The sequence below is a fragment of the Nycticebus coucang genome, chromosome 12, assembly GCF_027406575.1.
Source record: "Nycticebus coucang isolate mNycCou1 chromosome 12, mNycCou1.pri, whole genome shotgun sequence".
Taxonomy (NCBI): Eukaryota; Metazoa; Chordata; class Mammalia; order Primates; family Lorisidae; genus Nycticebus; species Nycticebus coucang.
Genome location: NC_069791.1, coordinates 25,876,323 through 26,020,501, shown reverse-complemented (window position 1 = coordinate 26,020,501; position 144,179 = coordinate 25,876,323). Strand labels below are relative to the sequence as shown.

The window sequence follows — 144,179 nt, the reverse complement described above, 5'->3', positions numbered from 1 at the left end:
ACAAAGACTTCCCTTCAGTGCTTCGGACTTTTATGTAGTTTACAGCATATGTGTATTGCAGACAACTTGATTACCCCCAAAGTACTGGCCCAGTTAATTGCATTCAAATGCAAATTATAGCTATTAAGTCATGCTGGTCTTGAGCCAAAATCTTGAGCCAAGTTTCTTAGAGAAGTGTGTTTTTTTCTAACTGTGCAGGACTGAACTTGATAGGTGGTTTGGGATAGTCATTCATTAGAATTTTATCTTTTGTGTGTGTGTGTGTTTTGAGTATTATAGAACTGAATCACTGAAAGACAATTTTATTAGCCATTTTTAATAGAGAACATTTCACCATTTACTACCCCTCCTCTTTTATTGATTCATCATCAATACCACCATTCTTTTCCCCTATTTATTGACTGAAGTTCCTGCCTTCATTTTCTTTTTTGTAGTCATTTTCTTTTCTTGCTACTTCTATATAGATATTTTTCAAATTTCTATGGCTCTGGATACCCTGAAGCCGAGTGATTAATTTACGAAGTCTTGGATTTTTCATCTTTATTATATTTCAGAAAACCAACATCAATTAAAAATATGAAGTAGAGTTGTCTTTTAAAGTTTGGGGTAATATGATATATAGTTCACTAACTTCTTCAATGAACATGTGCTTAGATTTACTTCTCCTCAAAAAAAAAAAAAAAGAAACTGGCAGTAAAGAAGATACAAGAGGATGCAACACCCTAAAATCTACATCCCTTAATTTTCTTTATACAGATAGCTATTTGGAAGAATTGATCCTTTTTAAGTGAAAATACATGTTACCTTTGTAAAATGCTTTACCTAAATCAGTATAAAACTCTGCTTTCATCTCCTCACGCTGTTCTGAGACCAGTTATTTCATAGTAGATTCAACCAAAAGGCCTCCCAGACAGGAGAAATTGATGGCATTTGTATTGATTTTATAATGCTAAGCCACTCCTTCAATTTCTGCAGCAGAACAAAGGGAAAAACCATTTCTGTTCGAAAAAATTGACAAGACTTAACAATATGGGAGATTAATGATAGGAGATTAAGGTATTAAACATTCTGTCATTGAAAAATGTTCAGTTACTAGCTGGGTGCTGTGGTAGGCTCCTGTAGTCCCGGCTACTCAGGAAGCCGAGGCAAGAGAATCACTTAAGCCCAAGAGTTTGAGGTTCCTATGAACTGTGACACCAACACACTCCACTGAGGGTGACATAGTGATATTCTGTCTCAAAAAAAGAAAGAAAGAAAGAGGAAAGGAAAGGGAAAAGAAAAGAAAATGTTCAGTTATATGCTAGAAAAACACTCTGGTGAAGACACTTTCAAAAAGGTGAAAGCATCAACTGGAGAAAACTAGGAGGAAATGTGAACTAAACGGTCTCTGAGAGTCCTTCCAATCAGAGATTATGAATTTATGAAGTCTTTTTTTTTTTTAAATCCCTAAATTTAGGCAAATGAAAGAATTCTGATGTTATTAGCAGAAACAGGCAAGTTGGATGGGAGGAAAGGAGAACTCATCTGGTAAAAGACAGAGGAAAGAGTAAGTATACATTAGAGAGAACACCTGAGTTAAAGGAACATGGCAAAAATTCAGGCAGAACATGAGCATCGAGCCACCAGAGGAACCAAAGAAAATGAAGACAGAGAAACAGTCAGTGAACCTACAGGTCAACACTGCTAGTTGCAACCATGAAAAGAGGAGTTTGACTAGAATAGGGGAAAGAAAAGCCAGGTGTCCAAGGAACGAAGAAATGGTAGTAGGAAGAAAAAGGAATAGTTTACTCCTTTGAGAAGTTCAGTAATGAATCTGCTTAAGCATTCAATCTAAATTCCATTTCCACTTATAAATCAATACATCAGTTTAAGTGTGTTAGTGTCTAAATGATGCCTTATTTAAAACTACATAGAACCTCTGGAAGTTGACCATGCAAGAGACTGTAACAAGCTGGCCAATGTCCGCAGGTGGTCAATGTAAGGAGCTGAGTACACGAGGTGCATGTCTGATGTAGGATAATTCAGTCACCTTAAGAAGCTGGTTGGGCGGCGCCTGTGGCTCAAGGAGTAGGGCACCAGTCCCATATGCTAGAGGTGGCGGGTTCAAACCCAGCCCCAGCCAAAAGAAAAAAAAAAAAGAAGCTGGTTAAAGTAGGGAGGTGGTCAACTATGGAGGTTCTACTGTATTTTTATCACCTTATCTCCATTCCAGCCCATGCTTCTTTGGCCAAATTCTACCCAATCTGGTAGGTATTCTCAGACTTTTCTTTATATCCCCACATTTAGGTTAGACCAAGACCCCTTTCATACATGTGTCCTCATGGTGTACAGGGGCATACTTAAATTTATTAACTTATTTTAATTTATTTGTTTAAACATATCTTTCCCACTAGCTTATGCATTCTTTTAAAGTAGATACCATGCCTTATTCACTGTATTTACAACTCAAAATACAATGTATATCATTTGATACTCAGTATCAAATCTTCATGAATGACCTAAAATTCTCTCTTCTGGCCACATTGCTCTTAAATTCTGATAGCTATCAATAATTGACTATGGGCTCAGTGCCCGTAGCTCAGCGAGTAGGGTACCAGCCACATACATGGAGGCTGGCAGGTTCCAGCCCGGCCTGGGCCTGCTAAACAACAATGACAACTGCAACAATAAAACAGCTGGGCGATGTGGTGGGCACCTATAGTCCTAGCTACTTGGGAGGCTGAGGCAAGAGAACAGCTTAAGCCAAAAGAATTTGAGGTTTCTGTGAGCTGTGATGCCATGGCACTCTGCCGAGGGCAACATAGTGAGACTCTGTCTCAAAAAAAAAAAAAAGAATGTTCCTGCGATACTTCTACTTTTAGGCCACTAATTCATATCACTATATCCTGGATTTATCTGTAGCTCTTTCCTTCTAAATTGTGAAACCCGCAGATCTTGCTCCAGCATTCTCTTCGATTTCCTTTTTATACTTTCTCTCATGGTTTAAATTCAATCTGTATAAAGATTACCACTCACTAGTGCAACCATTTACTGGAAAATTGTGTTTTGAATGTCCACAATGTGCAAAACACTATTTTAGGCCCTGGAGATTTAGCAGAAAACCAAATACACAAAAATGTTTGCCCTCATGGAAACTGCATTTTTAGGACACATGCAATAAAAAGAAATAAGATGTCATATATGGTTAATGATGATTAAAGTCATGGGGAAAAAAGAGGGATCTATGGACTGTTTGGCTAATGGGAACAATCTGAATTTTCAAGAAAATAATTGGGAAGCTTCCAACTGCAACTATGACATTGAGCAAAAACCTAGAAGAGGCTAAGGAGTGAGCCGTGGAAGAAACCAGAGGAGGCACATCTCTGACAAAGGGAATAACGAATGCAAAGACCTTTGGATGAAAACATGCCTGACCCTGTTTCAGAAACACCAAAGAGGCCAGTATGGTTACAGCAAAGTGAGCCCTTATTAGGAGGAAAATAATGGGTGATAAGGTTAGAGAGGTGGAGGGTGGGAGTGATACCGGGGGGGGGGGGGGGGAAATGCCAGATGATCATCCTATTATCATACAAGGCAGTCTCTATATGTCACTGAAACTGACAAATGATATAGGATGCAAATGGGCCCACTGAGCGAAACAGTGGCATGGATGACTTTGTTTTAGTGGGATCATACTGAGAGAAAGAGCTGGAGCATGATGGCTAGAGAGAAACCTTCAGGGATCATCCCTCCACATGAACATCTAATTCAACAACTGTCCACCCAGCAAGCACCTCAGAAGAACCAAAATCATGTGAGCCATCTTCCTGCCTGGTTTTAACGTTGTATAAAGGACAGAGGCACTCAAGAGATCAGAAAAGACAGTCCTGCCTCACCTACACCACCATTCCCCCATTTCCTGGCAGTGCCTCACCAGCATCAATGGAGAGAGAATCCGTGTGCCTGGGGAGAAAGAGCATAAAGTGATTTGGGGGCTCTGAATTAAAACTCAGGATCCTCCTGGCACAGGAGAACACAGCACTGAGCAGAATTCTGCCATGCCCACAGAGGGAACATTTTGACCAGCTCAGCCAAAGGGGGAAATCTTCTACTTGGAAACCCAAGTTCCCCCTAGCCCCACCACTAGCAGACAAAGAGCAGCTTAAGGGTGAGAGTAAATTCCTAAAGCAATCAGGCCAGAAGGGCTGCAGTTCTTGGGCAATTCCTGTGGGCTAGACATGCTCAGAGCCAGTGAACTTGGGGTATACAGGACCCAGTGAGTTCCAGCACCTGCAGCAAAGGCAGTGCTCATGTCACCCATCCTCCAACTCCAGGCAGTATGGCTCAGGGAGAATCTTCTTCCACTTGAGGAAAGGAAAAGGAAGAGCTCAGAGGATATTGTTTTGCAACTTTGGTACCACCACGGTAAAATAAAGTACCCAGCAGACTCCTGAGGCTCCTAAGTCTAGGCCTTAGTTCCTGGACAGCGTTTCTGGACCAACACTTGGCCAGAAGGAAACATGCTGCTCTGAAGGGAAGATCCCAGTCCTGGCAGGACTCACCACCTACTGACTGAAGAGCCCTTGGGCTTTGAATAAATATCAGAAGTAGCCAGGCAACAAACCCCACTGGCTTTGAGTGAGACTGGGCTGGCTTTATGTGGGAGTGTCCACATCACTCCTCTCCCAACTCTAGCAGATTAGCAAAAAATGTGAGGGAAGAGAGTAAAAGACATTTCCTGGTAATCCAGGGAATACTCTTACATCTTACCCAAGCTCATCAAGGCGATACCATCAGAAGTCTCCAAGAGTCACAGCTTTACTGGGCTTGGGGCACTCTCAGTGCTGAAATGGCTGCAGTGATCAAAGACTTGAACCACAACACTCAATTCCCTTTGAGAATCTGGAAAGACTTCTCATGAAGGACAGGTTCAAATAAGCCCAGACTGTGAAGATTAAAATAAATACTCAACTCTTCAATGCCCAGACATCAGTGAACATCCACAAGCATCAAGAACATCCAAGAAGACACGACCTCACCAAACAAACTAAATAAGGTACCAGTGACCAATGCTGGAATGATGAAAATAAATGACCTTTCAAAGAATTCAAAGTAGCTGTCCTAAGGAAGCTCAGTGAACGCAACGGCAACACAGAGAAGGAACTAAAAAAACTATCAGAGAAGTTGAACAAAGAGATTGAAATAATAAGAAGCAGAAATCCAAGAGCTTAAGAATTCAATTAATAAACTGAGAAATGCGCTCGGCACCTGTAGCTAAGCAGCTAGGGTGCCGGCCACATCCACCAGGGCTGGTGGGTTCGAATCTGGCCTGGGCCTGCCAAACAATGACAACTACAACAAAAAAATAGCCAGGCATGTTGGCAGGTGCCTGTAGTGCCAGCTACTTGGGAGGCTGAGGCAAGAGAATCTCTTAAGCCCATGAGTTTGAGGTTGCTGTGAGCTGTGATGCCGCAGCACTCTATGGAGGGTGACATAGTGAGACTCTGTCTCAAAAAACAACAACAAAAAAAAAAAACTGAAAAATATATCAGAGTATCTCAATAGCATAATTGATGAAACAGAAGAAAAACTTAGTGAACTTGAAGGCAGGCTATTTTAAAATATATGCTCAGAAGAAAAAATAAATAACAGTAAAGCACACCTATGAGATCTAGAAAATAGCCTTAAAAGAGCAAATCTGAGAATTATTGGCCTTAAAGACAAGGAAGAGAAAGAAATCGGGGTAGAAAGTTTATTCAAAGAAAGAAACAGAGAACTTTCCAAACCTACAGAGAGATATTAATATTTAGGAACAAGATCACAGAACACTTAGCAGATATAACTCAAACAAGTTAAATATAACTCAAACAAGTTAAATGCCTTATTAAAGGATCACAGATAAAGAAAAGGTTCTAAGAGAAGCAAGAAAAAAGAAAAAAATAATAACATATAAAGCAGCTCTGTGCATTTGGCAATAGACTTCCCAGTGGAAACTGTACAGGTCAAAAGAGAGTAGAATGACGTATTCAAAATGCGAAATTCTGGACTAATACCTTCAAAGCACAGGCAATCGAAGCAAATTTAGATAAATGGGATCACACCAAACTAAAAAGCTTCTGCATAGCAAAGGAAACAATCAACAAAGTGAAGCAACAACCCACAGAACTAGAGAATATATTTGCAAACTACCTGTGTGGCAAGGATTAATAACTAGAATATGTAGGGAGCTCCAACAACTAGTTAGGAAAAAATAAAATAATCTTCATTAAAATACGGGCAAAGGATCTGAATATAAAGGCGATCACCTGTAATCCCAGCTACTTGGGAAGCTGAGAGAGAATTGCTTGAGCCCAAGAGTTTAAGGTTGCTGTGAGCTCTGATGCCACCGCACTCTACTGAGGGTGCCAAAGTAAGACTCTGTTTCAAAAAAAAGATACCTGCACTCCCATGTTTATTACAGCACTATTCACAATCACTAAGATATGGAATCAACCTAAATGTTCATTAATGGATTAATGGATAAAGAACTTGTGGTACATAGGCACAGTGGAATATTATATAGCCACAAAATGAATGAAATCCTGCCATTTGAACAGCATGGATGGACCAGGAGAAAGTTATGTTAGGCAAAATAAGTCAAGAACATAAAGACAAATGTTGGCACATTCTCACTGATATGTGGGAGTTTAAATATTAAAAATAATTGATCTGCCTCGGCACCTGTAGCTCAGTGAGGCGCTAGCCACATACACTGAAGCTGGTGGGTTCGAGTCGGGCCTGGGCCTGCTAAACAACAATGACGACTGCAATCAAAAAATAGCTGGGCATTGTGGTGGACACTGGTAGTCCCAGCTACTCAGGAGGCTGAGGCAAGAGAATCGCTTAAGCCCAAGAATTTGAGGTTGCTGTGAGCTGTGACGCCATGACACTCTACTAAGGGCAACATCTAAGACTGTGTCTCAAAATAATAATGATAATAAAAAAATAAATAAATAAAAATAATTGATCTTATAGAGACAGAGAGTAGAATGGTTACCAGAGACTGGCAAGGGTAGTGGGGAAAGGGACATAAGTTAGGATGGCTAATGGGTACAAAAATAGAGTTAGATAGTTAGAATGAACAGTATTTGTTAGCACAACAAAGTGACTATAGTCATCAATAAGTTAGAATATAAAATAAAACAGTGGAATTAGAATGCTCCTAACATAAATGATAAGTTCCTGAGGTGATGGATACTCTAATTACACTGACTGGATGAATTCACATTGTATGCCTGTATCAAAACATCATATGTACCCTATAAAGTCATACAACTATTATATACCCATAATTTCAGGGAGAATGGGGACCAAAGATCCCATTCTGGGCAAGGGAAAACACCCCCAGAAAAAGGAAGAACAGAGAAATAAGTTGAGCAAGGTGGAATAAAAACAGTTTAGCTAACTTACTTTTAAACTAGCAGTTAAATTACTTGTCTGGGCAGTTCCTGCCTTTATAGAAGCCTGGCCTATAAGGGATAGAGCTTGCAAAAACCCCTGCTGGGTCTGTAAACACTCTGAAGAATTATGGCCATAGACAAAGCTACCTGTAAGGCCTGGGTAGGAACACTAACCAGGCCCTCCCCTGCCCAGTCAACAGCCAAAGCAAATACCCATTGTGGGGATTTGTATTATGGCCAGGGCAGAGATCAAGGGAACAGCCTGAGCCCTGAGATACGGGCAGGAGGGTTTGTACCCTTATCATGGAGGTAAATGCCTTTGTGTGGAGATCAGAGGAAAATCCTTGTCTTCCACCGATTCTTCAAAGGAGCCTGACACCATCACATCTGCTCCACAGAGAACTAAAGGGAATTAACGTCCCTTAAGGAATCTGTGTGTGTGACCACAGACAGGAGGCTGCTCCCACACAAGGCTCATGTTTTGGATTTCTTAAGGCTGCTCAGACCCTTAAAGTTAATGATTCTATATAGAATAAGAACTAATATGCTTACTCAGAGAAACTGCTGATGTTTTTGTTCCCTTCCTCAGCTTAACCTCTCAGCTGAATGAGAAAATAGCCTTCAATAAAAGTTAAGTGGAACAAATACGCAGGGCCACTCACTGGAACCCCACAAGCCAGCAGTGGTTCTGTGTTCCCATCTCTGAAAATTCTATTCTGTGTGTCCCGTCTCTTCATCTCTTGCAGCTTTTAACTTTAATTTTTTTCAGTGACTCATGTGTTTGTGATGTCGGTGTAAACAAACCTTCTGTGCTGACAGTTGCGTAAAAGTAGAACATACACAATTATGCTCAATACGTAATAATTGATAGTGATAATAAATGTCTTTGTTACTGGTTTATGTATTTATTATAGTATACTTTTTATCATTATTTTAGAGTGCACTCCTCCCTGACTGTAAAGCAGCCTCAGGCAGGTCCTTCGGGAGGTATTCCAGAAGAAGGCATCATTATCATAGGAGATGACAGCTCCATGTGTGTTTACTGCCCCCTGAAGACCTTCCAGTCTGCCAAGATGTGGAGGTGGAAGACAATGACATTGCTGATCTTGACCCTGGGTAGGCTAGGCTATGTTTGTGTTTGTGTCTTAGTTCTTAATAAAAAACATTACAAGTAAAAGAATAAGCATGTACACACAAACAGGCATACAAGGCAAAGTTTTTATGAATTTAGTGTAGCCTAAGTGTACACAGTGTTTATAAAGTTGACGGTAGCGTACAGTAAGGTTCTGGGCCTTTACATTCACTCACCACTCACTCACTGACTTGCTCAGAGCAACTTCCAGTCCTGCAAGTACTATTCATGGTAAGTGCCCTATACATGTGTACCACTTTTTATCTCTTATAACATACTTTTATTGTACCTTTTCTATGTTTAGATACATGTGTTTTAATTGCTTACAGTCTGAACATATAGTATTTCAGTATAATAACATCCTATACAGGTTTGTATTAAATAGCCTAGGAACAATGGGCATACAACATAGCCTAGGAGCATAGCAGGATATACCATCTAGGTTTTATAAGATTCTCTATGATGTTTGCAAAATGACAAAATCAACTAATGATGCTTTTCTCTGAATGTATCCCCTTCTGTAAGTGACACATGAGTGTGTGTATACACACACACACTCATGTAATGTGTGTGTGGACATTTGTTTTTACCTTTAAAAAAAATTGGATTTACAAAAAGTAACAGAATAATACAAGGAGCTCACAGCTTCCTTAATATAACAATTTATACAAATATACTATTATTATCTAACCAGAATATTTGACTTACTTTAAAAAATATCTTGTTCTGTCCTAAGGACCCAACTGGGGACCTCTGCATTCAACTGTCTTGTCCTCTGGCTGTCTTTTTTTTTTTTTTTTTGGCCAGGGCTGGGTTTGAACCTGCCACCTCCGGCATATGGGACCGGCGCCCTACTCCTTGAGCCATAGGTGCCACCCCCTCTGGCTGTCTTTTAAGACCTTGATAACTTGAAGAGATACTGACTTTTTTTTTGTCACTTTGGGTTTTTCTGACATTTTCTGACTTTTCTGATTGAAGTTATGCTTTTTTGTCAAGTATACCAGAGAAGTGATATTGTACCCTTCAAAGTACATCATATCAGGAGGTACATTATATCCATATATATATACGTCTTACAGTGGTGTTAATTTTGATCAGATGATTGAGATGGTATCTACCAGGTTTGCTCACTAGAAAATTATTATTTTTTTCTTGCTATTGACATATTCCTTATAGGAAGATATGTTGAGGGTATGAAGATCTTTTTTCTTATATATTTTCATCCACTAATTTTAACATCTGTCAATTATTTCTTGCCTATAACAATTATTACTGGGATGTTCATCCAATAGCGGTTTTCTATTTCCATCATTCTTTCTACATTTATTTTTTCTTTTTCTTTTTTTCTTTTAAAATATTAATTAAGAGGGGTACAAGTGCTTTGTTACAAGGGTATCTTTTATAATGCCTAAGTTAGGGCTTTGGGTGTGTATTCTTTCTATATTTATTAAGGGGAATACTACTATTCAAACCAATAGCTACCTTTTGTCCCAATTTTTTATTTCTTCCATTATTTATATCAGTATGGAATCATGAATATTTATTTTCTTCTATTGGTTGTAGGCCATTAGAAAAGAAAAATAAGGAGGGAAGGGTGTGGGGCCTTGGTGTGTGCCACACCCTTTGGGGGCAAGACAAGATTGCAAGAGGGACTTTGCCTAACAAATGCAATCAGTGTAACCTGGTTTATTGTACCCTCAATGAATCCCCAACAATAAAAAAAAAGAAAAAGAAAAACAAAGAAAGATAGAAAGGGGAAGGAAAGAAGGACAATGCTGATCTTTCCCTGGAATATTATTGATAAGACTTGTAGGATACTGTTGCTAATAATGTAAACATAGAAAATTATGTATGAGAAGTATTCCATTGGAAAAAACTTAGAATTTTAGAAAGAACACAAACTATAGCAAATTTTTTACAGTGCCTACATATTTTAATTATTATTTTTTAATTATTCAAATTTTTATTCTAATGCATGGCATTAAAGAGAAATTAACTTTGTAATCAGCTGAATCATATGGAAAGTGACACAGCAAATAAATTAGACCCATGTTTAAAGAGAAGATCAGCTAAATGTCAAAACTTGAGGATATAATGGGCATATAGATAAACACAGATTCCACAGTTGTCTTTAAGGCTGAAGTCTTTCAAATACAATATTGCTATGAACTGGTCCAAAGATCAACACTATATAGGAAGGCTCAACAGGGGTGGTGATCAGGGACATATTTCCTTGGTGCTGCTTTGATGATATTGTCCACTCGGAGAATCAACTCTGCTGCTCCAGCTGCACTCAAAAGAACTTGTTGCTTCACTTGAAAACTTTCTGTTACACTAGGTACAGACATATCTCCAATGGTACCTTCTCTCATATCCAGCCCAGCAATTACATTGCCTTCACTGTGAGCAGCCCAGAGCTGGGCCACCAGATTGTACTGTCATAGCCTGCATTGTCAGCTATGATGATTGGCAACATTCTTAGTGATTTAGCAAAAGACTCCATTGCAACAGCTTCTTTGCCTGGCATTCTATTGGCAAGCATCGCGGCATGAGCCATCAACATCTCAGAACAGCCTCCTTCGTAAACTGTTCTAGAATCCTTCACAGTTTGGGCAAGAACACACAGCATATCATGCAAAGATCTTTCTGCTTCATCTAAAATCTGTTGAGTGGCACCACGCAGAACAATGGTGCAAGCCTCACCAAGGGCAACCCCAGAAAAGTGAATGAGTTTGTCTTCTCCAATCATGACTTCCTCAGTAAGTTTGCAACTTCCAAGCTTCACCAGTTCTGGGTGATCAAAGGTAGAGGCAATTTCACCACCTGTAACTAGAGCAAGGCATTCCACGGCTACAAAATCTTCATGCTCAATAGCAACACCAAAGAGCTGTTCAGGATAATTATAAATTAACTGCCTGTTAATAAAGCAATTTATTCCATGCTAAAGAATATGCTCCACTTTCTCCTTCATTTTTTTCCTTCTCTGCATGTTCTATTTCTACAACCTTTGCTGTAGAATCAACTCTTACCCAGGAACCAAATATCTTTATTTTGTCTGTATTCATTTCAGTAGTTGCAATAAGAATTTTAGCATTTTCAATTTGTTTTGGTTGATTTACTCCAACTTTTCCAATAGAAAGCCTTCATCTAAATAGGAATCTGCCAGACTTACTCCTAGCTTCTTGATGACATGAATTGCCTCTAGATTACCAGAGCCTTTTAGTCTGAGAACAGTTTCCACAGCTAACTTAGTAAAGTGGTCTTTGATATGAGTTAGAAGTTTTGAGGATAATGTTGTTCCTGCAATATTCATTAGGTCTTGATGGAATTTAACTTCATCAGAACCATGATCAACTGTGGAATGCAACAGAGCCTCTCTTGCAGCCTTTGTAGTGTCTCTCCAACCTGCAATGATGGTCTCTGGATGAATCCTTTTTGCAATTAAAGATTCTGCTTCCCTTAGTAATTCTGCTGCTAAAACAGGAACTGAGGTAGTGCCATCACCAGCCTCATCATCTTGAACTCTTGACGTATCAATTAAAACTTTAGCTGCTGGACTGTCAACACCAATGTTTTTGAGAATGGTGGCACCATCGTTGGTTACCATAAGAGAAACATCTCGTCCACTCCTTAAGAGAATTTTGTCCATGCCCTGGATCCCAACATGCTCTTTACCAAGTCTCCAATGGTAATGGCACCGATAAAAGATGACAGATGAGCTGTCTCTGCTCTCTCTTCATCAGCTCCAGCCTTGAAGATGTTTACAGGTGCAAGGGAGAGGGACGTCATGGTTCTGAGGAGCTCAGCACGGACACAACTCCCTCACAGCTCCTGCCACCGGGCCCACAGTGAACAGGAACCATATTTTAATTATTTAAATATAAAGGTAAAAAAATTCCATTTTAGTAAAACAAAAAAGAGAACTATTAACGTACACTTCAAGCAATTGTCAAAACGAATCACTATTTTCCCTGGTGGTGCCTGGCTCCAGCCTATCCTCTCTTCGGCTGAACCCACACTGAATACCAGATGTGAATACCGGAACAACTACCAAGTTGTCTGTGAATCTTTTTTATATCATTATGATTTTGGAAACATTTGGTGAAAAAAAAAAGAAATTTAGTGACTCTAAAATCAAAATACTAATAGTGTCATGGGCTATATACACGTATATTTTTCTAATAGGATTTTTCCCCCAAATCAGGTTTTTTTTTCTACTCCTGTTAACCTGAGAAGGGTTCCACAGTATCACGTAGCTTTGAAGTTAAAATGAAAGGACGGTTTGATACTTGCGTTTCTAAGATGTCCTGTTTGCCATCTCCATACCTGAAATTTCCATGTTCTTTTCAGAATTTCCTTATTCTTGTCACAGTTTAAGCCTCCTGTTCATACTTACTCCCACCTAGATCACTTTCATAATTCTATTTTTATTCTTTATCAAATCCATGTCTTCTCAACGTATCCTGCTTGGCAATAAACTCCACTCACTGGACAGTAAACTGTTCCCTACATTTTTGTCCAGTGCAATGGCTCAAAAAGACGCTTAATGAACAAAAGGAGGATGAATGTCACCTTCTTCAAGCCAAAACATTAACTAACCTGAACCTTAGTTAAGGAAACACTAGCTACTTTTCATGGAACACACCTCTGACAATTAAGTAGCAATACATTTTACAGTGCACATGCTGAATAAGTACACGTGCCCCAGAGTTTTATTTTGATCTTGCTTGTTTTCAATTTGTGAAACAGTTCAGGAGAACATATAAAAATTGGATGGAAAGTTTCACCATATATCATGTCTATCATCTTCCAGACTGAGACTTTAGACTAAGAACAAGTCGACATAAACAATTAAGAGTACACATTAAAATTCTACATTTAGATATAAATAAAATTCTGTGAATGTATAGAGAAAACCATGCTAACATGTGAACCATGATGCATTATTATTTTTTATTGCTTCTCCCAGCTCCTTTTACTCCTCATTATGCACATTTAATGTTTTATTTGGCAGCATCACACATCAATAATTTCTAATTATTATACACACAAAATTATGTTGTTTTATTTTTACTAATGGATAGGTGGAGTGATTTTTAAATGTCATGTCTTGAGAGGCTGAGGCCTCCCACCTCCCACTTGGGACTCTGAGCCTGAGGTAAAGGTCAAGGTCAGGATGGCAGTGGCCAGGCCTTGGGTATGAGCTCCCTGGGTGCCATCTCCAGAGTGTGGTACCCAGGGTGAAGCAGGTCCTGGAGGAGTTGGACTTGGAGACAGGGATTCACTTGGTAACCTTGCATAGTGGTAGCTATAGCAGCTTACTATCCCAGCACACAACTATGCTGCATTCTTGCTGGAAAATAGAGCCAAATGGTATTCCCAAATCCACAGAATGCTACCAACTACACCAGGTCACCTACTGGGGGCACACTGTAGTGGCTCAGCTTTTGCTTTCTCATGGGCTTAAATTCAAGATGGCAGATGATGACAACTTCTCCAGTCTGCACAAGGTTGCTTTGATGGGTCAAGAGGACCTTTGTTCCCTCCTTGGAAATTCAGCTTAGTGTTGAGGTTGTCTGGGATAAAACAGCATAAGCAACATGACCTGAACCTTCTAATAGTTATTGCTATGAATAGTTGTGCACCCTCCTCTGCAAATTCGTATGTTGAAACCAAATGTGATGGTATTCAGAGAAGGGGCCTTTGAGAGGTAATTAGGTTACGATGAGGTTGTGACAGTGGGTTCCTCATAAAGCATTGTGTGTTTGTGAAAGAGACACACAGAGCTTGCTCTCTCTCTCTCCCTTTCTCTCTCTCTGTCTCTGTCCTCTTACACATGCAGAAAGAAGAGATAATGTGAGGACACAGCTAGGTGATCATCTACCAGCCAGGAGCAGAGCCCTCACTGGTAACTGAATAGGCCAGCACTTTCACTTTGGACTTTCCAGCCTGCAGAACTATAAGAAATAAATTTCTGTTGTTTAAGCCACTCAGCCCAAGATATTTGTTATGGAAGGCTCAGCAAACTAAGACCAATTCTGGTACCAAAAAGTGGGAAGCTGCTGTAAACAAACATATAAGCCGGTGGAGGTGGTTTGGGAGCTGAATAACAGGTAGAGGCTGGAAGAGTTTTGAGATACATGATAGAAATATGAACCTTAAAGGTAATTCCAATGAGGTCTTAGATGGAATTGAGTAACATGCTTTTGGAACTGAAGGAAAGCCAATCCTTATTAGAAAGTAGCAAAGTACTTGACTGAACCGTGTTATAGTGTTTTGTGGAAGGTAGAATTTGCTAGCAATGAAACTGTATATGTAGCTGCGGAGATTTATAAATAAAGTGTTAAAGGAATGGCTTGGTTCTTCCTGACTCCTTATAGTAAAATGCAAAAGGAGAGAGATGAATGGAAGAATTAATTGTTAATCAAAAGGGAACCAGAACTTCAAGATTTAGAAAATTCTCAGCTGACCCATATTGTAAAAAGTTAGAATTTATTTTGAAAAGAATACCAGGGGTGTGGCTGGTATTCTTATCAATCAATAAAGAGTTTACAGGATTTTCTAAGAAACATTGCAAGTTTGAACTGAAGGGGATAGAAATAGGATGAAATGATGTAGGGCTTCATCAAGAAGAGGGAAATGATAGATGAGATTGTTAGCTCTTTTTTTGTTGATTAATTTGAGTTCTCTATTGATCCTAGTTATCAAGATTTTGTCAGATTCATAATATGTAATTATCTTTTCCCATTTTGAAGGTTGTCTATTTGTTTTCATTGTTGGCAAGAGACATGAACAGAACCTTCACAGAAAAATACAGATGAATGGCTAACAAACACATGAAAAAAATGCTCATCATCCCTCATCATCAGAGAAATGCAAATCAAAACCACCCTGAGATATCACCTAACCCCACTAAGATTAGCACACATCACAAAATCCCAAAATTACAGATGCTGGTGTAGATATGAAGAGAGGGGAACACTTTTACACTGCTGGCAGGACTGCAAACTAATACAACGTCTTTGGAAAGAAGTATGAAGAATCCTCAGAGAACTCAAATTGGATCTCCCATTTGATCCTGAAATCCCACTACTAGGCATCTACCCAGAAGAAAAAACATGATTTTATCATAAGAACATATGCACTAGATTGTTTATCGCAGCTCAATTGCCAAGATGTGGAAACAACCTAAATGCCCATCAACATAGGAATGGATTAACAAACTGTGGTATATGTATACTACAGAATACTATTCAGCCATTAAAAAAGATGGAGACTTCACATCTTTTGTATTAACCTAGATGGGGTGGAATTGAAACACAATCTTCTTAGTAAAGTATCACAAGAAAGGAAAAGCAGGGCAGTGCTCATAGCTCAGTGGGTACCAGCCACATACAATGAGCCTGGCCAGCTAAACAACAATGACAACTGCAACAAAAAAATAGCCGGGCACTGTGGAGAGCACCTGTAGTCCCAGCTACTTGGGAGGCTGAGGCAAGAGAATCACTTAAGCCCAAGAGTTTGAGGTTGCTGTGAGCTATGATGCTACTGCACTCTACAGAGGGTGACACAGTGATACTCTGTCTCAAAAAAAAAAAAATTGAAAAGCAAACGTCCAATGCACTCAATACTAATATGAAGCCTGTAGATGATCTAATTCATGCTCACATGGGAGAAAATCTGATTTTAATTCAAGTTGGAGGAAGGAGGAATGAGGGAGAGGTGAGGTTTGGGGTTGCTCTCACTAAATGGGCACAATGTAGGGGTACATGGCACACCTTTTGGGTGTAAGACACAACTACAAGAGGGACTCTACCTAACAAATTCAAATATTGTGACATGGTTGTTTGTACTCTCACATTGACCTGAAATTAAAAAAAAAAAAAACTAGAAGAGAGAAAATGACCCTGAAGGTGATTCAGAGCTCATCAGGGCCACTGCCTTGGTTTCAACAGGACAAAAGACCTATGCCTGATAGAGGTGTGGCACCCCTATCTAGAGCCACAGGGTGGTGGTGTCATCCCAGTAGGTCTAGAGAGCACAGTGCTAAGAAAAAAAGAATTATTCTCAGGCCTCCAAATGGAATTTGCCATATGAGGTCTTGGATTTGCTTGAGACCAGTCACCCCTTTGTTTTTTCTTATTTCTCCTTATTGGAATGGAAATGTCTGTTTTATGCTTGTTTCACCATGGTATTTTGGAAGCACATAACTTTTTCAGTTGTACAGTTCCACAGGTGGGTATGAATGTTGCCTCACTATGAATCATACCTTGAATCTCACCCATATATGTTTTCAATTATATTCAGATGAGACTTTGGACTTGAAACTTCAGAGTTGATGATAAAATGAGCCAAAAAAAATTAGGAGCTGTGAAGATGGAATGAATGTATTTTTCATGGGAGAAAGACATGGATTTTGGGAGACCAAAGGTGGAATGTTGTCAACTGAATGTGTCTTTCCCATAATTCTTACGTTGATGCCCTAACCCACAAAGTGATTGTATTTGAAGATGAAGCCTTTGGGAGGTAATTAGTGTTAGATGAAGTCATGAGGGTATGGCCCTCATGATGGCATTAGTGCCCTTATTAGAAAAGGAAAGGAGATTCATTCATTCTCTCTCTCTTTCTGTCTCTTTTTCTCTTTACCCCAGTACCCCATCCCTCATGTAAGAACACAAGGAGAAGGTGGCCATCCACAAGCCAATGAAAGAGCCCTCATCAGGAACCAAAGAGGCTGGCACCTTCATCTGAGACTTTCCTTCAAAAAGAAATAAAGTTCTGTTGTTTAAGCTACTCAGTCTATGGTTTTTGTTATGGCACCCAAGCAGGCTAAGACAATGATTTTCAGGATGTGTTTTCCAGACAAATTGCCACAATCCCATCTCCGACTGAATTTCACTCATACTTAGCTCATCACCCATGTCCCTCTCCTTGGGCAGTATCCATGCGGGAGACTAAGGCCAAAAAAGAGTTGATCAGATTATCTATTTCTAGTTTTTAAAAGAGATTAGAATGGAGACAAGAAAAACAGATTCAAAGGTGAGGAATGCAAGTCCTCAAGCCTAGACAGATGACCAGTTCCAAATTATTCATGTTATGATGCCTGCCCATTTGAGGGGCAGAGGCATGAGATTTCTCTCTCTCAGTCCATACACAAAAATAAATTCCTAGAATATTAAATACCTGCATATAAAACACCAAAGGTATATATGATAAATATTAGAAGTTAATAGAAGATATACGACACAAATCAAAAGCTATGCAGGAAAAGCTTGACAAATTCGAGGGTACAAAAATTTTAAACTGCAAAATAAGTGACTTTAAACAAAGTTAAAAGATAAGTAACAACAAATGAAAAAGATTTCTATAAATGTATTACAAAGGATTGATAGCCAGAAAACATAAATCTCCTGCAAATCAAAATGAAAAGACAAAAAAGAAGTTCACAAAATGAGCAAAGGAGATGGACTGACCATTCACAGAAGAGGTAATCAACAACAGATCAACCCTACTCGTGAGTAGGAAGATGCAAAATCAAGTAATAAGTCAATAGCATTTTTTACCCATCAGATTGTTAATAATAAAGACAGTCTCAGAGAATCACAAGTGTTGACAAGGGTTGGGTGCGCTTGCATGCTTCTTATAATGTGCCAAGCATGCCTCTCAGAATTTTACATATACTAACTCACTTAATTCTCACAATCACCCCATGGGTAGGGGCTAGATGGCCATCTACATTTTACAGTTGAACTGAGGGACATGTTTCAACGACTCCAGAGTCAGTACTTTTAACCCTTACATTACATTGCCTGTAAATTGGTAGCAACCTCCCTGTATGGCATTTGGCTGTAATGAAATGTTTAAATGAGCATCCACACAGAGACACAAAGTCTGGAATTAGAGGCCTTAGGTTGAGGTCTGAACCCCACTAATTACTATTGAGTGCAAACAAGCCACTTCACTGCTCTGAGTTCCAGAGTTTTCTTTTCTAAGATGGTTCTAAAATGTTCTAAAATGCTTTCTATATAGTTGTGTTGTGAGAATTAAAAGAGACAATTAAAAACCTTTTACCAAATGAAAAGGCTTTAATATATTCTTCTCATTTTACTGATTTTTTGTACCTTAAGGAAGCACCTCTTCTTGGTGCTTGAGTTTTGGCATTCACCAAATAAAAATATTTTAGTGGGAAGCCTCATTGAATTCGTGCTGCATTTTATGAGTCTTGTAGTTTGAAAAAAAAAAAAAAAAGTCAGTTTTAAAGTTGGTCATCAGCATTTTCAGGACCAAGTACCAGACTAAGAATTAATTAGGCAATGAAAGCGGCCGAAGGAAAAAGGACTCGTAGGGCTTCCCATTCACAGTTTACCTTTTCCTTGGGGTTACACAACATGTACACAGGCTAGAGGTTGACATTTACAAAATAGTACAACTTTTGTGTGTGTGTGGGGGGTGTTTTACTTTTAAAAAAGTGCAAACAAATCACAAAATTATAGTAAAGTCCTTGAAGACTTTTGGTGTCAGACAAGACCTGATTCACAATCCTGGCTTCTTCTATTTCATAAAATAGGAATCATACCACCTACCAGGAAGGATTATCTTAAAAATGAAATTAGTGTAAATAAAATGCTTCACATGCATAGCATCCAGCATAAAGTTATGTGTTTTCTGTTATTATTAGCTGCAAAAAGAAGTCACAAATAAGAGAGAACACGATTCAGAAAATCAGGCTGTGATTCAGTAAAGCATAGTGTCAGAAAAGATTTTCTGGAAGAAATGTTTTATAGAGACCTTAAATGAGGAAACAGTAGAAATGGCACTTCCAAAATACTTATTTTAAAATAGGAAGCTTTAGGTGCGAGAATAAATGAATCTGAGAGTGTGCTGACCACGCTAGCAGCCAAAATTTAAAAGTAAGAATAGAAAGTTTCATGACGAATATAGGAAAAATAAATCAGCTATCAATTTACATCCAGATACTGATACATAAACTGTTATAAAATTTGTCACACTTTGAAAAAAAGAATAGTAACCTCTTTGATTAAAAAAAAACAGATTTTCATAGAAAAAGGCAATGAGGATGTTTTCAACTATTAAATTGAAGTATTTTATATCTAGAGGTAAAGCAGCAAAAAAAAAAAAAAGTCAGAGGCAATTCACATTCAAATTAGCTGACTTTATTTTTTGAGCAGTTTCAAGTTTATAGATAAAATGAGCAGAAAGTATAGAGTCCCCATTTGCCCCTTCAACTTTCCCCAGTTTGCCCTAATATTAATATTTTCTGTTAGTGTGGCACATTTATTCCAATCAAAGAACAAATACTGACACATTACTATTAACTTTGGTCCATAGTTAATAACCCCTAGATAATGAACAAGGGGTTCATTTTTGCATTGTACAACCACACCTCAATTTACTGTGCTTCACTTTATCATGTTTTGGAAGCACTGTGTGTTTTTACAAATTGAAGGTTTGTGGCGACCCTGCATCCCACAAGTCTGTAGGTGCTATTTTTCCAACATGTGTTTATTTCATGTATCTGCCTCACATTTTGGCAGTTCTCATGATATTTTGAACTTTTTCTTATTATTATATCTGTTATGGTGATTATCTCAATTATTTTGAGATATCCCCTGGTGCCCATGGAAGATAAGCAAACTTAACTGATAAATGTTGTGCAGGTTCTGCTTGCTCCCCAGACTGGCTATCCCCCCATCCCTCTCCCTCTACTTGGGTGTCCCTATTTCCTGAGAGACAACAATACTGATATTAGGTCAATTAATTATCCTACAATGGCTTCTAAGTGTTCAAGTGAAAGAAAGAATCACACGTCTCTCACTTTAAACAGAAAGCTAGAAATGATGAAGCTTGGTGAGGACAGCATTTTGAAAGCTGAAACAGGCCAAAATCTAGGCCTCTTGCTCAAAACAGCCAAGTTGTGAATGCAAAGAAATAATTTTTTTTTTTTTTTTTTTTGGATACAGAGTCTCACTATGTCGCCTTTGGTAGAGTGCTGTGGAGTCACAGCTCACAGCAACCTCAAACTCTTGGGCTTAAGCGATTCTCTTGCCTCAGCCTCCCAAGTAGCTGGGACTATAGGCACCTGCCACAACACCCAGCTATTTTTTTTGTTGCAGTTGTCATAGCAGGCCCAGGTTCAAACCCGCCTGCCTTGGTGTATATGGCCAGTGCCCTTTCCACTGAGCTACGGGCACCGGGCCCAAAGAAAGAAATTCTTTTTTTATTTTTATTTTATTTTATTATTATTTTTTTATTTTTTAGAGACAGAGTCTCACTTTATCGTCCTCAGTAGAGTGCTGTGGCATCACAGCTCACAGCAACCTCCAACTCCTGGGCTTAGGCGATTCTCTTGCCTCAGCCTCCCGAGTAGCTGGGACTACAGGCTCCCACAAAAAATTTTTGAAGGAATTTAAAAGCACTACTCCAGTGAACACACAAATGATACAAAAACAAACCAGTCTGATTCTGATATGGAAAAAGTTTTAAGGGGCTGGATAGAAAATCAAACCAGCAACAGCATTCCCTTAAGTCACAGCCTAATCCAGAGCAAGGCCCAGTTTTCAAATCTGTGAAGCCTGGGAGAGGTGAGAGAGCTGAAGAAAAAAATGAAAGCTGGCAGAGGTTGTTTCATGATGTTTAAGGAAACTCTTCATAACCTAAAAGTGGAAGGTGAAGCAACAAGTCACCCAGAAGCTCTAGCTAACATAACTGATGAAGGCCACAACACTAAACAACAGATTTTCGATGTAGCCTTCTATTGGAAGACAATGTCATCTAGGGCTCCGATAGCTAGAAAGAAGCCAATGCCTGGCTTCAAAGCTTAAAAGGACAGGTTAGCTCTCATTAGAGGCTAAGGCAGTTGATGACTTTAAATTGAGGCTAATGCTTATTTACTATTCTGAAAATCCTAGGGCTCTTAAGAATTATGCTAAATCTACTTTGCCTGTGCTTTATAAATGGAAAAACAAAGCCTGGATGACAGACAGCACACCTGTTTACAGCATGGATTACTGAATGTTTTAAGCCCACTGCTGAGACCTACTGCTCAGAAAAGATTTGTTTCAAAATATTAATGCTTATTGACAGTACACCTGGTCACACCAGAGATCTATCTGATGGAGAAATATAAGGAGATGGATGTTGTTTTCATGCCCGCTAACACAACTTTCATTCTGCAGCCCAAGGTTAAGGAGTAATTTTAACTTTCAAGACCGTTATTTACAAAATAAATTTAATAAGTCTATAGTTGCCACACATGGCGATTCCTCTGAAGGATCTGGACAAAGTCAATTGAAAACCTTCTGGAAAGGATTCACTGTTCCCAGATGCCATTAAGAACATTCGTGATTCATGGGAGGGAGAATTTTAACATTCACAGGAGTTTGAAAGATATTGATTCCAACCATCATGGATGACTTTGAAGGTACAAGACTTTAGTGAAGGAAGTAATTGCAGATGTGGTAGAAATAGCAAGAGAACTAGAATTAGAAGTGGAGCCTGAAGACGTGATTGCATTTCTGCAAGCTCATGATAAAACTTGGAAGAATGAGAAGTCGCTCCTAAAAGATAAGCCAAAAAAGAGGTTTCTTGAGAAGGCATCTTCTCCTGGTAAAGATGCTGTGAACATTGTTGAGGAGATAACAAAAAGGATAGGCAGGGTGGCTCAGACCTGTAATCCTAGCACTCTCAGAGGCCCAGGAGGGAGGATTGCCTGAGCTCAAGAGTTTGAGACCAACCTGAGCAAGAGTGAGACTTTGTCTCTACTAAAAATAGAAAAACTAGCTGGGCATAGTGGAGGGCACCTTGAGTCTGAGAGTTTGAGGTTTCTGTGAGCTAGGATGCCACGGCATTCTACCCAGGGCACAGAGTGAGATTCTGTCCCAAAAAAAAGAAAGAAAGAAAGAAGAGAGGAGAGGAGAGGAGAGAAGAGAAGAATTTCATAAACTTAGTTGGTAAAGCAGCGGTAGGGTTCAACAGGATTAACTCCAATTTTGAAAGAAGCTTTACTGTGGGTAAAATGATATTAAACAGCATCCCATGCTATAGAGAAATCTTTAACCAAAGTGAGGACCAAACAATGGAGCAAACTTCACTGTTGGCTTATTTTAAGAAATTTCCATAGCCATCCACCCCAATCTTTAGCAACCACCAGCCTAATCAATTAGCAGCCCTCAACATCAACACAATAACCCTCCACACACACACACACACACACACACACACACACACACACGCCTACTGAAGGGCCAAAATATCACTAGCATTTTTCGATTTTTTTTTCAATTTTTAATTTTTTCTTTAGCCCCTGGGTCTTGCTACATTGCTCAGACTGGAGTAAAGTAGCTGTTCATAGGTGCAATCCCAGTATCAGACAGCCTCAAAGTCATGGCTCAATCAATCTTCCTCAATAGCTGGGACTCCAGGCATGTACCACTGTGCCTGCCAATAAAGTATTTTTTAATTAAGGTACATGTTTTAGATGCATAATGATATCGGACACCTAATGGACTATAGTATCATGTAAATATAATTTTTTTTAAGGACACTGTATATTGCTTTGTTGCCCAGGGTAACCCCTGAACTCCTAGGTTCAAGCAATCTTCCCACCTCAGCTTCCCAAGTAGCTGAGACTACAAGTGTGTGCACCACAGCTAAACCCAAGTTTTGTATGCACCAGAAAGCCAAAAAATATATGTGAGTTGCTATATTATGTTGGATACTTTATTACAGTGGCCTGGAAATGAACCTGTATTCTCCAGGGCATTCCTATATATTCTTGGGTTTTGGACACATTACTATATCATCCAGAATAGTTCTACTGCCCTAAAAAATTCCCTGTGCACATCCTGTTCATCCCTCTCTAATTTCATCTGAACACCTTGCAACCACTGATCTTTTTAAACTGTCTATAGTTTTGCCTTTTCCAAAATGTTGCCTTTTAGAAAGCAACCTACAGCACATCTTGGCTGAGAAACCTATAGAACTGGCTACAATGAAGCACTGGGAAAAGTTACTGTAAAGTTATTTTATAAATAACAAAAGTAGATGGCACTTAATATCAATATCAGGACAAAGACCAGTTGAATTAAACTACTGATATAGAGAGTGTTGAATGCCCAGAACACAAAACAAATATTGCCATCTGTGTGGCACATATATGAGGGAGAAGAACTTGACAATTTTATTTCTCTGTCATAGAAAATCCATGCCATTAGTGGAGAGATGTCTGCTAATGCTATGGAAAGGGCTCTTTATATATAAAGGGGCTCTTTATATCTTCCCCCATTTGCCCTAATGTTAATATTTTGTGTTTGTGTGGCTTGTTTATTACAATCGAAGAACAAAAACTGCTCATTGCTGTGGACGAAACGTGAGTTTTAATAAGCCACTCATACCAGGAACAAGAGGCAAAGTTTGGAATCTGAGTACAGGTAGACAACAGGTAGAAGCAACGTCTGCATAAAAACAAAATCTGCAGAGAGTGACACCCTCCTTGAAGGAATAAGGGAAAATCCTATGACACAAAATCACATCATGGCCTTATGTTGTGTTTGCCTTTGGATCAGGATAGAGTGTAAAAAAATATTTTTTCCCTTGAGCTTTCCTAATTTTAAGTATCAATTGTATCTATATGGCCCTTAAAACTCCAAGGCAACAATTGAAAGTGAATTAGATATATAAAAATTAGCTTTGCCTAGTGGCAGTAGTGTAGCCAATGAGGTTTACTGAGGCGCGATTATTGCTAATAGATATATAAAAATTATAGTTTGTGAAATTATCAGAAACAGAATACAACATAATTTATGTTTGATACTGCACAATACTTCAAGAAATAGTAAATGGAAACAAAGGAGGACAGAAAAAAAGCTTCTTTAAATTGACCAATCTGATTTGAAAAGGAATTAAATAGAAGTTTAGAAATGTAAATATTAGTAGTTAATATTAAAAACCCAATGTCTGGGTTAAATAGTAAATTATACTGAGCCCAAGAAAGAAGAATAGACCTAGAAAATATTTCTAAAAGAATAACAGAGAATATAGCACAGAGGGACAAATAAATGAAAAAAGATTTTAGGAGATATGAAGGATAGATAGAGTGAGAAGGCCTTGTGTGTATTTCATCCTGGGGCCCAGAATGATGAGACAATAAAGAAGTTGTGGATTGATTTTTATTTATCTTGCTTATGATCTTTTGTTTTCCTGAATCTGAACATGTGTATTTTTAATAATTCATGAAAATTATCAGCCATTCAAATATTTGCCCCATTGGTAATTTTCTCTAGCGTTTGCTTGTTTGAAATGATTTTTCTTTTCCCTTTCTCTTAAAAGCTAGTTTCACTGAAATAGAGACATAATTCCATTATCTCTTGTTATTATTGTTTTTTGGAATGATTGTCCAGCTAGTGGTCACTCATTTGTAGGATCATCTTTCCATCTTTGGTGTTCTACAGAAAGTGCTAAAGAAAACTTAAAGGGAGGAAAATGATCTCAGGAATATCTGAGCTGTGACAGGAATGGTGAGCAAAGAAAAATTAAATAAACACAATTAAAGGTAAAAAAATAATATTAATATGGCTACTTATTTCAACGTAGAATTAAATTCTTATACTACATTCTCCAATTATAATGCAGTTAAATAGAGAATAATGATAAGATGATAATTAAAATAATTCCAAACATTTATAAATTTTTAAAGAACCTTTACTGGAAATTTAGAAAAATGATTAAACCAGAAAATAACATAAACAAATAATATAAGTACTACTTATTAGAACTTGCACAAAGAGATAAATTTATATTTTAAATATTTATTAAGATGATAGAAAGTTAAAAATTGGTGAAATAAACATCTAATTAAACAAATTAGGCTAGTTGCAGTGCCTCACTGCAACCTATAATCCCAGCACTTTGGAGGGCTGAGGTTGGAGGAGGCTTAAGGCCAGGAGTTCAAGACCAGGCTGGAGAACATAGTGAGATCCCATTTCTAAAAGAAAGAAAGAAAGAAAGAAAGGAGGGAAGGAGGGAGGGAGGGAAGGAGGGAAGGAAGGAAGGAAGGAAGGAAGGAAGGAAGGAAGGAAGGAAGGAAGGAAGGAAGGAAGGAAGGAAGGAAGGAAGAAAAATTAGCTGGGCATGAGGGTATGTCCTAGCTACTTGGGAGGCTGAGGTGGAAAGATTGCTTGAACCTAGGAATTTGAGGCTATAGTAAGCTATAATTACACCACTGCACTGCAGCCTAGGTAACAGAATGAAACCTTGTCTCTAAAAAAAATTAGAAATTTTAAAAACTTCAAAAAACAACAAACTTGAAAAGAACAACACAAACTCAAAAAGGTAAAGATACAAAAAAGGTAAGAACAGACACCAATGAAAATAGAAAATAAAGTAAGTCTATCAACCAAGACAAAATGGGAATGATTAATACAAATGACAACCTCTGGCAGAGAAGATAAGGAATTAATTAACAAAAAATATATCTCAGATATTTTTTAAGACTGTAAGCAAACTTATGACACAAAATTTTGAAATGCAGGTAAAATACTAGAAAAATGTAAATTACCAATTGAAAATAGAAGTCTGTATATGGCAATAAATAAAACATCTGTATGGTAATGTAGCAATAAAAGAAATTGAATCACTAGATCAAAATAGTCCCATTAAAAAAATAAAAAACTCTACACCTAGACAATTTTTTGAGTTCTACCAAACATTTAAGGAACATATAATTTAGATCTTACATATGTATTTTCAGAAGAGTATAAAAAGGAGGAATACTCCTAACTTATTTGATTAAAATAGTATGAATAGTACCATTCAGTAGTAAATTCAGACAAGTTTACCAAAAGGGGTGGAGGCAAAGTATGGGCTGAATATGCCTCTTGACTAAAGAATAAATTGCAAATGAGATATTAGCAAACTAAGCCTTACAACGTATAATTAATTAATGTATCGATTTCAACTTGGTTTTATTGTAGGTATGGAAGTTTTGTTCAGTATTAGAATAACTGTAGAAAAACTTACTATTATCATAATAGATGCAGAAAAAAGCATTTTATACATTTAACGATCCTTTTCGATGAAAGCTCTTACTAAAATAGGAACAGAAGGAACTTCTTTAATTTTGTAAAAGATGTCTACACACGCACATAAAATCTAGCAAGCATAATGCTCAGTAGTCATACTTTAGAAACATTCCCTTTAAAATCAAAAATAAGAACGATGACATTCTTTTCAACATCGTTGTGGAGATCCTAGCCACTGTAATCAGGCCAGAAAAATAGAAATAAAGTGTACTAAGTTTGGAAAGAAAACTGTCATTATTTGCAGCTGGGTTTTGATATTGAAAACATGAGATTAATCTACAGATAAACTATTAAAGATGTTGCCAGTAATAAATCATTATAAAAAATTGCATTTCTACATACCAGCAGCAAATTTTTAAGGAAAAAAAAGAAAAGCATGTGACCTCAGAGAAAGATCAACACATTTGTAGACATTTATCTATGACAGAAATGGTGGCAGAGATAGGGGAGAAAGGAAGAACTTCCCAATAAATGGGTCCAGAAAAATTGTGCACAAGGAAAAACCTTGGTGGGGGGAGAAAAACATGAAATTGTACCCCTACCTCACATTATGCTAATAATAATAATAATAATTCCAGGTGGATTAACACAAATTCTAAATACAAAAGGCAAAATTAAAACAGGAGGTAATACAGGAGATAATAGTCATGACAGCAGAGAGAAAAGAATTTTTAAATAAGAATAAAAAAACTCCTAACCATAAAGAAAAAAACTGATAAATCTTACTACATTAAAATTATTAATAAGAACTTCTGGAGCTGGCAGGTTCGAACCCAGCCCAGGCCTGCCAAACAAGAATGACATTGCAACCAAAAAATAGCCAGGTGTTTTGGTGGGCTCCTGTAGTCCTAGCTACTTGGGAGGCTCAGGCAAGAGAACTGCTTAAGTCCAAGAGTTGGAGGTTGCTGTGAGCTGTGACACTACAGCACTCTACTGAAGGTGACATAGTAAGACTCTGTCTCAAAAAAAAAAAAAAAAAAATTGCTGAGTTAAAAAAATAAAAAAGTGAAGAAAAGCAAAAACCTGAAGAAAGTTATTTACTTATGTAAAATTGACAGTGATTAGAATGCAGGCATAAGATATTCTTACAAATCACTTAGAAGTCAGCAAGTGATAAATAGAAAAAATCATAAAGAGATATAAATGTCGCAAGTAGCTTCAATCTGAAAGCATATTAAATACCAAGGAAGAGTGTATAGATAATTATGGTATTCTTGAATATTGTAAAGATTTCATAACTGAACTAGTCTTGGGTATATCACGTAAAAGTTTCAAAAAATAATGTTAAATTAAGAAATAGAATGTTGTAGTAGAATGTACTGAGGGTTTTTCTCAGTAAATGTTTTTCTTATTTTGTTGATTTCTTAGAATTTTAATATGGACTTTTTGTTGTATAGAAGTTAAGATGTTTATGTACTTGAATTTACCACTCTTTTTTCTTGTGAATTCTGGCAAATCCTTTTTTTCTTTTTTTTTTTCTCTGAGCATTTTTAAGAGTCTGGCATTACTGATTGTTCTTTTTCTTGATTTAATTATAAAACTATTGCATATAATTCTTTGAAACATTAATTATGTGTATTGCTTAGCATAGCACCATGTACATAAGACTGCTGAGTACATATAACCGAAAAAACACTTTCACATTAATATTCTAATGTTACACTTTTTCACCTTAGGTTGTTAAATAATTTCTTTTTTTTTTTTTTTTGGCCGGGTCTGGGTTTGAACCCGCCACCTCTGGCATATGGGACTGGCGCCCTACTCCTTGAGCCATAGGAGCCACCCTAAATAATTTCTTTAACTCAAAACTTAAACTCAAATTGCTTTGGAACATCTGACTAATGAATAAAACCAATAGAGAATGATGTTTTAATCAGAATAAATTCCAAATAATTCTTACCAGTTCACCTACAAGTTTTAAGGATTTTTTTTTTAATCATTAGTAGAATAGTAGTTGCTTCCTGAGGGTTTGAGAAATAACAACAGACACTTGAGCCTTATATTTGAGGAAATAACCCTTTTTGTTCAGTCCAAAAGCTGAAAAGGTCTCAGGCACCAGTCACAGGGAGTTTTTCACCCCTGAATGACACCTGGCTCATGTCATTCACAGCAAAAGGAAAGTTTCAGTGTGTTCAGGCAGGAGATTAAACAGAGAGCCTTTTCAGAAATGAACAGAAGTGCCTACAGTTGGAGGCCAATTCTTCAATCTGTTACCAGAACTCTGTTTCCTCTCTTTCTTGTTTTCTATTCCAAGCCATTTTCTGCAACAATTATGACAAGAATAACTAAAGTCAGCCATTGTTTCTGTGCCCTTCACTGTATATCCAAACTCCTGTAATGACTCTTATCAAAATCCATAGTCTGCATTTTTATGATTAATAATGACATGTTACTATTTTATAGAGTTATGCTGTTAAAAATGAAATAAATATGCTAAAGGCATACCTTTTCATGGCAATAAGACTTACAAGTGAAACTATGAATGTATTGTGCATAAGAATACATAACTAAGAGCTCGATGCTGCAAGACATTTTTCGAAATTGTCATGGGAAATCAGGGTTGAATGAAATAAGGAAGTAGAACTGTATGATTTCCAAGCTGATGCTCTAAAAATGGTTTTTCAATTCTAGAGGACAAAAGGATAGGACTCAGATAAGACTCAGTCTGCGTAAAGAGAGAGTTGAGATTTGTACACAAAGAAGGAGGGAAACTCCAATCTGGAATATAAGCAAAAAAGTACAAAGCATGCTTCTGTGTGTGTGTTTGGAGGAGGGAGAGGAGTGCTGGCTGAGGATTACAGAAAAATGTGAAAGGTGGGTCCTGGGTGCTTGGGAGACAGAGGTGGAGACGCTAGCAGGAAACAATAATCACCCAAAGCCTTGAGGTCAAAACCAAGATCAGAATCTGAGCTGTCTGACCCAAACTGGAAGATACCTGGGAAGGCAAATCTGATTAGGTCACACCCAAACCCAGCCTTCTTTTATCATTTCTCACTGTCTAAAGACAAAAGTGCAACCTCCTTAATAAAGTGTTACAACGTCCTCTTATGTTATGGATGCAAGTTACCCCACCATATTCATCCTCTAACCTGAGAAAGTTTGTACTCCAGCCACTGCAAACTTGCCCCATATGCTGTCCAGGTTGCGTTCTTTTATTTTTCTGTATCTTTCTTGCATAGTGTATACTGTTTTATCCTTCTCAACTAACCATTTTCCAGACTTCTATCCATCAGATCTAACCTTCATGACTCCTCTTAGGAGGTTTTGGCTGTTCTCTTAGGGACAGCATTTCTTCATCCATTATTTTGCAACTTTGTTCATTCTGACAATAATTACTTATTTATCGATTTTCTTCCTTCTCTACTTGGGGCTAATCAAATTCAGAGAACACATCACATTCATATTTATATTTTGTTTCTAATCCATGTCAGATGATAGATCTCTGTGTTAATAGGCCTAACATTTCACTTAAAAAATAGGTCTCTAAGAAATGGGATTGGTCCTTGAGGAGCTGTATTCATAATTTAGATTTCCAGAGGTAAATCTCAAAGGCAGGGTCTCGTGTCTTCCGCCAATGTAATGGTACACGCTCCGCTCATTATAAAATCTAATTTGATGTGATGCTATAGGCAAAATCCCAGAGTAAAACTTTAATTTATTATTGATTCTTAAGTTGTTGGTTTTTGTTTTTTGTTTTTTGAGATAGAGCCTCACTCTGTCGTCCTTGGTAAAGTGCCATGGCATCATAGCTCACAGCAACCTCAAAATCTTGGGCTCAAGAGATCCTCCTGTTTCAGCCTCCTGAGTACCTAGGAATACAGGTGTCCACCATGACACTCAGCTAATTTTTTCTATTTTTGATAGAGATGGGGTCTTGCTCTTGCTCATCCTGGTCTCTAACTCCTGAGCTCAAGTGATCCACTCAACTCGGTGATTCTTAAGATTTTTTTTACTGATCTTCAGGTTTCTAAAATTATGATTTTCCTTCCAATACAGTAAAGTCTAATTTATTTGAGAATATTTAATTACACTAAGACAAGAAAACAAATGGTATGGGCGAAACTCAGAAAAAGCATAAAGCGTATGTAGTAATTAAATCATTAGCTTATGATTTATAGGTGAAGTTCACAGGATATGTTAAATATATTTATAGACAATGGGTAAACAAGTAGTGTAAATATATAGGAAAAATCATAACATGTGAAAATATCAACAGTAAGTCAATAACCTCTAAAACATACCAAAGATATAATTAATAGGAAATATGATGAGAACAAAGTTACTTAAAGATAGAAAGATATATAAAGACCAATTCATCTGGAAGGCCAAGGTGGGTGGATTACTTAAGCTCAGGAGTTTGAGACCAGCCTGAGCAAAAGTGAAACCCCTTCTCTACTAAAAAATAGAAAAACTATCTAGGCACTGTGGGGGGTGCCTGTAATTCCAGCTACTTGGGAGGCTGAGGCAAAAAGATCACTTGAGTCCAAGTATTTGTTGTTGCTACGAGCTAAGATGATGCCACTGCACTCTACCCAGGAGGACAGAGTGAGACTCTGTCTCAAAAAATAAATAAATAAATAAATAAAAGACTAATGGTCATGTTACCCCCGGGCCACGATAACACGTGATTCCATTCCGGCCTCACATATTCTTAACCCAAGAAAGATAAATAAAAACCACAGTGGCTCCACAGTGGCCTGGCGAGTTGTGGCTAGGTGTACTTGAACCTGTGTTTTCTGACAGAGAAAATATGTATCTTTGGCCTCAGACACCTCCCATTTGTGGGCTCATTATTCAAGCCTTAACTAAGATTCTCATAATCATATCAAAATCTGGGAAACCTGATGTGGCAAAGAAGGAGATGGGACTTGGCATAAGGGATTCAGGTAGTATACCATTCCCACTTGTAACCTATTCTAAGCATATTAACCCACTTCATCTCTTTCCTCCAAGTTTATCACACTGTAAGATTTAATAAACTGTAATTTGGGCATATTGATTTTGGCCATGAGCCTTTGTACTCATGACCTCTGGGATAGCTTAACTGGTAGTATACTTGAAGGATATCAGGCCATCAAGGTCATTCCCTATCATGACAAGTAAAACTGTAGGCTCTACTGAATTCTTTGGACTCACATAGCTCAGGTGACAAGAATAAATGAAAAAAAAAATGACACAAGCCAAGAAGATGACTTTTTCAATCAAGAACAAAAAGTATGTGCTAATTATATAATCATGAAACATTTTAAGAAATTCTTTGTGATTAAGGAAGTAATCACCTGGTTAAATCCTACGAGCTATGGGCCCAGCGCAAACATTCAGGAACAGTGGTAGAATGGAGTTGGTGAAGTTCCAACCTAGGAGGACAAATGTGAACTCCAATCTGCCTTCTGTCAGTTCCCAGGTGGGTGACTTAGTTGGGTTGCTTAACTTTACCAAGCCTCTCTTTCCTCACATGACAATTGAGGAAATAACTCTGTAAAGGTTTTTTATAGATATGATTGAGATTTATAGTCAGTTGACTTTAAGTAAAGGAGATTACCCTTGATAATGTGGGTGGGTTTCATCCAATCCATTAAAGGCCTTCAGAACGAAAACCAAGATTTCCCTGAGAAGAAAGAATTCTGGGTCTGGGGATCAGGTGTGTTCTACAAATTTCAGATTTGCCAGTCCCCACAATTGGAAAAGAAACTTCCATTTATATTTATATATTCCATTTACATAAATATATATATCCATTTATATATGTATATTTGTGTGTGTGTATAAATTTTCTTCTATATATTTTTTCCCCCTCTCTGGTGAACTCCGATAGATACACCTTTTCTGCCTCTATTTCAAATTACTATGAATGTTATTTAATGCTATGCCAACTTAAGGTGTTGTCATCCCACATGTGTCTCAAGTATGTGATTTAAATTGATGACTGTAAACATTTTAATTTTATAAAATTCTTCTTATAAAATGACTTTGAAACTTAATTACGTATATTCCCTAGAATAGTGTCATGTACATAAGACCACTGGATAAACATCACTGAAAAACATTTCAAATTCTTATTCCAATTTTTCACTTATTGTGTAAATTACTGAACAGAAGTGCCAGTTTTCTTTTTTTATTATTTTGGATTAACGTGAGAGTACATTATTTGTGTTTGGAAGATAAAGCCTGAGTTGCTGTTGAATCCTTCACCTACCCAGGTAGTACAGTATGCCTTATACCCCTACATTGCACCTGTTAGGTGGAAGCTTACTGATGCCCCTCCCACTTCCCCTTTCTTGAATTTAATTGTGTTTTTCTCCTGTGTGGGCCTGTAGTTGTTGACCTATCATTTCAACATAGTATTGAACACATGGCATGCTTTCTTTTTCATTCTTGAGATACTTAGGAAAATGTTCTCCAAATCCATCCAGGTAAATATAAAAGATGCAAAGCCTCTGTCTTGTTTTATAGCTGAATAGTACTCCTTGGTATACATATACCACAGTTTATTAATCTATTCATGTGTTGATAGGCACTTGGGTTGCTTCCACATCTCTACGATTGTGAGTTGAGCTGCTATAAACACTCAAGTGCAAAGAAATGCCAGTTTTCAAAAGGGAAGGTAGTGAAGAAAAATTGAATGATGCGTATGAACAATTGCTTTTAATTACCTATTCTTTAAGTCCTAATTTAATAACTAAGATGAAAAAAGAGACAGTTCTAACCTTTATTTCTCCTTATCATTGAATGCAATTAGAATAAATTGTTTATTTTGATTTTAGCAGAATTCTTTTGGTATCAACCCTTTCAGTGAAAGTGAAATTTTATTAAGATGAGAGGAAGAATGATTAAAAAGTGAAAACTTACATTATTATTTAATCTAAAAATAGACAGACTTCATCTCTTTCACCACCATAATCCCTCACTCTCCTTTGTCCCACTATAACTTCTGCCATTTGATTAGTCCAGCCCAGACAAGCAGTGATTGCTCCATCTCAGCACATCCTCCAATGAAATCTCAGCTGTGGATTTTACTATTCATTCCACTGAGTTCACCATGAACAAGTCACTCAAATCTCTTGTACCGTAAGTTGGCAATCTGGCTGATCAACCTTTCCAGATTGTTAACCAAGCAAGTCATAGTTCCAACATGCCTCTCCTATCAACCCTCCTTTGCTTTCCACAAGCATCATATCAGAATTAGTCTTATTTCTTTAGAGACGAAAGATCAGTTTGGTTTATAAGCAATTCTTATTTATAAGGCTTGGCTCACTGGCTTCAGTTTTTCTGCCCAAATTAGACTAACCTTCCTAGGGTGAAGTTCTGTTTGTTTTTGTTTTTTTTTAGACAGAATCTTACTCTGTCACCCATGGCATCATAGCTCACAGCAACCCCAAACTCTTGGGCTTGAGCAATCCTTTTGCCTCAGGCTCCCAAGTAGCTGGGACTATAGGTGCTGGTCTTAATGCCTAGTTAATTTTTCTGTTTTTAGTTGAGAAGGAGTCTTGCTCTTGGCCGGCTGGTCTCAAACTCCTGAGCTCAAGCAATCCACCTGCCCTGGCCTCTCAGACTGCCAGAATTACAGGTGTGAGCCACTGCGACTCACTTTAGGGTGACATTTTGACAAATAGTAAGTTTTTAAAAATGTAATGCAGAATTTGAAGGCAATTCTCAAAACTTTTCTAAAATTATTTGTAGCAATGACCTTGATAGATTAAGTAATTGAGCTTCATGATATAAAGTGACTGTGTAAAAAAGTATAATAGGTATTTGAACATTTATGTTTTGATTCAGCTAAGAAAAATGAGCTTTTGTGAAATGTTTTTGCTTTTCCCCACTTATTTTGTTAAATGTGCTCCAAAAGCACTTTAAGGTACAAATTAAAGGGAGAGGAATCCCAAAGTCAGCAGACCAATGTTTGAACCCAACTTTGTCATTCACTATAAATATGACCCCTTTTGAGTTACAAAACCTCCCTCCATGTTCAGTTTCCTCATTTGTAAAATAACGATAAGAAAAGTCTCTCCCCAAGAGGGAAATAGGAATGACTAAATGACATGATACATCTAAAACCCTTCATTCTGTTTGGCAACATAAGAAATCTCAAGAATCACTCAATAAATGTAAGCCATTATCATTATTATTGCTACTACTATAATTATATTTGTATTTAAGTATAACACCCATGTGAGTAATAATACATTTTTAAAGCTCTATACTCCCACCCATGTACCTAGGAGAGTATTTAGTACATACTTTTTGAACTGAACTGTGTTTATGATATATAGACAAAAATCTCAGGGATAAGTATTCTTCATTTTCTGCTGATTTTTCATAGGAGGCAGGATTTGGAAAGAAATGATATATGTGGCCTATGAATCACAAATGCTCATTACCGGGTTAGATTTCTGTTTATCTTTTTGTTGTTGTTTTTGAGAGATAGGTTCTCACTATGTTGCCAGGGTCCTCTTACCTTGGCTTCCCAAGGTGTTGGGATTACAGGCATGAGCCACTGTGTCCAGTCCTGGTCTAGATTTATAAACTAAAAATTAAAGGACCAGATCTTTAAAATGGGAAAAATTGGTTTACAACTTAAAAGTGAAAAAGCTGAGGTTTGAGCAAAAGTAAGCAAAGACATCTATATGTCTCTATGATCTATGTATCTTTGCATATGACTCTTGGTTTTAAAAACAATACAGGTATTGTCGTTGCTATGGGTGGAAAAAGAAAAAGAAGAAGAAGAAGAAGAAAGGAAGGAAGAAACCCAAAAACAAATAAAATAAAAACAATACAGTTAAAGAAAGAGGTGACTAGAAAGACAAAGAGGCCATGCCAGAGAAATGTGAAATTTATTTACTTCACTTTACCCTATTATACATGGAGAGAATATTCCTGTTGTCTGTACTGCAAAGCAACTTCCCCCACCCACATAGAAAATGCTGGTGATTCTTCAACTATGGCAGAATGCCAAACTTTCCACAGTATTTGGAAGAAGTTTCAAGAAGGCTTCCCTAGAGAAACTCACTGTGTGAACGCACGATGATAATAAGGTCATGAGATCATTGGGACTTGCCCCCTCATTGATTGTGAATTCTCTGCCAAGGAAAGCTTTATCTACCCGATTGGATGTTTTACAGCACAGACCCTGCCACACTTAAGTGCCCTAACTGGGGGTAGATAGTAATATTTTTCATTCCCAATACATTAAAATGTTGATTTTTTGGAATTCCTTATGCACGGTAATAAATGGACTTTACAATCTCATATACAGCCCACTGTGGATACTGCTCTTAGAGCAGTCAGCCCAGAACTCAACTGATAGAGCCATCCACCAGACAAGGTGGGGCCTATTAAAACATTACCTCATCTGTACACAGCGAGCCAAGGAAAGATATTCTCATAGGGTACCTCCAGAGTAGCTTGTCCAGTGAACATTTCAGTGAGTCAAAGCCGTAATCATTCTATCCTTGCTTGAGAAAATATTTTGTAAGCTATTCATATTACTCTTAGGAAATTTATTAGACATATTGAGTTTTGAGCTGCAAGAGACATTTAAGATCATCAAGTTCAACCTCTTTGCTTTTGTGACTTACCCAAGAAGATAAGTTAGTGGAAGAACTGGAACTAAAACCTGATCTCCTAACACTAATTCTTAATTATTTAATGTAAAAACAAGTGACTTTTATTTAAAATACTTCTTCCTATTCCATCCGTAGCACAACAAAGGATTTACTTTCTAAGCAATTGTTCTCAGGCCAGGAAGATCTTCAGTTTCATAGTTATTCACATTTATTTATTAAATAATAATTAGTTGATATTTAGTAAGGTATTTGTTCATCTTTTAAAAAAATTTCAGATCTTCTCTCTTTCAGGGAAATTGTCATTTGGCGAAAGTTTATTACATCTAAGATTTAAAAAATACTAAGTGAAATGAATTCACTCATTGAAGTATCAGTCACTCATTTTGGTAATACAGCTTAAGACTCCTAGTTTAAAGTAAAACATATGGACACTAACAAATATCTACATGTTTTTTAAAAATTACAGGTAACTGTTGAATTGTACAGTAAACTAACAACCATCCTTTTCCAGGGACTACATGTAAAATGTAATTTTCTTCCTGGTAAGGAGTTTGGGCAGCCTTGGCTTTCAAATGGATTACCATGTTTTTCTTAAGATTATTCATATAGAATCAAGTATTTTCCCTGAAATCCTTCTCTTTCTCTTAGAATTCTCTGAGGATCTCCACTTACGAACAGAATCTGATTACTTCACCAGGATCTCCACTTACGAACAGAATCTGATTACTTCAACCTAAGAGACAATCAACATCTCACTGGATAAAGCTTGCAGGGAGTTAGCTGTCTTTGTACACAGGTATAATCAAGCAAGTCCTTTTCATGGAATAGTATTGCAATTGAGTCTATGTCATCCCCCTGGACCATCGAGTACAACTATAAGGTTTGAAGTCACAACACAGCCGGGCTTCCATGCTGATTCTGCCCCTTCACAGCTGCATCACCTTGGGCCAAGTTAAGGAACCTTACAGCACTCCAGTCACTTCATCTGTTAAGAAGGAACTAATACCTACCTCTCAAGGGGGCTGCAATGATTGTATAAAATAATAGGTTTAAATTTCTCCCAGAAAATGCTTAAAATATAGTAAGTTCTGAATAAATGGTACTTCTTATATTATTTCCCTTCAATCAAGAAGTCAACTTCGCCTTCTAATTCTTCAGGTACTCACGGATTCTCACATTTCAAACGGGCAAATTTAATGCTGCTGATGAGGTGATTACCTTTTCTCAGAATGACTTTCTAATTTACCTGCCTGTTGAATTTTTTTAAGTAACCCTTAGTTAACCACATTTCTGGCACATGTTCACTGTGGTAAGGCTTTTCCAGCATGGCATTTTCCCTCTCTGGGAAATCAGAATCCTTAATTAGAACCTCTTCCTTTCACCACCTAGCCAGGGATTTCAGAGTCCCTCACAATGAGCCAAACCCACTGCCATTCTTGCAGCAGAGCTTCCTTTATCAGACGCTGGACTGAGGGCTGTTTCATTTCAGAGCAAATCATTGGCAAAGTTGGGTGTGGAAGTCAACAAGCTAGATTACGGCTCTTTGTGGCACTGAAAGAACACCTCCGCTGACTGGGTTCCTCTTCTGTGGGTTTCAACAATACCTCAGTGAGAATTTGAGCCCTCGGCACACTCACACGCTCCCAGACGTTCTCCATTGACCTTCGCTGCAGACCAGGGAAGCCTGGCACGGCCCTGAGGAAGGGCAAGTCAACCTCATCATTGCTGCCTTTACTCCTAGCTCTCCTACAGCAAGAGTGCTTTGTCCATATTGCTTAAGCATCGAATATTTACAGTGTGGGTTGCCTGCTCAGACATAAACCAAATAATAATTATCCAATTTCATTTAGCTTTATTAGATAACTTAATTTTGCATATTTCCCCACATCAGTAGCATAATAAGTTTTCTGGCTCAAGGTTTGATATGTTGCTCCTTGACATGTAAGTAAAAATGTCTTCATATTCTTCAGTACACAGTGATTTTTTTTTTTTTGCTTGTTTTCTCACGGAGGCTGAGAAAAAGAGAGAAAGAAAATATATCCTTCGACTAGTAAATGGTTTTGTGTTTTACTTTAATAAAACACTTTTGTGCGAAAGCTCAGAATGAATTATCCTTTATAAAACAATCTCCGAAATTACAAATGTCATGTTTTATTTTATTTTTTTTAATTTTTTTTGTGTGTTTTTGGCCGGGGCTGGGTTTGAACCCACCACCTCCGGCATATGGGACCGGTGCCCTACTCCTTGAGCCACAGGCGCCGCCCACAAATGTCATGTTTTAATAGTTGAAAGTTATTAATTGGAGTTGTAGAAAAGAGATTTGAGTAAGGAAAAATTCTCAACTATCAAGTTGGATATATATAACGTATCTATTACTGCCTACTGTTACATGTGTGAGTGTGCATGTTTGTGTAAAATATGAACTGAGGTGGATTTTGGATTAAGGCAAAATTTAATCCTGCAGTATAGATTTTTTTTTTGAGACAGTTTCACTATGTTGCCCCTCATTAGAGAGCCGGGGTGTCATAGCTTACGACAACTTCAAATTCTTGGGCTTAAGCGATTCTCTTGCCTCAGCCTCCCAAGTTGCTGGGACTATAGGCACCCACCACAATGCCTGGCTATTTTTTGGTTGTTGTCATTGTTATTTGGCAGGCCCGGGCTGGGTTCAAACCTGTCAGCCCGGGTGTATATGGCCAGTGCCCTACTCACTAAGCTACAGTCACCGAGCCTGAGGTATAGATTGTTTATGAAGGTATCATATCCATGAGGGTTTACGTACCATTTTCTTGGCATTTTGAATTTTAGCTCTTCAGTAATTAAAACTATTTCCCCTCCTGGTATAAGCTCAGTTATTGTTAAACATGTATTTTTAAAAGGGAGAAAGTAGTACTGTTCTACTGCTATTATTTATTATTTCAAATCTTCAGCTTGATGAGCACCCTTACCTTATAAAATTCTTCAAACATTCTGATGTGTGTATCTCCAGTCTTGGAATAAAAAGGAGAATTTAATCTTAAAAATAACACTGTTCATGCTCAGTGGTTTGTAGGTTCTGAATTAACCATTCTAATAAAAATCAATTTTAGTGCATTGTATAAGTACATAATCACAAAACCATAGAGTTCCTCTGGCTGCGTACTCCTTGTGGTGAAATGCAGTTATGTTTATGCCATATACATTTTCCTTGATTATTCACAAATATTGAGGTGGGAGAAAGGGACCAAGTTGAAACAGAGTTCTGTACAGCGCATACTTGGTCTTATTTACTGCCGTCACACTGAGAAAACGTTACCAAAGAGCAGGTTCAGAACTGCTCCCCAGTTCAATACAAATACATGCATTCAGAAAGGGAAATTGCTGTGTCAGATGGTGATATGTCACAGTCAGATTGTTTCCTGTTTTGGAAATCACTGTGCTCAATCAGGGCTGAGATGTTTCTATTCATCCTTTATAAGAGAACTGGCCAACTCAGTGAAAATGGTTTCCAAATAGTTCCGTGGATTTGAAGCTCAGTTTGTAAGACATACTAGACACCTAAATCTAAACCCTTTGGCTCTTTTCCTTTAAATTAAAAATATTTATTTGTATATGCTATAATTTTACATTTTTCATGCTTTTATTTTCACAGCAACCCTTGGACTTCAATTTAAATTTCCATTTGTGCTATCAATCTTAATAAATCCTTTCTAGTAAGATGAGATATAATTTTATAGTTATAGAATATTCTTGGCTACTCACATTAGTGGAGGCATGAGGTTTTGGAAATCAGGTTTTCACCAGGAACTTGATCTTTCCCAATTATATTTTCTATCAATATACAAACTGATCAATAAGTAAACTAATTGATATAAATGTTATATTACTCCTATGTTTATTATGTTAATTGCTTCGTATCTCCAACTCTCTAACCACCCTTCTTCTGGTAAATGCACCATACTTTTATTTTTTTTTTTTGTAGCACCTTTCTCCTGACTACCTATTTCTAGTAGGAGGTGCCAATTTCACCTCCCAAACAATCCCAGTCCCAGTGATTGGACCAAATTAGACTGATAATGTTGTTTCCCAAGATTCCTTTCTAATTTAGGCAGAAAAAGAACCACGTGAGAGGAGGTACTTGTTTATTTCACATATTTACTAATTTGAGAATTGTCTGTGACTATTATTTAATGTTTTTATAAGTTGATTTCAAAATCCATCCTTACATAATAAATATACAGAGTAACCTATCATTAGGTATAACCCTTATATTAATATGGAATTTAACATTTTTAGGTAGTCAAACATGTTTTGTGCTTTGGGTGCGAAGTGTGTAAAGTTTCTTTGCCCCTGAGTTTGATTCGTGTTCTCAATGGCATGCTCACAAATTCTCTCATAGTTTTATTCACTCGTTTTTGCCAAAGTACCAAACAACAGATCATTCAACTCTTCAAGGTTAGGAAGTGGCATTCACTGTATTCATTCTGGAAAGGGATCGTTCCTAATAAGCAGAACTCAGGAAGAGGGGGACAATTTCCTTGGCTTAGTGTTTTGTAAAAGTCTCAGGACCACCCACTTAGAAGTTAGACATAGCAAGAATGTTATTTGCAACTGTTTTAAAAAAAGTGGAGGGGGGAGAGTCTGTGCACCTGTCACAAGGCTGTAGTGACAGCTTAACAGGGACAAAGTATGCAAGGCCTGTGCTCGGCAATTACTTGTCTCACACGAGGTGTAAATGCCATGCTGTTTCAAGAATTCCTCTGCAAAACATCAAGCCTAGAAATACCTTCCATGTTTTTTTGTTTGTTTTTTTTGTGAGAGATTCTATCCTGTTTGTCATCTTTAATTTGCAGAAAATAATAAAAAGTAGCTGATTTCTAAGGGCAGAAGAAAAGCTTATGAAATCTCACAGAATGATAATTGTCAAAAAGAGAATTTTTTTTAAGTAGTATTTTCATATACTGGTATATTACTCAGCAATGAAAATAAACAAATTGCAGGTACACACAAACATGGATAGGACCTTATTACCAGAATGGGGAGCAAAAAATTTAAGACACAGGAGAAAGCTATTAGCATTTGTTCACCCAAAGTTCAGGAACAGGAAAGTATACATGGGTGGTAAAAAAAACTATACCAACCTCAAGGAAGTGATTATCATAGAGTCTTAATAATGATTAAGTTTAGGGGAGAGGAAGGAGAATAGAGTCTGAGAAGAATACATCAGAGCCAAGGGGTTCCGGAGTTACTAGCAACATGTAGTTCCCAGCCTGCATGAGTGTTTACTTTGTAACTTTTCATTTTATTCTGCTTTTTTTTTTTTTTTTGGAGACAGAGTCTTACTTTGTCACCCTCAGCAGAGTGCTGTGGTGTCACAGCACACAGCAATCTCCAGCTCTTGGGTTTAGGCAATACTCTTGCCTCAGCCTCTTGAGTAGCTGGGACAAAAGGCACCCACCACAACGCCTGGCTATTTTTTGGTTGCAGTTTGGCTGGGGCCGGGTTCGAACCCACCACCCTCGGTATATGAGGCCGGGGCCCTACTCACTGAGCCACAGGCACCGCCCCTGCTTTTTTCTTGAAAGGTTCCAGAGTATAGTTTCTTTGTTTTTTTGGTGTGTTTTGATTTCTTTTTTTGAGCCAGGGTCTTGCTCTGTGAGTGGCGTCATCGTAGCTCACTGAAACCTCAAACTCCTGGGTTCCAGCAATCCTCCTGCCTCAGCCTCCTGAGTAGCTAGGGCTGATTTTTTGCTGTATTTTGTAGAGACCGGCTTTTGCCCTTGCCCAGGCTGGTTTCAAACTCCTGGTCTCCAGTGAGACTTCTGCTTCAGCCTTCCAAATCCTGCTAGGATTATAGGCTTGAGCCACCACACCTGGCTGATTGTGGGTTTTTCTCTTTGTTTGTTTTTTGTTTTTTCTTTATTTCACATTTTGATTACATAATGTGCTTTTGTACATTTTAAGTCAAAGATGTAAATGTGCCTTTCACCCAAAATATGTGCATTGTACCAGTTTGGAGTGAATTTACCCAACCTCTCCTTTCCCCTCCCACCTGCCTGATTTCCACCGAGTTTTACTTCCATACGTGTACATAAGTGTTGATCAACTAGTTCCAATTTAGTATTGAGTGCACGTGGTCTTTTTTCATTCTTGCGATCCTTCACTTATAAGAATGGTCTCTAGTTCTATACAGGTTGCTATAAAAGAACCAGACAACCACTTTTTTTGGGGGGGAGGTGTGAGCTGAACAGTACTCCACAGTATACATATACCACATTTTATTAATCTACTCATGTACTGATGGGCACTTGGGTTGTTTCCACATCTTTGCAATTGTGAATTGTGCTGCTATAAACATTTAAGAACAAGTGTCTTTTTGATAAAATGTCTTTTTATTTTTGCATAGCCTAAAAATCACTGGCATAGTTAATTGAAAATGCTTACTTCTTTGAAAATATCAAATCATTTTTTAAGTGGTTCAATTGAGGAATTATTTATAACTGCATGGAATCTACATTTGAGGGTCCAGATTTTTAGTGAGCAAACCAGGATGTTACCTTTTAGTGATGAGAGGAAATCTTTAATTTAAAAATGTTGGCATTAGATTCTAGCAAACATGCTTAAACAAAAATAAAATCACTTTCTCATTCCTTGGGGGTTTACATAAACTAGGCGACACATTTTTATTTCATATGTACTTAGATGCTTTAAATATCTGTGCTGAGTTGCTGTCATTTTTTGCAGATGTCATGTCAAACAAAAGATTAATGAAGGTGCTTATAGAGTTAGAAGTTGATATTATCATTTGGAAACATTTATTTTAAGGACAGGTTAGCACAACCATTTTCCCATCAGCACTAAATTCAAAGAAGATTCAAACATTTCATTTGAAAATGCTTCAAATATTCAAAACAATCTTTTATGCTATTGTAAATTAGAAGGCTTTAGAAGCTTCGTCCTCAGATACTTGTACATTAAGAAGGATGAGTTTCACTTAAATATTTCTAAAACCTGAGGTTGATGTATATGTATAAGGAAGTAAACCTGTATACTCACAAGAACCACAGTGGTCTGGAGCCTGACTGCCCTTCCAACTTGATGCCTTCCTATTCTCCACTTTCCACTAAATGTACATAGTTGATGAGTATCAAACTACTTGATGTTTTGTATTTCCACATCTTCAACTGTTGTGTGAAGACTCTTTTGCCTGTCAGTTAGAAAAGTCAATTTAAGCTATGTCAAGAGAAACAACTTTAAAAAAAATAAATAAATAAAACACATTAAATGTTCATTGTACAATTCCAAATCCTGTTGAGATAACATCTATTAAAATTTTGTTATGGATCATTCTAGATCTTATACACACGCGTGTACACACCCACATGCACAAAGATTTTATTCATGTGGGATGATATTATCTATGTTGCTTTTTCAATGGCTTTTTTTTTCATATAGTGGACAGTTTCCCAAGAGAATATTAAAGAGTAAAGTAGACATCTACATTATTTTCTAATGGTTGCATTAATGTATATTTAGGATAGTTCCATTTTCAGTGGGAATTTTATGGACATTATCCAGACATATCACACAAAAAACCAGGAAAAGTTAAATATCCATCAGCAAGAATAGAGGAACCAAGGAAATTGTGCAATAGGAACCCTTTGATTTTCCTTCCAGGGATCTGTGAGTAATATATCTTTCAGTTTAGGTTCTCCAGAGAAAATCAGATCGGTCCAACTGAGGTCAGGCATTACTCTTTGTCCCATTAGGTTTGACCAGAAGACACATAAAAAAAAAAAAAAATAGCTGCCATGAACCAACACCTGAGTAAGAAGCCCAGCCCCCATCTCATTTGATTTTGCTTATAGTGCTTACACAGTGTCTTCCCACCGCCATGGAAAGAGTTGTGATGAAGTAGTGTCCAGAGCCTTCAGTAAGACATTGTCCTCCTCTCGTGTCACTCCCTGTACTTGTTTTATAAGGGTGGACGTGAAGTTTAAATTTAAATTGCACATGAACTTTATGTCCATACTGTATAACACTACGTGCTGAATTGGAATATTTTTATTGTGATGGGCTCTAACGTTCAGGCTGAGGGTGGGCCAGCCTGTGGAGCTGCAATGAAGGGAGGGGACACAGGGAAAGAAAGTCAGACCTGAGTCATAGCTCCTCGCCTTTAGAATCCCACACACTCCCTGCCATCGTGTTCTCAAGCTCCAGCCCAACATGTCCAGTTGCTTACCAGCACTTCTCCCTAGACATCCAACGGACACTTCCAATCGGCATTTCCAACACTGCATTTATCTTCTCGCAAACTTCTGGGTTATCTCAATTAATAGCATCTCCAGACAAAGCTGCCCTCACTTTTATTTTTCAGTCAGGTCACCAACTTCCGTCAGCTCTTCCTCCAAGGCATCTGAGTCACTCTACTTTTTTCCATCCCGTTGCAACTGTCCTGGTACAGGGGACCTTCTTCTCAAGCCTGGAGGAGAGCAGCTCCTAACCCACCTAACTTATCTCCTCCCTCTAGTCTCACTTCCTGCAGTTAACTCTTGACAGTGCAGCTTGTGCGAGCAAAACCGATCACTTCTTTTGTAAGTAATCTCTCTTCAGAATAAAGCTTAAAGGCCTCAGCACAGCACGGCATAAGGTGGCATTGCACAGCCTTCAAGGCATTTCAGGAATTGTCTGCTCCTTCTATCCCAACCTGTCCATTCCTCCCTCATTAACTCATTTCTGTTTCCTGATAGCTCCCTGATTTTTTTTGCCTGTGGAGCACTGGTTCTGAACCTTGACTACACGTTAGAATCACCTGGAAAGCTTTAAAAGCTCCTGCTACTGAGGCCGTCCTAGACCAGTTAAATCAGAAACTCTGGGAGATGAGACCCCGGCATCAATATGTTTTTGAGTTTCCAAGATGATTCCAACGTGCAGTCAAGTTTGGAAACCTTTGCGATCCTTAGCATATGTCAACTTCCTCTCCCCGAGCCAATTCCCTCCCCACCTTTTGCTTATTCTTCTGCCTTCAGTCCCACCCCCAGGCTGCCTAGCTCCCGATCATTCCACAGAGCTTATCTTGTAACCACTTTTGCTAGGAAGCCTTTCTTGACTACAGAGAATAAAATCAGCGAAGAGATGGACAGTTTTGAACAATGATACTCTCCCAGGTCTCTAAATTCATATTTATAAGCTATCCTGTGAACCATTTGATATCTATGTAATAAACATTTTGAAGACTCAGTTGGGGCCAGGCATGGTAGCGCATGCCTGTAATCCCAGCACTTTGGGAGGCTGAGGCAGAAGATCGCTTTAGCCTGGGTTGTTTGAATCTGCAGTGAATCATGATTTTATCATTACACTCCAGCCTGGACTACACAGTGAGTTCCTGTCTCAACAAAAAGAACATAAAAAAACCGGTGAGCCTCATTTGTGTCTACCAGCCTAATAATACCCAGATATTCATTAATTGCATTAACTACCACTCTTGAGCTTTGTGCTAGGTGATTTGTCTGCATTATGTAATATATTCCTTTTAAAAATCTTCAGTAGATATTCAAATCCCATTTTACTGCTGAGAAAACTGAAGTTTGGAGAGTTTAACAAATTTTCCAAATGCATCCAAAAACTATAAAATAGATACCAATATGAATTAGAAAAACAAAAAATAAAATATTCCCCAGTTTTCTTTGAAAATCAGAATAAATGGAAAGCTTTGAAATCTTTGAAGCCAAGTAATGCTTTTCAAAAGTATATTTTTAAAATGTCTGATGCTATGGAAGGAACTGTTCAGCAGGACAGAAGAATAATAAACAAAAATATTGGAAAGAGCAACAAATGATGTTATGACATACAACTGTTTCTGATAAGATTCAAACAAGAAAACTACCAATGCACTTATTTTACAATAAATTGGAAAACAGTTATTAATGCGTACTTAAGGGCGGGTGCATTTCAAAAGCAATAGTTAGGAACAAAAACTTGAACAGGATTTCTAGATGTTTGAATGCACAGACACCTTGATATCTACTGCATGGCTGGCAGACATCAGGTTTCAGAACCAGAGCCCACACCACACCCTTTTTATGCACTCCCCCTCTCTTCCCCCCTCCTCCCTTAACCGCTCACAATCTCTATTTTTCCAGCTTGTTCTGTGTGCTCACCTCCTTGTCATTACCATAAATAATCAGCAAGATAGAACCTGTGTGGTACAAGTGCCACACCTTGGTTGTGTTGTGAGCAACCACTTGAAATGGTAGTAACCTAAACATTTGCACACTTCTCACCACCATGCCCCATATTTAAGTGTTTCATAACAAGTTAATTCAACAGGTGAAATATCTGAATACCTCTTCATGGTTAATACTCGACCTAAAAGTTACCTTTCTCTGTCAATTGAAGTGCTGACCAGCTGAAACTCTTGACTTTGCAAGCCTGTGATGGTTTTCACTGGCAGCTCATAGTGAATTAACAATAAAAAAACAAGAAAACAATTGTTCTGCCCTGTGGAGGACTGAATAGGGGAAAACAAAAGGTTTTGTTTAGCTGTAAACCATGTAAAAGCAGAGGTACAATACCGGCTTTTGCCAAGGCTAAAGTAAAGCAATCAGCAATGGGCCTTGAGGGATCATACCATCCAGTAAAACAAAAGGAAAAAAAAAATACTGAGGTTCGTAGTAAACAGTAAGATGGGCAGGAAAAGCGCCCACTGTGAGGGACTTTGGTTTATCCTGTTTTCACTGCACTCAAGCCTTCTGCAGATGTTAATCCTCCCCTCCTTGTGTTCTGTTGAGTATTCTGTGGGTCTTCCCAAATACAAGACAATTTTTCATCCCCTTTCTTCCCAAAGAAAGTGTGAGAATATTGAATATGTTATAATGAGTTGCCAATATTGGAGAGATGCCAAACTCTGATATCCAAGACACTAATACCACCTGCCCCTAACACATATGAGGTCTGGAGTGTACAGAAAGGACAAAATTATACTGTTAGATGAAAAGCTGTGGGCGGCGCCTGTGGCTCAGTGAGTAGGGAGCCGGCCCCATATGCCAAGGGTGGCGGGTTCAAACCCGGCCCCGGCCAAACTGCAACAAAAAGAAAAAATAGCCGGACGTTGTGGTGGGCGCCTGTAGTCCCAGCTACTCGGGAGGCTGAGGCAAGAGAATCACATAAGCCCAAGAGTTAAGAGGTTGCCGTGAGCCGTGTGACGCCACGGCACTCTACAGAGGGCGGTACAGTGAGACTCTGTCTCTACAAAAAAAAAAAAAAAAAGAAAAAGAAAAACTGTATAAACCAGACAGATCCTTTAACTTAAGAGTGAAGAAACTGAAGGTCAGAAGGAGAATTAATTCACCTCTTTAAACTCACATTAGTTACTGGAAAACTTAGGATAGGATCCAGATCTCATGAATTCCAGACAACTATATTTTCCTACTTCTAATCATTGTAGTAAATTAATTTTGTTTGCAGAATTCATGACACCTGAAATAGCTGATGACATCTTGGCTATCCCAAAACTAGGGGTAGGGCCGCAGCCAAAGAAAAGCTCAAACATTTTAGTTGATTTTTTTAGAATTTAAGTTTATATTGGGCTTCTTCACAAACTTCACGGATATAAAAAAAAATTTTTTTTTTAATATCTGGGTTTTGGTGGCACAGTCTCCGCTGGGCAATCTGTGGCTTATCAGTTTTGCAATGCTATTTCAACTGTTGCATTTCCCTTTGATATGTCACTGTCATTCTTTCCGCATGACTAACCATTGTACTCTGTGTTTTCAAACGAGACGGTACAGCTTCTCTGGAGGAACTACTGAGTAACTGGAAGATTCACCTGTTTGCCTATGATAGTTGACACTTTCATCTCTGTGTTTTATGCAGTTCTTCTTAGCTCAGGTAGCTGGCTTTGGAATAAACCCAATAGGGCCTAATTCATTCTGATAGTTTAAGAGCTCTGGTATCAGCTTTACTTACGATATTTTTGCTAAACATCAAATAAGCCATTTCTTTTCTTCTTTGGTGCTCTGCTGACTAGCTGAGATTGATGTCAGCTTCATGAAGTCAAGACAGAGTTGTTCTTACCTGGCAGCATTTAATTCAATAGCGTGTCTGTGACATACCAGATAAGTTAAGCACGAACTCTGTAAGTACTTGTGATGGCTGTGTCCCAAACGCAATTTCAGGATCATCAGTGTTCAGGGCACCCAGCAGGAACCACAACATGTTACTGTCATTAGTCCCACCCTAGGCCCTGGCCAATCATGCTACTTCTCGGATCCAGACCTCGACTTTACAGTGGAAATTGTACCTACCATCCCCCCTCATTTCTAAGATTACATCTAACTAAAAATACCGGGTGCTTGTCTTATAAATTGTGAGCTCCTTATGTGCAATGACCAGCAGGTATTTAACTTTGACTTCTTAATGACTATCACCTTGATGCTTTATGGCTATTTAATAAATTTGAATAAATAAGTAAATGAGTAAGAAATGAACAGATGTGCTCTGAATCCCTCCCATACAAAGATAATCCTATTGATACTGAACCTTAATTAAGCCAATTTTTCTCTCCTATGGTAATTCTTTGCTTGCCTTTTCCCTAACTGCAGCGCCCTTTCTTCACCTCTGTCTCAAAAGAAACTGTCCCTTTTGGGCTATGGTTTACGATTATAGGGAATTGCAAGGCTTGTAGAAGATGCTGGTCTCATATGTCAAAGTAATAAGGTACTGATTGACATACTCTAATCAATTATTGGATATTTATTGGGGACAATGATCAGAATTTCAATTTGCATGCAAAACTGACATCGTCCATTAAGAGATTGCCCAGGGACGGAACACTGAGATGGGGGCAGAATAGAATTCATAAGAACTAGATGACTAGGAAGCGTAACACTAGAGGTGAGCATCTAACCGTGACCACAGAGGCCGTTCAGCCCTTCCCAGCCCCAGCCCCTGCAAGGAGCGCTGGATGGTTGATGGTTGCTTAGCAACCACAATCTCTTCCACCTGCCAATCTCAGTTGCTTATAAAGGATTTCTGGTTTCTCACATTTTTCTTTTACCTTTTAGAACTGCCTTTGATATTCGCTTACTAATCTCATTTCAAATGTCACTAAAAGTACTATTTGTTCAGAAAGCTGAACCCTATTCAAGAGAGTTCAGTGGCTATGGAAAGTTGTGTGTTGCTGACCCCACAGACACAGGGACGATAGCCAAGGCAGCATTCTTTAAATGCATAAATCCTTCACCTCTAAATTCTGCTTGGATGCAAGAAATTGAATGCAAGGAAATATTTGGAAACTTGCTTAACTTATCTCCCTAATGTGTGTGTGTGTGTGTATATATATATATTTTTTTTTTTTTTTTTTTTTTGGAGACAGAACCTCAAGCTATCGCCCTGGGTAGACTGCCATGGCTTCACTGCTCACAGCAACCTCCAAATCCTGCTCTTAAGTGATTCTCTTGCCTCAGCCTTCAAGTAGCTGGGACTACATGCGCCCGCTACAACGCCCGGCTATTTTTGTTGTTGTTGTTGCCATCGTCATTGTTGTTTAGCAGGCCTGGGCTAGGTTCAAACCCACCAGTGGTCCATGTGGCTGGTGCTGTAACCACTGAGCTATGGGCACCCTATATATATTATATATTTAATATATAATATTTTTAAAAAACTGGAAGCAACCTTAAAGTTATACACAATGATTGGCTAAGTACATGATCATCCATCCATCCATACATACAGTGGGGTATCACACAATGACCACCAAGACAGAAAATGGAAGGAAAAAAAGGCAGAGCAAGGCTGCTGAAATAAAAACTGCTCAGACTCAATTATGAAGTGGCATTAAGGAGCAAAAGCAGCCGGGTTCAGTGGCTCATACCTCTAATTCTAGCACTTTGGGAGGCCTGGGCAGAAGGATATCTAGAGCCCAGGGTTTTAAGACCAGCCTGAACAAGAGCAAGACCTGGTGTCTACAAAAAATGCCAAAATTAGCCAGGAATTGTGGTGGGCGCCTGAAGTTCCAACTGCTTGGGAGGCTGAGGCAGGAGGATTGCTTGAGCTCCAGAGTTTGAGGTTGCAATGAGCTATGACGAAGTGACTGCGTCCAGCCTGGATGACAGATTAGACCCCGTGAAGGAAGGAAGGAGGGAGAGAAAGAGGGAGGAAGAGAAGAAAGCTAAGAAAGAAGGGTAAACTCTGAAGTTGAATAAATCAGGGTTTGAATTCTAGGTCCACCATTTGATTTCTGGGTGTTATTCAGTGTTACTTGGGAGGCTGAGGCAGGAGAATAAAAAAAAAAAGAACTGTGAGTGAATCATTAAGTGAGCGCCTTCTGTACACCTACCCGGGGGGATCTTTTGACCTGATGCGGGGACTACCCTCCAGAGACAGGCAAAGCTAGCATGCTAGTTTACATAATCGCTTCAATTATAAAATAAATAAACAGAAGTTAAACATTGAAAAAGCAAACGAGTAAGCCTAGGTTGGTTCATAAACACTATCTGCAAGCTCTGAAGATGTCCCCAAGCTGTGGGCTGACGGAGACTCAAGTGAGACCTGAAGCAGTGCTCCCAACCTCCACTTGCCTTTCCCTTCCCATTCTTAGTCCTATTGCGAAAATCGAGGAGCTACGGCCTTAATTATGACCTTGTCGTTTTCCTGCTCTGACAGGTAACACGGACCCACAGACACTTCTCTGCATCTTTCATTGGATAAGATTCAGTTCTGGGATATCAACGAAGGTTAGCTGGATCATAAAGTCAAGAAAGTAAGTGAACTTGTTTCACGTGTAAGAAAGAAATGGCTGTGAAGTTCTCCTGGAGCCCACGCATTCGCTCCCCTTCCTGAGTCTGTGTAATGTATGGAATTTAAGTACTTTTGTTATAATTTGCATGCTCTGGACTCATGTCAGTCACATGCTCTGAGATATATCTCCAGAGGAGCATCACCCCTGCGGTATGCTCCAGGTTACCACTCAGGGCAGATACTCCGTCATATGTGTCTATGACCACGTAAGCACCAGTTTGACCTTTGGGAGACTGACAGAGAATTAAAATCTGAGCCCTTAGCTCCACTTTTTGGGGTGCGCCAATGTCAAGACAATAACAATAAGAATAATAATGTAACTTTTATGTCACACCATACAATTTATAAAAGGCTTTGTGGTCTTACTATTTGAATGTTGAGAATCTTTGTTTTATTTCATATGATTTCTGCTAATCAAAAAAGAAAAAAGACTAACATTAATAAATTACTTGCCCAAATATACAGACATGAACTGCTTAGTTCCAGTGCTCTATTCATTAAACGAGGTTAGTGTTCTCAAGTCTACAGTTTCACTACGAAAGGTTATTTAACACAATTTATATAGGAAGTAAATATTAGCTCATTGAAACCTTTGGTGTTGATGCTAAAATTAAACATGACACTTCCTTTATAGAAGGTTTTGCTGAAATGGGTGTCAAGGAGCTAATTTATTGAGGCTCAAAGTAGGATGGAACTCCTATCATGGATTTTTTGTTTGTCTGTTTTTTAATCGCAGATCTTGTTGTGTCCACGCAGAAGTATTATTCATTGGTTTGAATAATCCTTTCTCAAGAGGCAGGTAGAAAAAATAAACTACTATATTGAACACTATAAAAATAAACTACTATATTGAATAGCAATCCTATTGCAAAGTTTCCTTTATGAGGAAATGGAAAGGTTTATATAAAACTTTCCATGATAATTAAAGGGGTGGTGATAAAATTCCCATTGGATTACATAGGGAGAGACGCAGACCCAATCGTAATTACATAGCATGTTTTAGTAACACTCTATAGGCGCTGATTAGATAGTCAAAATACCCTCTCCATGAGGTAGGGTGAGTTTTGCTATCCTTATTTTCCCTGTGAAGAAGTAAATATGCAGAGTGTTTCCGGGACGTGCCCCGCGTCAGGCAGGTGAGTCATGGTGAGCTGAGGTTAAAACCCACAGCTCTGACTGTGTTATTCCTGGAAGTTGCTACACTTCTTTCCAAGTTCCTATGTTAAAACATTGCTCTTCATGGTTCACAATCATTATCATTTCTGATTAAATGTTTTTATTAAAATTATGATACCCTGTTGTGTTTACAGTTTATTTCTTCTGCTCCTTTCAGAACTTGGTAGACATCCACAGGACAGTCTGTCATGATTCTATGGCCAAGGGTCTATTTTCCTTCTATTTATTTATTTATTTATTTATTTATTTATTTTTAAGACAGAGTCTCACTCTGTTGCCCTGAGTAGAGTGCCATGGCATCATCACAGCTCACAGAAACCTCAAACTCTTGGGCTCAAGCTGTTTTCTTGTCTCAGCTTCCCCAGTACCTGGGACTACAGGTGCCGGCCACGATGCCAAGCTAGTTTCTCTATTTTTAGTAGAGACGGGGTCTTGCTCTTGCTCTGGCTGGTGTCGAACTCCTGAGCTCAAGCAATTCACCCACTTAGGGGACTCCCAGAGTGCTAGGATTACAGGTGTGGACCCACCACGTCCAGTCCAGGGGTGTGTTTTCTGATAGATATAGAGTAAAATAAAGAAGATGACTAGAGAGAAGTCGGAAAAAATAATGACATTTACATTCTAGGGTATGTGTACATATACAGTACATGGGTGTGCATGTACCTAGCCTAGATTGTGAAAACATGCACACATACACACACATGCCCTAGGGAACCCATGTCTCTCAGAATGTGCTAATGACTATTTTGAACTGAAATTACTGGGGACCGAAATGAAGGCACCCAAAAATACCCGTGGAACGAACTAGATAAGAGTTAGCAGCTACCTTACCTGGAACAATTTTGGTTTTGTTTCCATTGTTGGCATACTCCTTTAACCCCTGAAAACATTTCGTTAATGATTCCTAACCAGAGAGGTCATTTCTGTGTATTTTAGGAGCACTGGTATTTAAGGCCCAGCTCCAGCAGGTAACCTTGGAGTAAGCCTTCAACCACTCGCTTTACTCAGATGTAAAATGAAGCAGGTTAGGGAATGCAAGATGCTAAAACTCTTCGCACAGGCCTTTTATGGATACACAGCATGGCTGGTACTGGGCCCTGCCAGACCCCTGGGCCCCAGCCTTTGTCCCAATTTTCTGAATCCTTCACCCAACCCGCAGCTACTCTCTGATCCCTCATAGTACAAGGATCAAATATAATGCACAGGAATTCTCTATAACCCAAAATGTTGGGGAGGGGGGGATGTAAGTATTTGTTGTTTCCAAAGATGAAATGGTTGGGTACAAGTGAGTCAAAACCGATTAGAAACAGGCAAGCAGTCACTGAAATTCCTGTGGCTTCTAAGATGGAGCCTATATTTCAGTTAACCTTGAACGCAATTTAGTTTACTTCAGCCCCTAGAAGAAAAGTGAATTTTCTAGATGCAGGACAAAAATTAATTTTACTTAATTTTTTAAAAACACAGGTCATGCCTTGTTCAAAATCTCTAGCAATATATCACAAAATGTGCTCTTGAGTTCACATCTATCACTGGAGAGAACGTAATGTATTATTCCCAGAGAACATAATATGTCTTCCGTATCAGAGTGTGGAGAAAATTTAACCTTATATGACATCTTCTTTCCTTTTGTCTTTCAAGTTGTGAGAGGTTTTGAAATTATAGGAAAGCAATAGTGATAGCAAATATTCACACAGTGGCTGTGTGCCAGGTTTTGTTCGAGGCCCTCCGGGTATATTGAGTCATTAGATTTTCACAATAACCCTTTGAAGTAAATGCACCTTTTTTACTCATTTTATGAGTGCAAAAAGTGAGGCTCAAAGTCACACAGCTAATAAGTGGCAGAGCTTCGGAATTTGAATGCAGGTTGTCTGGCTCCCATCTGGGCTCCTGACCACGGCCTGATACCACCACTTTTCACAAAGGGAACATGACTCTCCCAATCTGATCAGTGCTGACCTTTCACGTGTTTTCTCCAGATTACTTTCCTCCTTGTGTGGTGCCCAGAAGATTATAAACGGAACAGAGCAAGGTGGCTCCTGCTTCATGCCCATTGCCCTTCACATGAGCTGGGAAAGTATTAGTCTCTGCATCAGCGGCACAGTGTCTTTGAAAATTTATGCCTGCAAAAGCCATAAGCATATTAGAAAATCCAATTTTAAAAGATATTTATAAGTCCTAATAGTATTTTATCAATTTTGGTAAAAAAAACAAAAAAAAAAAAACTTTTATTCTTCATCAGAGACATTCTTCACCTTTAATTGTAAGAGAAAAAAAAGGAAAGTACTGTTTGGGATTCCAAACTAAATATACCTGATTTTATCATGATTCTTTGTCATCATAAATAAATTTTTTGATCAAAAATTATCTTCTTTTCAGGGTGCACATTCTCTGATGGGCTTTGCAATGGTGTTCACTAGCAAGAGTGTTACTGGCAGTGTTTTTGTATAATTTAGATAGTGGATTTAAGAGTTAACATTTAAGAATTTCTTTCTTTTTTTTTTTTTTGGAGACAGAGTCTCAAGCTATCGCCCTGGGTAGAGTGCTGTGGCATCACAGCTCACAGCAACCTCCATCTTGGGCTTAAGCTATTCTCTTGCCTCAGCCTCCCCGGTAGCTGGGACTACAGATGCCCACCACAACGCCTGGCTATTTTTTGGTGTAGTTGTCCTTGTTGTTTGGCAACTGGGCTGGGTTCAAACCTGCCAGCTCTGGTGTATGTGGCTGGCACCCTAGCTGCTGAGCTACAGGTGCAGAGCCAACATTTAAGAATTTCTGTAATATCTCACACTGCTGCATAGCAAACTATTTGCATCAGGAAAAAAAATCCGCATTTTTTCTTACTGCCCATCTTGTCTGTTAGAATAGGATTTTAAACACTTTTTTGAAGTCCTTTATTTTCCATTTTTTTCATTCTTTTAAATGCTGGGTCAAAGTATTTTTAGTGTACTGAAAAGCTAAAGCAACGTTTTATTGGGCTGGTTAATGGTTAGTGTGACATCTATAAGTTACTGATTTCTGAGTTGTGAAATAAAGACTTCCTTTTGCAAGAGATATAGTCAAGGGCCATTTAAAGCACATAGATCATTAAATTATTCAACAGGCATTTGGTTCACGTCAAGGTGTTGTTCTAGATATGGGGTATTTTATTCACACTGCAGTGAATAAAAACTTCTGCTTATATTTGGTGGGGGCGGTCAGATTTTATTGGCTTTCTCTATTATCAAGAGAGTGATCAGCTCCGTCGTAGGTGTTCATTAAAAAAATGAGGGTTTTTTTTTTGTTGTGTTCTGAATGTTTGTGTTCCTCCAAAATTCCTACGTTGAAACCTAATCACGAACGTGATGGCATTAGAAGATGGGACCTCTGAGAGGTGATTAAGTCACCAGGACAGAGCCTTCGTGGGGTTGGGATTAGGGCCGTTTTGAAAGAGCCTTGAAGAAACTGGTTAGCCCATTTGCCTTTGTGCCTGTGAGGACGCAGTGCCTGTGAGGCACCATCTGTGAAGCAAAGACCAAGCCCACAGCAGAAACTGCGTCTCCTGATGCTGGTTCTTAGACTTCACAGCCTCAGAATTATGAACAATGCATATCCGTTACCCAGCCTAGGGTATTTTGTTACAGCAATCTGAACTGACTACTATATATACATGAAGATGAAACCGTTGACCTTGTCTAGGAATCCATGTTCATGAAACGGCATTTGGACACAGAGGATGTGCTTGCCTGAGCCTCAGCACTCCATTACCTCATCTGTGGTTATAAGTCTGTTTTCCTTGCATGGAAACTGCTTTTTTTTTTTTTTGAGACATACTCTACCACCGTGGGTACAGTGCCATCTCAAACTTTTGGGCTCAAGGATCCTCTTGCCGCAGTTTTGCTATTTTTAGTAGAAAGGAGGTCTTGCTCTTGCTCAGGCTGGTTTCTAACTCCTGAGCTCAAGCAATTCACCTGCCTCAGCCTTGTACAGTGCTGGGATTACAGGTGTGAGCCACCGCACAAGGCTGCATTCTTTTTTTTGATCAGATTATGAAGGAGGTTCAGTATTTTTCAACTAGGGCCATTTTTTCTATTTTGGGTGGAATAATATTTCTTTGTGTTAGACTGTCCCAGGTTTTAAAAGACACATAGCATCCCAGGAAGCATGTACAGTATATAAAAAACTAATAGTGGAGGCAAGAGAATCGCTTAAGCCCAGGAGTTGGAGGTTGCTGTGAGCTGTGTGAGGCCACGGCACTCTACTGAGGGCCATAAAGTGAGACTCTGTCTCTACAAAAAAAAAATAATAGTGACTTCTAATCTTTGTGACAACCCAAACCACCCCCATGTTCCCAAACACCCACAAGGGCTGTTTAGGTTGAAAAATCACCGGTATTACATATTCCCTTAATTTTTTTTTTTTTTTGCTTGTTTTTCTTATGGTACTGCTACTACTACTTACAGAGAATAGGCAGATGGGACTGGAATCTTAGGCAGGTTACTTGAGGGAGTATCTGAGAAAAGTAGAGGACTAGAAAGATCTTAGGCAAGACAATGAGGTATCTAGATTTAAGTTCAGAAGTTCAAGCCCTTCTGGTTGATGACAAAGTTCAACTGTGGCCGTGGAAGTAAATGGCTCATGTGGGTGGAGATGAATCTCATTAGAGATGAAAAGGTCAAGGAATGAAACGACCCTGTTGTTAGATGAGTTATTCTCATGTACAATGAAAAGGACTCACGATAAGGTCAGGATGCGCCAAGAATGAGAAACTATGTCAGGTAATATGTCCATTTAAAAAATGGACCTGCTATATGGCATTTTAAAAGCTATTCAACATCTCTAATAGTCAGGAAAATGTAAGTAAAAAATAATTAGGTTCTTTTTGTTTTGTTTTGATTTGCCAGTTTGATACACATTAAAAGACTGATAATTTTACACACAGGGGGCATAGGAGGTAGGCAGCCACTTGTGTGTCACTGTAGGAAATGCTGCCAATCATTTTGGAAAAAAGATCTGGCAATGTGTATGACTTTTTCCATCCTACTTTTGAAAAGCTATTCTGCAGAAATATAGTTACTAGGATGAAAGCCATATGTACATTTTTTTGTTTGTTTGTTTGTTTGTTCTGAGACAGAGTTTTACTTTGTCCTCCTCGGTAGAGTGCTGTGGCATCACAGCTCACAGCAACCTCAAACTCTTGGGCTTAAGTGATTCTTTTGCCTCAGCCTCCCAAGTAGCTGGGACTACAGGCGCCTGCCACAACACTTGGCTATTTTTTGTTGCAGTTGTCATTGTTGTTTAGCTGGCCTGGGCTGGGTTCGAACCTTGGTGTATGTGGCCAGCGCCATAACCACTGTGCTATGGGTGCTGAGCCAGCTATTCAAGTTTTAATTCAGATTTTCACAAGAGGTTTTGCTACAGTGAGATATACCTCATGGAGAATTTTCCTCTTTATGTGTATGAGGTCTCTATTCAAAGATTTTTTTTTAATTACTTTAGGAAGTAGTTATCTCTAGTTAGGTAACAATTGAAAAACAGTATTCAGAATGTAACAAGCACACTCCGGCACCTGTCTTATTTTATTGCCTGAGAAGTGCCCTGAACCTCTTCGCAGTGTCTCTAGATATTGCCTGGAACCAGTGTGATGTTTCACCAAGGACAGCTCATCTGTACAGTATCATGAGTTATGAAAACAGATAACAAAAGGTAAGAAATAGAAGGCATATGTGAGGATTTAATCTTCCTACCCAAGGTGATGAAGAAGTGACGCATGTGAATGGTGTGCTTTGCAGAAGTGGGATATAAAATCACTCCTTCAGCAAAATTGTCAGAGTATTCCTGTTTTTTTTTCCTCCACCCATTTTTGAGCTAATGTCTTATGGTAGGAGCTGTGAACCTGGGAGTCATCTGTGAACTCCACCCCTTACTTCCAGTTCCACAGGAACAATAAGTAGGTGGATAGGTGTGCAGCAGGGTGGCGGCCCTGTCACATCCGTCATGTCCTTGCCAGTCCAGTTGTTGAGCCAACAGAAGGTTGCAACCCTATAAGGAATAAAGGACAATTTCTACCCACCTTATTATCTTCAATTATACACAATTAGAAAGTTCACTGGTCACATGATATTGTAAGGGCATTGACTTTGGAATCAAATCCTACAGTTATAGTTTCTAATAGTATGATATAGAGTGTTATTTTGTCCTTCCATTCTTGATTTAGAGTGTTATTTTGTCCTTCCATTCTTGATTTAGAGTGTTATTTTGTCCTTCCATTCTTTGCTTATAAAAATAAGGATTATACTATAGTCATAGAGCTTTTGTCAAGATTAAATAAAAAAATATGTTAAAGCTCCTGGCACAAAGCACGCTCAGAAAACATTGACCTCATATTTTCTTACTCTACCTATTTCACCCGGTTTGACCCTGGTCTCTCATTTAATTTTTGCCTCACTGTCCAGTTCACTTTCTGTCCTTCCTTGCCTTGTTTTTTCTCTCAATGTATTCCTACCCACCCCACCCCCCGGTACAATTGTGATTTTTTTTCTTCCTTAAATATGAGATCTGACAATGAAGTGCAAAACTCATCCTCGAAAAAGTGTTACAGACCTCATAGCTGAACGTCACTACGTTCACCTTCGACATCCTCCCCTTGGCTGTCTGGTGACTGTAATGATATTCAGCAATGAGATATGTAGCACTTTTTCTAGGATGACTTCATGAACTTAATTGTCAGATTTTGTATGTGAGGGCGTATCTCTTTCAGTAAAAAAGCTACTTTATAGAGTATTTTCTTTAATTCACATCAAACAATATAAAGTCCAAAATAAATCCACATATTTACTTTTATTTTTTTTTTTTGAGACAGATCTCACTGTCGCCCTGAGTACAGTGCCGTGATGTCACAGCTCACAGCAACCTCAAACTCTTGGGCTTAAGCGATTCTCTTGCCTCAGCCTCCCAAGTAGCTGGGACTACAGGCCCCTGCCACAACGCCCGGCTATTTTTTGTTGCGGTTGTCATTGTTGTTCAGCAGGCCCGGGCCGAGTTCGAACAAGCCAGCCTCCATATGTGTGTGGCTGACGCCCTAACCACTGAGCTACGAGAGCTGAGCCCACATATTTACTTTAAAATGTACAGTCTCTAAGTTTGAAAGATCTCAGGTAGATTTTAATTTAAAGCAATCTCTTAACTTTGAACACCAATTCGTTCTAAAATAGTCCAAAATAGGATATATATAAAGTATGAGAAGAGGTGGCCATATTTACCTAGAATCAAATAGGAACTATGACTCCATAATTGAAAAAGTCTTAAGTAAATATTGTAACTATTAAAAGTATAGAGTAAAAATTTAAATCGATGAAAGATAACCCATCCAGAAAGAACATTTTAAATTTATTCATCTGCTTTTCACATATACATAACCAGAGTCCTTATGTCTGGAAAGATGTTTTGTATTTCTGTTTGTTATTTGTTCCTTATATTATTTTCTCATATAAGAAATGTTGCTTTGATACTTTTGAGAATAATCAAGACCCCAGATAGTTCTGTCACAGAAATGCTGGTGGCAGTGATAGTTTCTGCAGCTTACATCTGAACTAGAGAGGCTTGTCTACCCAGAAACTCCATAGTTAACAGTCCAACAACATGGAAGCGGTGAAATATATTCTCTTCCTTAAGTTATGTTTTATGAAAAGACACGCACAACTATCCATAAAGTGGTCATTGATATTGACAAAGGTAAACTAATTATTTTACACACAAAGGCCAAATTCTAAAATTAACTGAAACTAATGAGTATCCTGACAAATTATGGACAAATGGGGAGGAGAGTTTTGTTGTTGCTGTTTTTAAGAATGATTTCGTGACTTTACACCAATTCTCTGGTACTTAACATAGTTCTTATAAATAGCTTTCACATGCTGTGAAGAGCAGTCATTTAATTGATAGATGGATCCATTCTTTCTTTGAATAAATATTTCTTGGGTTTTTACTATGGGCCAGGCAGAAGGCTAGGATAAAATTCAGAGCCCAAACTAAAGCAAATTCCATAGTTATCGTTCACATGAGACTGAGGATCTAGTGTAGACGGAAGTGTGAGATCGGAAACATGTTAATCAAAGAAAAGTAAGATTACAGCTGTGGTAAATGATGCGAAGGAGACGTAGGTGATGCTGTTAAAATTAAGCTGGAGAAAGCTTCTCTGTGGGATCGAAGGCAGGACTGGAATCTGAAGACAGAATGAATGAGCCTGGTGAGGAGGCAGAAACCAGCTTCCTGGGCAGGTGGAACAACCTGGGAAGCCTCTGGAATGGGAGTAAGCAGCTCCCATTTCAGGAAAGGAAATGGTACAAGATGAGGTTCAGGAAGAAGGGAATTCAGATGATGCAGGGCCTTGTAGGCCAAATTAAAGATTTTAGTTTTTTCAAGAGTTATTGAGGCCGGGTATGGTGGCTCACACCTGTAATCCTAGCACTTCAGGAAGCCAAGGCAGAAGAATCGCTTGAGACCAGTTTGAGCAACATAGGGAGACTCCATCTCCACAAAAAATAGAAAAAGTAGCTGAACCATGATGGTGCAAGCCTGTAGTCTCAGCTACTCAAGACACTGAGGCAGGAGGATCCTACGAGCTCACAAGTTTGAGGTTGCAGTGAGCTATGCTGCTGCTGTAGGCTGGGTGACAAAGTAAAATCCCATCTCAGTCAGTCAATAAATAAATACAGGCAAAACCAATGTGGTGTTAGACGTGACGGTAGTGGTTATACTGGAAGTGGAAAGTGAGGGACGAGTGATTGGAAGGTGGCATTGGGTGGACTTCTGCAGTGCTGGCATCTCCCTATTTCTTAATCTGGGTGGTGGTTAAACAGGTGTTGGATTTGTGATAATGCATTGAGCTGGATATTTATGTTTTATATCATAATATGTAGTGTATGGGATAATACACATATATAGGTATATTTGTGTGTATAATATCATACTTTAAAATATATACATTTTTGAGACAGAATCTCACTATGTCACCCTTGGTAGAATGCCATGGTGTCACAGCTCACAGCAACCTCAAACTCTTGGGCTTAAGCAATTCTCTTGCTTCAGCCTCCCAAGTAGCTAGGACTATAAGCACCCACCACAATACCCAGCTAAAAATGTTAAAATATTTTTAAAGAGTAGATTGGTAGAGTTATTGAATTGATACAGAGAATTAGTTAGGAAGCAATGGTGATAGTCCAGGTAGGAGAAAATGATTGCTCCGTGACCCTTGTTAATGATGGTGAAGATGGAAAGAAGTGGACGTGAGTGCTATGCTGTCATAGCTCACAGCAACCTCAAACTCTTGGGCTCAAGAGACCCTCAGTAGCTGGAACCACAGGCACCTGCTCCAATGCCTGGCTAATTTTTCTTTTTTTTAGTAGAGATGGGGTCTCACTCTTGCTCAGGCTGATCTCAAATTCCTGAGCTCAAGCAGTCCACCCACCTAGGCCTCTCAGAGTGCTAGGATTACAGGCGTGAGCCACAGCACCTGACAGAGGGCTATTATTTGGAGACACATGAGCAGGATTAGGTGGTGAATGAGACATGCAGTGTAAAGACTGAGATGCCACTGATGATTCCTAAGAGTGACTGAATTGTGCAGGAAAAGAGGCGGTCCTCTGGGAGCAGCAGCACAGTACGAAAGGGATGAGGAAAAGGCAAAGTTTTAATATCTGGTAGCAGAAAAGTAAAGGGTCAGCCAAGGAACAGCTATTAGAAAAGAAGGGAGAGAGGATTAGGCCTGTTCAGAAAGAAGAGAAAATTCGACAAAGTAGTTGTACAGAGTAGAAAAGTGACCTAAAGAAGTAGAGTAGGACCATTGAGTGGTGCTGGCAAGTCTTGAAATTGATCATTATGAATTTGTTTTGCCTCACAGAGTGACTTGTTCCAGCAACACTTGCCTGCTCTTGTCCAGATATGAAGAGAACCAGTGATTAGGATGACACATGATTGGAATTTTTCCAGATGGGTATGATGGGAATAGTTTTGGGGGGTAACATGGTAGGTCAAAATAGATCACTAAGTGATTGTGATAAACTCCAATTTTTCTGTCTCTTCATAGGAAAGAGAATCTTCGGTAGGCACCTGTCTCAGAGCTCCCTGAGAACACAGAAATTCACTTGAGAAAGAGATGAGGGAAGCCAGCATGATGAAGGTCAGAGGTCTCCAGAATTCCTCCCTCCTCTCCTGAGCGCACTCTCCATTGCTGCTGCAGCTGCAGTTACATCTTACCATTTCTTCTTCCCTTTCCTTTTTATTCTTTTTGAGACAGAATTTTGCTCTGTTGTCCCACTAGAGTGCCATGGCATCAGCCTTGCTCACAATAATCTCAAACTTCTGCCTCAGTCTCCTGAGTAGCTGGAACTACAAGTGCCAGCCATGACACCCTGCTAATTTTTCTATTTTTAGTAGAGACGGGGACCTCTTACTTAGGCTGGTCTGAACTCCTGACCTCAAGTATTCCACCCACCTTGGCCTCCCAGAGTGCTAGAATTACGGGTGTGAGCCACCACACCAAGTAGCTGGAGCCTTTCCTTATCTTTCTCTTTATTGTTATTTTTTTCCCTAAGTCCATTTTTTTCTCCTATGTCCTCTCTCTTTGTGGGGACAATATGGAAAACACAGTATGAAATGGGCACACTAAAGTTGTGTAGGTCCACTGGCTAATTTGGGTCTGGAGAAACTGAATTGAGAGGACCCAAGCATTTCATCTTTTTGGACACTTCATTTCACATCCGGTTTTCAGGCTTTAGTAACGAGTAGGACTCAATACAAAGACAGCAAGTCCATACAATTTCAGGGTCTTACCATCTAGCATTTGGACCCTTGGCAAAACTACAAAGAAAGCAACTTTAATTTGGGGGTTTGCTTATCTTCCTCCCTCTCTCTTCTGCTAATACCTCATTTGTTGATTCATTTAGTCTTTTTGTCATTTATTCCACAAAGATATTTTGGGTAACTACTATGCATCAGACATGGAGCTAGTTTCTTCCAGCAACTCACATATGGGGGTCTTCCCACCTCAAAGGACTACCCCCCCCTCCATATTATCCTCCTCTCTTCCCTGACTTAATCAAAAACCGCCATTTCCTGTGGGATGTTGATTAGATTTTTGGTTTAGCAACTCATTCCAACATGTGCGTAACTGGTAATAACTACAACCATATGCCAAGCTGTCGCTTCTGTAAGTAGTAAATATCTAGCACATTTAGTCTTCACAACATGTATGGGGTAAGGACAATTATTATGTGCATTTGGAAAATGAGAAACCTGAGTCATGGAGAGGTTAAATAACATGCTCAGCTGGAGCGTAGGCAGAACTCAACCAAGTAGTGTTTCTCCAGAGCCTGTGTTCTTAATCATCAGATATAGGTTCAGGCCCACACCTAAGGCTGGTGGTGAGGAGAGAAGGCATGCAGCATTTCTAACAGGCTCTATTAACAGCTGAAATTTGCTTTCTGCCATGAATTGACCTATTCATTCTTTTTTTAAGAGGGTGGGGGACAGACCCTGGGTAGAGAGCCATAGCATCATCATAGGCGTACACAATCCTCTTGCCTCAGCTTCCTGAGTAGCTGGGATTATGGGCATGTGCCACCACATCTGGCTAGTTTTTCTATTTTTGGTAGAGATGGGTCTTGCTCTTGCTCAGGTTGGTCTTGAACTCCTGAGGTCAAGCAATCCATCCAGCTCAGCCTCCTAGAGCGCTAGAATTACAGGTGTGAGCCACAACCTCCCAGGCATTCTTACCATCAGTGGTCTGGAAGTCATTAGGGCAGGATTGTTCTGTTAGTATTGGATTATATATAAATACTAAGAACAAGTAAGTACTTTTATATATTAGAAAAATTATATATAAATACTATATTTATATAGTAGATAGTATAATATATTTATATACAAATACTAAGTAAAAGTTTTTCATGACTCTTAATTGATGAAAGACTCCTTTATGGCCACTGGGATTGATAATGATGAGAGCACAGGATTTACGGATTCCCGGACCTGGTCCACCTGACTGAGGGATATTGAGAACTACCCAAAGAAGCAGAAGAGGAGGGATGAACACTTAGAGAGACAGAAGAACTTGAGCGAGGTGGTCCAGTCAGATCATTAATCTAATCTAATCTAATACCTGGGAGAGACCGAGAACATGGAGCTAGGTGGTCCGGTCAGATCATTAATATATCTAATTTCTATTGAACTGAGGAATTAGAGGAAATGTTTGTGAAACTTTTATAACCAGCATTCTGTTGGGAAGATTGTTAAAACCAGTGGATTAGTTCTTTATTTATTCTAGAGAAGAGAAAAGAAAGTGGAAGAGGCAAATAGTATGAAATTCCCAAGATGCTTAATTCTTCTATTTGGTAGAAAGGTGGAAAAAATGTATTAGTTTTCAAACCCACCAGCAGTGTAAAAGTGTTCCCTTCTCTATCCAATGTACTCAATACTAATATGAACCAATAGATAAACTGCATGCCCAGCCAGAGAAAAACACAAATTCAAGTAGGTGGAGAAATAAAAGGAGAGAGGGGGATTAGTGTTTTCTCAGCTAATGGCACAAAGTAAAGGTCTACAGCACATCCCCTGGATGAAAGGCTCAGCGACAAACTTGGACTTCACCTAATGAGAGCAAGCAATGTAACCTAATCCTTTGCATACCTTCCTATTAATCTGAAATTTAAAACAAAGCAGTGTGGGTTTAATACACTAGCACGTGAAGAGAGAGAGTACACTTCTCTATCTCCCCTTCACTGATTTTATTCATTCTGACATTCATTTCATAATGTCTCTCATGTATTTATTTTTGCTCTATTTTTACGTGCCCTATTGTTTTATAATTTGTTCACTCATTTCTTTAGGCATCTACGGAACAAATACTTGTTGCATGTCTCTTGTCTGCCATGTAATGTGCGGTGAATACTATAGGAAATAAGGCAGGCAAGATTCCTTGTCCACAGTGCTTAGAGTCACTCTAAGGGGACAGAGGCGATAGGCAGAGAGAATCAGTTAACACATAAACGAATGAGTTAAATGGAGAGAACAATAAGTTCTATAAAAAATGAAACCAGGCTCAGCCCCCGTAGCACAGTGGTTATAGCGACAGACACATACACAGACGCTGGTGGGCTCGAAACTGGCCTGGGCCTGCTAGACAACAGTGACAACTGCAACAACAACAACAATAACAAAATGAAACTGGATCACATGTTGGAGAGGGACTGGCTGGGGGATTATTTTGATTAAATAATCTGAGAAAATTGCATGACAAAAAATGATTGATTGAATGATTGAATGATTAGAGAAGATACACAGGTATACAATAAATAATAAAATGTAACATGTGGTCAACGTCATGGTAACATTTCTAATAAAGAACTCTGTAAGCATAATATATGTATCATATATAATTATATATTATAATTTATAATATATAAAGATAATTATAAAATATATTATAAATATAAATAATTTTGATAATTGTAATTTATAATACATAAAACAACTGGAATGAATTTCTAATTTCTATACTCACATGCTTAACGTTACTGACCTGTACACTTAAAAAAGCTAAAGGTGGTAAATTTTATACCATGTGATTTTTCACCACAATAAAAAAAATTCTTTAGTTACTTAAGGCCTCAAAATCTTTATGGTGCTTTGTATTGAACTTCTAAAGGTTTTTTTTCCTGTGTTTGTGTTCACATGTTAGGCTGCAGGAAAAAAATACAAGATCTGACAATTAAGTTTGCCAAATCACCCTAGAAAAAGTGTTACATTCCTCATTGCGGACTATCACTACGGTCACCTTAGAAGTACTGTCCTTGGGAAGATATGCCCCAATGCCAGCACCTAGTGCACCCTTCAAAGCAATGTTGTTTTGTTTTCTTCTGTTTTTGAGACAGAGTTTCACATTGTTGCCCTCACCAGAGTGCCAGGGTGTCATAGTTCACAGCAATATCAAACTCTGAGGTTCAAGTGATTCTCTGGTCTCAGCCTCCCGAGTACCTGGGACTATGGGTGCCCACCACAGCGCCCAGCTATTGGGGTCTCGCTCTTGCACAGGCTGCTCTCAAACCTGTGAGCTCAGCCAATCCACCTGCCCCGGCCTCCCAGAGTGCTAGGATCAAAGCAATTTTGTAACTTTTTTTCTGGAATGTCCATCAGAAGTATTGCTATAGAAGGCCTGACAATTAAGTTCGTGAACTTGCCAGCATGTGTTTTCGTTGGCAGCAGTGTACAAACATCTTGGTCAGGTTTCATAACCTTGGTGTATCGGTTTCTCATAGCTATCTTTGTGTTGATGTGTGGCAGTGTCTTGCTGAGTGGCATTCATTATTGCCATTGCATGCTTTTGTGTACCATAGGATGATCACTCTGATGGTCATTCCAGAAAAAGTTCCAAATTAAGATATTTATAACTTACAATGGGTTTATTGGGATGTAACCCCATAAGAAGTTGAGGAGTTTCTGTATCTGCTTGGATCCTTTTTTACACCATTTACATAGACCTTGGAAACATGTCCCATGTGAACAACAAGCTACCCTACACAAGGGGGATTTGTCACTTGCTTCTTTAGTTTTGTCACTCTGGAAATATCAGCATCTGCATGTTGAAAAAGATATCATTATATCAGCTTCCCAATCAGATGTCACCTTGGTCATAGGAACTCTTTTGATCCTTCCCTGAGTCCTGAGACTTTTTTTAGATCTACATATTTACAAATGTCCAGATCAACACATTTGAATTACTAAATTTAACATATTCAATATATAAAAATTAAATATGTTTGATGTATAAGGTTGTCCCCTATTTTATATGAATTAAATTAACCATAATTAAACAGTATAGCCAAGTCAATATTGTTTAGTGTTTAACAATATTTCACTGCTACACAATCTGTGTGGGGGGATATTAAATCACATGAAAACACATTACGCTAATAACTTAATCTCTTTCTCAACTATGCTGGGTTCACAAGTACTGAGATAGAATATGTAATCTTAAACGTGTTTAACTTTGAAAGTCTCATTCATTGACTTTTATGATTATTGATTTTTCTTCAGATTTTTAGAACTTTCCTGCTAGGTATCTGCATGTTGTGATAACATGGGAGACATACCTTTGAATATATGAAGCTGGCTCATTCCACATGATGAATTTGGGAAACTGTTTCTCAGATTTCTAGACAACATGCTAAATGTATGGGACCATCTGCTGGTGAAGGATGATAGTCCTACAAACTGGGTTTATTGGAACTTGTAATTGCCCAGGTTGGAGGGTATGAGGATTATGAAGCCCTTGAGGGTATAATCTAGGAAATCTTGCTACCAGAATATGCATATTGCTCACAGGTTGTGACAGATTGGTCTCAGGCAGGGAAGACAAGAGCTGAAGAGATAACTACAAAACAAGTATGCCACCTCCATGGAATCACATCTAACAGGTACAGGATTGTTTAACATTGATGTACTAAAATGTTTCATGAGCGCTGAGACTGGGCTGTCTTCTTCATTTCTGAATCCCTAATTGGTACCTTGAAGTGTCAACAAGTATTAACTGACTGACTGAATAACCATAACTGGTTTAGACATTTCTACCTGAAAACATTTGAAAATTTGCCTTGTTCTCCCCTCCCATAGGACCACATCCATAATTTATAATACAAACAATGAAAAATAAAATATGGTAGGTAAATTCCTTTTTTAGGTGAAAAATGCATCCATTTGGTTAACCAGAAACCTTGAGTCAGTCAAAAATATACTTAACACTTCAGTTAAAAATAGTAACCACGAAAATGGCCTAAATTTATGAAAAATAAAAGGTGATGTAGAGCTCCATGGGCTTTGTAATCAAACATTGCTAGCTTCAAATTTCAGCCCTACAGCTTGGGGACCCTATAGATTGGGTGAATTCCTTGACTTTTCTGTCTTCAGTTGCTTCTTTTATTAAATTATAGTTTTGTGAAGATCTAATGAGTCAATGTATATGCAATTCTTTATGCCTACGTGGTAAATAATAAATGTAGCTATTTACTTTTTCTGTGACTGAGAGAGATTCATTTTTCTAATTTTCAATGACCATACGATTCTTTGGAGGGACGCATATTTTATTTATTACTAGAACTTAGCACAGTGTCTGACCTAAGTACTTAATAAAAGTGTTGCAAAAAATTAAGTTTTAAAAATTAATATTTAAGAAACTATTTGATGATTGTCGTGCATAGTACTATGTGAAACTATGCCCAATACAATTTGTAACTGAGGTTTAGGTAAACACTTACCCAACATAGTCATTTAAAAGTGTAGAAATAGAGGACTTTCTACCACTGCAATCATTTTGTAATTCCTTCGATTAATGAAGGCTTTTACGTGATGATTAAGGAATTCACAAGGAATGATGGGCTCATGGACCTGCACTTTGGATGGAGACTATATTATAATGTATTCACACACAGCCCCATTCTTGCTTAGCTACAATGATTTTTGCTATAAGGACATTTTTCTCATTTGCTTTCATTAATGCAACTCCAGCTTATAAGTAGATAATGCGTTTTGAAAATTTTGTAGTTCAAAATGTAAAGCAGCTGTGTAAGTGGTAATCAGGAAAGGCACCAATAATAAGAAGGTATTTATTTGTAATAAAAATATTTTATACATCCACCCAAAAGCTCTCGTGTCAAACATCAAAAGTACAACTCCAAAACATTTGACATATATAAATGTATGTCAGCAGAACTATAAATATCCTGGGTTATGTGAAAGTCCTTTACACTGCTAAATGAGGATAATTTTTGCCCATAAAGTAATTATGTCAAAGGCATCTCTTTTGATTAATGATTTAATAACCTTTACCATTTTATGCACATCTCAGAAGTAATATTCTCTGGATTTAAGCTCCAAAATGTAACATATTTTTCTAGGCTTATAAAATCAAAAAACTATTCCAAACAGATTGTAATAGGCTATGCCTATTGCTGAATAGGAAATTATACTTGGAAGCAATGTTTCAAGTAAACTAACATGTTCATTTATACCTTTCCTGACAGACCAAAATTAGAGACAAAAACCCAAATTACTTTCAAGATAAAACCATCCCCACTGTAAACAAATGTAAACTTGGGCTGAGTTTCAAGATATATCATTCTTCTCGAGATTATTTAAGAGGGATCCTGTTAACAAGAACAGACACTACTTTAGAGCCATGCTCAGCATAACACTACATGCTATAGAAATATAATGCAACGTTTTCATAAAATGCATTGTATTTTTCAAGTTTAAGAATAAACCACAAAAATGCCATTTTAAAATCAAACTTCTTAAATGTATACCTTTTTTTGACCCAAAATAAACTTCAAACATGAAAAAGCATTTTGAAAATTGAAACAGTTTTTCTTTTTTGTTTCCCTCATCTATTTCTTGCTGTATTCAAAGAAGGCTATTTAATTTCCTTAATCTTTTCCATTTTTTTTTCAAGAAATAAAAGTATAAGAATGGTAACTATGGCATACACACTGGACCATTTTGGAAACATTTGAATGGTGTATAAATACAAGTTCAAATCACAGATATTTCTGCCCTCTAAGTTAGAGGATATTGATCCTGTAAAAAAAAAAAAAAAAAAATCACAAAATAAATAGGTATGAAAATCTCATGGAAAACATGCCCAGGTTAGGAAATTGACATTTAAATACCAGTGTGTATATTTTTTAACAGAGACTTTTAAACATCCTTGAATCCTGTACATTATAAATTATAAATCTTTTTCAGTTCAGCTTATTGGTAAGACATATGAAGTGATGGTTCATTACGAATATATTTCTTTTGGCATTCTTTTCCAAAGGTCCAAAACACAAAATATCAGGTCCTCAAAGTTTTATTTTTAAAACTATGATAATTAAGCCATATATACACGTGTCACATGAGAACTTTTCATTTCTTTCTGTATCTTTAAAAGTTAATGTAATAATAAACTTGCCTCAGATTTTTCCCATTCTAGCAGTATAAACTGGATAACTGCTAATATAGAAGTTAAAATTAATGGATAAAGTTTTGCAAATTTTAAGTTTGGGTTCCATGATTTTTTTTTTTTTTAAATCTTAATTCCTGTGTCACTTTCCTAATAGGAAATATTAGTAACTGGCAAATGAATAAATGAGTAGCTAAGGATACCAACAGAATAACTTGGACAGTTGCGCTGTTATCTTCTATTACATTCCTTCACATGTGATGACTACTTTTATTGATAATTAAAATATCCTACTTGTCATGGCAGAATTAAAATTGTGGAAATGTAAAGATGTTTTACAACAACCATTATGAATGACTACTGTGCACTCTATCACCTGAAAAAGTCTAAAAATCGCTGACTTGGTATCTCTTATGGCTGTGTCTACATATGCAAATGAAATCCTAACACTATCAACTGACCATTCTGATTGTTTTCTAGTTAATAAGGTGGCATAGACAGGAAGACATTAAAGTGTCAGTCCTGGCTTTTGTACTTGAATGTCCAGGGAACACAGATAGATAAGATCTATTTCATTGATCTACACAGATTATTTCTCATTGTGTTTAATAAATATTAAATTTACTGACAACATAATTAACTGCCCTTCTTATTGCTGATACCTTAGAGGTACATTGCTAAGAGATTTACTAATTTCCTTAGCTCATTTTAAACCGAGACCAATGACCTTTTCACTGGGACCTAAGTTTTCATTTCTTATAAATAATAACCAAATTATCTTCAACACTAACATTGCCAAATTTAATTTTTTCAATATTTCACTTAGCTTTTGTTGATACTGTAACCCAGTTAGATTTAAAGAATAATCGCGGAACCAGCACAGAACCAGGGCATCAGGAGAACTTCATTTGATTTCTGATTCTGTCCCTAAATAAATTGCATGATTAGGACAAGTGTGTCAATTTTCTCAAAAGCAAAGTAAGAAAAATGATATCTTTTCTCAATACATTGCCACAAGCATTAAGGTGAAATGAAATAGATGGAGAATGTAAATTATAAAGTGCTATTGCAATGGATGTTATTATTACTGTGATTTTCAGAATCTCCATATTCTATTAAATCACTACACTTTTTAAAATGTGGTCTCTTCCTTTGGGCACAAAAACAAGCTGAGTATTTCTGGACAGAAGTTTCAATAGATAATGCTACCAAGCAAAGTTAACAGGCTGAGACATTGTTTGGGTACTCTTTTTCTGTATTGGCAATAAATTCTCTTTTAAAAGTGAAAGGGCTTATTAACAAATACATTACGACTATTACTAAAATTAAATTGTTATGTGCCCTCATTAAGATACTCAAAGTCTAACATTTTAAAATATGGCATTTTATACAAGCTTTTTTCTTTCAACCACTGTCATTAAAAGAAATTTTTTTAATATTGAAGGAATTTATCAAACTGGCAGCTATTTTGTATACTGGTTTACTTGGCCACTAGCAATAATGAGTAAGAATTCTAGCTATCAAACCTAGTAACAACCATCAATGGACTAAATAAAAGTTGTAATTTTATGCACCTAGTATCAATCCAACTGCCACTCTAAGTTGTTTCATTTCCGAGATATCTCCTATGTTTGTGAAGAACTTTAGACACATCACATATGCATAGTAAATCTGGTATTCATTATGAATTCACCTAGAAAATCCTGTTTTACAGGTGAATTAGGCCTTCGCTAGAAATTAGTATAAGCCATAATAACTAATCTTACATAATGCACTTGTTTATTTTCTTCCGAAAAGTCAGATCATACACTTCCTGATGCTACAATCCTATAAAACATTTCTTGCTGCCTTTTCCCCGCCTCTGCGCTTAGCTTAACATATTGCATGCAGTATAACAGAGTGTCTCTGGGCCTTTACCTAAAAAATAAACTTTTAAAACATATCAAAACAAATTAGGATGTGTCATCTTCATTTTTGATTGTTTTCAGCACTGAGTCTTCTCCCAAAATTTTACATAGTTCATTGAGTCTCTGCTGCATTTTGGGAATTCCAGCTAGCTGAGATTCTAGCTTTTGTTTTTCTTCACTCAACGTCAAACGAATAGCAGTATCCAATTGCTCAAAGTGCCAACCTCCTTCACCATCAAACTGTAACAAATGAGTGTGGTATTTCCTGCATAATTAAAATGAAATAATATTATTAGCCATAATTTTGAGAAATCATTTTAGTTGTAGGTATATCACTCGAATTTATATTTAAGGTGAATTTTAATTAAGATGCCTATTTTACATTTGATTTTTAAATATAGAAGTGACATATAATGATACTTTTAAACTCAGAAGTCATAATCTAATGTCTAGAAAATTATTATTATGGACTTTACATGTATTAAGTTTATTCCATATCTGGAATATATATGAATTGCAAAGGAAGACATGCTATTTCATGTATTTAATTTCTCTTCATAACTCATTGTGGCTCCTGCATAAAGACTAAGGCACACTTAGAATGGGAGTAAGGAAAAGAAGCCAAAGAAAGACAGTAAAAATTACAAAGGTCACACAGAGAAAAACTTAAAAAAAAAATAAAGGAAATATAGTAGCAATTCATTGATACATCATTCTTTGAGAATGAGTTTTCTTACATAAGTAAAAATTTCTCAACAAGTAAAATTTAAAAACATTTTTTTTTAAAATTAATTCTTTGGTAGGTATCTTTTAAAGATATTTCAATGACTTCATAAATTTAATTTCATTTCTTGTAGTTCGGTTTTATAATTAGAAGCTTCACAGAGGCATAAAGATTTTTTTGTTGTTGTTGTTGTTGTTGATGATGAGATGGGAGATAATCCATCTTGCCCTAAAGGGATACCTAAGTTATCACTTTCTGGAATTTACAGATGTGTACAGAGAGTAAAGTTGGCAGAACTGGTCCCACACAACTAAGCCAGCTGCATTTTGTCACTTTGCTGATTTGGCCCATATTCTTATGTTTCTTCGGGTTTTCCATCTTTTGTTTCCAATTTTTCTCATTTCTTCCTTCCTTTAAAGTTCTCATCTATTATTTATTATGATTAGTGGGCCTTTTTCAAGTAGCTTCCACCTTTAAAAAAAATCGGGATATAATTCACATGCCATAAACGGATCCCTTAAAGTGTAAAATTCAGTGATTTTTTTAGTATACTCACAAACTCATGCAACTGTCACCACTGTCTCATTCCAGAACATGTTCTCTCCCTACCAGAAACCCAGTGCCCATTAGCACCCCCTCTCCATTTCCCCTTCTGTCCAGCCCCTCCAACCACTAATTCCCTTCCTGCATCTATGGATTTCTCCATTCTAGATATCTCATATACATAGTATCATATAATATATGCCCTTTTGTGACTAGCTTCTTTCTCTTAAAATGACTTTAAGGAAGAGAGGCTGGAGGAAGAAGGTGGAATAGAACTCTGTAGTGATCATCTCCCTGCAGAATTATCCATGTAAACAGCTATCCATATAAAAAAAAAAATACTTCACAAGAACTAAGGAAGCCAGATGAGAGATCATAGTACCTGGTTATAGCACAATAATATAAGAAAAAAAAGAAGTATTCAAGAGAGTAGGAAGGGCAGTTTCACATTATGCTCATCATCACCCCCACGCAGCATACTACAGAGAGAAATGTTGTAAACTTAGGGGAAAGAGAAGGAAACAAACATAGGATTTTGCACTGGACCATGATATTAGGCTAACCACAGTAAAAACCAATGCCAAGTAGACTCCAACAGCCACTGAATCTAGGCTGGTACCCACAGACTAAGCCTCTAGATCCACCACAGTGCCAGATGAAAACCTGGAGCTCCCATGAGACAAACCCAAGTTAAGGCCTGCATCACCACTAGACAACTATGGCAGTGTTGGGCTCCAAATAAAACACACTGACAGAAAAGACTCAGTGATCGGGGGCTTGGATTTCATCTAGGCACTGTGCCAGTATCAGCAGCCAAGAAATTACAGCCTGCTGCTGTCTCATCCACAGTGGTCTTGGGTTTAGAGCACCCCTAGTGTGGCAATAGCTTAGAGACCACAATAGGTGACCTGCCTAGAATTTCTAGACAGACTTACCATTGGAGGACATTCCTAAAGAAAGTCACACTATGAAAATTGGAATAATTTCCTACTTCTTAAATACAGAGATATTGACACACAACCACAAGGATAAAGAAAAATCAGAAAACCATTACTTCACTAAATGAACAAAATAAGGTACCAGTGACTAGTCCTAAAGAGATGGTGATGTGTTAAGTGCCTGACAAAGAATTCAAAGTAGCCATTTTAAGTAAACTCGGTGAACTTCAATAAACACAGAGAAAAATATTCAGAAATTAATTAGAGAAATTCAACAGAGAGATTGAAATAATTAAAAACAGTCAAACAAAAATTCTGGAGCTGAAAAACACAATGAACAAAATAAAAAACTTGAAGACAGGTTATTAGAAAATATACAGTCAGAGGGGGGAAAAGAAGAGAATTAACAGGAATGAAGAAAGCTTATGGGAGTCATGGGACAGTATCAAAAGATTAAATATATGAGTCATTGAAGTTCAAGAGGGAGTAGAGAAAGATAAAGGCGTAAAAAGCTTATTTATTCATAGAAACAAAAACAGAAACTTTCCAAATCTGGAGAAAGATATGCATATTTGGGTACAGGGAGGTCCAAGGGCTCTAATCAGATTCAACCCAAATAGAATTAATAACATATTTAATCAAATTGTCAAAGACCAAAGACAGAGAGGATTCTGAAGGCATCAAGAAAAATGAATCAAATAAATATATAAGAGTTCCATCCAAAGAGAACTCGAACTAATTAATCAGAAAAGAACAAATAACCTCATTTCCATGTGGGGAAGAGACTTGAACAGAAACTTCTCTGAAGAAGATAGGTGCATGGCCTATAAACACATGAAAAAATGGTCATCATCATTAATCACCAGAGAAATGCAAATTAAACCTCACTGAGATATCATCTAACTCCAGTAAGAATAGCTCACATAACAGAATCCCCAAACTGCAGATGTTGGTATGGATACAGAGAGAAGGGAACAAGTGTACACTGTTGGTGGGAATGCAAGCTAATATGACCTTTTAGGAAAGAAGTTTGGAGAACACTCAAGGAAATAAAAGTAGACCTACCATTCGATTCTGCAATTCTTCTACTAAGAATATACCCAGATGATCAAAAATCATTTTACAACAAAGACAATTGCACTGGAATGTCTATTGCAGCCCAATTCATAATTACCAAATTATGGAAGAGGCCCAAGTGCCCATCGACCCATGAATGGATTAACAAATTGTGGTATATGTACACTATGGAACACTATGCAGCCATAAAAAGATGGAGAATTCACATCTTTTATGTTTACCTGGATGGGGCTGGAACATATTCTTCTTAGTAAAGAATGGGAAAAAAAGGTATCCAATGTACTCAATACTACTGTGAAATCAATATATAATCACCTACACATTAATACAAATGGTAAAACATAACTATAGCCAGAAAGTAGAAGGGAAGGGTAGACAGAGGGGAATGGGGAGGGGTGATGGGAGGAGGGAGGGTATTTGGGGGGACCGCACCTAATGTGCATGATGCAATGGTACATTTCAAAACTATTAAGAAAAAAGTATAATTGTGATGGATGTGTTAATCAGTGCAATGTAAGCATTTCACATTATATATCAAATCAGTACATTGAACCCCATAAATACAGTTATGATTTAATAGAAAAAAAAAAGAGTTCCCATATGCCTAGCAGCAGACTTTTCAGCAAAAATTTTGCAGACCAGAAGAGTGGGATGATATATTGAAAGAGCTGAAGGAAAAAAATTAAAAAAACCCACACTGACCAAGTAAATTACCTAGCAAAGCTAGCAAATAAAGACTTCCTCAGGCAAACAAAAGCTGAAGGAGTTTATCACCACCAGACCTGTCTTACAAGAAATGCTAATATTAGATCTTCAAGCTTGAAAGGAAAAGATGCTAATGAGTAACATGAAAACAATCTGAAAGAATAAAACATACTGGTGAAAGTAAGCACACAGTAAAATTCAAAATAGAATAATAATGTAATGGTGGTGTGTAAGTCTTTTAAATCTTTAATATGTAGACTAAAAGATAAAACTATTAAAATAATAGCTATTATAATTTGCTTAAAATACACAATATAGGCTGGGCACAGTGGCTCACGTCTATAATCATAGCATTCTGGGAGGCTGAGGGAGGTGGATTGCTTAAGCTCAGGAGTTTCCGACCAGCCTGAGCAAGAGTGAGACCCTGTCTCTACTAAAAATAGAAAAATTAGCCAGGTGTGGTGGCACTTGCCTATAGTCCTAACTACTTGGGAGGCTGAGGCAAGAAGATTGCTTGAGTCTAGGCGTTTGAGGTTGCAGTGAGCTATGAGGCCATGCCATTCTAGCCTGGGGCCCTAGGATGAGACTCAATCCCAGAAAACAAAAAAAAGAAAGAAAATATGTAAATTGTGACATTTAAAATGTGAGAGGGGGTAAAATCAAAGTGTAGAAGTTGTATTGTTGGGGTTTTTTGTTATCAATATTAAGTTATTATCAGTTTAAAATTACCTGCTATGAGATTTCTTTTGTAGGCCTCATGGTAACCACAAAGCAACAACCTATGATATACACACTAAAAATAAAAAAGCAAGGCATCAAAACATAGATACTTGAAAAAAATCATTTAACCACAAAGAAAGATAGTAATATAGGAAGAAAAGGGATCTAAACAACAATTACAAAACAACTAATAAACTGGCAGTAGTTATTCCTTATCTAACAATAATTACCTTGAATTATCTCTTGGAATTCAAGAGAAACAGAGAGAGAAAGAAGAAAAGAAATTCAAGAGATAGTAGAGAAAGATAAAGGGGCAATTTAATTTAAATAAGCTAAATTATCTAATTAGAATACAGAATAACTGAATGGACAAAAAATAAACAAGGATTAATGATATGATGCTACAAGAGACTCACTTTATCTGCAAGGACAACATAAACTAAAAGTGAAGAGATGGAAAAAATACAATATTTTTAGAAACCGAAAGAGAGGGCGGTGCCTGCGGCTCAAGGAGTAGGGCACCGGTCCCATATGCCTGAGGTGGCGGGTTCAATCCCAGCCCCGGCCAAATACCACAAAAAAAAAAAAAAAAAAGAAACCAAAAGAGAGCAGAATGCTATACATATATCTAGATAAAATAGATTTTAAGTCAAAAGCTGTAAAAAGAAACAAAGAAGGACATTATATAATGATAAAGGGGTCAATTCATCAAGAGAATGTAACAATCGTAAATAGATATAAGCCCAATACTGCAGCACCCACAAATATAAACCAAATATTAATAGATCCAAAAAGAGAGATGGGCTGCAACACAAAAATAGGATAGAACTTCTACATCCTTCATGATAACAAAAAAAAAAAAAAAAAACTCTCAACAAATTAGGTACAGAAGGAATGTACCTTATCCCAGTAAAGGCCGTGTATGATAAACCCACAGCTAACATCACACTGAATGGGGAAAGGTTGAAATCTGTTCTAATATCTGGCACAAGGTAAGGATGTCCACTTTTGCTACTTTTATGCAACATACTAATAGAAGTCCTACCCTGAGTAATTAGGCAAGAAGAAGAAGTGGAAAGGAAAACCCTCAAGATTCCATCAAAAAGCTATTAAATCTTTAAAAGAATTCAGTAAATTTGCAGGATATAAAATCAATATACAAAAATTAGTAGCATTTATATACATTAATAGTGAACTACCTAAAAAAGAAATCAAGAAAACAATCTTATTTACAATAGCTACAAAAAACCCCACCCAACTTATGAATAAATGTAAATAAGTAGGTGAAAGATCCCTCTACTGAAAACTATAAAATATTGAAGAAAAAATTGAAGAGACATGCAAATGGAAAGGTATCCTGTGTTCATGGAGCGAGACAATAAATATTATTAAATGGCCATACTACTCAAAGCAATTCAAAGAGTCAATTGAATCCATAGGGTGTCCATAAAGTTCACGTGCAATTTAAAATAGTTAAATATCAATGATATTCTTCACAAAATAGAAACAAATCCTAAAATTTGTATGGAACCACAAAAGACCCTGAGTAGTCAAAATAATTTTGAGAAAAAGGAGAAAGCTGAAGCCATCACATTACTGATTTCAAAATATATTGCATACAAAACTCTAATAACCTAGATTAGCGTGGTACTGACGGAAAGTAGACACATAGATCAATGGAACAGAATAGAGAACCCAGGAATAAATCCGGACATGTGCAGCTATTTTTGATAAAGGTATCAAGGATACACAACAGAAAAAAGACAGCCCCTTCAGGAGATGGTGTGAAAATATTTACAGAATGGAGGAAAATATTTACAAACTATGTATCTGATACTGGGTCTATATCCAAAATATAAAAGGATCTCAAACAACTCAATAGCAAGAAACCAATAACTTGATTGCAAAGCAGGCAGAAGTTCTGAATAGACATATCTCAAAAGAAGACATACCAATGACCAGTGGTTCTACGAAAATGCTCATCATGACTAATCATCAGGGAAATGCGAATAAAAACCGCCATCAGGCATCACCTCACTCCTGTTAGAATGGCTATCACCGGTGAGGAGGTGAAGAAGAGGGTACCCTTACACACTGGTGGTAGGAATGTAAATTAGTACCACTATTATGGGAAACAGTCAATTAGTACAACTATTATGGGAAACAGTCAATTAGTACAACTATTATGGGAAACAGTCAATTAGTACCACTATTATGGGAAACAGTAAATTAGTACCACTATTATGGGAAACAGTAAATTAGTACAACTATTATGGGAAACAGTAAGGAAGTTCCTCAAAGTATTAAAATTATAACTATCATATGATCAAGCAATCCCACTACTGGGATATATATATGAAGGAAACTAAATCAATATATCAAAGAGATATCTTCACTCTGATGTTTATTGCAGCACTATTCACAATAGCCAAGATACAGAATCAACTTAGGTGTCCATCACTGGATAAACGAATAAAGACATTGTGGTACCTGTACACAATAGAATATTGTATGGCCTCAAAAGAATGAAATTCTTTCTTTTGCACCAACATGGATGAACAAGGAGAATGTTAAGTGAAATAAGCCAGGCAGAGAAAGACAAATACTGAATGATCTTACTTATATGTAGAATCTAAGAAAGTCAGTCTTATAGAAGTAGAGAGTAGAATGGTGGTTACCCAAAGCTGGGTAGTTAGGAGGGATGGCAAGGATGGGGAGATGTAGGTCAAAGGATAAAGAACTACAATTAGGAAGAATAAGTTCAGGAGATCATTGTACGGCATGGGGACTGTAATGAATGATGATCTATTGCATACTGTATTCTTAAAAATTATAAAGATAGTGGATGTTAAGTGTACTCATCACAAAAAAAATCATAGCTGTGTGAACAATGGATCTGTTAATTAGCTACATTTAACTATTCCACAGTGTATATATATTTTAAGACATCATGTTGTATATTACTAATTCAAATAATTTTATCCGACAATTTTTGAAAATCATGAAAAAGGTAAACTTTTAAAAAAAGAACTCAAACTTCATGGAGTTGTAGTAGGTATCAGTACGTATTTATTTTTAAGGTTTAAATAATATTCTATGGTACAGTCTTACACATTTTGTTTATTTGTCAATTGAGGGTTCTATCTCCTTTTCATCAGATGTTTTTAACATTCTATAACATGGGAAGCTAAACCAGGTTAAACTAGAGCTAAAAGAATAAAATCATTGTCAACCTCGAGGTTTAAGTTCACATATTTGATAACGTATACCAGAGATTAATGATCTTTTCCATATGGGTACTATCAGATTCTTGAGCTTTCTAAAAATTTGACCTCCCTCCAGATGCATGCCTACAAAAATTAAATGGAAAACAATGTATTTCTATGTCAAAGGGCAAAAATGTGGAAAAAAAACTTGCTAGTAAAATATGAGAGCTAAAAGGTAATGAAAAAACAAAAGAAGGTTGAGCCTACGGTGAGTAAAAGAAATAATGCTAAAAATTCATTTTGTTTGTTTCTTTCTTTCTTTTTTTTGAGACAGTCTCAATATGTCGCCATCGGTAGAGTGCTGTAGCATCACAGCTCACAGCAACCTCAAACTCTTGGGCTTAAGCGATTTCCTTGCCTCAGCCTTCCAAGTAACTAGGACTAACAGGCGCCCACCACTATGCCTGGCTATTTTTTTGTTGCAGTTGTTTAGGTGGCCCGGGTCAGGTTCAAACCTGCCACCCTCAGTGTATGTGGCTGGCGCTGTAACCACTGTGCCATGGGCGCCGAGCCATTTTGTTTATTTCATTCTCAACTTTTCTTGGACTTCCTTACCCTTATCCACAGCAGGAGCTAATTTAGAATGTGGTCATTCAGATCTTGGGCAAGTTCCACCTTCAATGTATGATGATCGTTTGGCTCATCACTCTGGTCCTACAACATTGCTTGATTTCTACATGGGAGGAACAAACTGTAGGTGTTTCATGCCCTAAGACTAAAAGGTGCATTCTGCAGCATGAAATTAAATAATATTTCAGGGTTTATCCTAAAGGAATTAAAAGAAACTGCTATTTTAACTGAGACTCACTGTAAACAATTAACAGACTTCTTTCACAAATGCGATAAAGCATGGCAAAGTAATAATTACACAGTTATCTTTCTATTGAGGAATCAAATAACTTAATAAGCTTCTGAAATTCTTTATCTCTTTAGATACCAGTATCAACTTTAATTTTTACAATCGACAATTACTCATTTGTTGGTATTGGGAAAATATAATACGCTTTCTCACTTCCGAAATCCATTCAGGGAAAATAAAAATTCATTTTCCTTGGGACAAAGGAGAATGAAAAATGACAAGTTTCTATAACCTAAAATGGCTAAACTAATTCACAAAGCATCACTAACATGATGTTTCATTTTGTGGGAAAAAATGTACTGTAGGTAGCTGCAATTAAAGATGTTTTTCCTTTAAAAGACATAACATTACAGATTTTGTTATTTGCTTAAAAAAACTGTTTCTTCCTTCAGTTGAGAAAACAATGGCTGCCTATGCTTTCAATGCCTTCAGGATACTTGAGTAAGGAAAGGAATGACAGAATAGCATAATTAATCCACTGATAGAGAGAAGAAAAATGGAGGTCTCATATGTCCCAACCTGTGATGAATTGGGGAGCATACCTGAAAATTATAGGTTCAAACTAAAAGGGATTAAGAGTCCTGGCCTTGCTTTGTGTCATTCCATTCACAGGTCCTGTTGGTCTTCTCCAGGCAAAAAGTCAGAGGAATCATATTTATGGCAATGAGTTTAACTCGGGCTTGACTAAATCTAGAAAGTCCAGAAGAAGATTTTTTTTTTTTTTTTTTTGCAGTTTATGGCTGGGGCTGGGTTTGAACCCGGCACCTCCGGCATATGGGGCCAGTGCCCTACTCCTTTGAGCCACAGGAGCCACCCAGAAGATTTTTTTTTTTAATTCTGAAAAATCTGAATGTTTAAATAGAGCATTGAGAATACATTATTATTTTCCCACTAGAAATAAAATTCAGAGTCCAGGAATTGTGAATAATAAAAGCCTAGAATAAACTAAATACTCAGTTTGCTCAAAATGTTAATGCAAACATTCTCCGTAAGGTGAAAAGTCTAGAAGGGCTTCAAAGAATAACTCCAGTGAAGCTGGCTACTGGTCTAGGTTTGAAGTCATGCGCATAATGACAGCGGTGGCATGAAATCTGATCAGATGCCTGTCCTGGAATGCTGTAGCCTGAGAGAAAAGGGGTCCTGTGCAGGACCTTGGGAAATAGGAGCCCAAAGTGTATATGAGAGGTAATTATAATTACTAGTATGTCAAAAGTCAGAAAAGATTTTGACTGATGAAATAGCAATGTAAAAGTTGAGAAAGTGGAATGTAGTATGAATGAAAAACGTTTTTATGATTAATGCATGAAATATTTTGAGTTCCTTTTAGTAAGTAGAGCAGTATTACAGAGTGCATCATCACATGTTACTTTTGTCACTTTTCTAGTTCTCAGTTTCTTCATCTGTAATATGTGAAAATTACCTTACTGAGATTCCGTAAGCTTGTTGTCAGGCTTAAATAAAATATTCCTGGTACAGAATAGATGCTCAACTACTATTATGACAATGAATCGATTGAAAAATAGGGGAGTTGTAAAAATAATATTGTTATTTTTTTTAAAGGTCCCATTAGGTTTTATAAGATGTTATTTCTAAATTTTAGTTATTTCTAAGTTTTAGTTCATTTTTCCTTAAGACAGAAATAAACTTTTTTTCTCCCTGTGGGTTCTCTACTTAATCATTTGGAGAAATATCAGGTTGTGGTATAATTTTTTTTTTTTTTTTGCATTTTTCGGCTGGGGCTGGGTTTGAACCGGCCACCTCCGGCATATGGGGCCAGCGCCCTACTCCCTTTGAGCCACAGGTGCTGCCCAAGTTGTGGTATAATTTTTTCCTTTAGATTTTATTTTCATATGCTTTAAAAAAAGGACTAGAAAAATGACATAAAATATATATTGTTCCCTAATACATACTATAGGATTATGATAAATATTTTCAGTCCAAATAAATTACTGGATTTTCCTACATCTTTTCAGAGTTATTGGAAAGTGGCGATAATTTTTAAATCACACACCGAAGTTTTGATGTTAGGTTGGGAGTGTCTAAACTACTAGTGTGCAACTTAAGAGGAATACAGGTAGAAAATAAGTGAAATGCCCTATGCTCTACTGCAAAGACATTCTTGAAGAAACTTAAGGGAAAACCATTCAACACAAAGTAGCATTGGAAACACTTACCAAAGAGAAGGCCTGTGAGTTATAGACAGTAAGGAAATCCCAGACTCTTTTGCAGCCTGAAATATCTTTCCTTCAACATCAATGCTGACGGCACTGGTACATTCATCCAGCAATGCGTATTTTGGTCTTTTAGAAAATAAACACAAATAAATTAACGATTTTTTTGATTTGAACTGTAAATTAATTTTTGAGTTCCAATCCTAACAACTTTAAAGAAGCAGAAGAGAATGTGATATTATTAAAGGCAACAAATGATGAAGCAAAAGAGTAGTTCTCTCCATCTTCAGACTAGATGGACTAGAATATCATATTGTTCATGCACTTAAATAGATTTTCTAATGCTTGTTTAGAACACAATAAGCTTTAATGTTATGCAGATGAATGAATCATAAAGATGAGGCAGGTCACTGAGCGCAATTTCCTGCAGAAGGCAGGTTTCTTCTTGGACAAGGGTCTGACTAATCACATTAAGAATACATTACAGTAACTAATTATCACACAGGACACAGCTCTATTAGCAAAGATTTAATGAGATTATTTTATCAGCAACGTGAATAAGCGTTACTAATTAAGTCCATCTCTAGAAGACTCTGCAAGAGGGTTAGCTCCTAATCTTACAAATTTAGGGCAGGCATTTAACCTCGTCATATTGGAACCATGCTCCTAGAGTCAACTTCTTATGGGGAAAAATTGGTAAATATTTTTCTGGTCATACTTGACAATTTTTTTTCTACCTCATTTTTTACTTTGGTAGTGTCTATCATCAGAGGCACCCTGCTTCCTTCTATTCATCCCTTCTCTCTTTCATCTCACCCCCTACTCTTAACATTTCTGTTTCCTTTCCCTTTCTTCTTCATCCTGTCTGGACTTCAGATATCTATTTAGTATTTAGTAACATGACTCAGCTTAGGTAAGAAGACCAAAGTCAACTTCTGCACTATACTTTGGGAGTATCAGGTATTTACCAGGACAATTTCCTTTGCAAAAATATTCTGATTTTTTGAAATAAATGACAAAGAAAATTTAAAAAATTTAAAATCAATAATTTCCCATGCAAATATTACAGCTCTGTTAGAATTTGTCTAGCAGGTTTTCCGGTATCTACCGGAAGACCCCCAAATATATTAAAAAAAATTTCCTATTCAGCATAAATAATGATTTAGCACAGTAAGTTATTTTTCTAAGATGGATTTACTTATTAATAGGATCCTGTTACCTATTCCAGGGCAGGCAATGGATACAGGTGGGTGTTAATAGCTACGGGAGTCAAAGGTGACTTTAACACCCCAGTTGGCTCTCTAAAACTGCCCTCTGAGCAAAGAGCTAAAAGATCACTGCATGTTCCCGTGACGACATCAATGGAAGCGTTTTGCTGCTGGGGCTTTTGGTTACTGTTCTAGTGTACGTATTAAACATTACTTCTCTGTCTCAGAGGTTATTACTGTTTTCCAGATGGTGTTTTGTAAGTGGAAAAGAGGAAAATGAACGGAAGTATAAAAGAGAGGTTTGGATAAAATTTTCTTTCTGTGTAAAGCTCTTCCTAGGAACTCATTTGCTTATTGTATTGTGTCCTATTTTTCAGAGTGCTTTGAGCTAAGCAGAGACTAGATGCCATCATAGAAGTAGAAAAAAGTACATAGCTTACATTTTGTTGTTATAGCAACCCTTAGGCTAGCAGATGTAAAACACATCGCACACTTTTGTTCCGTTGGCAGGACTGAAGAGTGTGTGTTTGTGTGTGTGTGTGTGGGGGGGGGTGCACTGAAATATAACAAGCAGTAGCTGGAATTTGGCGCTGATATAGGTAAATACATGTATCATGAGTAGAATGGGCCATATGGAGGACCTCAATTTATCCCCCTTAAGACAAGACTTTTATGATTCTTATTTAAACATTAATGTCTTCTCAGAAAGAATATACTATCATAATACTTAGTACTCTCTGCAAAAGTTCTTCATTTTAGCCAGCTCAATTCAAACATTAATGTTAATTCTTTAAGGATGAGAGGAAGCAGTTTCTCATTATTAAATTTTCTCTTCACTGGTTTTTATTTTTCTAATTCCTTTCATCTTTTCTCAAAAGATTCTGCTTTTCAACTACTTGCTCATTTTCACTGACCTTCCTACAGCTCACTAAATTTTCTTTCTATTGATATACTTGTGACTTATCTTCACATACTATCAAGCAATATCTAAAATATTTTAGATAAATATTAACTATTTATTTCAAGTTACATGTCTTGAAATCTCTTCAAGTTGACATCTTTTATTAATGCCTCTTTCTCTTTATCACAAGGTTTATTTTATTAATACACTGACACAGTGAGAAATTTACGGTTACATTTTACGTTGCACCACATTTTCATTCTACTAACTATGCTGGTGATCGTATTACTGAATATTTATGGCCAAGCCCAAACAGATTCAGGGTGATTATAAGTAACAGCTGGTTGTAAATGTCAAACTGTAAAGTTTACTTTTGAATCTCACCACATCATCTGAGAAAGTGGCATTCCAAAATACACTTCACTTAAAATTCTGAGTTAGCAAGATTTAGTTCATTTTTAGCTCACCATATTCTTAAAGTAAGTGTGTACGTTATCATAAATAACATGTAATTACCATAACTAATAATTTTTCTCACTAAAAAATCCCAGCTAGACTTAAAAACAGTACAGAGTTTTTGTTTTCATTTATATGAAGTTGTATAACAGGCAAAACTAATTGTCTATAGGGGTATTTGATTGGAAAGGGCTATAAAGGAATTTCTAGGGTGATAGAAATATTCTCTATCTTGATTGGTGTGTTGGTTACATAATGTAGGTGCAGTTATAAAAAGCTATTATTGTACAATTAAAATTTGTACATTTGGTACATACATTTTATTATAATAATAAACCCTAGCTAGCTATTGCATAATAATACAGAAAAGCACATAATAGCATATGAAATAAAAAAGGGACATAAATTATAATATTCTTTATGAAAATAGCTACATAAAAAAATTAAGATAACAACCAACTTTTGAATACCCACAACAGTGGGAAGAAACTTACCCCAAAAATTTTAACAGTGGTTAAATTTTACACTGATTTAAAGTTTGAATAATTAAGTCCAAAATTTTAATAGTGTTATAGCTAATGATACAGATTTTTTCTTCTTTTTACTTATCTACATTTTCTACTTTTGTAAAATAAACATATCATTATATATACGTATATATTTTTTATTATTAAATCATAGCTGTGTACATTAATGTGATCATGGGGCAGCATACACTGGTTTTTGTAGACCATTTGACATATTTTCATCACACTGGTTAACATAGCCTTCCTGGAATTTTCTTAGTTATTGTGTTAAGACATTTATATTCTACATTTACTAAGTTTCACATGTACCCTTGTAAGATGCACCGTAGGTATAATCCCACCAATCACCCTCCCTCCGTCCATCCTCCCGGTTCCCTCCACCATTATATTTTAATAAAAGTTTTTTGTACAACTCAGTCGTGTATCAAAAATAAAAGAAAATTGTTTAACCATATATGCTTTTAAAAATGATAAACATTATATATTATGATCTTATTAAAAAGTCTAAATCTCATGAAGCTTTTTGCTCTAATTCCAGCTTACAGGAAAAATAGTAGGAGAGGGGGGGAGAGAAGAAGGACTGCAGAAGGAGGTAATCAGGTAAATCTAGAGTAGGCAGCATTCTAAAGGACAACTGACAACTGACCCAGTTTCGTCAACAAGTCACAAGTCACTGATATAAAAATACATGGGGGTCAGGGAGGAGGAAACACTCTTTAGATTAAAAAAAGAATTCAGAGGAATTTGAAATCAGCCTAGGCAGCATAGCCAGATTCCTGTCTCTAAAAAGTAATAAATAAAATGAAATAAATAAAATAAAATAATAAAAAAAAATTAGCCAGGCATGGTGGTATTCGTTGGTAGTCCTAGTGACCAGGAAGGCTGATGGAGGAGGATCTCTTGGGCCCAGAAGTTGAAGGTTTCAGTGAGCTATACTCACATCGCTTTACTCCAGCCTGGGCAATAGAGCAAGACCCCATTTCTTAAATAAATGAATAAATGAATAAATAAATAAATGAACTGAATTAAGATGTAAGAGCCAAATACAATGTGTGAAACTTGTTTAGATCTTGGTCTGAACAAACTAAGTGTAAAAAGATAGTTTTGAGACTCTAGGAACACTTTGAATATGAACCAAATATGAAATGATTTTAAATAATTATTATCAGATTAATTTAGCGTTATGTAAGAAAATATCCTAATATTTCGGAGATTATTACCCAAATATTCAGGGAAAATGCCATAATATTTGAGATTTGTTTTTAAAAGACTTTAGCAATAAAAAATAAAAAATAGGCAGAGCCCTATCTATTGTAGGTGGGTAGGGTGCTGGCCACATACACTGAGGCTGGCGGGTTCGAATCCGGCCCAGGTCAGTTAAAACAACAATGACAACTGCAACAACAACAACAAAAATAGCTGGGCATTGTGGTGGGCACCTGTAGTCCTAGCTACTCTGGAGGCTGAGGCAAGAGAATCGCTTAAGCCCAAGAGTTTGAGGTTGCTATGAGCTGTGACACCACGGCACTCTACCTAGGGTGACAGCTTGAGACTCGGTCAAAAAAAAAAAAAAAAAGTATGTATGTATATATATGTATATATATAGTAGATAAATTAATTATAGCAAAATATCAGATTTGTTGAATCAGCATGATAGAAATATGGGGTTCATTCTATAATATCTCTTTTTTGATGAAATTTTGGGCTTTTTCCCATTAAAGGTTTTTTTAAAAAATAGCCAACTGATGGCTAAGTGTGGGCTAACTAGTTGCTAAATGTTTAACAAGGCACCCTTGATATAGTTTCTGCTTTTTTATTAACTTTTTAAAGTTCTCTTCAAAAAGTGTTATTGCTGCCAAGGCGACTCACTCAGTGGTGCTGGATCTGCTCCAACTCCAGCCTATTCTTGCATTTATATGCATAACTCTTGGTCCTATTTGCGCAAGATTTAAGTACTAAAAGCGAGTAACGTAGTTTCTGATGACCTGCCGCACTCCACAATGCAAGTTCTCATTGCCAGAGACCCATCATTAAAAAACAAGAAGAAAGAAAAGATTTCTTTTTCAGAGAATAGGGAAATAAGAGGAACAATTCAGAATGGCATTAATATTGCCTTCCCGTGTGTATCATGCTTAGTATCCTGAAACTCAGAAGGCTATGAAGCTGGTCACAAAGAAAGAAGTTTCATCCAAAGAAATCATTTCTTTAATTGTCATCTTTTGAGTCCATTTGATTTTTGAGTAGGAGAGCACTACTAGTTTAATGGGCTAATGGATGGTTAAAAAGTTGATCTAGTTTTAACTTAATACTTTAATTTAGATGTATTACTGAATGTCTACCCTCTGGGTTAATAGCAGTGTCATAGTACTTATGTATTTTTCACATTTTAAAATTAGTAATAATATGTGATAATTTTACTTTCAAACATAGGATATGTAAAAACTTAACTTAGTCCTCCGTATATTATTCCATCTAATGTTATTCAACCTAAAAGAAATAGAAAAAAAAATACTTGGAGATTCTGGTACAAGAAATAATAATTTAAGAAATTTAGAGACTGTAAACTGTATGTATTTGTTGTATAGTTATGGTATTTTTGAACTAAGGATGAAGACATTGAATCCATTCTAAACATTTTTGTTTGTTTGTTTTGGTTATAATGGTGGAAAGGTAGCTACCTGATACCTGAATATAGCATACTTACTTATGGTAGAACATGCGAGCCATGCCCATCCTTTGTTTTTCCCCTCCTGATAGGACATCTTTCCAGTCCATAACAGCGTCCCATCCTTAAGAAAATGAAAAGTGACACATTTTTATAAATCATTTGTTTAACTGTCACTGTCTCTACCCTGGACAAGTGACCCCTGGCAAGTTCAAATTGTTAACATGAAGACCTGGTATTCTATAGGACATAAACTTGGATAAATCAGAGAGCTTCATGTATAAGCATTTTGGGTTAGATTGGATATTCTTTATATGGTAATAATTTTTTATACTGACTAATGACCCTCTAAGAATTCTGATCACTGACACTTTTAAAAAATTGTTTATTTCTTGTATCTCCAAAGGGGTCAGTAGGTTTATACTTATTTTGGAGAGAGGTGGAAGAAAGACCAACAAGTTTGCTTAGGTCAATTGCAAAGCCTACAAAGGGTAAGAGAAGAACCAACTTAAATGGTTCCCATGTGCCTGGCACTCTATGTGAGTTTTCTCATCATATACTCCACAGCCTTGTAAAATAGATTTTATTACTTGAATTTTATAAGTGAGTTAACCCAAAATTCATGGAAAAATTGACATATCTAAGTTTAAACAGATATCAGAACTAGGATCTATATTTAGTTCCATGTGATACTTTTACAGTTTATTTGTACATGTTTTTAAAATGTCTAACTACTGGCTTTCTGTTTGACATTTATTCAAAAAACAATCTGGTCTATGGCCATACCATCCTGAACACGGCCGATCTTGTCAAAAACAATCTGTTTTTTAGAAAAATAGATTAAATCCATAGATACTTATATGGAAATATGCCCACAATATTTTTATATGAGAAAACCAAGTTGCAGAATTGTATATTTAATAATTGCCTTTCTGTGAATAAACACACACATATACACACATGTGGGGGAGGAGAATTACGAGACATATATTTTCTGAGTTACACTTTTTTTTTTTTTTTTTTTGTAGAGACAGAGTCTCACTTTACTGCCCTCGGTAGATAAGTTACACATTTTTTATAATAATCTGAAATTTTTATGATATGTTTACCTTAATTTTGTAATTAGATTTTTTAAAAGATTACTTTCAAACAAAACCATGATTATACAACTGGAGAGCCTGGCTTTCAAAGACAAAAATGACTGTTGAAACTTGACATGCACTTAGACCAACATTTCTAAATCTTAAGTGTTCAAGGGTTTAACACTCACATTTGGGGAAAAAAATGTCGTTTGCTGTTTTTTTACTCACTCAGCTGAATTTTCGCTATTATTAAAACACCTAAATAAACTTGGTCACCGGGAAAGAAAATAGGAAGTGTTGTCTTCATTGCTTTATATGCATTGGGTATCTGAAAAGTCAAATTATCAGAATGATTATTTGATTCTTTTACTGGTCAGAAGGAAAATATGGAATTTTATTTTGATATCCAAAAGTTCAGAGCCTTTGATGAAATAATATATGTTACGTATTTTTTCTTTTTCTTTTTTTATTTTTACTTTTTACATTTTAAAATATTAAGGGAGTACAAATGTTTTAATTACATGGATAGCTTTTATAATGCTTAAGTCAGGGTTGTAAGTGTGCCCATTTCCCAAATAGTGTGCACTGTACCTGTTAGGTAGGTTTTTATCCCTCCAAACTCCCCCTTCCTCTTCTTGATTTTCAACCATTTTTACTTCTTTCTGTGCCCATGTGTACCAATTGGTGAGTTCCAGATTATTAGAGAGTACATGTGGTGCATGTTTTTCCATTCTTGAGATACTTCCCTTAGGATAATGCTCTTTAATTTCATCCAAGGTGCTGCAAAATACATTAATTCATTTCTTTTTATGGCTGAGTAGTACTCCATGGTGTGTGTGTGTGTGTCTACCATATTTTGTCAATCTACTCATGAATTGATGGACACTGGGTTGATTCTACATCTTTGCAACTGTGAACTGTGTCACAATAAACATTTAAGTGTATGTGTCTTTTTTGATAAAATAACTTCTTTTCTTTGCATAGATACCCAGTAGTGGGACTACTGAATCAAATGGTAGGTTGACTACTAATTCTTTGAGAAATCTCCATACTGTTTTCCAGGGAGATTGTACCAATTGGCAGTTCCACCAACAGTGTATAAGTGTTCCTTCTTCTCTGCATCCATGTCAGCATCTATTGTTTTCAGATGTTTTAGTAAAAGCCATTCTGACAGAGGTAAGGTGATAGCTCATTCTGATTTTAATTTGCATATCCCTGGTGTGTAATGACATGGAGGTTTTTTTCATCTGTTTGTTGGCCATTTGTCTATCTTCTTTTGAAACACTTCTGTGTCTTTTGCCCACTTTTAAATAAGATTGTGTTTTTCTTGCTGATTTGTTTGAGATTCTGGATATTAGTGCTTTCCTGGATGTATAGTTTGTGATTATTTTCTCCCATTCCAACAGTTGTCTCTTTGGTCTGTTCATTATTATTAGGTTTTTTTTGCTGTACAAAAGCTTTTTTAATTTACTCAAGTCCCATTTATTTATTTATGATTGCTAATGTAATTTCCTTTGGGGTCTTAGTCATAAATTCTTTGCCTAGGCCAACATCTGGAAGAGTTTTTCCTACATTTTCTTCTAGAATTCTTATGGTTCCATGCCTTACATTTAAGTCTTTTATCCATCTTGAATTAATATTTCTATTAATTGTGAGAGAGATCAGGGTCTTGTTCCATTCTTCTGCATGTGACTATCCAATTTCCCAATATCACCTATTGAATAGGGTTTCTTTTCCTCAGTCTGTGTTGTCAGCTTTGTTGAAGACAGTTGATGTGAGTAGACGGTTTTATATCTGAGTTATCTGTTCTTTTCCATTGGTCTATGTCTGTATTTTTTTGTACCAGTTCCATGCTGTTTTGGTTACCAGAGCCTTGTAGTACAGTTTGGATTTAGGTAATGTGATGCCTCCAGATTTCCTCTTTCTGCTTAAGATTGCTTTGGCTCTTTGGATGCTTTTTTGGTTCCAAACAAAGGATAGAGTTATTTTTTCTAGATCTGTGAAATATGACATTTGTATTTTGATGGGGATTTGTGTTGAATCCAAGTCATTTTGGACAGTATGGACATCGTGACAATGTTGGTTCTACTGATCCATGAGCATGATATCTTTTTATATTTGTGTCATCTGCAATTTCTTTCCTCAGTGTTTTGTAGTTTTCCTCGTAGAGATATGCTTAAGTATTTTATTTTTGTTTGTAGCTACTGTGAATGATATTAAATCTTTGATTTGAGTCTCAGCTGGACTGTTATTGGTATATAGCAATGCTACTGATTTGTGTACATTAATTTTATAACCTGATAGTTCACTGAATTCATTTATCAGTTCCAGGAGTCTGTGAGATCAAAGCAATAATCAAAAATCTTCTAACAACAACAACAAAAAACCCTGAAACAGATGGATTCATAGCTGAATTATATCAGACCTGAAAGGAAGAGTTGGTACCCATACTGCAGAAATTATTCCATAACAGAGAAGAAGGAAATCTTCCCCAACTCATTCTATGAAGTTAGTATCACCTTGATACCAAAGCCAGGAAAGAACATAACAAATGTCCAGTATCTCTCGTGAATATAGGTGCAGAATCCTCAGTAAAATATTAGCAAACTGAAATCGATAGTACCTCCAAAATATAATCCACCATGACCAAGTGGGCTTCATCTCAGTGATGCAAAGATGGTTCAACATACATCAATCAATAAATGTGATTCACCACATAAACAGAAGTGAAAACTAAGTCCATCTGATCATCTCAATAGATGCAGAAAAAGCATTTGCCAAAATCCAGCACCTTTTTATGATAAAAACTCTCAACAAACTAGGAATAGAAGGAACATATCTCAAAATCATAAAATTCATATAGGACAAACCCACAGCCAATATCATATGGAATGGGAAAAAGTTGAAAGTAATCCCCCTAAGAACTGGAAAAAGATAGGGGTTCCCACTGTCACTACTTCTATTCTACCTAGTGCTGGAAGTCCTAGCCAGAGTAACTGGACAAGAGAAATAAAGGGTATTCAAATGGGAAAAGAGGAGGCTAACTATCACTTTTTGTTGATGATCTGATTTATTCCTAGACATATATGTTAACTATTAAACAGAATGTATCTATGTTTGTTAACGTCTTCTTCCTTTAAAAATTAGCATTACAAAGTACATTGAATTAAGAAATATCTAAAAGTACAAAATGTTAAAAAGTAAAAACAGTGATTGCCTATTAAGGGTTAGGAGGGTAAATCTAAAACAGAAATAGGAAGAAATTTTTCAGAGTACTTTTTAATATTTTTAAATTTTTGTATTATGTGAAAGTGTTACCTATTCCAAAAACTAAATAAGCAAAGAAGTGTAATAAAAATAATACAAAATGTTAAAAATTTTCAATACAAAACTGTCTACCATGAAAAAGGGATATTTCCTATTTCCTATTGATACCTTCAAGTTTACTCCCCAGAATAGGCTACTGTTCATTTTCTTAAGTGAACTTCTACATATTAAATAGACAGAAAACATCTATTTAAAAACATATCCTTATTATTTCATTTTAGGGGGAAAAAATTTCAAAATGCCATCTGATTTAAAGCTCCTGATTCTAAGGAAAAAGAGAAAACTGTTAAATCTTCTCCTATGACAGAATTTCATAGCATTTATGAAATATAAGTGATGATTTGAGAAACAGATTCAGATTGCTACACAATGAGAAAATATTCTAGGCGTAAGTTTTTTTTCCCTGCCCACTGAGAACAAGCCATAAGAGAAAAGTATTTGGGTCAAAGGAAACTTTAACTTTTCATATTCTAATAAATCATGTCCCAAAGGGTTTTGTCAGCATTATTGCATGCTCACAGAACAGATGAATCAAAACTCTGAGCCACAATTTGCCTCTGATACTGAGTTAGTGAGACAAAGACAGCTAGGAAGAGAATGATTTTCCTGCTTCCTACAGATGAACGACTTCTTTAGTTCATGCCCATTTGTTAACCCATCTGTAACCTGGTTGATGGAATGGAATGTAGTTCTTAATTCCATCTTTTTTTTTTTTTTTTTGCAGTTTTTTGGCTGGGGCTGGGTTTGAACCCGCCGGCTCTGGCATATGGGGCCAGTGCCCTATCCCTTTGAGCCACAGGCGCCACCCTCTTAATTCCATCTTTAATAAGCAAAGGATTAGCTAGTCTAAATAGAACTTCAGTAGTCTTCTTTCAAAGTAAGTGATGGACTTGCAAATTTAAGTGTTTTCCTGCTTTACTTAAATGTTTCATGTTTAAAGATTAAGCAAGTAAAACAGGTTTTCCCGGAACTTTTTTTTTTAAATGTATAAGGATATAATAGTTCTTATTATTGTCTAAAAAGCTGGGAGGAAGCATAGAACAGTTGCATACCTTACCACAAAATACTGACGTTCAAGTCAGATCTGGGTTTGAATTCCTGTCCCACAATTTGCTATAGGACCCTGGCTAAGATGCTACACTTTTGAATTTAATCTACAAAATGGGATCGTAAAAGCTACATCATTGGACTATTGTGAATATTAAATAAGATGTTACATACGAATTTCTTACTATATTCCACATAGTAAGCACCCAATAAAGCATAATAATTACTATTACATTTTTAGGGTTGGAATATTCTTAAAAATAGTTCTAGATCTTAATGATTTCTAAAAGACTACAATGTTCCATGTTTATTATAAATTTCTATTTATATCATTAAATTTCAAACTTATTCAACACAACCTGACCAAAATAAACATGAAACATTTACTCTATTATAGTGTTTCAAAACTGGAGCACAGTTGACCACTGGGCAGAAAAAGACAATTTGCTTTTCCTATATAGTAGAAATTATAAACACCATAAAAGAAATATATGACAATATCTCTCCTGCCTGCCTCTTTTGCTTATTGTAAGGATCAAATCAAGTAATGAATGTAAAACTGCTATGTAAAATATCAAGTATTATCACAAAAAGACAAATATCATTGTATCAATATGATTAATTGGCAAATATTACCATTAGCAATTAATTCTTATGCATTTATGTGCCACTGTGCTAAATGCTTTACATACAGACTTATTTAACCTTCACAAAAAACTTCTAAGGTATTTATTCCTGTTTTACAGCTGAAGATAACACAAAGCAGTGCTAACCAAGATTTGATTCCAGAACTCCCTGAGTTCAAAGCTCATATTCTCAATAGCTGTATAACCCTGCTCTTTTCTATTAATATTACTGTATATAGGGTCCAAAATAACACATAAACTCATGTAAAATTAAATCTACAATCCTGGTTTATTATTTTAGTAGTTTTTTTAAGCTATCAAGTTATATCAGTTATCAAACATTTGAAAGTGTGACTATTAGAGGAATTTTCTATACTTTATCCAATTTTTTTTTTTTTTTGGACCGGGGCTGGGTTTGAACTCGCCACCTTGGCATATGGGACCCGCGCCCTACTCCTTTGAGCCACAGGCGCCGCCCTTTATCCAATTTTTTATGTGTTGTTTGAGAGAGGAAAAAAGGTATTGGTAAAATTGTGAGTCTGAAGACAAAAAGAAGTTTGATGCTACTTTCCAAATTATTAAATTTAATGCAAGCTGATAGCTCAGCAAGTGAATATTTCTATCATAGACTTTTCATACATCTAGACTGCCAGTGGCCGCAGAGACACCTGTACATTTAAATATAAAAGTAAAAATTCTGTTTTTACATGCTAGCCTCAGCAACATGGAGACTTGATAAAAGCCTCACCTGAGGCGGCGCCTGTGGCTCAAAGGTGTAGGGCCCTGGCCCCATATGCTGGAGATGGTGGATTCAAACCCAGCCCCAGCCAAAAACTGCAAAAAAAAAGAAAGCCTCATGTGCCACACTAAACATAACAGAAGCAGAAAAAGAGATTTTTTAATAGAAAAGCAATAAGACTCCATCTTTACACTTATATACTTATTTCCAATTATACACATAGCATATATCCAAATTAAACCACAGATTAAAAATATGCTGAAGTTTATTTGCTTTAAATGATGTTAAATGCATTAAAAAAGCATGCTAGACTTTACCTCCTTCTCTTTGAACTATGTGATAGAGGTGGACATTGTGTAGAATACATTCCAGATCTTGATCTGTATAACCTTTATCGTGCATATCATCCACTGAATCGGGATAAATGACTTGATCCCGAAGACTTCCAAGAGACATATATGGCCTATAAAACACCACGCATACAAGAAATCACTGTAGCTTCCTCATTGTGACATCCCAGTCATCTGAAGACATCAGAGCAGATTTTAAACACTACATTTCTAGGATTATATTTATTCCTTTATGATGAATACTTCTCCCTCAGGCACTGCAAAATAATACCCTGTTATGTTTACATAAACACTTTTTCAGATACAGGCATAAAAGAAGAGTCTATAAAAAATCATTTGATATTTACAGCAGAGAAATACTATATATACTTTGTTTCACTGTATTTTATAAAATGGCTTCTGTATTTCATTTAAAATTATTTGGGTTAAATATTAGAAATTTTGGGCTTTGATCCAGCAAAGGGAACAAACAAAACAAAATGTCATTTATAATAAGAAAAACACATATTAAAACTACATTGAATTTCCTACTTAGCAGATTGACCAAAAATTTAGCATCTTGATAGTTCACTCCACTTGCAGGTCTATGGAGAAACTGACAAATTATTAGCCCTTTGACCCACTTTTGAGAATATACTCTGATATCAGATATACTTCTAAAAATATGCGAAAGAAAAGATGCATAAAGTTATCCACTACAGCACTATCTATGATAGCAAAATACTGAAAAACAAATGTTTATCATATATAAAGGGGATTGACTGAATAATCTTTAGTACGTCCACTATGCAGCTACAAATAAAAGGATTAGGAAGAACTCTATAAACTGGCACAGAATGATTTCCATGATATATCGTTAAAGCTAAATGCAGTACAAAAGTAGACATACAACAGGGTTTCTTAAGAGTGGCATTGTTGGTAATATTAAATCAGATAATCCTGTGTTGTTGAGGGCTAGCCTGTGTATTTCAGGATGTTTAGCGTATACCTGGTCTCTACTCATTAGATGTCAGTAGTACCCCCTCTAGTGGTGAACAAAAATATTGTCTCAGTATTGTCAAATGTGCCAAAATCCTCCCCAGTGGTGAGAAATGCTGAGAAACACATGTATAACATATCACCCTTTATGTAAAAAGGAAATAAAATGAAATACACATATATCTGCTGATACTTACAAAAGGAAACACAGAAAGGATAAACTAGACACTAATGAAACTGGTTACTAACAGGAAGTGGGAGGAATGAAGCAGAAAGGACAGGTGAGGGAATGACCTAATTATCCTTAGTTTTTCCCTTTAGAATCGTGTCAAGGTGTTACTATTTAATAAATAAATGAAATCAAACCAACTAGAATGAAGGAAGAAACCTTAAAATTGAAAAAAAGAAGTAGATTAACTGAATGGTGTACCAACTGGATAACAAAACCACGCAGGGAGGAGCATGGAGGTAAGGATGAATTAATACAAGAACTCTTGAATTGGGTTATGTAATTTCAGTCAAAGACACAAAGAAGCATGAATAATTTTTTTTTTTTAAGAGGAAGGCCTTTATTTTAGCTGTTGGAGCCAGAGAGGACTTAATTCCAAAAATGGCCGAGCTCCATCACAAATAAATTTTTAACATTATCTGGCAAATTTATTTTGGTAATGATATAGATGTAGCAATTCTGAAAAACTATTTTATGTCTATTGTAGGATTGATAAATAAGTAAATAGTTGATAATGTTAGGAACTAGCATTTGCACTGTGGAAGAAGACAGAATGCAAATATGGGAAGGCAAGAAAAAATTATAATATTTAATTCAAATTGGAGTATGAGTATGAATTTGTGACTTTTGAAAACAAAAAAACAATTTCCTATTTCTGTCTACATCTGTAATATCCTGATAGTATCCTCTGAGAAAGAAAAAACATCATCCAGGTAACATGGTGGATTAAATTGTGAACAGAAAAAGATATATCCTAATCCTCATCCCCATACCTGTGACCATGACCTTACTTAGAAACAAGGTCTTTGTAGATGTAATTAATTAAGGATCTTGAGACAAAGACTATGCTGGATAAACTATATGAGCCCCAAATCCAATAAATGCCAGTATGAAAAGAGGGGAAATAGTAAAGAAAACAAGTCCTTGTGATGAAAGAGGCAGAGATTAGAGTCATGCTGCCATAAACCAACGAATGCTTGGCATCACTAGCAGCTGGAAAAGAAGCATGAAGTAAGGCTTCCCTAGAGCCTTCAGAGAGCATGTAGACGGCCAGTACTTTGACCTCCAGCCTTCAGAAAAGTGAGAAAATAAATTTCTGCTACTTAAACCACCAAACGTTTGGTAATATATTATGGTAGTTTGAGGAAGTTAGTACAAATAGTATTCATGAAAAAAAAAGTCTATAACCTTAATAACATTATGAAGAAACTATGAGACAAGCCCAAATCGAGGCACCTTCTTAAAAAAAATAGTTCTTTACTCTTTTGAAATATAAATATCTCTGAGCAGAACAAGATGGCAACCAGAAGGACATTCAGCTGAGCTCTCCCACTATGACTGGAGAAAAAGAGAGAACCCAGCCATACTTGGTGCTGGGACCTAACCCAGAGTCACAGCTCAGGGAGCACAGAGAAAAGGTGATGAGCTAGATACAGCATATGATCTGGAGTGGTGGAAATCTGCTGAATTAGGCAACTGATTGTGACTAGCTAGGATTGGCTGGCCCCCATGAAGGTCCAGGACAGGAAGAAGCCTTTTCAGAATTTTAAGTTGTTGGGAGAAGCTGTGCATTGAGTGGAAAGTTTGAAAAAGTGTGTGGACTTGAACAGTATACAGAAACCAGATTAGAATGCCACTTGGAGTGGACTTGCCATAGGTTTGGTTGCTGGTGAAGAAGCCATACTGAGAAGGTCCCAGTGGGCAGGGAGCTGCTATTGTGGGAAGGTTGTGAGAAGGACTTAGCAGGGGCCTAAAGCATGGCTGTCTTAATTCCACCTTCCGGGATCAGAACTCCAGTATTGGACAGGCTGAGGGACCATGGGAGCTGGAATCAGGGGGCACTGTGAGATCTGCCCATGAAAAATTCTTATGACCTTTAAGATCCCAACCTGGCAGGGTCTCAATGCTGAAGAAACAATCAAGTGATCACCAAAGGGAACTATGTTTACAATAAGGACCATAGCAGGTGGAGACAAGATGGCTGACTGAAGCCAGCTTTCCACAGAAACTCCCATCCCAAAGGAGAGTTAAAGGACAGAAATTTAGCAAGTACCCTGGCAGATTAGAGCTACGCCAAGAGAGAAGGTTGAAGAATGCACATCAACCCTGCTGAGGCGAGCTGTGACCCCAAGGATACAAACAAAAGGTACAAAATCCATCACCAAGTGGATGGGAGTCCCCTCCCCCATGAGAATGGCTTGGAGTACCCCATAAACAAACGAGCAGAGTTCAAAAGTCCTCCCATTATACTCCACAGAAGAGACCTTCAAAAACTGGACATACTTCCCCTACTAGGGTGCCATGACACTCTCCTGCCAGGCATAAAACTGTGTAAAACTGTATATATTCTCTACCTGCAATTCTGAGTTCCCAGCACTCCTCTCCACTCTCACTTTGAGGTCTGGAGGCCTGTCCCCCAGGAGTCCAGATTCTTGGGTGATTTCTCGAGGGGTATGGACAGGGCCTGGACTGCAGCTGGTCAGTGCTGATTCTGTGGCACGGGAGTGAGGAGTGGACAGTCAGCTGGGGGTAAACCATACCAGAGCGGCGGTGCCCCAAGGCGCAAAGTAGCAGCTGTTTTTGGCAACAATAGGGCTCACCCCTGGATATTCTGGAGTCACACCCCCTGTCTCTCTGGGCAACCAGACGAGGCCAGGCATCTTCTCAGGTGGCAACCACTGGCAGAACAGATCTGGGACGGAAACGCAGGCCCCGTGAGTAAAGGGTTTGCCTGAGGCAGTACCAGCCTGGGTGGAGGGCAGGGACTAGAAAACGCATGCACAGTGCCGGCTGACTCCCAGGGCAGGGCTGACCCAGAGGACCGCTTTACTTAGCCTAAGATGCACCCGGCCCCCAGGGGATCATCAACCTAGACAAAGGAGGGCAGGAGGCTACAACTGACAGCTAACTGTGCTGTGAATACAAACCTGCAGCACCAAAGATAGGACATAAGGTGCAGTTTCTGTGAACTCAAAACAGTTTCTCTTCTGCAGGGGAATTTAGCCAGGACACACAAAAATTCCGCAAAGTTGTTCTATTCAGTCAGTAACATCAATCAGGGGTGGGACTGGAATTGAGTGAACACCCCCCCAGCCTGCATCCAGCCCCTGAGGTTGTCAGGCCTCACCTCGCCCTGCCAGATAGAGGCAGAGAGCAGTGGCCTGGCTGAGGAGACATAGATTTCCTTATGATTCAGGCAGGTGCAAACCCCTGGAGTATCTGCTCATTGGAAGCAACTGGGTCACAACCCTGCAGGGTTATCAGTGACTGGGTGTGATAGAGGTGCAATGTGGGGTGTGATAGAGGTGCATCAACCTTCCCAGACTAATCTATTTGCTAAGTGGGTCCTCCTGACCTTTTGGAGCACTGGAGCAAGTCATATTTGAGTTGTTAGCAGAACCATGTGATCCAGTTGCCAGAGACCTTTTAAACTCTTCCACCTGAGACAGGTGCTGACTGAGACAATTGATTTGGACCATTTGAACTGAGCCAATTGCCCGAGGACTATCCAAGTGGTACAGAAGGGTGTGTGGATGTAGAAGGTTTGATTTTCCTTTTCCAATTGTTGCCTGTGGGGGAGCGGGGTGACTTAACTGCTACTATTTCTCCACAGTTGAGACTTCAACCCAGAGTAACAGTTTCACTAGGGTTGGACAGAGACTAGCTGAAAACAAGACAGAGCCACTTAGCCCCACCATACCAAACAGGTCCCCAGTTTCTCAGGCCGTAGCACTGTACGGGTCCTTGGCAAAGCTCCAGGGATAAAGTCAAAAGATGTAAAATAATCATGGGGAGGAATCAGCAGAAAAACTCTGGTGACATGAATAACCAGAGTAGATCAACCCCTCCAAGGAAATACACAGCAGATGTAACTGAAGATCCCATTCATAAACAGCTGGCCGAGATGTCAGAAATTGAATTCAGAATTTGGATTGCAAACAAGATTAATAGAATGGAGGAAAAGTTGTGATTAGAAATTCGAGGAGCAATCCAAAAGTTGGAATTAGAAATTCGAGGAGAGCCGGGCGTTGTGGTGGGCGCCTGTAGTCCTAGCTACTCGGGAGGCTGAGGCAAGAGAATCACTTAAGCCCAGGAGTTGGAGGTTGCTGTGAGCTGTGTGAGGCCACGGCACTCTACCGAGGGCCATAAAGCGAGACTCTGTCTCTACAAAAAAAAAAAAAAAAAAATTCAAGGAGAAATTCAAAAGTTGTCTCAAGAATTCAGCAAATTTAAAGATAAACCACCAAAGATTTTAATACATTGAAGCAAGAATTTGCAGTTCTCAAAGATCTGAAAAATACAGTAGAATCCCTCAGTAAAAGAGTGAACCAAGCATAAGAAAGCATTTCTGACATTGAAGACAAAGCTTTTGAATGCTCCCAAACTCTCAAAGAGGAAGAGAAATGGAGAGCAAAAACAGATCATTCTCTCATAGAGCTCTGGGATAATTCTAAGAAGGCTAATATCCGGCTCATTGGAATCCCTGAAAGCGATGAAGTGGGTTCACAAGGAACAGATGCTCTTCTCCATGAAATTATGGAAGAGAATTTTCCAGACATGCCAAGAGATTCTGAAGTTCAGATAGCAGACAGTTTCAAAACCCCAGCAAGACTCAACCTGAATAAGACATCCACCAGGCACATCATAATTAACTTCACTAAAGTTAACATGAAGGAGAAAATTCTGAAAGCAGCCAGATGGAAGAAAACTATTACCTACAAAGGGAAGAATATTAGAATGACTGCAGATCTCCCTGTTGAAACTTTTCAAGCCAGAAGAGGGTGGTCATTGTCATTTAATCTCCTAAAAGAAAATAACTTCCAACCCCAGATCCTCTATCCAGCTAAACTGAGTTTCATTTATGATGGAGAAATTAAATACTTTAATGACATTCTCATGTCAAAGAAATTTGCCATAACCAAACCAGCTCTTCAGGATATTCTCAGACCTATCCTCCATAATGACCAGCCAATCCTGTACCACAAAAGTAAACTCACTCAGAAACTTTTGATCAAACTCCAACTTCCACAGTGTTGAAAGGATTAAAAATGTCCACTGGACTTTCAAAAAACTCGATACCCAAAATTTTACCAGACTTATCAATATTCTCCATTAATGTGAATGGCTTAAACTGTCCTCTAAAGAGGCACAGGTTGGCTGACTGGTTACAAAAACTCAGTCCAGATATGTGCTGTATACAAGAATCATATCTTACCTCAAAAGATAAATATAGACTCAGGGTGAAAGGATGGTCCTCCATATTTCAGGCAAATGGTAATCAGAAAAAAGCAGATATTGCAATTCTATTTGCAGATACAATAGGCTTTAAACCAACAAAAGTAAGGAAGGATAAGAACGGTCACTTCATATTTGTTAAGGGTAATACTCAATATGATGAGATTTCAATTATTAATATAATGCACCCAACCAGAATGTACCTCAATTTATAAGAGAAACTCTAACAGATGTGAGCAACTTGATTTCCTCCAGCTCCATAATCGTCAGAGATTTCAACACTCCTTCGGCAGTGTTGGATAGGTCCTCCAATAAGAAGCTGAGCAAATAAATTATAGATTTAAACCTAACCATCTAACATTTGGATTTAGCAGACATCTACAGAACATTTCATACTAACAAAACTGAATACACATACTTCTCATCAGCCCACGGAACATATTCCAAAATCGATCACATCTTAGGTCACAAGTCTAATCTCAGTAAATTTAAAGGAATAGAAATTATTACTTGTATCTTCTTGGACCACCATGGAATAAAAGTTGAATTCAGTAACAACAGGACATACAAAAACATGGAAGTTCAATAACCTTACTATGAAGGATAGCTGGGTCATAGATGAAATTAAGAAGGAAATTGCCAAATTTTTGGAACAAAACGACAATAAAGACATGAATTATCAGAACCTCTGGGATACCGCAAAGGCAGTCCTAAGAAGGAAATCTATAGTACTGCAAGTCTTTCTCAAGAGAAAGGACATAGAGGAAGTTAACAACTTAATGGGACATCTCAAGCAACTAGAAAGGGAAGAACACTCCAACCCCAAACCCAGTAGAACAAAGGAAATAACCAAAATTAGAGCAGAATAAATGAAATTGTAAACAAAAGGATTATACAACAGATCAATAAATCAAAAAGTTGGTTTTTCGAAAATGTCAATAAAATAGACTTTTGGCTAACCTAACCAGGAAAAAAAGAGTAAAATTTTTAATTTCATCAATCAGAAATGACAAAGATGAAATAAAAACAGACTCCTCAGAAATTCAAAAAATCCTTAATGAATATTACAAGAAACTTTATTCTCAGAAATATGAAAATCTGAAGGAAATTGACCAATACTTGGAAGCACGCCACCTTCCAAGACTTAGCCAGAATCAAGTGGAAATGTTGAACAGGCCTATATCAAGTTCTGAAATAGTGTAAACCATACAAAATCTCCCTGAAAGTCCAGAACCAGATGGCTTCATGTCAGAATTCTATCAAACCTTTGAAGAGGAACTAGTATCTACCCCGTTTCCCCGAAAATAAGACATCCTCCGAAAAAAAGACCTATTTACAGGAAAGACAAGACGTCTCCTGAAAATAAGACCTACGGCATCTTTGAAAGCACACCTTAAAACAAGACACTGTCTTATTTTTGAAGAAACAGGGTATATTACTCAATCTGTTCCAAAATATAGAAAAAGAAGGAAGACTACCCAACACGTTCTATGAAGCAAACATCACCCTGATCCCCAAACCAGGAAAAGACCCAACGAGAAAAAAAAATTATAGACCAATATCACTAATAAATACACATGCAAAAATATTCAACAAGATCCTAACAAACAGAATCCAGCAACACATCAAACAAATCATACATCATGACCAAGTCGGTTTTATCCCAGGGTCTCAAGCCTGGTTCAATATACGTAAATCTATAAATATAATTCACCACATAAACAAATTAAAAAACAAAGACCATACGATTCTCTCAATTGATGCAGAAAAAGCTTTTGATAATATCCAGCATCCTTCATGATCAGAACACTTAAAAAATTGGTATAGAAGGTACATTTCTTAAACTAATAGAGGCCATCTATAGCAAACCCACAGCCAATATCATATTGAATGAAGTTAAATTGAAATCATTTCCACTCAGATCAGGAACCAGACAAGGTTGCCCATTGTCTCTACTGCTCTTTAACATTGTAATGAAAGTTTTAGCCATGGCAATTAGGGAAGAAAAGGCGATCAAGGATATACACATAGGGTCAGAAGAGATCAAACTTTCGCACTTCACAGATGATGTGATTGTATATCTGGAAAACACCAGGAATTATACTACAAAACTCTCAGAAGTGATCAAGGAATACAGCAGAATCTCGGGTTACAAAATCAACATTCATAAATCAGTAGCCTTTATATATACCAACAATAGTCAAGCTGAATAAACAGTTATGGTCTCTATTCCATTCACAGAAGTGCCAAAGAAGATGAACTATTTGGGAGTTTATCTAACAAAGGATGTGAAAGATCTCTATAAAGAGAACTATGAAACTCTAAGAAAAGGAATAGCTGAAAATGTTAACAAATGGAAAAACATGCCATGCTAATGGCTGGGAAGAATCAACATTGTTAAAATGTCCATATTACCCAAAGCAATATACAATTTTAATGCAATCCCTATTAAAGCTCCATTGTCATACTGTAAAGGTCTTGAAAAAATAATACTCCACTTTATATGGAATCAGAAAAAACCTCAAATAGCCAAGACATTACTCAGAAATAAAAACAAAGCAGGAGGAATCATGCTACTGGACCTCAGACTATACTATAAATTGATAGTGATCAAAGCAGCATGGTACTGGCACAAAAACAGAGAGGTAGATGTATGGAACAGAATAGAGAACCAACAGATAAACCTAGCTACTTACCATTATTTGATCTTTGACAAGCCAATTAAAAACATTCAATGGGGAAAAGATTCCCTTTTTAATAAATGGTGCTGGGTGAACTGGCTGGCAACCTGTAGAAGACTGAAACTGAACCCACACCTTTCACCATTAACTAAGATAGACTCTCACTGGATTAAAGATTTAAACTTAAGACATGAAACCATAAAAATACTAGAAGAAAGTGCAGGGAAAACTCTTGAAGAAATCAGCCTGGGTGAACATTTTATGAGGAGGACCCCCTGGGCAATTGAAGCAGCATCAAAAATACACTACTGGGACCTGATCAAACTAAAAAGCTTCTGCACAGCCAACAACACTGTAAGTAAAGCAAGCAGACAACCTTCAGAATAGGAGAAGATATTTGCAGGTCATGTCTCCGACAAAGGTTTAATAACCAGAATCCACAGAGAACTCAAATGTATAAGCAAGAAAAGAACAAGTGATCCCATCGCAGGCTGGGCAAGGGACTTGAAGAGAAACTTCTCTCAAGAAGACAGGCGCGCGGCCTACAGACATATGAAAAAATGCTCATCATCCTTAATCATCAGAGAAATGCAAATCAAAACTACTTTGAGGGGCGGCGCCTGTGGCTCAAGGAGTAGGGCGCCGGTCCCATATGCCAGAGGTTGCGGGTTCAAACCTAGCCCTGGCCAAAAACCAAAAAAAAAAAAAAAAAAAAAAAAAAAAAAAAACTACTTTGAGATATCACCTAACTACAGTAAGATTAGCCCACATCACAAAATCCCAAGATCAGAGATGTTGGCGTGGATGTGGAGAAAATGGAACAATTCTACACTGCTGGTGGAAATGCAAATTAATACATTCCTTTTGGAAAGATGTTTGGAGAACACTTAGAGATCTAAAAATAGATCTGCTATTCAATCCTGTAATTCCTCTACTAGGCATATACCCAGAAGACCAAAAATCACATCATAAAAAAGATATTTGTACCAGAATGTCTGCTGCAGCCCAATTCATAATTGCTAAGTCATGGAAAAAGCCCAAGTGCCCATTGATCCATGAATGGATTAATAAATTGTGGTATATGTACACCATGGAATATTATGCAGCCTTAAAGAAAGATGGAGACTTTATCTCTTTCATGTTTACATGGATGGAGCTGGAATATCTTCTTCTTAGTAAAGTATCTGAAGGATGGAAGCAAAAGCATTGTAATGTACTGAGCCCTACTATGAAACTAATTTATGGCTTTCATATGAAAGCTATAACCCAGTTATAAACGAAGAATAGGGGGAAGTGGAAAGGGGAGAGGGAGGGAAGGGAGGGGGAAAATGGGCAGAGGGAGGGTGATTGGTGGGATTACACTTACGGTGTATCTTACAAGTGTACATGTGAAACTTAATAAATGCAGAATATAAATGTCTTAACACAATAACTAAGAAAATTCCAGGAAGGCTATGTTAACCAGTGTGATGAAAATATGTCAAATGGTATATAAAACCAGTGTATGGTGCCCCATGATTGCATTAATATACACAGCTATGATTTTAAAAGAAAGGACCATAAAGGTTGATGGCTGGGCGCTCTGTCTCCAAAAGAAACCACAGCACCACCTGGTGTCCCCGTGACACATTGCAACATACTGCCATCAAGAGTGCTTTTTTTAGGCCACCAGGAAGAGTTTGGGTTTGCTCTGGCTGAGGCTGCCTCAAGACCTAAACTCTGAGACAAGGTAATATAAAGGAACAGAGGCAGCGAGAAGGAAAAAGGAGGTGAAAAGGAAGGAAGAACACATGAGGAGGAACCAATACAAAATTTGAGCAACATGAAAAACCAAAACAGAAGAACTCCCCCAAGGACCATGAGGCAGCTGCTGCATAAGACTCCACCTATAAAGAATTAATGGGCTTGACAGAAACGAATTTAAAATTTGCATGAAAAAGGCAATAAAAGGAATGGATGAGAAAATGGAAAGACAGAACCAAAAGTCAGACGAGAGAAATGTAGACTATAGAAAGGATATGGCAGAGCTTAAGGAAATGAAGGAACCAGAGACTATAAAGATGCAGTAGAACATATCAAAAATAGGTTAGACCATGGAGAAGAACGAACCTCTCAGCTGGAGCATAAAGTTTTCGATTTAACCCACATAGTTAAAAAGGCAGAGAAGAAGAGAGAGAAAGTAGAACAGGTGCTTTGAGAACTATGAGACTCCCTGAAGCATTCAAACATAGGAATAATAGGGATTCCTGAGAGAAAGAAGATTGTCCCAAAGGAATGGAAGCCCTACTGGAGACTATTATAAATGAACCCTTCCCAAGTTTTACTGAAGACGCTGACATACTCCTTTCAGATGGATATGAAACCCTGGGTCATCTCAACTCCAACACAGCCTCTCTAAGACACATTGTAATGAACCTATCCAAAGTCAAGATGAAAGAAAAAATTCCGCAAGCAGCCCTACAGAGGCAGAGCCATTAGGATGACAGCAGACTTTTCAACTGATATCTTTCAAGCCAGAGACCACAGTCATCCACCTTCAACATTTTTAAACAAAACAATTTTCAGCCCAGAATTCTGTATACTAGTAAACTAAGCTTCAAAATTAATGGAGAAATCAAATATTTTCCAGATATACAAGCACTGAGGAAATTCACCACAAGACCAGCTCTACAGGAAACACTTAGACCTATTCTCAACACTGACCATCAAATGGACCACCAGCAAAGTAAACACCTAGAAGCTAAAGGTCAAACTTAGCTTCCACAATGGCACATAGGATAAAACTACACAAGATAAGATGAATAGAACACCAAACTTATCAATTCTCTCAGTAAATGTCAATGGACTGAATTCATCACTCAAGAGGTATGGGCTAGCTGATTGGATAAAAAAGCACAAGCCATCCATATGCCGTCTCCAGGAGACACACCTAGACCTGACGGACAAATCAAGGCTAGGGTTAAGGGACGAAAAACAGTATTTTAAACAAATGGAAATCAAAAGAAAGGAGGGGTTGCTAACTTATTTTCTGATACAAGCAGATTCAAAGCAACTAAAGGTAAGAAAGACAAAGATGGACACTTTACACTGGTCAAAGGAAAAATGCAAGTGTACTTTCAATTTCAAATATTTATGCACTCGAATTCTCCCAGATTTATGAAACAGATCTTTATGGGTCTAAGCAATATGATATCCCATAACACCATAATAGCTAGGGACTTTAACACCCCTCTGACAGAACTAGACAGAGCCTCTAAACAGAAACTAAACAAAGATACAAGGGACTTAAATGTGACTGTAGAACAAATGGGATTAATAGACATATACAGAACACATTATCCTAAAGCTAAGGAATATACATTTTTCTTGTCAGCTCATGGTATGTACTCCAAAATAGACCACATCCTAGAGTATAAATCAAACCTCAGCAAAATTAAAAGAATAGAAATTATACCTTGTATCTTCTCAGACCATAAAGCAATAAAGATAGAACTCAACTCCAACAAAAACATTCACCCCCACACAAAGGCATGGAAGTTAACAACCTTATGTTGAACAATAGTTGGGTTCAGGAACATATAAAAGAGGAAATCATTAAATTCCTCAAACATAACAACAATGAAGACACAAGTTACCAAAACCTGTGGGGTACAGCAAAAGCAGACTTATGAGGGAAGTTTATTGCATTAGATGCCTACATTCAAAAAACAGAAAGAGAGAGCACCAACAAACTCATGAACCATCTTGTGGAATTGGAAAGAGAAGAACAATCTAATCCCAAACCCAGCAGAAGAAAATATATAACCAAAATTAAATCAGAGATTAATGAAATTGAAAACAAAAGAATTATTCAGAAAATTAATGAAACAAAAGGTTGGTTTTTTGAAAAAATAAATAAAATTGATAAACCTTTGGCCAGATTAACTAGAAACAGAAAAGTAAAATCTCTAATAATCTCAATCAGTAACGATAAAAGGAGAAATAACAACAGATGCCACAGAGAAATAAGAGATCATCTCTAAGTACTACAAGAAACTTTATGCCCCAAAATTTGACAATGTGAAGGAAATGGATCAATATCTGGAATCACACCCTCACACCTACCTGCGGAAATTATTCTGGTGTGAAGCCATCTGGACCAGGGCATTTTTTGTTGGGATTTTTTTTTTTTTTTACTGTTTCTTTGATCTCAGTTCTTGAAATCAGTCTGTTCAAGACATATGTTTCTTCTTAAGTCTAAGGCCTCTCCTGATCTTTGATAAACCAAACAAAAGCATACACTTGGGAAAAGAATCCATATTCAATAAATGGTGAGGGGGAACTGGATAACCACATGTAAAAGAAACTAGATGCATCTCTCTCACCACTTAGAAAAATTGATTCAAGATGGATAGAAGATTTAAATCTAAAGCATGAAACAATAAAAATCTTTGAAGAAAGTGTGGGGAAAACACTTGAAGATAGTGGCCTGGGGAAAGGTTTTATGAAGAAGATTTCCATGGCAATTGCAACAACATTAAAAATAAACAAATGGGATTTAATTAAACTGAAAAGCTCTATACAGCTAAGGAAACAACAATTGAAGCACAGACAACCTTTAGAATGGGAAAAGATATTTGCATATTATGAACTGGACAAAGCCTTGATAACTAGAATCTACAGAGAACTTAAATTAATCAACAATCCCAACAATCCCATGTATCACTGTGCACAAGACATGAATAGAACCTTCTGTAAAGAAGACAGACAGATGCCTAACAAACGTAGGAAAAAATGTTCATCATCCCTAGTCATCAGAGAAATATGGATAAAAAGTACCCTGAGATATCACCTAACCCCAGTGAGAATGGCCCCCATCACAAAGTCTCAAAGCTGCAGATGCTGGCATGGATGTGGAGAGGTGAACACTTTTATACTGCTGATGGGACTGCAAACTAATACAACCTTTTTGGAAGGAAGTATGGAGAATCCTCAAAGAACTCAAATTAGACCTTCCATTTGATCTTGCAACCCCATTACTATGCATCTATCCAGAAGAAACAAAATCCTTTTATCATAAGGACATTTGCACTAAACTGTTTATCACAGCTTAATCTATAATTGCTAAAATGTGGAAACAGACTAACTGGCCAACAACCCAGGAATGGATTAACAAGCTGTGGTATGTGTATACCATGGAATACTATTCAGTCACTAAAAAAGATGGAGACTTTACATTTTTTGTATTAACCTGGATGGAGGTGGAAGACATTTTTCTTAGTAAAGTATCAGAAGAATGGAGAAGCAAGAATCCATTGTACTCTATTCTAATATGACGACAGAAGATGAGCTAATACAAGGTGGCGGGTAGAGAAATCAGCAAGGGGTGGAGGGATGGGAAGTCACTGTGGATGGCACATCTCTTGGGGATGGGACACAATTATAAGAGGGACTTTATGGAACAAATGCAATCAGTATAACCTAATTCTTTGTACCTTCAATGAATCTCAAACAATAAAAAAACGAGTTAATAAAGAAAAATTTTAAATGTGAAAAAAAATAAATATCATAAAAAAAATGCTGAGGAACTTTTTCTTTTCTTTTCTTTTCTCTCTTTCTTTCTTTTTTCTTGAAACATAGTCTCATTCTGTCTCCCTGGGTAGAGTGCCATGATGTTCACAGCAACCTCTAATTCCTGGGTTTGAGTGATCCTCTTGCCTCAGCCTTCCAAATAGCTAGGCGTATAGGCACCTGCCACAATGTCCAGCTAGTTTTTCTAGTTTTAGACAGGGTCTCTAGACAGGGTCTCACTCTTGAACTCCTGAGCTTAGGCGATCCATCCACTTCAGCCTCCCTGAGTGCTAGGATTAAAGGCATGAGCTATGGTTGCTGGCCATTGGAAAAACAAGTTACAGCAAAGAACAGTATTATGAAAAGTGGCAAACTTTGAATATGGTCTATATTTTTGATACTGTATCAATCCAAACTTTCTGAATTTTAATAATTGTAGGGATGGGGTGGCCCCTGAGGCTCAGTGGGTAGGGCAACAGCCCCATATACTGGGGGTGGTGGGTTCGAACCCGACCCTGGCCAAACTGCCATGAAAAATTCTCGGAAGGCTGAGGCAGGAAAATCGGCTGGGCCTAGGAGTTGGAGGTTTCTGTGAGCTGTGATGCCACAGGGTGATAGAATGAGGGTGAGGGTGATAGAGTGAGACTCTGTCTCTAACATAAAATAAAAATAATTGCAGTATGGCTATATTCGAGAATATCCTTGGTCTTTGAAAATATAATCTGAATTAGTTAGGGGTAAAGATTGATGATTACTGCAACTTACTTAAAAAAAGTTTTTTTAAAAAGTATATTTATGTATTTGCCATGGGCACTGGAAAGGCTGTTTCAAGAAAATTTGTGATGACATTGATTCGCTCTGAAAGCACAGGAAATGGAGGACCCTATATCCAATGTTTCTGTTAGTTTGCATGTGATTCTCTTTCCAGCTCAAAGGTCTGGAATTTAGCATTTTGAGCTAGCTCAAGTTTCTCTAGTCTTACCAAAGTTATACATAATTGATAAGCACCTAAAGTACCCTTTACTAAACTTTCCTTTCTAGATATATAGACCCATTCAGATCACCTTCTAAATATTTCAGGTAGATCAATTACGATGTCAGGATGTTACTAGCTTACTTGCTCTGGCTCATCAGAAAGGGGATCATGTCACACATCCAGTACAAGCAACAAAGGAAATGGATTGGTCATAATTAGTAACTATCAACAAAGAAACATTAATGAGGTTTAGTTTACTTTCTCTAAGTTAAACCCAATCACTTCAATATATATATTGTGGAAAAGATATTGGAATAAACCCACAGGTATCACAGTGTAATTTAACTAATTATTGCTATTTAAACATTATAATTCTTTTTCTTTGGAATCTGAAATTCTGTCAAATACATATTTATTTAAAAATATTACATATAATAAAATGATTTGAGATGAAATTTCTTCTTTGTGATTAAAGCTTTTTATAGTTATGTTACAAATGTCTCTTTTATAGATGTACTTTTATAATTTGCATTGTATTCCTTTTCTATGTTAAAATTTAAATAACTGAATATTTATTTATTTGTAAAATATATTGTTGCTTATTAGAGTTACTTTTTTGTTATTCTTTACTCGAGGCAAAAGCAGAGAGAAGGGGAAAACATCGAGAAATGTTAGCTCTGTCTCTGTGCCTGGAGATTCTGGAATGATCACCCAAAATGCCCCTCAAACCCTAAGAAAAAAATGTAACATGAAAGGTCTATATGCACAGAAATAAACTTTAAAAAACATATATAAACTTTAGTTGGGAACAACATTGATAAAAATTTCATAGTAATATTAACATTATTTAAGGCATGAGATGTGTAAAAGAATAACATACCACTAGGTATTGCTGTGTTGCCATGGCAATAAGAAGTTAGCAATTCAAAAGCCATAGAATCTAGCTATTAATAATTCATATAAATGCACATGTAGGGAGCAATCATGTTATCAGATTGTTTTGTGCATAGCAAGAACTAGATTTGAGTCCTGAATGCATAGGAAGTCATTCCTAACATTTTAAAAATAAATATGTAGCAAAAAAAAAAAAAAAGAAAGAAATGTTCAAGTGAAAAGAGATATTTACTATTACTGAAATTATATCTTTAGAATGAGATATTTCTAGGTTCCAAAAGAGAGATGATCACAGCCTCTTGAGAACAGGGAATATATTTATTTCCAAGGAATAAAAATAGTGGAAGAATCAAAATATTAGCAAGTTGTTAACGAATGCAAAACTTCTCTGAGAGTCAACTTTAAGAGTATTTATCAATATACTAGACTACCATATAAAATTCCTAATAATTAATGTATGAAAATTGCAATTCCATTTGGTTAAACCAAATAATTGACTCACAGATGAGGAAAACTTTTGCATGAAAAGGAAAAATTTTTTCCATGATTATTTTTATAAATTAGCCTTTAGAAGACTTATTTAAAAATTATCTTTCCCAAATAACAGAAAGCTATAGAAAATCATATTTACATTTATAGATCCCTTTAAGTTAAAAAGAGATTTTAAAAATGAACTGTACCAATTACTACACAAGACATACCAAAATGTACAATTTACAATTCTGTTAATTGAGACCCAAGGACATTCATAGAAGTTTTCTTGCCATAAGCCTAATAGAAAGAAAGGAATAGAAGTCAATTAGCTACAGCAATACTACTGAGATTTCTTCATGGCTAAAATTATTTCCTTTAAAAAAGAACATGCTAAGTGACAGAAATGTATCCTCATCATAAGAGGGTTATGCAACATTTCTACTGCAAGTAACAAAATAAATATATTGCCTGTAATTAGAGTAAGAGGCCAGACTGATTTGGCAGGAAAACCAAATCTGTGGAGGTGTTCATTTATTCATTTATTTAATTGTTCATCAGATATATATTCTTCAGTTGTTACACAAAATACTGCCAGCACTGTACAGAGACACGTGGATGCCCTTTCTACCTTATATTCTATGATGATTTGCTTAATAGTGACTCAACACGGGCAAATTCTGTTTCAACATAGCTCTTCCTCCCCAAGCAGTTTCTTTGAAGGGCAGTGGGTCCAATCTATGTAACCTGTTATGTAAAGAGCTCTCTGTGGGGGCTGGATTAAGCCACATCGTGTTCCTTTTTTATTCCAGTGCCCCTTATGGACCCTCATTTCACTCAAGCAGTGGTCTGGTATCCTGCCCCTTACTTTAATAAACACACTCCATTTTTAAGAGGCTGTCCCTCTTTGTGTTTTGGGATCTAGAAATTCTTTAAGAGACAAAGGGTTCAAAAGCAAGAGACCCAGAAGAGAACAGTGATCATGATATTTAAACTAGCATTTCCTATATTTTTCCTTAGGTCTTTTCCCAGACCACATCCTCATTTTTTAATCTTAGATCTAAGGTTAAAAGAACAGAGGCACAGATGTCACTGAGAATTCTAGAATGGCACCTTTCTGTCCTTCCGTAGAGGAAGAGGCAAATGAGATCCTCTGACCTGCTTCCTGATCTCACCTGCTTCCTGCTTAATAGTCATGATCTGGTTTTACATGTGTGGATTAAACCATGTTGTTACACTACATGGAATTCCTGTATCCTTCCCAAGAGGAAATCCAAGATTTGGAAGACATTCATATAGAAATAATCCAAAATGGAAGTTCATATTTTAGAATCTCTATGAAACCTATTTGGTGCACAAACTTCTTAATATACAGTGCAGCTGTCCCAAGGTTGCAGATATTCAACTGTTCTGCCCATTTTATTGAATGCCCAGAAATGAAACAAGTCTTTATTCTCTTGCAAGAGATAGTCTCTAATTTTGCCTTTTTAAATGGCATAACACATTGTGAAAATTAAGATTTGCTTGTTTTATCTCTCTGCAAGAATTCTGATTTAAAATTAAGGGAATGTTTTTGAGAAATTATTTAAATTTTATAGAGAAGTAGATTTTAGAAGAATAGGAAAGAGTGGAGAACATCATCTAATTTGAAAATAAATATACTTTAATTTCTAAAAAAATTCACATTTATATAAGAATATATGTAATTGCATTCACATTAACTTATATAAATGATAGCCAAATACCTATGCTTAACTTATGTTAAAATTGACTTAATTACTCTCTACACCCAGAATTATAAGGGCCTCTGCCTCCAAAGAACAGCTTGATATTAGTAAAGATTCAGCGTACTGAGCAAATAATCTTAACTGGTGATGTCCTTGAAAGGTCAGGAAAAGGAGTAGTAAATTTCCAGAGACATCTCCCCTGTTGATAGCAATAGCCAAGACAAAGCGACTTTAGGGTCACACATACCTGAGTTCAAATGCTAGCTCTGACATTTATCTGCTGTATGACTTCAATTTGTAAGTTTTTTCATCTAAAATATAGGGATGCTAACAACAGTTTATCATATATAAAAATGAGAAATGTATATAATATATGTAAAGAAGTAACTGGCATATGGTAACTGTCTACAATTGTGCGTTAAAAGCAAAATAATAATAGGTCAGAGATAGTCAACCCTGGTTCAAGACAGCCTAGGATCCAGAGGTCACAATATTCTCAAGACAAAATCAATTTTAATTCACTTAATTTGAAAACTATATAGGCTATATGATTAAAGAACAGAAATGGAAATGCCATCAAAGAAAATGTAGATTAAACACTGGCACTCCTAAAAGCTGAGCTTTTCTTCCTAAGAAAACTAACCGAAGAATACAGAAATTTTGAAGAGTGAAGACAAATTAAAAGAATCATATTTTGTTATTCACCAGAAAGTAGGGACAGTGCTAGGGAATTTATTTATTATGATTATCTATGAAAAATTTTAAGGTCAAACACAGTGGGGTTTTTTTCTTTTCACAGGGAGATGTTTTAATATGATAATTTTATTAATCTGAAAATGAAAGGAAATGAATACAGAGGGAGAGTTTATATTCAAAGACTTGGTAAATTCTAATCCTGGCTCTGAAGTGCTGTGTAACTCTAAGTCTATAATGCCTTTGAACTTCAATTGAATTATTTAAAATACTCTCTTTAGCATGACTTATGCTGAGCATAATCAATATGTATTATTCATGTGTAGGAAGATAGAAATAAAGTTATGTATATTTAATTTGCTGTACAATTTAATTAGTAATGTTACCATTCCTGTTTACAATCAAATTTAAGGTTTTCATGTTGTATTCAATTTTAAAATGTGATTCATAACAACTTCGTTTATTAACAGTAGTTACATTTATCTAGGAGATTAAACAACATTGTCTTTGAATAAGCAACCCCGTGAAAGAAGAAGTTAGTAAACAGATACTGAGCCGGTAAATAAGATGTTACTTAAAATCTCAGAATATCTTTTGACAAAAGGGAACAAAAATAATGAGTGTTACAGAAGCAAGTTCCATCACCTTTTATTATGTTTTTCAACAGTCTGTAAAACTTAACGTGTATTACCAGGTCATTTACTCACAGAGAGATGAGCTCCTTCACTAAAGACTAGGAAAATAGCAAACATCCAGAGTACTTATTAAAAAAATAAGTCAAAGAACTTCAGCTAAAAGGAACACTTTAGCAATGCTTAAGAACTCCCACAAAAAAAAAAAAAGAATCTAGACAACGGGCGCTATCCAGCATGAACTGATGACATAATATTAGTGGAGAGGAGACTGAAAAAAAATTTGTTTTTCTCAGCTTGGTATTATTAGAGGAGTGTGGGACGGCATAGTATGCTATACAAAAGTGTCCAGAAAGCAAAAACTTTTTACTCACTTTAATCTGTGGCACCTCTGACTTATTTAGACATTGGAGAAACTGGTGCAATTCCTGACAACTGCTAAAATCCTAAATGACTTTCAAAAGCCAGGTCAAATGCCACATTGTTCTATTTTTTTTCATAGCATTTCCTGCCTTTCATGAGGCTCTCATTCTGGCTTTTATTTCTGTGAGTTGCATATTTTTGTTTATAACTAAATGAGATGTAAGCACCATAATGAGAGAGACTGTGTCTGAGTCATGGTCTAGCCTCTGAAGTATCTTATAGCAGGCTTTAATAAACACTGGATAATTTTGGCACGGGACAGTACAATAATTTCTGTAACATATAAAGTGCAATATTCCAGCCATTTCTCCCTTTTATTTCCTTGTCTTTCTTTTAAAAGATGTTTGGTCAGATTTGATTATGTCCTTGTAATATAATCTTTCTTTCACTTTCTAAATGCAACTTCCCAGACTCAAACTCAAAAGTTTGCACATGTTACTTTTTCAATACACAATTGTGGGACATCTGAACCTATTTCAGATTTTGGTCTTAGTACTTGGTCATGAACAGTAAATTTGAATAGATCATGGTTAAAATTTCTGACCTGAGATATTTCTGCCAATGAAGGCAGGTAGGAAGAGCCAACGTGTTAGGAATAGCATTACATTGTGAACTGGTGCCCAATTGGGGACTCTTGCTGAGGAGAGGTGTTCAGTTGTTCTTCGGTATCCACAGGGGATTGGTTCCAGGATCTCAACAGCTAACACAGATACTCAAGTCTTGTATATAAAATGGTCATAGTGTTTACTTTAAATGAGGGTTGTCCAAGGTTTTCTTCTCTGCCACACATTGGAAAAATTAAGAACTGTCTTGGACCACACATTAAATACACAAACACTAACAAAAACTGATGAGCAAAAAAAGATCCATGCATACTTTTTAGGATAGCCAACACCACAGATAAGCAAAAAAGTCCTCAGAAAATCAGCATGTGGTTCATGGGCTGCAGGTTGGATACCCCTGCTCATCTCTAGATTACTTATAATACCTAATACAATATAAATGTTATATAAATAACTATACTATATTGTTTTTTAAAATTTGTATTATCTTTTATTGTTGAATTATTTAAATATTTCTTTTTCCAATTTGTTTGATACATAACTGGTTGAATCCAAGGAAACTGAACCAGCAGATACGGAGGGCCAACTGTATGTAATGTATACAAATGATCCTCTGGAGGGTTTTAAGAAAAAGTAGTACAAAGGAAAAGAAGCTTTTGCTACTTTTTGTCAGTAAACAACTATTACCTTCTGTCTTCATCCTTCTTCCCTTCCTTCCTTTCACTCTTTCTGTTCCCCCAACTGCCACTAAATATTTCAATTTATCATTTAGGTGACTGTTAGCATATTGTATTTTGTTAGCAGGTGAACTAAATAAACAAATAAAAGGTTGGAAGCGTCACCTGTGGCTCAAAGGAGTAGGGCGCTGGCCCCATATGCCGGAGGTGCCAGGTTCAAACCCAGCCCTGGCCAAAACTGCAAAAAAAAAAAAAAAAAGAAAAAAAGAAAGAAAGAAAGAAAGGTTGGTTTGAGGGGCTTTAGTGGCTGAAGACAGAACCTCACCCAGGCGATTAACAAGCAACTAATGGGCCACAGGTTCTGTAAAAGCGGGAGCAGAGAATCACAAATCTATCCTTAGGGGCTTGGGAAGAGAGAGAAAATGCAGCAAGAATTGACAGAAGAAACTCAGGATCTGTATCCAAGTGGAAACTTTCCCTGAGTATTAGGATCGCCAGCTGATACAGCAGCTAGCAATGAATTTCAGTCGTCGGTTTAAGGGAATAGACGCATTGCTCAGGAAATACACTCTTAGCCTAAAATTACCAAAACATTTTTTAAAGTATTATCTGAGCAAAACTTAGCATTTTACTATAAATCATTCCATAGATTTAGAGTGGCTTACCCACATTTTAGACAAAAATATTTCTTTCCTAAAATTTATCAAATGCTCTAGGAGTTACCATATCTCATCAATGATGAAGATGAGATAAGAAATGGTTTTGAAACTAATTTTTCTAGCAAAACTCTGATCTGTATTCTTGAACTAAGGCCTAGATTTTCTTTTATCTGGTTCTTATTATAAATATTGCTAAAGTGTGGAAGACATTAACTGGGAAAACACTGAGGTGATTTCACTATTTCTTAGGAATTTGAGTTTCCTAGCTTGCAAACTGAGCCACAGTAGCATTTTTGTGAATATTTAGTTAAAAAATAAGTGGCCTAATGTAGTCAATTGGAAGACTTTCTTCTTCTGTATATTATGTGATATTAATGTAAACTCACTTTCATAAAACCTACTCTATCTTTCCCCCATGAAAGTAACAATTAATGTACATTTGATAAAGCCATAAAGAGATTGATCTTCTCTCAACAAGTCTTCCAATAAGAAAAAGTGAATATGGAAAATGAAAAAGAAAAAAGAAGTTAACTGATGACTCCATCCTGACCTCAGAGTCAAAGCATTTTATGATGGACATACTCTTATTTGACAATGTGAATGTTACTTTTTTTGGTATTATTATTATTATTGCTCAATATTTCATTGCAGCAATCGTCTGATTTCTTTTCTAAAGGTATTTATCTTCTAGTTTTTGTTTCTAGTCCTTATCTTAAACATTGTAATTGTTATTAAATTTTAGGCCTTTTTAATTTTGTGAAGGCAAAAAGTGGAAATCAAATAAACACATGTATAAGTATAGAGAAAATTAAAAAAATTAAAAAATAAAATTATTGTAAAAGTGAGTATTTATGACTTGTGAAACTTGGTAAATGTTGAATGTAAGTGTCTTGGCACAGTAACTGAGAGAATGCCAGGAAGGCTGTGTTAACCAGTGTGATAAAAGTGTGTCAAACGGTCTGTGAAGCTAGTGAATGATGCCCCAAGATCATATCAATGTACACAGCTATGATTTAATAAGAAAAAAAAGTTCATACGTAAGTCTCAACTCTATATTGAATTTTCATTTTATTATTGCTATAACCTATATTCTATTATACAAGTTAATACAATAAAATATTAGATTATAATATTCATTAATGAGAATATCCTGAGAAGAAATGCTTAATATTTTTAATACAATAAAATGTTATATTATAATGTTTAATAATGAAAATATTCTAAGAAGAAATGTTTAATATTATCTATATTATTATCTATTGACAAATATTTTGAAATAGATTGTATAGCAGTTTTCTTTAAATCATAAATATACAGAATATTATTTTTAAATTTACTTGAAAAATCATCAGCTTTTCGACTTTAAGAAATAAATAATACATTTAGACTCTTAGTTTACATATGTACTTAAATAAATTCCGTGCCTTTCGCAAGGATAATGGCCTTGTGAAACTTTAAGCATACGGACAAATTTTCATGTTTCTAGAATCTGAATAATCAGGGTAAAATGACTTTTAACAGTAATTATTAACACGTTTAAACTTAAAAATTTATAAACTTATTTTTCTCCATAACTAGATTGTAGTTGATCTTTTTTGCTTAGGCAACAGTAAATTTCATAACTAAGAAAAACGTTCCCAGTGATTTATATTTGTTGAAAAATTACATAGTCAGTCTCTCTGCAGGCAAAGACTAGAATTTCTTCACTTTGTTATGCCCTGCAAATGTCTTATGTTGCTCACATTAAAGTTGTATTCAACAACTGCCGCTAAAAATATAAAATTTATTTATGTGCTTTCATTTGCATTAAGAGACTATAATCCTGTAACGGCACATTTTCTTCATGATTCTATGACTTCTAAACTAAATAAAAAATTAAATCAGTCTACTAAACACATTAACATCTGAAATATAAACTTTTGGCAATGTAAGTTAGCTTTAAAACTCCGAAAGTTTCTCAAAGGCCATTAATGCATTGCTAGAAAGAGATGATGCTTCTGGTGTCACAAGGTGTAATCTATTCGGGTCAGACATGAATATACCCATGACACTGCTCACGTCTAACATTCCCAGCCAGAGGATGAAGAAACACAGTTCTTCATCTTCTGATATTCCAGGCAGCTTCCTACTGCTACCATAGCTCTTACTTAAAAAAAAAAGAAAAAAAAAAGTGCTTTTTGGCCGAGACGCCATCTTCCAGTAGTTTACCAAAATGACAAACACAAAGGGAAAGAGGAGAGGCACCCCATACATGCTCTCTAAAACTTTTAGAAAATATGGGTGTGGTGCCCATAGCACAATGGTGACAGTGCCAGCCACATACACCAAGACTGGCAGATTTGAACCTAGCCTGGGCCAGCTAAACAACGATAACTGCAACAAAAAATAGCCAGGCATTGTGGTGGGTGCCTATAGTCCCAGCTACTTGGGAGGCTGAGGCAAGAGAATCACTTAAGCCCAAGAGTTTGAGGTTGCTGTGAGCTGTGACGCCACAGCACTCTACTGAGGGTGACATAGTGAGACTCTGTCTCAAAAAGACAAAAAAGAAAATATGGAGTTGTTCCTTTGGCCATATATATGTGATTCTATAAGAAAGGTGATATTGTAGACATCAAGAGAATGGGTACTGTTTTAAAAGGCATGCCACACAATGGTACGTTGGCAAAACTGGAAGAGTCCACGGTGTTACCCAGCATGCTATTGGCGTTGTTTTAAATGGGCAAGATTCTTGCCAGGAGGATTAATGTTTGTATTGAGCATATTAAGCACTCTAAGCTGAGATAGCTTCTTGAAATGCATGAAGGAAAATGATCAGAAAAAGAAGGAAGCCAAAGAGAAAGGTACCTGGATTCAACTGAAGTGCCAGCCTGCTCCACCCAGAGATGCTCACTTTGCGAGAACCAGTGGAAAGGAGCCTGAGCTCCTGGAACCTATTCCCTGTGAATTCACGCCATAATAGGTATACGGCATAGCAAGCAGGAGAACCAAGAGAACTAGGTGAGCAGGAGCACAAAGTGCTGGAACCTATTCCCCATGAATTCATGCATAATAGGTATACGGCATAGCACACAGGAGAACTAAGAAAACCAGGTGAACAGGAACATAAGGTGCTGGAACCCATTCTCCATGAATTCATGCATAATAGGCATAGGAAGCTTTGTCATACTCAATGGAAAGGCGCCTCCCTGAGCTGCTGGAAACTTACCCCTATGAATTCATGGCATAACATGTATTAAAACTGAAAGACTACTATAAAAATGATTCTCTTCATTGACTAAAATTGTGGTATTCCCTTGTCCGAAGATATTTAAAGTAAATTTTACTAGTGTCCTAAAAAGAAAAAATCCTAAAGCTTCATCTTCCTTAGTACTAAATATACTCTAAAAATTAAACCAGAGGGCAGTATGGTACAGGCATTTTCTGACAAAAGCAAAGGGGCAAAAGAGCCAAGAACTTGCATATTTGTTCTGGTGCTGTATTTCCAGTCTTGGTACTTGTCAGTGTTCACCAAATGGCCCTGTGTCATGGTGAGAGTACAGTCTGTGATGTCTATGTAACCCTGGGGTGACGACTGATGGAAAAAGTACTGGGCCAGATGAGCACGAGGACTTCCTCGTCTTCAAACTTTGTTTTCTCTCCTCAGTGAATATCAAATTCTTGGCTGTATAACTTCATGTTTAGACATTTACAAATTGTTATTAGGGAACTGGCTAAAGACTTCAGATGAAATAACATTCTTTTTCTATGCTTACATGATATTCAATTCTTTTTTATTTTAAATATACAAATATATATATTTGCATTGTGGGCTAAGGCTAATTTTTACATTTCTCAATAGTTAAAAAAAATGATACTCAATTCTTATAGTAAAACGATTTTAATTAAGGTAGTTATGAATTAATTAATAACATAGCAGAATTGTAAATAAGGATTATTTTCACAGAGGATTTCAATCATAAATGAATATTTTGGAATATGAATGTGTGCAGCTAGATTGAGAGATCTATATACTACCCAAGCACTGCTTTTCCTATGAGATGAGGTAATCTAATATCTTGGGCAATCTAATTATTCTTCGGAACAGCCTGCTTGCCAGTCCTTGAGACTAATATGTGCGTTTTGTGCATACATTGCATCTAGATAGATGCGAAAATAACAAGAAGTGGTATTGTCCTTGAGACAATTTATAATCAAAACAGTAACAGAACTTTTGGTGATAATTTAATTTTTATTTCCTTAATAGCTTCTCTCAATGAAAATGTCCTTAAAGACATATAAACTAATGAGCTTGAGGAATCAAAACAATCCAAGAGCAAAAAGGAAATTGTTTCTTGTGACATACAAAAAAGTACCTACCTTTGTGGAATATAGAACATATGTTGAGGAGGTGGTTTATAGAGGACTCCTTCATACACAGGCCAGAGCCCACTTAATATTCTGAAGAGAGAACTTTTCCCACAACCATTGGGACCAGTTATCAAAAGATGCATTCCTTCTTGAACCTAAAGTAAGAAGTAAAATTACAAACTGCAGTATTTAAAAATGAATTCTTTTGGCATCATTTAAAAGTTATTTATTAAAAAAAAAAAACCTTTCAAACATGTGATAACCTAGGATGGGCAAGAAAGCAAGGAAATATAAATCAGGGTTGAGAACGTTAAGTTTGGCTTTTGACTATTCTCTGAAGTTAAAAGCATCATAAAACAATTCAGTTCCAAAGAAAATGTATATTGGCATGAGCACTGCCTTTCCAAAATTTTATTCCAGGTCTTCTTATTAAGACACTACACGCACATGGAGAAATACAGCTGAATGGGAGGCAAGACAAATCACAAAAATTTAAATAATACATTAAATTGTGTTTTATTTATATTAATAATAATTAAATTTATATTGAATTCAAATACAACTGAAAGTCAACTAGAGTTATCAGCTACAAAGCACAGTTATCAAAAGAACCAGCTGGGTTGTTTAATTTTGTACTTCAGCAGTCTGAAATGTTACAGAAATTACAAAAGCCCATCAAGAGAGAGAAGATGATTCTAATTCTGCTTTATTCACAGATGGAGAAAATATAGTTACCAAACCAAAGACAGAGGAAAGCAAGAAGACTGTAATTTACTCTTATGTCTAGGGATGTATTAAAACACATACATATATAGAATATCATATATAATATATATGTGACTATTATATATGTGCTTATAATATTCATATATAAAACAAAGATTATCTGTTATCTATTGGATGTTTGCCTTTATCTTCTACCTTCCTTATCACTTAAATTTAAGCTGTTAAGTTTCATGAGTTCCCACTCCACACAATTAGTTTGGGGAAGTTGTGTTACCATGGTATTTAAAGGGTATTGCGAAGAATAAACTATAGGAACATCTTTCAAATTTTTGTTTTACTCCTACCAAGAAGAAATGATATTGTATAATCAGTGACAAAAAATACAATATGGAAGCGTGAAAGTCATAAATTTACAGGATGTCTGTAGGTATAGTTGTATATGGAAAGAATACAAATAGCTAAGTATCAATAATGTACAATGTATCCCACTAAACACACAAAGATGAAAGAATATTATATTGCTAACATCCCAAGAAAATCCTGGGAAGCACCTAGAAAGAATTTTGTGATCCGAAAGAATTTTGTGAGCTCTTTCACTAGAGAGAGGCTAAGGAAGTTTAATTTTGTAGAAGCAAAAATATTTTCCAAAGGATGTTTTAAAGGTATATACCACAGTGAAAAGCATATTCACAAAATATTTTAATAGGGTCATTCTTTTTTTTTTGAGACAGAGCCTCAAGCAGTCGCCCTGGTTAGAGTGCGATGGCATCACAGCTTACAGCAACCTCCAACTCCTGGGTTCAAGTGATTCTCCTGCCCCTGCCTCCCAAGTAGTGGGACTACAGGCGCCCACCACAACACCCGGCTATTTTTTGGTTGCGGCCATCACTGTTGTTTGATGGCCCGGGCTGGATTTGAACCTTCCAGCTTGGGTGTATGTGGCTGGTGCCTTAGCAGCTTGGGCCACAGATGCCGAACCAATAGGGTAATTCTTTACTAGGAATTCTCACAAATTTAACACATTTTCAGTGGTAATTAAAGACCTTTTACATCAATGTTAATACTTTCTTAATGTAAGTTCTCTGATGCTTAGTAAACAGTGAGTGTGAGGCAAAAAGAATTCTCACACTTACCGAATTTTCGTGGGCCAATGATTTTTTTTTTTTTTTTTAATTCTGAAGGCTAAGAAAGAGATGGGAATCTTTACCTTGGAGACTTGTTTATTTCTCAATCCATACAGAGGAAACAAAACTTTACATCATATTTTAGGGGCCTGAGAATTTAAACATAATTCTCTATCTGATCCAGAAATAATAATTACCATAAAAGTATATTGTAATGGGTTGGGGTAGGGACTCACATTTATAATCCCAGCACTCTGTGAGGCCAAGGTAGGAGGACTGCTTGAGGTCAGGAGTTTGAGACCAGCCTAAATAAGAGCAAGACCTTGACTTTACAAAAAAAAAAACAAAACCTAAAAACAGTTTTTTTAGTTTTAAAAACTAAAAAACAGTTTTTTTTAACTAAAAACTAAAAACACCCCTAAAAACTAAAAAACTAAAAACAGACCTTGACTTTACAAAAAAAACCTAAAAACATATGGTGGCACATGCCAGCTACTTGGGAAACTGAGGCAGAAGAATTGCTTAAGCCAAGAAGTTTGAGGTTGCAGTGACCTACGATTACACCACTGCACTCTAGCCTGGCCAACAGAGTGTGACTCTGTCTCCAAAAAATAAATAAATAAAGACATAAAAAATAAATAAAACAGAAAAGTATATTATGATAATGTATACCTTTGTAGAACTTCAACATTTATAAGATATTGTCACAGGATTAAGTATTTTTAATTCATTGTATAGGAAAGAAACTAAGTTCTAAATTTTTCCACAATGTGTGATGTATCTGTAATATAATTGGTAGGCAGAATTCAACACTTATACTCTATTTAATAAACGGAGTGACCAGATTGATATTATAAACCCATTTTCCCCAAAACACTTAACTTCTACATAAAAGTCATAAATTACAAATTGTTAAACTACTAATAGATAAATATTTCATGTATGGTGTAAGTACCTAATTGGTACGTCTGGTCAGATCGAATAATTAAAACCATTCCATAGATCTATAAATGGAAAAATGAAGCCTGACCAAATTGTAGTTAAAACACAGATTTATCTTAAATTTGCTAATACAGGATTTTCTCTTGTTTAGTGTCTCTTATGCTCTCCTTTCAACTTCTAACAACCCCATCTATTTGCAAACATATCTTTAATAGTTAAACCGTAACTGAGGTCCACATTAAAATCATTGGCACATACACTGCCATGTTTGTAATTCTATTATTAAGTCAAATCATGTTCTTCTTTGAGCTAATAAGCTCAATTGATTAATGATTGCTGACGAATAATTTTGTAATTGAATTTCAAAATGTAAGTCTGAATTTTAGACTTGCAATCAGGGACTCAAGTTTACTAGATATTTTTACTTCTTAGTCTTTTATAATCAAAGCATAGGATAGTAGTAACAAGTTATTCTCAACGGAATTAAAAACTTAAATTCCAATCCATGAATCTTCTAATTATTTTTCATAGTAATAAGTGTAATTACTTAAAATAGAAATTGAAGTCAGAGAATGTGTATTAACAGAATTAAACTTTGCTAATGACCTGTACCCTCACTTTCTAGTAAATATATTACAGTAAAGGCTTGTAGTTTTTTAGCAATTCCTACAAGGAAAAAATTAAAATTTGCTTCCAGATACCAATGTCTGAGGACATTTCCTGTCGTTCCCAAACGTTACCTTTTACAGGCTCTCAGTGCCCTGTATTTTGATTTTCAACCTGGTAATAAAGCAGTAGGAATCAAATTTCTCTTTTCTGTCTGCTTTCTGAGGAAGTAACTGCTTCTGTAATTGAGCCACTGTGCATACCTTTCTTGATTCCCCTCCTTTCCATATGCTCCTCCAAGTACTTAATATAAGGTACATGAATTCTGAGTTGTTTTGTATTAGTGTGATGGCAACAATCAGAAGATTCTTGAATATCATCTTACTTTGAAGTTTAGCTTGGAAGCCACCACTTCTCCTGCTGGTGTAATTATGGGAACATTTTCACAAATAATTCCATGATCCACATCAATAACTTTTCCTATAATCAAGGAAAAGTTTAAGTTACAAAGCTATCACACGTTGCTGATAAATGCAGCATAACAGATAAACTCAATTATAAAGTTAAAAAATTCTAAAGATAATTCACAGTAATAAGTCCTACAAACAAATGTAAATATAGACATCCATACATGAAGCAAAGTTTAATTTGTATCTTTTGGCACAATCATTTGGAAAATATTTCTGAGCAGCATTATTTTATAATCATCTAGCATCATTACAAAAGCTACACTAAACTTTATCTCATGTAACCCAGTCATACTTTTTTTGTTTGTTTGTTTTTTGAGACAGAGTCTTACTATGTTGCCCTCAGTAGAGTGCAATGTCGTCACAGCTCACAGCAACTTCAAACTCTTGAGCTTAAGTGATTCTCTTGCCTCAGCCTCCTAAGTAGCTGGGACTATTGACACCCATCACAACATCTAGCTTTCTTTTTTTGTTGTTGTTGCAGTTGTCACTGTTGTTTAGCTGGCCCGGCCAGGTTCGAACCCCCAGCCTGGGTGCATGTGGCTGGCACCGTAACCACTGTGCTACGGGTGCCAAGCTACTTTTATAAAAGTACTTGATTGCCCTGAGTTAACTTTTCCTACAGAAAAAAAAAAAGTGCTACCAAAAGGAAATAAGACATGGAATAATACAGTTTAAAAAAATATTTATGGATATGAACAATGTAACATTAGCTTTAATTGTATTTGTTAGCTGAAGTTTAAAAGCAATCCATTCATTCTGTCTTATATGCAGTTTCCAAAATAATTCTGAAAATTTTGTCCTAAATAAAATTAGCATAACATTGGTTTTTTATGGTTATGTTAGTCATCCTTCACATTGCAATGCTAATTTTAGAAATTGCTGTTTCTTTCTTGTTGTTGTTGTTGCTGCAGTTGTCATTGTTGTTTTAGCCGACTCAGGCTGGAATCGAACTCACCAGTCTCGGTGTATGTGGTCGGCACCCTGCCCACTAAGCTACGGGCACTACCCAGGAATTGCTGTTTCAATAGTGTTGGTTATCTAAATGTTGATAAAATAGATACTTACACATGGGAAAACATACAAACATTTGAGTTTATACCTTTGATTGCCAGTGTGTCCGTGAGAGGTAATTCTACAACAGTTCCATTCTTGCTATGGTTTTCAGTCTCCTGAACAACAGCGGTTCTCTTATAAATGCCTCTTTTTACTTCATCGAAGACCCAAAACATATTGTACACTCGAGCAGTATAGCCTGCTAATTCAGTGATCTAAAACCAACACAGAGATAAAAGAGTTAATATACCTAAGACAAGCTTTCACATAAATATGTCATCATATATGCTTCTTGATTTAATGTTAAAGATACTATATCATTATACATGAGAAATAGATAATAAATCTGAAAACTAAAACAAATGGCAATAAAATGTTACTAGAAGAGCAATACAGCAAGATTGCAATGTAAGTTTGATTGGAATTAAAAAACATAAAAATTACTCATTCAAGTCAGAGATCAAGATGAACTATAAAGAGTTTAGAATATTAGTGAGACTTAAGGATCCCTCAGTCAAATTTCTGATTTGGCCTGTCTACATGATAAATTGCATTTCCAAAAAATTAAAAATTTTATGAAAAGCCAAAGGTCATTTGATGAAATCATCTCCTTTATTTTTTGAATCTTTTTGTCTATTTCAAAGAGAAGATTTGAAGTAGAAGAAAAGCATCATTTTTTTTCTTATTATGGAATGAATGTTTCTGAGCCAAATTGTCAAAATTTCTATATTTGGCCAGAGAAAATAAACATGCTGGAGGAAACCAATATGGAAAGTGCACTCAGTGAAAAGCTTCAAATCCTTCTAAATACAAATCCCACAATCCAGCTTCTTTTAAAGCCAAACATGCTTTATATGCCCAAAGAAAAACATTAAGTATATTATTGTTTACTAGGTAAGATTATAAGATAAAAAGAGATAAATCTCTGCTTTTGTCCATAAGGCTCCATGGAATTGTGCCTGGTCCTGTTCTGCCGGCTATCTAATGTGGGCTAACCTCCTGCTATTCTTCTTTTACGAAAACACCTCGTTATAAGGGTGAAGGGTGACTCATCCCCTATCAAGACCATCTTTCTTAATGAAAAAGAATGTACAAAACTAGGGACTGGCATTAATAAACAAAGCATGTCACTAGTAAATGTTTCTTAAATTGTGGAATAATGCAACAATGCTGACATCTGTCTATGACTTTCGTGTGTGCAAAACATAAGCAGCAAATGCAAATAAGTAGAAATTATTGTTAAAAGCCTTCTAACTCACGTCTCTACTGAGTGAGAGATTGGTAATCACACCATTATTTAAGTTCTAGATGTTAATGTTATAGCTATTTAAAGGATAGTTTCTAAAACGTTAGCTAGAAGAGACAATTGAGTTCCCAAGTAGAGGAAAACAAAGCTGTGGATTAAAAAAAAAAAAAAATGGATTTGAAAGAAACTTGGGCAAATGTAAATATTTGCACAGAAAAAAATTCCAAAATCAAAAATACAGGTCAATTCAAGAAAACCAGGAGTTAGTAGATAGGAATGGACAGTGGCACGGGCAGGGAGGATCTAAAAAAACTAAGAATATGCTGTGGACAAATTACTTTGGGGTACAAGACAGGGGATTTTCCCTAGGACCCTAACTTTAAAAAGGAAGCTTGGTCCACCTGGAGTTGGTAGAGAAGGCATGGTGGGAGCTTTCATGTGCTATCACATTGGCACAAGATTTTTTATTTATTTATTTTTATTTATTTATTTTTTGAGACAGAGTCTTACTATGTCACCCTTGGTAGAGTGCTGTAGTGTCACAGCTCACAGCAACCTCAAACTCTTGGGCTCAAGCAATTCTCTTGCCTCAGCCTCCCAAGTAGCTGGGACTACAGGCGCCCACCACAACACCCGGCTATTTTGTTGTTGTTGTTGTAGTTGTCATTGTTGTTTAGCAGGCCCAGGCTGGGTTCGAAACTGCCAACCCCAGTGTATGTGGCCGGTGCCCTAACCACTGAACTATGGATGCCGAGCCTACAGACTTTTTAGAAGTGAACATTCTATGACAAAAGCAGATTTAGGCAAAATAAAGTATGCAATAATTTTCTGAGTTGGAGATAATCTAGAAAAACTAATTGACATGCTTTCCGTAATTTAGATAGCAGAGTATTCTAATGTGAGATGAACACATCTCTATTTTCCATTAATTTTAATATTACATAATTTATTACTTTAAAAAATCTATCTGAAAGACTGTGTCTCCAGGTTATCAAAATTACTTTTTGATTTTTTTTTAATTGAGTTGCTTGGGACATGGCCCTTATCACCTAATTTTACTTAAAAAAGGAAATAATTCAATAAATCAGGTTTTGTAAACTAAAAAGTTGTCAGAAAATCACAACATGGGTAACTTTCATGTACTTTCTTTAAGGCTGATTTAATAGGCAGTTAAATTTATAATGATACAGGAGGATTGCTTAAGCCCAGGAGTTTGATGTTGCTGCGTGCTGTGATGCCATGGCATTCTACCTAGGGCAACACAGAGAGACTCTGTCTCAAAAAAAAAAAAAAAAAATTATAATGATGCTCTTATATAGTGCTATAATTATATTAAATTAAATATAATTGCTAATATATATTGCTAATATAATTGCTCTTATAATTGCTATAATTAGCAATTTATAATGATATGAAAGCCACAAGAATTATTAATAGTGAAAATGAATTTCATGGGAATGTTTATAACATCTGATTGGAATAAAGTGATTTTAATTTTAACTCATGGTATCTGTGGGTCTTATGACTATTCTTTCAACAAACATTTATTAACCACATACAATATTCCAAGCATTAACATGAATATTAGCGATATAAAGATGAGGAAGACAGTTCCTGTTTTCAAGGAGCTCAGGGTCTGGTGTGGGAGACAGACAATTATAATGTGGTAAAGTGCCAGATCAACACAGAGATGAAAGAGAGGAAAAACTTAAAAGTCTGCAGGGAAGGTAGGAAGAATGTGGAATGGTAAAAAAGTTTTATCTGTAGTTGGCGAGACTTCATCAATAAAAGATGGGCAAAAGGTTACAGATATATAATTAATATTATCATCTAACATTTATTGAGGGTTTAATATGTACTGTCCTTAGCATTCTACATGTGATAATTCTCAACAACCCTGCAAAGTCAGGGTTATCATTATCCTCACTGTAGAAAGGAGGAAACAGACACAGGTGAAAGTCACATAATTTGTCGATACTAAAGCAAGAATGTAAATTTAGGCATCTGCACCTGCAGGTTTCTTTAAAATTTAAATACAAATATGTTACACATATAGACAGAAAAAGAGGAGTAAGATTGACAGTATAAAAATTAAAGGGCATTCGCAGCATTACACTTGGGAGTTGCTGCCCTTAATCTTGATCACACTCAGCAATTCTTGGGAAAGAAAAGATAGGTTTTTAAAATGCTAAGGATACCTGGTAATTTACATTTTAATTTTTTTTTTTTTTGAGACAGAGTCTCACTGTGTCGCAGCTCACAGCTCACAGCAGCCTCAAACTCTGGGCTTAAGTGATTCTCTTGCCTCAGCCTCCCAAGTAGCTGGGACTACAGGCGCCCGCCACAACGCCCAGCTATTTTTGCAGTTGTCATTGTTGTTTAGCTGGCCCAGGCTGGGTTCAAACCCACCAGCCTCGGTATATGTGGCTGGCTCTGTAACCACTGTGCTATGGGCGCCAAGCCTACATTTAAGATTGATTTTTATAAATTTTCCTGTAATCAAATTAACAAGTAATGCAACACCAGCCTAGGCAACATGGCAAGATTTCATCTCTATAAAAAACATATATAAAAAAAAAATCAGTCAGGTATGGTGGTGCATGCCTGTAGTCCTATCTACTCAGAACACTGAGGTGGGAGGATCACTTGAACCCAGAGGTTCCAGCCTGGGTAACAGAGTGAGACCTTGTCTCTAAAAAACAGAAGAAGAAGGGCGGCACCTGTGGCTCAGTCGATAAGGCGCCGGCCCCATATACCGAGGGTGGCGGGTTCAAACCCGGCCCCGGCCAAACTGCAACCAAAAACTAGCTGGGCGTTGTGGTGGGCGCCTGTAGTCCCAGCTGCTCGGGAGGCTGAGGCAAGAGAATCGCTTAAGCCCAGGAGTTGGAGGTTGCTGTGAGCTGTGTGAGGCCACGGCACTCTACCGAGAGCCAGAAAGTGAGACTGTCTCTACAAAAAAAAAAAAAAAAAAAACAGAAGAAGAAGAAAGAAGTGCAAATACCTCTTTATATGAAGACATAATCCTTTCAATAGCATCAGCTCCTGAGGCCAATAAATTTCGAGCAGTGGTAAAGGTTTCTGTCCGTTCGCTAACCATAGCTTGTTTTGGGCCATCCTCTAGATCTAAAAGCAAATTACAAAACTACTGAGTTTTTTCAAGTAACAAAATGTTTTATTTCACACAACTAAATTGTGGCTAAAACAACCACATATTAATTTTTCAGTAGTATTAGCAATTTTCTAGAGATACAATAAATTATTTAAAATATAATATTTGTGCCAGATTTTGTGAAAGCTTCCTTTTGTTTAATTATTTTTCTAAAAGGAGATTGAGGATAACTAAATCTATAGGAACTGAGACCATTTTCATTTCCCATTCTTTTGACCCTTTGCATATCCAACTTTCTGCTCTTAGCAGGGAGCAATAAAATGCTACTAGGCAATAAAATATCAATGATCTGGCCAAAAAATACTACTACCCTGAATATAAACAAACATTCATGGCTGGTCTCTTTAAAAGAAATGCCACTATAGTTTCAGCTGCCTCCTACACAGGCGACACCTGTTAATCCTCTGGTATTTGCATATATAATTTCTTCTACACTTGATCTTAGCCAAATGGCTGGGAAGTGACACATAATTGCTTCCGACTTTAATACACATATACTTCCCTTCCTTTTTTTTGCCTCTTTCCTCCATCAGGAGTTAACCCTTATAGTACAAGTTTTCCTTAAAATCCTTATCTGACTCTTTCAGTGGACTGTAATTTCCTTGAAGGTCAATATTGTGTGCTTTATTCTTTATTTCTAGTATTCAGCATAGGGTTTAGGACATAATACTCCTTAATGTGTATTGAATGAATGAATGAGTGAATGGACAAATGAATGGTGAATATCCTAAAATACTGTTAATGTAGAATTACGGCTAAGAGTAAGGAGTCAGTCAGATGAATCCAGTTTTACTACTTACAGGCAGGTAGTAAGGTAAGTCAGTCAAGATTTTTTTTATCATCTCTACACCTATTTTCTCATCTGTAAGATTAAAGACATAACAGTACACATTACACCATCTCAAAATACCCTATCTCTTGTGGTTATAAGGGTTAAAGGCGAAAATCTAATGAAGTATTAGTCCAATACATGGCCCACAGTAAGTGCTCTAAGTATCAGCAGTCATTATTTTATCTAGTTATCATTGCTATTATTAAATATCCACTCAGTTTTAGTCTTATTCTTCACAATTCTCTTCTTTAGGTTGTTTCATTATCGTTTTCATCAATTTTATTCTGTATTTGATCCTTTTGTAGATTATCTTCAAAATTCCAAATTAGATATAATTTAAAGAAGAAATTAGCAATGGTATCGATAGCCACAGGCCCATTTTGATCTTTATTTCTCTCCAATTTATCTCGCAGGTTTTCCCCCATAACAATGCAAATTTATAATTTATACCCATAATTATAAATAATTTATAATTACTAGATATTTTATCTTTATTTGCTTATGGACAACTAAGCTGATTTTGAAAGAGATCCATGCACAATATAAAGTAAAGTGACCCAGGAGATATTTATGGAATACCTAGATGTACAAGAGATTAGGCAAGATACAGGGATACTTGTGATTTTTAGACTCTTTCCTGAGGAAGCTTATAGCTTGGTAGAAGAGAGGAGGCAAGCTCCCAAACAACTACGCAGGGTAGCCCATGTTGAGAATTAATATGAGCTGTTCAGAGGAGGCAAAATACTCTGTGGAGGGTAAACTTTGAGGGATTTTGAATAATTTCAAATAATGCTAATTGAATGACTAACCAGGCAAGCTATAATATGGGCTGGTGATAGGCACTTCCTTCACTGAGTATCAGAATCCCATGAGTTCATGGTGATCTTTTACCATAGTTAAATCAGTTTTCTCTGAGCCTTATGTTTTAATCATTGCTCTAGAAAACTACTGTTAGTTCCCTCGAAGTTAGTTAGTTTCCTTGAAGAAGAAGGAAAAAAAGACTGATGAACACTGGTCTAAGTGAGGAGTGAAAGACATGATTGGATAAATAGACTGGGAACAGAATGTAGATATTCTTACAGATGTTTAAATGTGTGATAAAATTTAGATAGGCACGCACGCACACACACACACACACACACACAATGCACCAAAATAATGAGTTGTTAAATCAGCTAAAAATAGTTTTGGCTCATAGCGAATCTAGCTGACTATCTAAAATAATTATGAGATTTCATGAATTTGGGTTAAAAGGGATTTGAATGGTAGTTTTCGCAGACAGACTCTGTTAAGAAGGAAAAAACATTTGCACAGATGGACTGGTGTTTTATATGGCATGGTAATTTCCATGTTGCTTTGGCAGATTAATACCACAGGGTTTACTTCATGATTTTAGCAATAAAATGACAAATAGCTTCCCACAGATTTCATGTGACTTTTATTTCTTCTAGTCATTCTTTGGCAGGTACTGTGAGATCACTGCCAGAAGTATTTTGTCATGCACACAAATAGCCAACTGCCTGACCTTTGTGATAAGGCCAGATTCCTTAATGTCACAGATATAAATCTGTGACCTAGAATACTAATCAGCATAGGTCAACACATTTTATTGTCCTTGCCAAATATTTTAACTACTCATGTCAAAGTTCTTCACTGGATTTAATACTTCATATTGTACCTATTTTTTTTTTTTTTTGCTGCTATGGCTCTAATAGTAATAAGTATATGCTGAAAATTGGTCACATCTCTTGCTATTTCACTGAAAAGGTGAGAAAGAACTTTAAAACTAAGGTTATATCATTATACATTTGGCGTAACCCTTAGTACTGTACAACATGAAGAATGAACCCTAATGTAAATTGTGAACTTTGGTTAATAATGTATAAATATTAGCATCTCAGTTATAATAAGTGTTCCACACTAATATAAGGTATAAATAATAGGGAAAACTACAGGGAGGAAGAGGGTATTTAGGAACTCTGTACTACCAACCAAGTTTTTGCAAACCTAAAACTACTGTAAAGAAATAAAGTATATTAATTTTTTAAAAAATAAAAATGTAAGTCTTTCAGTTTTTGACTTATAATTTGAGTTTAATTTTTGTCTTTGTCATCATGACAAGTCTCAACGAAACTTTATGCTCTGGATCTATCTCATACCACACATAAATATCAACATCAATTCTAAATGGATTGAAGATCTTAATGTTAATGAAGCTGTTAATGTTAATGTTAATGAAACCAATGAAATTTCTAGAAGATAAAAATAGGAGAATAACTTTTTAAACATTTTTTTGAGACAAGTTCACTTTGTCACCCCAGCCAGAGTGCAGTGGTACCATTATAGCTCACTGTAACCTTGAACTCCCAGGCTCAAGAGATCCTTCTGCCTCAGTCTTCCCAGTAGCTGGGAATACAGGCACATGGCACTATGCCCCACAATTTTTTCTATTTTTAATAGATACAGGGTCTTGCTTTTGCTCAGCCTGGTCTTGACCTCCTAAGTTCAAGCAGTCCTCTTGCCTCGGACTCCCAGAGTGCTAGAATTATAGGTGTAAGCTGTTGTGCCTGGCTAAAATACCTTTAATAACTTGGGTTAGGCAAATATTTCTTAAACAGGACATAGAACCACTAGCCATACAGAAAACTCTGGATAAACTGAACTATATTAAAATTATGAAGTTCTCTTAGACACCATTAGGAGAGTGAAAAGGCAAGAGGAGATATGTGTGTGACGTGTGTGTATATTATATATCTGACAAAAGACTCATTACACAATGCATAAAGAACTTTTACAAATCAATAAGAGAAAACAGGTAAGTTGATTTAAAAATGAGCAAAAGACTTACATGCATTTCATAGGAAAGGGTAGCCAATGGCAATAAACAGGTGAAAATACTTAACCTTATTAGTCATCAGAGAAATGCAAATTAAGACCACAATACAATACAACTATATACTCATAAGAATGTCTAAAATGAAAAAGACTAACAAAGTCAAACATTGAAAGAGTTGAGGGGGAGCTAGAATGCTTATACACTGCTAATGGGAATATTAATTGAAAGAACTTCTTTGGAAAACTGTTTTACAAAATCTAGTGGTTCTACTGCTAGATAAGTACCCACAGATACTCACATGTGCCCTAAAAGATATGTGCAAAAATATTCATAGCGACACTCACCCAAACCGGATAAAATCTAAATGTCTATTCGTAACACAATGGATAAAGTGGTATAGTCATGCAATGGGATACTATATTTTGAGTCATGAGTTTTCATTGCTACCTTTATTTTTATATTTTTCAGAAGCTCATAAACACAATGCTGAGTTTATGATTGTGCCTTTGTTGGCAGATATGTTGTACTTAGCAAACTTACACCCTTTAATATTCGTATCTAATTAGAACTTCAAAAGTAGGCCTTTGGGCTGGGTGCAATAGCTTACCTCCCAGAACTTTAGGAGGCAAAAAAAGGAGGATTGCTTGAACCTCCTTTCACACACACAAGTTCAAGACCAGCCTGGGGAACATAGTGAAATCAAAAAATTTAGCTGGACATGGTGGCAGGTGCCTATAGTCCCAGCTACTCAGGAGGCTGCGGTGGGAGGATCCCTTGAGCCCAAGAGTTTGAGGTTACAGCAAACTGTGATTGTACCACTGGGAGACAGAGTGAGGCCTTATCTAAAAAAAAAAAAAAAAAAAAAAAGAAAGAAAAAAAGAAAAGAAAAGAAAAAGCATGCCTTTGGAATGTATTGATAATTACTACTATATTAATTGGTCAACAGGAGTGTACCCAAACTGACCCCTAAAAATATAAAATATTTCAGTAATTTGGTAACTTTGCATTGTTAAATTATGTAATATATGAGACATAATAATGCAGCAGAAGCTACATATATAATCTTGTTAGAGGCACATTTTAGGAATCAAAATGGTCCTAGGGTACAGGCAGGGTTCAGTTCCACTCCTGAGAGGAGTGTCTCCCAGTTGGCACTTCTGATGTACCACTTCACATTCGCAGATCACAGATATGTGCACGTTATTGGCAGTGCTAGTAGCTTGGATGCTCCATTCTCTGCCTATTAGGTGTCTGTGATAAAGTATGTCAGAGAGGACCCGTTCGTAGCTTCTCCAGCTTTGCCTAGAACTGCTCTTGATATTAAGAGAAGAAAGGTAACCACTAATGTTAAAGCATCAAGATTATAGCTCTCAGGTAAGCATTTTCTTCAAGCAATTCCAGTCTTTCTCTTAATATAAAGAAACGTAATATCCTTTAAAAATAATATATAAGGGAGAGGGGATGTGGGTAGGTTGGGTGGAGGGAGGATAATCCGTGGGACCTCGCCTATGGTGCATGTTGCAAGGGTACATGTCAAATCTATTAAGAATAGAGTATAAATGTCTTAACACAATAAGTAAGTGAGGTGAAGGCTATGTCAACCAGTTGGATGTAAGCGTTCCAAATTGTATATAAAATCAGCACATTGTACCCCATAAATGCATTAATGTACACAGTTATGATTTAATAAAAAAATTAAGAGAAAAAATAATATATAGAAACTATACATAACTACTTCAATGCCTCTTTTTCAACCATTTGGTCCCATGATTACCTGGTTCCAAACTTACTCAAGTGCCTTATAGGATAAGTTACAAGGTAGCTAGTATGTAGGCAGGAGTTACATAATGCCACCCATCTTTAGGGCTTCACTACCTACCTGTGTAACCTCAGGCAAAGCTGGGTATCTAGATGACCTGTAAGCTCCTCTTCTAATGTGAAAAGGCATGTTCTACATGAAATTTTATACATGAAAGTAAACATAATTTGTCCTTACTGTAAGATTTCACTTGAAGTTGTCAGTGGATGGTACAGCAAATCTACTACAGAACTTCTTCCTTTCCCTTCTGACAAAAATTGTGATTCTTACCAGCATTTTCACCTGTGACTTCTTAATCACTTTCATATTCTTTGGTCCTTTAAACTGCAGTGATCATGCCAGCAAGCATCTATTGATCATCTATGAGCCAAGCATTATTCTAAGTTTTACCTATATGATCTTCCTCTCTGCTAATAACAAATCTGCTACATTTTTGAAATAAGGAAATTGAAGGACAAAACGGTTAAATGATTTGTCCAAAGTCACAGCCTAGTAAACAAAAAAGCCAGCATTTGATCTCAGACAATCTGACTCAGGCCCATAGGATAGGAATATAATAAATATAAATAATTGATTCCATTTAAGTTCTTCTTGCCAAGGGCTGTTTCAAATTACATTACACACGTTATGGGTAATTTCGCAAAAATTTTGGAATGTATATGTATATATATGTGTGTGTACATATATGTGTATGTGTGTGTGTATGTGTGTGTATATATATATATGTTTATTTATTCCTGTAGTTAAAATAGGAAAAAGCAAGCATATAAAGTTTGTGTAAATTTTCCAAGGATGGATAACCATTAAATAGCAGAGCCAAGATTAGAACAGTGGTCTGCTTCTTTCCTTATTCTATCTTCTTCCCTCCATCCCATTTTTCTTCTTTTCTCTTTGCTATTCCTTTCTCACTCACTTCTTTTTGCCTTAAACTTGTACATAGCATCATGCACTTATCTCATCTCTAACATAAGAGATAATTAAGGCCATAAATGTAAATTAACATTGAAGATTAGAATGCAAGCATATGGTATGCAATTCCAAGACCTAAAACTTCAAAGGTGTATCATTATGTAAAAGAATAAATTCTTTTGTTTGAATAAAATTATTTAGTATTTTCACGTGTTGAATTATTGTAGGCCAAATGTATCTAGTAAACATATAAATATGCAAACACATAAACATAAATACATACAGTAACTTTAGATATTATAGATTTTGAAGCACACTCTGAAATAATGTTCTTTCATGTGACTTCTTTTTTTCCTTCTATGAAATCCTTACTTAACTTTTGTCTGTATAAAAACATTATTTTTTAAAAATCTTTCAAAAATACTTTGTCTGACTTGCATCATTGCGATTATTACAGTTTCAATCTAAGTTTGTAAGACTGTTTCTTTAATTTAATATGGCATTTTTAGGGTTTGTAGGATTTATTTTTAAATGTCTTACTACATCTTGTTAAGTAAGCTTGTTAGATTCATTGCATACATTGTTTACTTCTTACTGGTCTCTGTGGGGTTAATTTGTCACCTTTAATAGCTGCAATTTAGCTGTGCTATGTTGAACACTTCAAGGTTTTCTAATAAGACCAGTGTGTCCAAGCACTGGCAGAGCTACACCACAATCTTGTTATTAGGGTTGTCTCCAATATACATTATTTTGAAAGTTTTTAATGAATATTGTTATTTTAGTGAATAACTTTTGTGACTATCTGATAATTTTGAAAATTCTATTAATAAAACTAATCTTGAGGCCATAGGTTTTTAAGTCTCCTTAAATCTAATACTCTTTTGCAAAAGTTATTTATTCCATTATTAAAGGATTATGTCTAAAATACTATCATTAACTATGCCTTTTGCAAACTTTTAGTGACACTTTTTAAAGTAAATTTTGAAATATTAAATCAGATAAAATTCAGTTTTCTCAGTAGTCTAAATATACTGTGTGTGATGGCTCAGTTATGTAGTACAATTGATATGTGTATAGTACTTAACAAAAAGAAGGACTGAAAAATATAAATTTACTAAACGAACATTTTCAGGTTGAGAATGACTCAAACAAAATGTTTTGTAGAACATGGAAGCACTGTTTTAAAACATTAACTATTATATTTTTTACCTTTTTTATTACATAACTACAAACAAATAACTATTAATCCTTACTTCTACACCAAAATAACTGTAAAATAGAGTAAATTCTGTTACATTGTTCATAGTGTTGCCTTTTGTTTTCTAGGTAATGATTGTCATCAGATATCAAGTACAACATATTCTGAACTTTTTTTTTTTGTATTCTGTACTTTATGAACATTATCTTATTAAAGCCTCACAAAAGCCCTCCGAAGTAGCCTTTCTGATCTTTATTCCACAGATGTGAAAAACTCAAGGTTAAAGAGTTTAATTAATAGGACTAAGAGTTAGGAAGAGGGGAACCAAGAGGTGAACAAATCTCTCTGACTACAAAGCTGGAGCTTCTGTTTTGTCTAACTCCTTCTATACCAAAGCCAATTTTGGTCAAGTGCTTTTTTTTTGCAGTTTTTGGCCAGGGCCGGGTTTGAACCCACCACCTTGGTGCCCTACTCCTTTGAGCTACAGGCGCTGCCCTGGTCAAGTGCTTTTTAAAGAGAGTGAGAAGAGGGATGGTGCCTGTGGCTCAAAGGAGTAGGATGCCAGCCCCATATGCCGGAGGTGGTGGGTTCAAACCCAGCCCCTGGCCAAAAACTGCAAAAAAAGAGAGTGAGAAGGGGATGTTTTATTTGGGGCAAAGAGCAGAAAGTGCCTCTTCTTCAATTAATTCCCCTCTGTTCCAACCAATTAAGACCCAAACTTCCATCCAAGGATGACCCAACATTTTAACATTGTCTTCCTTGCACTCATCTTTTTTAGTTATTCCAAAAGATAAGAAATGGTGGTAAAAACTGCTGAGACAGTGATAGGATAGGATATGACAGCTGACAGCTACAGCATGGCAACCTTCACCACTACAGCACCACCGAGCAGCGCTACATAGGAGTTTATCTGTACTACTCACAAGTAGACGAGGCCTTGTTCCATGGCATTTTAGCACTCCCTGAAACAATATTCATTGTTGCCTAATGTAGTCAGCAAACTTTTCAAATCACAAGTCAGGGCAAATTTAATTACAGAATATTTATAGACTAAATGTATAAAATATGCAGGACTAGAGTTTAGAACATATGAAGCAAGCCTTTGTTATTCTCTTTCTGAAATTATTAACTTATTTTGAGATTAAATGAAAACTAGAGAATCATTCCATATTAGGCAGTATAATTAAAACTCCTCAAGGTCAATTCCCAGAAATGCTGGCTCAGAGGTCTCTGAAACATCTCAGAACTAGAAAGGTCTTCTGAGCTACTCGTCTTCCTGCATACGCTGTTCTTACTCCTGGACACTGCAAAGTCTGCCACTGTCTCTGACCACTCATCACTATAGAATAATGGCTAGGTACACCATTTCACTCACACAAAACTGGCAAAGGACACCTTCAAGACAAATAATGTTAAAAATACATTTGAGATTAAGCATAAATGTCATTACCACCATCTGCAAAGCCAGTTGCAGTAATAATAGGGATAGCCACCATAATTAGTCCGCTGCTGCTCCAAACATACTTCATCAAGAACTGCTCTATCATGATGTACCACAAACGTTTGGATAAAATGAGGTTCATCTGGTCTGCTAGAGCTTTGTAACTTTTCTGGAGTTGCTTCATTTCTACCTAGAGAGGAAAAAAAGCAATAAGAATTAACCCAGCATGAGCTATAAAAATAAATATTGCATGTGCTTGAGGACTTTATTTAAAGACATGCATATATTATTGTTTTACTTGGCATAGCATTATCTATGAACTTTAACAACCAATAAATACAGATTAATAGCAGCATTAATCATTGTTTAGTTTTAGTCATGTTTGCATTATCTAAAAAAAACCCTTACACTACTTAGTGAATATAATATTAGGTATAAATGCAAATAGGTGATTTATAATTATTATTTCAAAATTATATGCATAATAAGATATTAAAAATAAAACTATATTCTGCATGAATATACAATGTTAGAGCCTTATCCTTATTGATCACATCAAAATATCTGAAAATAGACATGGGACACACATACACATATGTAGACTCCACTTTTGAATTGACTTAATAATTTACTGGATTTTGTATTTTATGCAAGAAACCTACGCACACTATAATTTACATCATTAAGTTCAATGATTCAAGAAGAATTTCAAATCAATGCGATTAATACAACTAATACCAGTTTCCAGTGAGAATAAAAGTCCTACATTTGCTGTAAATTTTCATCTTCAGGTTGGTTGGTTCTGTTGTTAAAAAAACTTTGATATTGATGTTTTTGAAATTAAATAATTTTGCTTGATGATTAAAATGCCATTGTCAACATCAGAGTACTTTATACATTTGCGCAGTCATTTATATGAAGATTTCAAATACATCATCTTCAAAATTTCTGTTAACTTTCATATTCTGAAATTCCTTTCATGCACTGTGCATATATTAACTTACTGTTGAAAATCTTTACTATTTAAAATAACACTCTTGAGCTCCTTTCATCCTCATTTCCTCTCCGATCTCAACTTTTACTTCAAAGCTAGACAAAACTTGATTTCACTACCTCTTTTTATTTGTGTCAAAATAGGGTGCTGAACATGATCTAAGAGTAACGGAAGTGCCATTTTGTGAGACACCCTCTGGTGCTTTTTAAAACTGAGGACACTCCATATGGATCAGACATGCATGCACAACTGTCAATGCTGTCTTTCAAATCAAAGCGTAGGTTTTTGTTTTTCTCTTGAACAATAAAGGAACAACAACAAAGAATACCATCCTGAGTTTTCCATCTCAGTGAAAAAGTGTTTACTCTTAGGTTTCTAAATATATTATTTTCTTCCTGTGCTCTAGGACCACCTCTCAAGTTAGAATTTCAGTTTTAAGAAAATGCTGTAGAGATGATTCTGAGCATATCTGAGTGAATGAGGCTAGGTAGATTCTTTTTTAGAGTGCTGAAAATGGTACTCTCATGAAACTTTAGAAAAGTTTGCACTGCCTAATTCTTTAACAGCTTGTGATTAAAAAGGGTAAGGAAGCATACATTTTAATACAGGTTTAGATGTCAGAGGAATCTAAGACGCTAAAGAAGTGGGTCCACGGACAGTACAACAGATGGCATCTAGCTCTGCAGTGGCAGCTTGAGCCATCTCACGTTTCACTCATCACCTTAATTTCTATCTTACCTTATGTCCTCGGTAAAAGGCAATTTCTTCCACATTGGCGATAATTCTAGAGTGCACATACCGCAAATAGCCTTTTCTATGAGCTTCTTCGGCCACCAGCTTGCCAAATCTGGGAGAGCAGGCTTTCAACACTTTAGCGGTGGCATACACCACCATTCCTGCTAGCAGGGTGGGCCCGATGGGGCTTGCTCCTCTGGACGTGGCAGTCTGGATGAGTGTGTAGGAAGTCAGGATTACATCTAAAATAGGTTTGGTCAGATTGGAATACAGGTGAGCCACAGATTGGGAGAACATCATAATATCCTCAGTAAGAGATTGGTCCGGGTTTGCCAGCCTCCCATCCATATTGATCACTTTATAATAAGTCTGATTTGTAAAATAGGTTTCATAGGCATGGTCCACTAGGCGAGTTCTGAAGGCCAAAGCCAATTTGCACTCCAGGTACCTTATTGCACTGTTGACGAAGGTGGCAGGAATGGCTATCATAAGCCACTTGATTAATTTGATGATGAAAGTCCGAGGCTTCTTTTCCACAATGCTTTTCACGATTTTTCCATCCAGACCCGCCACATAGATAGACAGAAAGGTTCTTGAGATTAGAGCCACCGAGTGCAGGCACAGCCACCCTGTTTCAGTGGTCACAAGTTTTGGAAAGAGAATTTTCCGAAGTTCTAGTAGCTGTTTGAAAAAATCTGCATTCACTCCAGGCGATGTTTTTTTACAAACAGACTCGGTGCAATGCAGTATTTCTCTGTTCTCTGCAGTAGGGTAAACTGTTTCTTTTTTCTTCCTGTCCCCAGTTTGCTTTAAACGTCTGCCAAGGATGGGATAGAGGGTTTTCAGAGCATATGCCGCAGCCACCAGGCAGGCAGCCCTCTTAGCTGCACCGGATCTGGTCCACTTCACTCGATCAGCTGCTGCATGCAGCATGTGTGTCATTTTCCCAGTTACACAAATAGGTTCCGCCAAGAATTCGTTTTAAAAGAACATGCTCCACAGAAATCCCCAGTAAATGTTTCAGAAAGTCCTACAACGTTCCATGGTCTGCAGCGTTTCTCTCCTGTTTTGTTTTGTTTCGTTTATTCTGTTGTGCTGTGACAGATGCAGCAGAGCTCCGACTCCACCGCATCTACTGGGGCTGACTCGCTCCGAGTGCGAGCTGCGCCAAGCTCCGCCCCCCCAGGCCGCTCATTGGCTGCGAGGACGGTGGGACCTTGGATTCCTCGCCGCTCGCCTCCGAACCTTGAAAATGAGGAGAGAGCAAAACGCATTACATCCTTAAACAGGAGTTCAGAGAGTTAACTGTCTATTCTTGGCGAGGTCGAATCAGGCCAGCAGCTGGCGAACAAAACCTAGCTACTGAGCTT

At 36.8% G+C, this 144,179-nt stretch overlaps 1 protein-coding gene, 2 non-coding genes and 1 pseudogene across 6 annotated transcripts; 2 read left to right on the top strand and 2 right to left on the bottom strand.

Annotated features, from left to right (window-relative positions):
• Positions 1-10,607: 10,607 nt before the first annotated feature.
• On the bottom strand, positions 10,608-12,369 carry LOC128561729 (T-complex protein 1 subunit beta-like; annotated as a pseudogene). The gene has a single exon (XR_008373323.1). The product of XR_008373323.1 is annotated as a T-complex protein 1 subunit beta-like (transcript).
• An 11,885-nt stretch (positions 12,370-24,254) lies between these two features.
• On the top strand, positions 24,255-24,390 carry LOC128562814 (U4 spliceosomal RNA). Its single transcript, XR_008373515.1, has one exon. It is a non-coding gene; the product is annotated as a U4 spliceosomal RNA (small nuclear RNA).
• An 18,846-nt stretch (positions 24,391-43,236) lies between these two features.
• ABCD2 (ATP binding cassette subfamily D member 2) lies at positions 43,237-143,937 on the bottom strand. Of its 3 annotated transcripts, none has more exons than XM_053557615.1 (10): positions 142,813-143,937; positions 141,090-141,270; positions 131,878-131,999; positions 127,677-127,845; positions 126,493-126,587; positions 122,719-122,864; positions 95,942-96,087; positions 88,843-88,927; positions 83,050-83,175; positions 43,237-43,397 (listed from the first exon to the last, which is right to left on the bottom strand). In XM_053557615.1, exons 1-10 carry the CDS (start codon positions 143,749-143,751, stop codon positions 43,343-43,345), a joined length of 2,064 nt encoding a protein of 687 aa, XP_053413590.1. In that variant the 5' UTR covers positions 143,752-143,937; the 3' UTR covers positions 43,237-43,342. The 3 variants fall into 3 exon arrangements, with proteins under 3 accessions (XP_053413590.1, XP_053413589.1, XP_053413592.1); XM_053557614.1 differs by lacking the exon at positions 43,237-43,397 and adding an exon at positions 68,810-72,308; XM_053557617.1 differs by lacking the exon at positions 43,237-43,397 and adding an exon at positions 80,611-80,689.
• On the top strand, positions 84,105-84,166 carry LOC128562945 (U7 small nuclear RNA). The gene has a single exon (XR_008373637.1). It is a non-coding gene; the product is annotated as a U7 small nuclear RNA (small nuclear RNA).
• Positions 143,938-144,179: the final 242 nt, after the last annotated feature.

What these genes read in the sequence shown, in the direction of transcription:
- ABCD2 (XM_053557614.1), bottom strand. Translation starts at nt 143,751, where the DNA reads ATGACACACATGCTGCATGCAGCAGCTGATCGAGTGAAGTGGACCAGA. An exon ending in GGACACACTGGCAATCAAAG is followed by an intron (nt 126,588 to 127,676) that starts GTATAAACTCAA and finishes CCTTGATTATAG; the next exon opens with GAAAAGTTATTGATGTGGAT. An exon ending in CATAGTTCAAAGAGAAGGAG is followed by an intron (nt 88,928 to 95,941) that starts GTAAAGTCTAGC and finishes CATTTTCTTAAG; the next exon opens with GATGGGACGCTGTTATGGAC.